The 127,103-nt window shown below is 43.2% G+C and overlaps 3 protein-coding genes across 3 annotated transcripts; 2 read left to right on the top strand and 1 right to left on the bottom strand.

Moving 5' to 3' along the window:
• The first annotated feature begins 14,930 nt into the window (after positions 1-14,930).
• On the top strand, positions 14,931-19,895 carry LOC140123021 (olfactory receptor 2A7-like). The gene is made up of 6 exons (XM_072144272.1): positions 14,931-14,990; positions 15,347-15,428; positions 18,132-18,232; positions 18,640-19,264; positions 19,319-19,557; positions 19,839-19,895. Exons 1-6 carry the CDS (start codon positions 14,931-14,933, stop codon positions 19,893-19,895), a joined length of 1,164 nt encoding a protein of 387 aa, XP_072000373.1.
• A 19,094-nt stretch (positions 19,896-38,989) lies between these two features.
• LOC140123020 (olfactory receptor 5V1-like) lies at positions 38,990-39,928 on the top strand. Its single transcript, XM_072144270.1, has one exon. It carries the CDS (start codon positions 38,990-38,992, stop codon positions 39,926-39,928), a length of 939 nt encoding a protein of 312 aa, XP_072000371.1.
• A 4,671-nt stretch (positions 39,929-44,599) lies between these two features.
• LOC140123019 (olfactory receptor 2A7-like) lies at positions 44,600-115,371 on the bottom strand. The gene is made up of 6 exons (XM_072144269.1): positions 115,279-115,371; positions 114,365-114,389; positions 104,657-104,869; positions 104,524-104,526; positions 79,082-79,884; positions 44,600-44,710 (listed from the first exon to the last, which is right to left on the bottom strand). Exons 1-6 carry the CDS (start codon positions 115,369-115,371, stop codon positions 44,600-44,602), a joined length of 1,248 nt encoding a protein of 415 aa, XP_072000370.1.
• Between the last annotated feature and the right edge of the window lie 11,732 nt (positions 115,372-127,103).

The following is a 127,103-nucleotide window of genomic DNA, read 5'->3' as shown; positions in this document are numbered from 1 at the left end:
GAGATGTGTTTCTTAGTGGGGTGGGGTGGGTAGGGGCAGTGATTGGAGTAAACAGAAAGAGGAGATGGAGACAGATGAGTAATTGTTACACAGTAGTTGAGCACAAGTCGTAGATTATAGGTTTATATCCTTATTTTTTTTTTTAAGAAATTTTATCAGTTTTTAGAAATCTACAAAGACAAACAGGAAAAAAATGTGGCAAGTATTAGATAATCACATTCCAAGAATTAAGGAATTTGAGTTTTTGGTTATGGCAATGACTTTGCGTGATCTTTGACCTGATCCTGAGCATTATCCAGATTTTAGTCTTTGTCTAGGTCTAGTTCAGGATTGGTGATGCCTGCGTCATGGGTTGCATCTACTCTTGTCTGCCTTGTTTTTGGCTGCATCTAATCTCCTTATTGGGTCATTTCTAGTCCTGTAGAGCACTTCCCATGAATGTTAACAAAAAGAAAGCTGACAGGTCTTTATAATCAGTAATAACAAATTCATGCTTCAATTACTGGAATTAAACAATTCCATATAAAAGTAGAATGTGTCACACAGAAAATACATAGGAAAAAGGGGACATGATGTATTATCAATGTATATACATCTTCATCAGTAACCCTCCATCCTGCATGTAAAACCCACAGAAGAATAGTTATATATTCCACCAACTACCGGCCTGCATTACACAATATAGTCTTGGGCTTAGTCTGCTAGGTTTGGGTTGCATCTATTGCTGGCATGTCTTGCTCTGTGCGTAGTCCTGATCTTAGGTTGCATCTGGTCTTGTCATGTCTTACCCTGTGTCTAGTCCTAATTGTCGTTTGCAACTAGTCTTGTCATGAATTACCCTGTGTCCAGTCCTAATCTTGGGTTGCATCTAGTCTTGTCATGTCTTACCCTGTGTCCAGTCCTAATCTTGGTTTGCATCTAGTCTTGTCATGTCTTACCCTGTGTCCAGTTCTAATCTTGGGTTGCATCTAATCTAATATTGTCATGTCTTGCTCTGTGCCTAGTCCTAATCTTGGGTTGCATCTGGTTTTGTCATGTCTTACCCTGTGTCCAGTCCTAATCTTGGGTTGCATCTAGTCTTGTCATGTCTTACCCTGTGTCCAGTCCTAATCTTGGGTTGCATCTGGTTTTGTCATGTCTTGCCCTGTGTCCAGTCCTAATCTTGGGTTGCATCTAGTTTTGTCATGTCTTATCCTGTGTCCAGTCCTAATCTTGGGTTGCATCTGGTTTTATCATGTCTTACCCTATGTCCAGTCCTAATCTTGGGTTGCATCTGGTTTTGTCATGTCTTGCCCTGTGTCCAGTCCTAATCTTGGGTTGCATCTAGTTTTGTCATGTCTTATCCTGTGTCCAGTCCTAATCTTGGGTTGCATCTGGTTTTATCATGTCTTACCCTATGTCCAGTCCTAATCTTGGGTTGCATCTGGTTTTGTCATGTCTTACCCTGTGTCCAGTCCTAATCTTGGGTTGCATCTAGTTTTGTCATGTCTTACCCTGTGTCCAGTCCTAATCTTGGTTTGCATCTGGTTTTGTCATGTCTTACCCTGTGTCCAGTCCTAATCTTGGGTTGCATCTGGTTTTATCATGTCTTGCCCTGTGTCCAGTCCTAATCTTGGGTTGCATCTGGTTGTGTCATGTCTTAACCTGTGTCCAGTCCTAATCTTGGGTTGCATCTAGTTTTGTCATGTCTTACCCTGTGTCCAGTCCTAATCTTGGGTTGCATCTAGTTTTGTCATGTCTTACCCTGTGTCCAGTCCTAATCTTGGTTTGCATCTGGTTTTGTCATGTCTTACCCTGTGTCTAGTCCTAATCTTGGGTTGCATCTGGTTTTATCATGTCTTGCCCTGTGTCCAGTCCTAATCTTGGGTTGCATCTAATCTTGTCATGTCTTACCCTGTGTCCAGTCCTAATCTTGGGTTGCATCTAATCTTGTCATGTCTTACCCTGTGTCCAGTCCTAATCTTGGGTTGCATCTAGTCTTGTCATGTCTTACCCTCTGTCCAGTCCTAATCTTGGGTTGCATCTAGTCTTGTCATGTCTTACCCTGTGTCCAGTCCTAATCTTGGGTTGCATCTAATCTTGTCATGTCTTACCCTGTGTCTAGTCCTAATCTTAGAATAGAATAGAATAGAATAGAATAGAATGCTTTATTGTCCCCATAGGGGAAATTGACCTTGTCACAACGACAACAACAACACCTCCATTCATGATCACAGTTATACATATACACACAAGTAAAATACCACATACATATATACAAGTAGATAATAAAAGTTTTAAAAAACAGTAAAAAAGTAAAAAAAAAAGGAAAGCACCATGGTTACGGATATTAATTACTTGCCCATGTTAACTAATGCAATTGCCCTAGGTATAAAAGAGTTTTTAAAACGATTCGTTCTACATTTAATATGTAGAAACCGTTCACTAAATGTGCTACGTTGACCCATCAGTGTGTTATGTAATGGGTTTTTCTCATTACATACAATGGACTTAAATTTGGAGAGCATACGTGCACACACAATTGACTGCCAATCCTCTGTCTTAGTGCCAACAATTGAGTTCACCTTCCTAACCAATTTCTCAAATTTATTTAAGTCAGTCGTGCGGGCATTATTTCCCCAACATACCACCGCATAGAATAAGACACTTCCAATTACAGACTGGTAAAAGGACAACAACATCCTACGGTCCACATCAAAAGACCTAAGCGATCTTAAAAAGTACAGTCTCCCAGACGCCTTTTTATACAATTTCTCTGAATTAATATGCCACAATAACTTATCATCCAGATAGACGCCCAAATACCTATAGTTGGTGACGCGTTCTACTGCGACACCCCTAATATTTGTAGGCTCACCATCAGTATCACGTTCTTTTCGGAAACTGATTACCATTTCCTTGGTCTTAGATAGATTCAATTCCAAGCCATTTGTTTCGCACCACTCCGAAAACAAGTCAATGGTTGACCAGTATTCAGACAAATCTCCCTCTTTTATGCACCCTATTATCGCAGTGTCATCCGAATACTTCTGCAAAAAACACTGACTTCTATTTTTTTGAAAGTCTGCAGTGTAGATGGTAAATAAAAACGGGGCAAGAACAGTCCCCTGTGGGGCTCCAATGTTACTCACATCCACATCCGACACCGTGTTTCCAATTTTCACCTTCTGCGGTCTAAATGTCAGATAATTAAAGATCCACTGAATTAGGCCAGAACCAACCCCCATTTTACCCAATTTCTGACATAGATGTTTCGGGATAATCCTATTAAAAGCACTCCCAAAGTCGAAGAACATTATCCTGATCTCAGACCCCGGCTCGTCCAGATGCATGTATAACCTGTGGAGCAGATAAAGAATCGCATCCTCCACACCCAGACGCGGTTGGTATGCGAATTGTAAAGGGTCAAGATACGGTTCAACTACTTCAGCAAGATGTCTCAAACGTTCAAACACCTTCATAATTATTGGTGTTAACGCTATCGGGCGGTAGTCATTTGGTTCTCTTGGAGCCCTGACCTTTTGTACCGGGATAATACACGACGTCTTCCATAACGTAGGAACCACAGCAGCTGAAATACTACGATTAAACAGTTCACAGAAAACAGGGCCAAGTTCCCCAGAGCACCTTTGAAGGATCTTCGCGCTTACACAGTCCGGACCTGACGACTTTCTAACCTTTGGTTTATTTAGTTCACGTATTACATCCTCTTCCAAAATTGAGAAACCAACATCTTTATTGGCCCTACTTCCCAAAATAACATCCTCCTCGTCAGTGTCCCCATCACAATCGGTACATGGGGTCCCTTCCCCTGTACTAAACGGATTAAAAAAGGAGTTCAAGGCATTCGCATTATCTCTGTCCACTGAAAAAACACCCATTTTTTAATCTTGGGTTGCATCTGGTTTTGTCATGTCTTGCCCTGTGTCCAGTCCTAATCTTGGGTTGCATCTAGTCTTGTCATGTCTCACCCTGTGTCCAGTCCTAATCTTGGGTTGCATCTGGTTTTGTCATGTCTTGCCCTGTGTCCAGTCCTAATCTTGGGTTGCATCTGGTTTGGTCATGTCTTGCCCTCTGTCCAGTCCTAATCTTGGGTTGCATCCAGTCTTGTCATGTCTTGAGATATGACGTGTCCTGGTCTTTGGCTGTTTATTTAATTTGCTTGTTCATCCCTGTTAGATACTTGTCACCTCTGTCCCTGCTCTTACCAGTTACAGTTCTTTCTGTGGCTCACTATCAGCAAGTTTCTTTCCTTGAAGGGGTTCTCTCGAGGTGGAAAAACATGGCTGCTTTCTTCCAAAAACAGCCCCACATCTGTCCATGGTGTGTGCAGGAATTGCAGCTCAGCTATATAGAAATGAATGGAGCTTAGTTGCAATACCCCACACTAGCCATGGTCAGGAGGGGCGCTGTGTTTGGAAGAAAGCAGCCATGTTTTAAACCTCTGGAGAACCCCTTTAAAGGCTATGTACATCTTTGGGTTGTAAGTAGCCTGTACATTGTTATCATTGTTGTCATCATTATTGCTATTACTAGTTTAGGGAATAAAATATTTCTCTTAATGAGTTTAATTGAATATTTGCTCGGTAGATCCTTCTTTCTGATAATCCCGGCCTCCCTTCTTGTGCTGAAAAGGAACATGCAAAGGCATTTCTATAAAGGATCAATGCTCAACTCTCAGGTGTCCTGGTGACATGATGTGGTATGAAGGAAGGAACAGACACCCAGCTGCGGAGTAGACAGTTTCAGAGTCTTTGCTTCTCATTAGTGCAGTGCAGACATCGGGTTTGGTTAGTGTAAGGGGATATGTAAGTGTCTGTACTTACTGCTTAAGCTGAGGGTGCAGAACCTCCATGGAGTCTGTACGAGGCAGCGGGTGCTGCAGGCGTCACATCTTTATCTGTTGTTTCCTGAGATACATTTATACATTACGTGTTATGGAGGCCTCAGGCCCCGGAGGTCTCGCTTACCATTACCAGGGACATTATAGTCATTCCTCCTCCCAGATGACTTATCCCACAGCAGAATAATCATATCCCAATAATAACTACGACCCTGCGGGACGGAGCAGCTGATGATGTTATCTGCACAAAACCAAAGAAAAAAGTTCTAAAATATGTATCTAAAATGATCTTATATATAAAGTAGATGTATATAATATAGATGTATATAGATAGAGTTGTAGTTCTGCTTTACATGACGTGACTTCACTTATTTAGTTAACACTCATAAGGGGCTGTATTAGGGAACACTACAGAGATAAATTTTTCAAAAATGCAATTCAATTTGAATTAAATTGTTATGAATCCCACCAAAAAAGCACTAGGAGAGAGAGTGCATGAATAACCATCACTGTACATTGCTGTAACATGCACTTCCTAGTCCTTTCTGGCAATAAAATAGTCACAAGGCTGCCAGTAGCCAATAGTCACACTGTCCCCAGTAGCCAATAGTCAAGCAACCCATGATAGCCAATAGTCACAGAGCCCCAGTAGCCAATATTCTTCCAGCCCCCAATAGCCAATGGTCATGTAGCTCCAACAACCAATAGTCACAAAGCCCCCAATAGCTAATAATCATTCAGCCTCTGTAGCCAATAGTCACATAACCCTCAGTTGTTAATAGTCGCATATCCCCCTGTAGCCAATAATCATGGGGCACCATGGAGTAGGCAATACCCATAAAGGCCTCAGAAACTAATAGTCATGCAGTTGCCATAGTCAATAAGCATAAAATTCCAGTAGCCAATAGTCAGACAGCCTCCAGTAACCAATAGTCAAACAGACCCTAGTTACCAATAGTCATGCAATCCCCAGGAACCAATAGTCACAAAGCCCCCAGTAGCAATAACCACTGAGCCCCTAGGAACTTATAGTCATGAAGTCCCCAGTAGCCTATGGTCTTTCAGTCCCCTGTTGGTAAAAGTCACAGAGCCACCAATGGTCACAGAGCTCCCAGTATTGACGACATTTTAGCTTTTTTTGAGGAAGAGTAAAGAAAACAAATTTGTACTATATATATATTAATTCAGAGAAACAATAAGCAAATCTATAAAATATTTAGGCCGATTACATAAGTGTCCTGGAGAAACCTCTGATCTAAATGAATATTGGGGGCATTCATCATTGTCTTTTTTGTCTATGTTTGGAATTGTTTTGTTGCAGTTGTGTTCTGCAACTTTCCATTGCGCCCAAATGAACATAGGACATTGGGAAGTCACTTTAAAGTCACTTTTAAATTCATTATTTGCTTAGACTGGTTTTCACAAAATTAAATTGAATTCATGATTTGCATTTTGCTGCAAATTTTCGTTTAGGCGCACGTTTTGGCTCAAAATGACTCCAGTTACCTCCCTGGTATAGACATAGGACAATAACCACTACCAAAGTTATTAAGACATCAAGAGAAACCAAAAAACAACTAAATACAACAACATACAGAAACTCATGTGATGAATTCATATAAAACGAAAAAGGAATTTAACATAGAAAACCAAGTCAAGGGCACATTGTAATGATACGTTCCCCCCCACTGTGCTTATAAAATACTGGAGGGAGTTGGTCTTGGTAGAGATTAGCGAGGACATTGGGTGACTGATGTGTAAATCCATGTAATATATGGCGTTTTGAACCCGTTTTTGGGCCGTTTTTAAGCAGCCCGTTAAAAAACGCATCAGTTTTTTTACCCGTTTTAATTAAGATAGTTGGTAAATCCGTTCAAAAACGTATGCTTTTTAAAAAAATGCATGCGTTTTTTAATGCACTGCTTAACAACGGCCCAAAAACAGGTTTAAAACGGCACGTGTGCCGCTGGCCTCAGTCTACAACATCATTTCCATTGACATTTGAAAAAAGCAGCCAAGAATCTCTGGATATCACACCAGCTTGGCTCAGGAAAAGGTTTTTGGCCCCCACCTGTCATTAAATTATCTATGCTGCTGCTTCTGCCAGGCAACTAAAGGCTGCCCTGGCTCTCTTCTAATTTACATTGAGGACAGTGAGCAGGTCACCCCGGATAAGTGAGGTTGTCAAGCGACATAAGTGAGGATCACATGTAGGAGCCAGGGCAAGTCCCATTAACCCCTTAGCACTCTGCGCCATAGCTGTACTGCGCTGAGTCCCGGGAATAGCGCTCAGCACAGTACAGCTACTGCACAGAGACGATGCCGGTTCAGTGCTGCACAGCAGCCGAACCGGCATCATTAGCCGCGGGATTTCAACGGTAATCTACCTCTGACATCCCTGGCTAACACTCCGCAGCCATTTAACCCGTTAAGTGTCGCGGTCAACGCGACCGCGGCATTTAACATGCCTTCCGGAGGTCATTACCCCACGATCGGTCCCCCCGCGCCGTTTTTGGGGGGGGGGGCGATTGCTGCTATGGCACCTGGTCAAATGTAAAAAAAAATGTTTTACAATAAAAAATAACTTTATAAATCACTAAAAATGCTCATAAGCCCCAAAACATATAAAGAGACATATAACGCTCAAAAAAGTCTAAATCATAACACAAACCCCACATATATAGTATCACCGCGTCTGTAACAATCCATAGAATAAAACTAAATTACTATTGAACCCATATGATGAACGCCATAAAAAAAAAACGTTAAAAACCTGCCAAAAATTATGATTTTTACCTATTATATCCCACTAAAAAAGCAATAAAAAGTGATCAACAAAACATATGTACTCCAGAATGATACTATTGCAAAGAACAACATGTCCCACAAAAAACAAGCCATCAACCAGCTCTGTAGCCAAAAAAGTAACAATGTTCTGCCACTTGGAAGACGGCGATGCAAAAATGATATATTTTTCCCCACATTAGGGTTTTATTTGGCAAATTTAGTAAAACATAAGAAAATATATTCATGTCTGGTATCCCCGTAATCGTATCAACCCATAGAATAAACATAACAGGATTATTAGGATATACGGGGAACACGGAAAAAAAAAAAAAGGTTAAAAATCCAGTACAGAATTGATGCTTTTCTACTCATGACCTCAAAAAAAGTTCCTAAATTTTCAACAATAGGTGATACCAACCCCAAAATGGTAACAATGGAAAAAGCATCTCATCCCGCAAAAAAGTGCCATCACATGGCCCAAATAACGGAAAAGCGAAAATTTTATAGCCTTCAAAAGGGGGCAACCAGAAAACTAAAATCCTGGCAGCTGCAGGGTGCTCCTTCACTTTTGCGCCTCGCTGTGCCCCCATAACACAAGTAATGTCCACATGTGAGGGGTCTCTGCACTCAGGAGAAATTGTAGAACAAATTTTATGGTGGGATTTCTCTTTTTATCTTTTGGAAATGTGTAAATTTTAGGGCTAAATGAACGTATAACCGACAAAATTTGACCGTTCTAAATTTCACCGCCATTTTGATTAATTACTATGAAGATCTCAAGGGGTTAACAATCTTTGTAAATACTGTTTCTGATAGTTTGAGGGGTGCAGATTTGAAAGTGGGTAGATTATATAGCGGGGGTTTGATGCTAAATATGTAAAATTTAATTTCAAACAGTATTTATCCCCAAAATAGTCAATTCTGAAAATACGGAAAATCGCTATTCGATTTGTAAGCCGCCTGACGTCAAAATAAATTATCCAAACATTTCAAAAATTATGAAAATGTAAAGTAGACAAATGGGAAATGTTATTTGGCAAATTATTTAGGTGGTAAATCGACCTGAAAACACTGTGATTTTGAATTTCGAAAATGGCAAATTTTTCTAGAAACTCATCTTTTTTTTCTTTTTTTGGAAATAAACGCAAAACTTATCGGCCAAAATTTACCACTAAAATGAAGCACAACATGTGGGGAAAAAACAATCTCAGAATCACTTTGATAAGTAACAAAGTTCAAAAGTTATAACCATATAAAGAGACGCAGGTCAGAATAAAAAAAATGGGACTGAGCCTTAAGCTACAAAATGGCTGCGTCCTTAAGGGGTTAAACATATTTAATAAAAATAATGGAACTAATTTAACTGTCCTCGAAATTCTGCTTGTGCATAAAACCAAATAAAATAATAGTGTAACATCTGTGCCAAAACATCCCTCTATACGCAGTTGGCAGAATAAGTGGCATTAATTTGTGTGTGAACTGGGGCTTGGATTAATTAAGCCACACCCTGCTCCTTGCATTTCAGGCCCGGCCAAGCAAGGGTTACTCGCCTGATGGAAAGTTTTCACAGTGTCCTGCTGGAGGCGTCCAGGAACTGCCTAATATACCAGCCTACTCCCATCATACCTTGCTGGTTATTCAGTCTGATTTCTGTATCTTGTGCTCTTGCTATTTTGTTTGTTATTCTGTGTTTTGACTTCTGCTTTCCTACCAGCCATCTTGTTTTTGACCCGGTTCGTTCTACTCTGCTTGTCTGTCTGTACATGTTGTTTGTCCCTCAGTGTTGTGTCTCTGACTTGTGTTAGATTTCTGTGCACCCATGTGAACACTGGTCTATCTCCATTTTCCTGATACTTGTCCGCTCCACCATCCAGCAGCTGCCAGACCAAGTAAGTCTTCCTGTCATCTTGTAGGGTCACTGAAGGACTGCAGTTAGGTTCCTGATAGCAGGTTCGCCCTTGTCAGGGCGGTTTATCTGCTGTAGGCAGGGCCAAAGCAGCAGGGATGTCGCAGAGGTAGTTTGCCACCACTCAACAACTGCTATGCATGGCGCCAGCAGTCCTTGAAAGAGGCCATTACAAAGAGATAACTCTATGCGTCCAGCCATCCTGAGGTGCAGAAGCTGACCGTGCTCCTGTCCAAGTTGTTGGTACTGCAGTCTCCCTCTTTCCTAGTTGTGGACTGTGCACCCTTCAGAGAACTGGTTGTTTGTGCTGAACCGAGGTGGAGAGTTACAAGCTGCAATTTTTTTCCCAAAAAGGTGCCAGCCTTTTTTCCAGCTGCCGAGAGCGAGGAACAACTGGCATACTATAGAGAAATACTGAAAAGACAGTTGTCCGCTGCCTTTGTGCGCCATTGTCCATCCTCTGTCAGGTCTGATGGAGGTATTTCTGGCAGTGTTCGCTCACCTACTACTGCCACGGCTGCTGTGGGGAGGTGGTGGGGGGTAGGAGCAGCAGCAGTTCCATCAGCAGCAGCTTAAGTCTGGAGTCCTTAATGAACAACTTCTTTCACCCACCTATTAAAGAGGGTAGCTGCCACCAGCACCAGCAACACATGGAGCAGTCCCTGCACCAGCAGGTGGTGGCCTACTTGGACAGCACTTTACCACCCCAGGTAGAGGGTCCCCTGGACTACTGGGCAGCCAAACTTGATGCGTGGTTGCGACTTGCAGTGGAGAGCCTGTCCTGCCCTGCCAGTAGTGTGGCATCAGAATGGGTGTTCAGTGAGGCAGGGGCCATTGTTACCCCAAGGAGAACCCACTTGTCCACCCGTAATGTAGAGAGACTGACCTTTGTCAAGATGAATCAGGCTTGGATCAGCCAGGATTTCAACTCACCAATGCCTTATGCATCAGACTAGATTAGCCATGATGCCTCCCCCAAATGAGTCTGAATCCTAACTACCTGCCTCAGCCACTATTCTGATGCTGCCACACGTCTGATGCCACACATCTGCTGCGCGTTGCTCCATCTGCCTCCTACCATCTTTACCAGGGACTGGAATTGTCCGCCACAAACACAATCTGTCATTGTGCCACTCTGTGGCTTTCTATGATAATGCCATCTATGACCTCCTGCTGCTGTCCCCGACACCTCCACGCTCTGTCATTGTGCCACTCTGTGGCCTACCATGTTTCCGCCGCCTACATAATTTGTCATTGTGCCATTCTGCAGCCTACTCATGCAGCTATTAACTAACCGCTGTCTCCCTGGAACACTCTGTGATTTCCATAATGCTGTTTTCACCCTCCACCACTCTATGACGTTGCCACTATGTTTGGTTTTCCCCTTCATTTCATCTATCAGAAGGATGAAAAGCCTCAGGATTGATAGCGAAAAGCAGAAGTGGATACAGAACACACAGTGCATGCAAATATCCCATTTACTGGTCATCTCTGTTTTGGATCCACTCCTGTTTGTTTTTGGCTTTAGCAATACTGATGATGGATTATTGACCGATTGAAAGCAATGGATGAAATGAAGAGCAAAATGATCAGTGACGTCAATGCAGAATTACTGCCGACATCCTCTGCACTCTTTTGGGGGGTTTCTACATGTATCCATGTCTAACAGAACAGGTTCTGTCGTCATCTATGGAATCATCTGATGTCAGTGTAAAAAGAGTGCACTCTTTGATGTTATAGTGGGATCTTGGCCCTCAGCTCGGTCCTTTCGAGCTGGCACAGACGTTACCTTGTCAGGCTGCATTCCCGCTTCGCTTATTTGGGGAAGTTGGCCTATGTAAGTGCACATGGAAGTGAAGAGTGAAGCGATTCTAAGAGCGGCGGCTGTCATGTGCGTGTCATACTAAAACACAGCATTGTTTGAAGACCAAACCACGCTCCCTATGCATATTTAAGCATGGCACAACATTCTACAACACCCTACAGGCTCTCTGCAGCCAGGAAATCTAGTCGGACCAAATTTCAACAAATTCGCCCAATTCTAGTGAACACCATAAAACACCCAAAGGTACAACTTTTGTTCCTCTAGACACACAACAAACATTATAAAAAGCAATCAAAATGCAATAAAAAGTTTAAACCCTCCTGCAAAAAAGTAAGCCGTAGGTAGTTAGGACACATAGAAGATGCCGCAATGCAAAAAACAAGTCATTTTTTCACCAAATGAGCTTTTTTCTAAAAAACATTTAACACATAAAAATCTACAAAAATAGGGTCTCACTGTAATCATATAGACCCTAGAATGAAGCTAACATGCTGCTCAGAAGAAATTATTTTAGACAGCAATTCATTTTTATTGGGGTTTTGAAAGTCCTATTTATTAAAGTGAATCCACCATGAAAATCCTTCATGATAAACCAGGGACACTTATAGATCCAGTAGCTGAATTACCCACAACTGTAGGGGGTATATTTCATTCAGCCATGACCTGCAGAAATGTGTCCCATCCACAAGGTATTTTGTTTTTGAGCAAACTGACCTTGAGTGGTATTGTGTATCAGGTCTACCTTGTTAGAGCCCGGGACCACATTACCCTTGTAAATAAATTCTCCTTTATCATTCCACGTTGTAATGTTGCTGTTTTGGATCAGCCTGTTTAGCGAAAGGTCGGCATTTTTCTTAAAACGTGGATTGACGGTCCCGAGTTGAGGCGTTTTAGGGCGCAATAAGACTCACCTCCCCTCTCGGTAGGGTCTCATAGGGAACTCTGCACTCTGCACCCACATGAGTGCTTCATTCCTGCCTCCTGTGATGTAAGGTTACTGCCTGGCATGTCTCTTACCGATCTCATCCTCGCCTACGAGCAAGGCCAACATTGAGGACAGCAACATACTCCACAATTGGAGAATACGGTCCCCAAGGCTTTTTATCTTTATCCAAAAGAGGTCGTCCTGGCTCGATCCCTCAGTGAAAATAGCGGGGTCGGCTTACAACGTCCCACTTTGACTCCAGAGTAAAAACATGACCCATGATATACCCCCAGAATATAAGCTTAGGGCTTCATGCTGTGGCTACTCAGTTAAATGTCTTGGTCATGTTAGCTGCCAAAATGTAAAAATGATATAGTAGACATAAAACGTAGCAGGGGAAGACATTGGGGCACATTAACTTACCCGGTCCCTACGCGGTCCTTGATCCGGAGTGTCAGATGAGAATGCACCTCTGCCACGATTCACTAAGGTTGTGCGCCCGATATCCTGCATGTGCCGCTACCCCGCTCAGGTCCCTGGAGTTCACCTTCCTCTTCCTGGTGCATGTAAGTGCATTGTCCGTGTATAATGTGCTGTGCGGGGAGTCACTAAGATCCCGCGCCCGATATCCTGCATGTGTCGCTTCCCCACTCAGGTCCCCGGAGTTCACCTTCTTCTTCCTGGTGCATGTAAGTGCATTGTCCGTGTATAATGCACTGTGCCTGGAGTCACTAAGATCCTGCGCCCAATATCCTGCATGTGTCACTTCCCCACTCAGGTCCCTGGAGTTCACCTTCTTCTTCCTGGTGCATGTAAGTGCATTGTCCGTGTATAATGCGCTGTACGGGGAGTCACTAAGATCCTGCGTCCGATATCCTGCATGTGTCGCTTCCCCGCTCAGGTTCCTGGAGTTCACCTTCTTCTTCCTGGTGCATGTAAGTGCATTGTCCGTGTATAATGCGCTGTGCGGGGAGTCACTAAGATCCTGCGTCCGATATCCTGCATGTGTCGCTTCCCCGCTCAGGTCCCCGGAGTTCACCTTCTTCTTCCTGATGCATGTAAGTGCATTGTCCGTGTATAATGTGCTGTGCGGGGATTCACTAAGATCCTGCACCCGATATCCTGCATGTGTCGTTTCCCCGCTCAGGTCCCTGGAGTTCACCTTCCTCTTCCTGGTGCATGTAAGTGCATTGTCCGTGAATAATGCGCTGTGCGGGGAGTCACTAAGATCGTGCACCCGATATCCTGCATGTGTCGCTTCCCCGCTCAGGTCCCTGGAGTTCACCTTCTTCTTCCTGGTGTATGTAAGTGCATTGTCCGTGTATAATGCGCTGTGCGGGGAGTCACTAAGATCCTGCGCCCGATATCCTGCATGTGTCGCTTCCCTGCTCAGGTCCCCGGAGTTCACCTTCTTCTTCCTGGTGCATGTAAGTGCATTGTCCATGTATAATGCACTGTACGGGGAGTCACTAAGATCCTGCGTCCGATATCCTGCATGTGTCACTTCCCCGCTCAGGTCCCCGGAGTTCACCTTCTTCCTCCTGGTTCATGTAAGTGCATTGGATGTGACACAATTTTGAAGTGAAATGCCGCGGTTTGTATGAAGCCTCCCCCCCCCCCCCCCCCCCCCGATTTGTGTCGCATGAAAACCGGTGTGATTGCAGCAAAATCCGATGGCGTGCGCCAAAAACCCCTTCTAAATCTCTATCCCGGTCGGCCGATCCCTGAAAAGTCGGATTTACTTCTTGTAAATCAGCCAGGTGCCCAGAGCCGTGTAATGCCCGATGTACAAAACGAGTCAGAAATACAGAACTATTCACTATCTAGTGGCCAGCACTGAGGACTGAAGCTAAGCTCCTACTGATGTGAGATTATCAAAATCTTAGAAATGGAAAATATTATTAAAGTTGAATTAGTCCCGGAGAATAATGACCAAGAGCAGAACCAGCGAAAGTAAATTATTAACCCAAAACCAACTTTTTCTGAGACACTTGGCAAGAGCCATTCCAACCTGAGATTCCTAAGTATTATCATATGTAATAGAGGCCGAGACGAGACAAACACGGGATATTGTTATTATCATTATTATTATTATTTCATATTCTTGTCCCTTTGTGATGTTTTTATAATTTATTCCAGGGGGTTCATTTCCTACATTCTGATTATTTGCTCTTCTATAAATATTCACAGACTTGTCCTGAGGATGAGATGACTCCGCAATGACAGAGAAGCAAGAAGAGACTGCAGAAGAGACTGGTGGAGCAAGAAGAGACTGCAGAAGAGACTGGAGGAGAGAGAAGAGACTGGAGGAGCGAGAAGAGACTGGAGGAGCAAGAAGAGACTAGAGATTAAAGAAGAGACTACAGAAGAAAGAGACTGTATCTGACAGAATAGACTACAGATAAAAGAAGAGACTGTAGACTAAGGAAAGGAATGTGTCTTAAAGGAGAGACTGCAGGAGAAAGAGGGGACTGTGTAGGGACTACGCCCAAAGGAAAAGATAAGAGACAAAAGAAGAGGCTGTAGAAGACAGAACAGACTACAGAGAGAAGAGACTGTAGAACAAAGCAGGCAGTAACGTAGTTGTGGGGTTGTTGAGCTGAACCTGCACCCAAACTACAAATGAAACCTAGAGTCAGGTCCAATGGACCGGAACCTGCAAGCTTTGGTCCACACCTGTGACAGCAGGTCTGCAGTGTATCCGGTACCAGAACTCGTGCGTTTAATGTAATGACCTGATATTTATTTATCTGATCCAAACTATTTCCGGCCTCTATAACTATTTCTATTTCTCTTTTTGGAGGGGTTGAGATGCGGCCTCTTTATAAACATCCAATGTGATAGAATTTTGTTTCTTTTTGTTGGAGGAAGGTGAAAAATTCCATGTATTCTCCATGTTGTGCAAACATTACACGTCCATAATAATATTATAACCTAATAACTACTATCCAATCACAGTCCTGGTCTTTATACTGCGCCTCGTTTCCATCATTTGTTTCATTATTCCTGTCATGCTCTTCTCCTTTGGATGAATGTGGTTGTATTGGGTCTATATCTCAGGAGTTATTACTCTATAACAATGTGAATATAACGCTGCGCACCCTTGGAAAACGGTACTGGAGGCCAATCAGTGGTGAGAAAGGTAAGTGGTGGCTCAACCTCTAACATAACCCAATGTACCAGGCAGAAGCCCCCGCAGCCACGTACATAGAGACTATAACTAAAGCCTCTTATACAGAGACTATAACTATATACACTTATACAGAGACTATAACTATATACACTTATACAGAGACTATAACTATAGACACTTATATAGAGACTATAACTATATACACTTATACAGAGACTATAACTATATACACTTATACAGAGACTATAACTATATACACTTATACAGAGACTATAACTATATACACTTATACAGAGACTATAACTATATACACTTATATAGAGACTATAACTATATACACTTATACAGAGACTATAACTATATACACTTATACAGAGACTATAACTATATACACTTATATAGAGACTATAACTAAAGCCACTTATATAGAGAAACTATAACTATAGACACTTATACAGAGACTATAACTAAAGCCTCTTCTATAGAGACTATGAATAAAAAATTGTAATAGTTTGGGTGATTGTAAAACAAAATTATATCCTGGAAGAAGCTAAAAAATGGGAGCATAAAAGGCAGCGTTATAATAATAATAATAATAATAGCGATATTAAAAATAGATTAAGCAATGTTAGGAATACATTTACACAATGAATTGTCCATCAAAGAATAAATGATATTAAAAATGTGTAAAACATGGTGTATATATATATATATTTATAGTATAGTAGTAAAACATCCAGTGATATTATTACTAGAACATCAGGCGGTATATACAGGACACAATGAGTAGTGATATATACATATCAGGATGATACATAAATTCATATATAAATACTTGTCTTATCTTATGAAACTGACCGTCTAGAAGACGAGAGGAAGACACTTACAGACGTGTCAAAAGTTGAAATAATCAAATAGAGAAGATTTGCAATAATTGAGCGTTTCTGACGCTCTCATGTTTTGGGAAGTAAGTGAAAGGATGATCTGACCTGTCCATCCAACAAAGTGCCGAAGCGGTTACAATTAGAGATGAGCGAGCACTAAAATGCTCAGGTGCTCGTTATTCGAGACAAACTTTTCCCGATGCTCGAGTGCTCGTCTCGAATAATGAGCCCCATTGAAGTCAATGGGAGACTCGAGCATTTTTCAAAGGGACCAAGGCTCTGCAATAAAATGTATTATTTTATTGAAAAAGAATGTCATTTAAATGAAGAACACAGTGAAGAACACATTGCAGATGTTCAGCACATCTGCTAACTTGTTGGAAGATACGCGCGGAACGTGTTCGTCAAAATAGTATGTGAAGAACACTATATATGTGTGAAGAACACATTGCAGATGTTTCCATATGTGTTCTTCACATACTATTTTGACGAACACGTTCCGCTCATATCTTCCGACAAGTAAGCAGATGTGCCGAACATCTGCAATGTATTCTTCACTGTGTTTTTCACTTAAATGATCCTGTGTTCACTGTTTTTATTCTATTCTTCACTGTTCTTCACTGTGTTTTTTTAATTAAATGCTCAGTCTCGAGCAGGGGAAATACTCGTCCGAGCAACGAGCCGTTTCGAGTACCTTAATACTCGAACGAACATCAAGTTCGGATGAGTATACTCGCTCATCTCTAGTTAGAATCGTTCCACTATGACCTGATACTTCTGGGTCTCGAAGATGCTAAAAGACAAGGCACCCTATTTCATATGGGTGACTGAAGAGGGGGATGAGACTCATGTAGCGTTGTGTATCGTCCTACTGGCAGCAGAGCGGTAAGTGCTTGGAACGGACAGTGTGCGAGTTTATATACCGTAGTATAAGACTTGGCTGCCCGGTGGGTCTGTGCCGGGTAATGTTTAATGTGCACGTGTAGTTATCTAATAGTGCGTTACCTTAGTGAAAGTTTCACTGGATCATAGAGTGATGGGGGGGGGGGGTCAATTTAATATACGAAACTGTGTAGTGTTATCCATTAAAGTGCAATACACTGGACCTGATGAAGGGAATAATCCATCTACCGAAATGCATTGTCAAAAGGTTTCATGTATTGCATGTTACGTTACGACTGCGCGTTACATTATTACTGTACGACAGAAGTCTTAAGAGGGCAGTATTGTTAGTGTGTTATAAATTGTTTCTATTGGGGTCATTTATCTTAACTCTCTTTGTTTTTGCCTGTTGTTTTCCCATCTATTTCTTTGGTAATTTATCAATTTCACTTTTTTCTTGATTTAAATAGGTTTCTTTTAGATCTGTTTTTGAGACATTAGTTACAAATGTCACAAAAATGTCTCACAAGTGTCTCAAGTCACTTCTTTCCATTTTCTAAGTTTTACTTAAGTATGGTTTCGTCTGGAGTTTTTTGCGACCAAAAAAGTTGCACATGTTAGACAATTTGAAATGATAAATCTTTAGTTGGAACATTTAGCACATCTGGAATAGAAGATAAATGTGTCTTACTAACAAAAAGACAAATGTCCGGCAGACATATCAAAATGTCCCCAAAAAGGCGCAAAAATTCCAATGTGTCAAAAAAACTCTCAAAAAAGAAAGAAAAAACAGGAAGAAAAATAATAATAAATGGCCCCCTATGACTTGTATTGTTTTACACATGGGGAGGGGTTTGTTGTAGTTTTTGTTTTGTTCCAAAAGCTTAAAGGGAACCTGTCAGCAAAAATTGACCTAATAAACCGCTACCAGTATGTTGTCGAGCAGATTATCGCTTTCTAGATTCATGTTTCCTGGCCCAGTGTTGTGACATCATCGAGAAAATAAAGATTGAAGTTAGAAGTGAATTATTGGATAAAGTCACAAAGGTGAAAAGTCACTGAAGTCACCTCAGAACACCCCCTCTGCTGTGATTGACATAATTTGTTAGACTTTAGGAATGTTCTTCCTTGACTAGGGCTTGTCACTTACAACAAAGGGGATATTCTAGGGCAGGGAGAGCCTGACTTCCGTGTGAAGTCCCCACCTTTGTGACTCAATTGAACCAGTTTGCATCTCACTTCAAAGTAGATTTTCTGGGTGATGCTACCACGCTAGGCCAAGAAACATGATGGGAACCCATTTGACGATATACTGGTAGGGGTTTCTAAGGTTAACTTTGGACAACAGGTTGACTTGTCGCCAATATGTCTGGATATGAAAAGACAACACTTTCTGAATAGAAAAGTTAGAATCTTTTTACGTCGCTGAACACTGATCCTAATCCTCTCCCCAGGTCCTTAAATCTAAAAATGTGTTCTGTGACATGGATGAAGGAAACCAAAGCACCGTCGTCCTGACAGAATTCGTCCTGACCGGATTCTCTAAAAGTTTACAGACAAGGATAATGTTATTCATCCTGTTTCTACTCTTTTATATCTTGGCGATTTTTGGGAACTCTTTACTGATCTTCACTGTCGTCGTTAGTCCTCGGATCCACACGCCGATGTATTACTTTCTGGGTCATTTATCCTTCATAGATTTGTGCTACTCTTCAAATTCTCTCCCAAAAATGCTACATGATGTGTTTTCTGAAAAAAGAAGAATTTCAGTCATCGGCTGCTTGACCCAAATGAACATTGGTCTGTTTCTAGGAGGGATTGAGTGTATGTTACTGGCGGTGATGGCCTATGACCGGTACATCGCCATATGCTTCCCCTTACGTTACACCGTCATCATGAGCTGGAGGTTGTGTCATTGTGTCACCTTCATTATGTGGGTGGTAAGTTTCATCCTCACAACTGTTCCTAATATGGCCCGACCTCTTGTCTTCTGCAATGAGAACCGGATAAACCATTTTGCCTGTGAGATTCTAGTACTTGTGGCGTTGGCCTGCGGGGACCTCTCCTTCTATAAGATTGGTATAGTTGTTATCAGTTTTTTCACTCTCTTATCCCCGTTTGCTTTTATTGTAGTTTCTTATATTTGTATCATTGTCTCAATATTAAGTATCCGCTCAAGAGATGGGAAATCTAAGGCCTTCTCCACCTGCGCCTCCCACCTCATTGTGGTGCTGATGGTTTATGGGACAAGCATAACCATGTACATGGGAAATACAAAAGGATTTTCTTCTAACCTCAAATATATTTCTCTTATTTATGGTGTTGTGACGCCTGTGCTGAATCCTATGATATATAGCTTGAGGAACAGCGAGGTGAAACAGGCATTTCGGAAAATTTTTACTAATAATATTATTTTACTTTGAAGGAGGAAACACTGTGAATTCATGTTGTTCAGAACACATCTCAGTCTAGGTGCTGCTATGTGGACACCCCGGTGAGACAGTATTCTGCTTTTAGGTGAGAGTGGCTCCAGAAGATTTCATTGTAACATACATCAAGTTTCTACACTGGAGCCCACGACGCTTTATGGCACTTTATTAGAAATCCATTTCATCTTCATACACATAAAAACACATGCTTTTGTCTTCTGTAGCTGCTCAAGTCATCTTTAGCTGCTGGTGTCTTCCATAGCTTCAAGTGTCTCCTGTAGCTGCTGGTGTCTTCTGTAGCTGCTAGTGTCTTCTGTAGCTGCTGGTGTCTTCTGTAGCTACTGGTGTCTTCTGTAGCTACTAGTGCCTTCTGTAGCAGCTGGTGTCTTCTGTAGCTACTGGTGTCTTCTGTAGCTACTCGTGTCTTCTGTAGCTGCTAGTGCCTTCTGTAGCAGCTAGTGTCTTCTGTAGCTTCTGGTATCTTCTGTAGCTACTGGTGTCTTCTGTAGCTACTGGTGTCTTCTGTAGCTACTGGTGTCTTCTGTAGCTGCTGGTGTCTTCTGTAGCTGCTGGTGTCTTCTGTAGCTGCTGGTGTCTTCTTAAGCTGCTGGTGTCTTCTTAAGCTGCTGGTGTCTTCTGTAGCTACTGGTGTCTTCTGTAGCTACTGGTGTCTTCTGTAGCTCCTCGTGTCTTCTGTAGCTGCTGGTGTCTTCTGTAGCTGCTGGTGTCTTCTGTAGCTGCTCGTGTCTTCTGTAGCTACTCATGTCTTCTGTAGCAGCTTGTGTCTTCTGTGGTTGCTCGTGTCTTCTGTAGCTGCTCGTGTCTTCTTAAGCTGCTGGTGTCTTCTGTAGCTGCTGGTGTCTTCTGTAGCTGCTGGGGTCTTCTGTAGCTACTGGTGTCTTCTGCAGCTACTGGTGTCTTCTGTAGCTGCTGGTGTCTTCTGTAGCTTCTGGTATCTTCTGTAGCTGCTGGTGTCTTCTGTAGCTGCTGGTGTCTTCTGTAGCTTCTGGTGTCTTCTGTAGCTGCTGGTGTTTTCTGTAGCTACTGGTGTCTTCTGTAGCTTCTGGTGTCTTCTGTAGCTGCTGGTGTCTTTTCTAGCTTCTGGTGTCTTCTTAAGCTGCCGGTGTCTTCTTAAGCTGATGGTGTCTTCTTAAGCTGCTGGTGTCTTCTGTAGCTGCTGGTGTCTTCTGTAGCTGCTGGTGTCGTCTGTAGCTTCAGTTTTTTTTCACTACAAACCTAATGTGCACTGTGCTAGCTGCACACAAATAGCTGATCATGCATGAAGTGTAGACAATGGACAATGAACTTTAATACTCTGAGTCATTAGGCAGTGAGTGGCGCCAGCAGTACACAATCTCCATAATGAGTTGTGTATCTCCCTGCCTGTCAATGAGATGTCAGGAGCCGGGAAGCAGAACAGGATTTACTGTTTGTGCCAGACCTATACACTGGGACTATATGACTCGATGACTTGTCTGTGCTGGCAAAGTGCCAGGTACTTCGTTAAATTTTATTTTCTGATGGCCTGATTAAAAAAAAGTTATTAGAATATTAGTTTTGGCATAAGTTTGAATATCAATAAATATCACAAGAAAAAACAAATCTTGTAAGATCAGCTCACCACCTCTGCTCAAACAGTCCACATAAATTCGACCCTGGACACTCCAGCGCGGAAAACCTCGGCCACAGGTGCACGCGAAGGTGATGTAGAAGAAAACTGATTGCAGCTGGACATCAGGAGTCGGTTAGTAGATAAAAGTTATAAATTTTATTTATATTCCATTAAAACGACAGTCTTGTACAGCACACAGCATATGGAAGAAGAAAATAGCAACAAAGCTTACGCGTTTCAGTAATATACCTTATTCATAGCTTCTGCAAACCTTGCTGCAGCATTGCTATTTCACCCCGCCCCTTCAATCCCATGAGTAACTGGGCAGATTGAACTCTTTCTGTATTTAAAAAACACATGAAACCCAAGAAAGGTCATAATTAAAAATTAAAAATACGTATAAAATACATATAATATATACAACAATACATGTATCAACAGCAAAAAACTATTATTATTTTTAGATTTTAACAGAAATGAATTAAATCCTGTTTTTAATGAAAAAATCCCAAAAGTTTTGCGGTTCAGAAGAATCCGTCTAAGGTCTCCACCTCTCTTAGGTTTTTTACTTTTTCAATACCTCTACACTAGAGATGAGCGAGTATAGTCATCCGAGCTTGATGCTCGTTCGAGTATTATCGTACTCGAAACGGCTCGTTGCTCGGACGAGTATCTCGCCTGCTCGAGATCGAGCATTTACTTAAGGAAACGCAGTGAAGAACAGTGAAGAATACAGATGTTTGAAGATTTTTTCACTGAAAGAACACATTGAAAGAACACTGAAGAACACATTGCAGATGTTTGCAGATGTTTTCACTGAAAGAACACATTGAAAGAACAGTTCTTTCAATGTGTTCTTTCAGTGAAAAGTGCTCGAGTCTCCCATTGACTTCAATGGGGCTCGTTATTCGATACGCGCACTCGAGCATCGGGAAAAGTTCATCTCGAGTAACGAGCAATCGAGCATTTTAGTGCTCGCTCATCTCTACTCTACACCTTAAAACGCTACAGTCCTTTGCATGGCAATCTCTAACATGCCTTCATACCGCGGAGATGTTAACCGCATTGTCTGCATTGACATCAGAAAGATGTCTGCGGATCAGTGTTTTTAAACTGTTTGTCGTGCATCTGATGTAGTCTGAACAGCAAGAAGGACCTTGTATCTGACAGACCACAAAGGATGTGTTGCCATTTACGAACTGCTCTATCTCATGCTGGACATTATTCAGGTAAGAAGAAAAATATTTACTTGGAGCTGCGCATGTGCAGCACTTACAGCCACCGGCTCGGCATTTAAAGAAGCCTTTTGTACTAAGCCAAGTGGTCTTATTTAGATTAGACTGATATAGGCTAGGTGACAGCAGATTGCTAAGGGTGGGAGCTTTCTTAGCTACACATTTAATGTTATTATGGATTATCTCAGATAGTACGGGGTCTGTATGAAATATTGGTAGATTTTTATAAATAATCCTTTCAATTTCTTTGTATTGGGCACTGTGTGACGTAGAAAAAACTATAGGTTGTTTTTTATGTCCCATTTTTTTCTTCTTTTTGGATGTATCCAACAAATTGGAGCGAGGGATATTCTGAACGATATGGGAAGACCTATTTAACATCCACTTTGGATACTTTCTATCTTTCAATTTGTCACAGACTTTTTTTCTCTTCTTCTCCATACACAGCAAGAGTAGAGCAAATTCTTTTAGTGCGGATTAACTCTCCTGTCGGAATGTTTTTTATGACATGATTGGGATGACAGGAACTGGCCAAAAGAATGGTGTTAGAGGCTGAGGGTTTTTAACGTAAGGGGATATTTGTACAGTAGTAGTAGTGCCTGTTAAATTTATATCCAGGAAATTAATAGTTTTGTCTTGTATGTTATATGTGAATTTTAAATTCATGGTGTTGGAATTCAAATATTTAACAAAATTTTTGCATCCCAAACAGTCCCCTCCCATATCAGGAGCTGGTCGTCAATATAACGACCATACCACTTAATATGGGAGAGAAAAGGATTGGATTCAGTAAAGAGATAAAGCTCCTCCCATCTCGCCATATACAAATTTGCTAACGATGGGAAGCCTCTGCCCCCCATTGAAGCCCCGCATTTCTGCAGAAATTAATTATCATCAAAGCAAAGACAAAATAATTCACAGATTCCATTATGAACTCTTTAACTGCAGATGAATACATACTGTACTTCTCCAACCAATAGAACAAACATTGTAAAGCAATATCATGATCCAATGACGGATACAATCCCACAACATCACAGGAAAACCACATAAAATTTTGTTTCCATTTTTTACCATCAAGAAGAGAAATAGTGTGTTTTGTGTCCTTTAAAAAGCCAGGAATAACTGGTACTAAAGGTTGGAGATGATGGTAAACCCATTCCCCCAATCTTTCACTCAAAGACCCGATACCCGCCACAATAGGACGGAGAGGGGGAGGAAATACCTCCTTATGTATCTTGGGTAATGAGTGAAAGATTGGGATGACAGGGAATTTGACAAACAAGTAGTCTGCTATTTTTTGAGATATGGCTCCCATTTAGAGATGAGCGAGCACTAAAATGCTCGGGTGCTCGTTACTCGAGCCGAACGTTTTCCGATGCTGGAGTGCTCGTTTTGAGTAACGAACCCCATTGAAATCAATGGGAGACTCGAGCATTTTTCAGCACAATGTGTTCTTCAGTGCAGAACACATTGCAGATGTTTAACACGATGTTTAACAAGATGTTCTTCACTGAAGAACACATTGCAGATGTTGCCAAGCATCGGCTAAACATCTGCAATGTGTTCTTCAGTGAAGAACATCTTGTTAAACATCGTGTTAAACATCAGCGATTTGTTCTGATTCCCTTTTTTTCCCTTTTTTTTACATTTTTTAAATGCTCGATCTCAAACAGGCAAGATACTCGTCCGAGCAACGAGCCATTTCGAGTGCGCTAATACTCGAGCGAGCATCAAGCTCAGACGAGTATACTTGCTCATCTCTACTCCCATTAGCAAACCTTCATCTAGCAATGTTTTCAATAATACCTGAAATTCTACAGTGGGGTTAGAATGCAATTTTTGATATGTGTTTATATCATTCAGCATTTCTAGGTTTAATTTTCTATACAATCCAGCATTAAGAAGAACAATCCACCACCTTTGTCCGCAGAGCGGACTAAAAGATCTGAGTTCATTTTAATTTCTTTGATGGCTTTGCGTTCTTGATTTGAAATGTTGCTATCCCATCTATGTGTATTTTCCTTTAACTTTATCAAGTCACGCTCAATTTGGTCTTGGAAAATATCCATAGTTGTCGAGCGTGAATTGATAGGATAAAACATGTAGTATCCCAGTGTCTTCGGATTGCAACTGTCGTAATATACTCGAGTATAAGCCTAGTTTTTCAGCACAAAAAATGTGCTGAAAACCCAAACTCGGATTGTACTCGAGTAAAAAATATATAGGTTTTACCAGGTTTCTGTGGTAAATTAGGGGCCTTGGCCTTATACTTGGGTCGGCTTATAGTCAAGTATATACGGTAGATAGGTCATAAGAATAGAAGGTGAGGCAGCACTCCAATATAGTCAAGGTGTTTTTTATTCACCCAATGTGCTTGAAAATACCTCCATTGATGAGCTGAAACGTCGCACCTGGCACATTGGGTGAATAAAAAACACCTTGACTATATTGGAGTACTGCCTCACCTTCTATTCTTATGGAGTATCTGTGTTAAACCCTTGAGCCGGGATTACGGAGGCTTGCACCCGCATTGGAATTCATTCCATCCACAGTGCTGCTCCACTCAACAACTTTCCTTATTACGGTAGATAGGTGATATTGATCTTCAAAAGTGTTCATGTCTTTACTTAGACTCAATGCAGAAATTATATTAGTGTCTGAAGAATAAAACCCATCGTTGTCTGTAGAGTTAGAAAAATGTTTTCGTAAGGTTATAATTCTCATAAATTTATTTACATCGAGTATAGTAAGGAAAATATTAAAGTTATTATCATATATACTCGAGTATAAGCCTAGTTTTTCAGCACAAAAAAATATGTGCTGAAACCTCAAACTCGGCTTATACTCGAGTAAAAAAAATATAGGTTTTACCAGGTTTTTGTGGTAAAATTAGGGGCCTCGGCTTATACTTGGGTCGGCTTATACTCGAGTATATACGGTAGTTTGCAAAAAACCCAAGCCTCTGGACAAGAGAGAGCTCTGCTGAGGACTTATGATATAGCTCGATAAGTTGTAAATGGGGTCATGTTTCACTTCTGATTCCCGAGAATGTAGTTTTTGGAAGCTGGATCGATGCTTCCTGCCTCCCCTTCTAGGTTTTTTTGTTTTTCTACTTTTCTTTTGTTTTTTCTCAGATTCAGATTGGGGTCCACGTGAGGTGGCAAATGAAGAAACAGAGAAATCAGACACATCGTCCGACGTCGTAGCAATAGAGATCTCAGTATCAGTAAAGCTTACTCAACTATCATTTCTCGATTTTCTCTGAATATTTTTGTTTTTAAGAATAGATCTTGTTTGCTTGTAAGCTCTATTGTAATTATTTCGTTTACGGACATATATCTGGTTTGTAGCATAGTCTTGAGCATCTAGTTGAAATTTGCTCTGTTTAGTTTTCCGTATGCCACCCCGGGATTTTGACGCACGTGATCCGATTTTGGCGCATCGGCGCTGGCTTGCACGCCACAGAAATCGTGTCACAAGACAGGCACTTACAAGCACCGGGATGAAGCAGGTGAACTCCTGCGGACCTCGGTGCAGAAGAGACAGATGCAGGAACTCGGGCGCACGACCTTAGTGAATCGCGGCAGACCTGAATCCACGTTGGACAGCGCACCACGGGATCGCGACAGGACCGGGTAAGTAAATCTGCCCCATTGTGTCACTGTACCCTGCTGTAAGGGCACAGGGGGGCACTTGGAAGGGAAAGAGTGTTCTTTGCGAAAAAGTTCTCATGTGTCAGGATGCATTTAGATGGCCCTAGTGGCACCAAAACAGAGGAGAGCCCCAACAAGAGACAGCATTTTGGAAAGTACACCCCCTTGGAGAGTTTAGCAAGGTGTAATATGTATTATTAAGTGGTGTAGTGTAATACAACTGGTGAAATTAGCATTTTGGACATACAGGTGGTTTCCAAATATGATGCGCAATGGAGCCCAAGATGGAAATTGCAATTATTTCTGGAAAGTTCGGTGCCCGTTATGTGACGCCCATTATGTGACGCCCTGTATGTGGTGCCTGTTATGTGACGCCCTGTATGTGACACCTGTTATGTAATGCCCTGTATTTGGTGCCCATTATGTGATGCCCAGTTTGTGCCACTGTGAAATGTCAGCTCTCTGATTAGGAAGCCATGTTTCCTGACGTGAGAAAGACCCAAAATGTGCTTCTAATCGCTAGCCTGAAAATACACCAGGGTCCGGAATTCCAGGAAGAACTTGGAGAATTACAAAGGATCTGCTAACAAATCCAGAGGATTGAAGGAGAAATAGAAAACCTTAAAGAGTAACTGTAAAGTTTTTTTCACAAATCAATAGCTCTTGGGAAGTAAAACAACTTTGCCTATTATCTTTATTACCTATATTCAGTAGTTTCTTTGCTATCCCCCTCACATTACCTCATTGCTGTAATGGCTGCCTCCTCTGCATGTGCTGATAAGCCTTATGAATCCATGTTGTTTACACTAAGTTTCGGTCAGTTTCCTGGGAGGAGGGGAGGAGCTGCTGCCTCCTGCTCACTGGGGAAAAGGTCATGTTTCAGTCAATTTAGCAGATCTGAAACAGGGTAGAATAGTGAATGCAGCAGAGCTGGATGTGTATGCAGATGTCTCCTGCACAGAATAGGGAGGTACAAGATTTCCATGTTCCATATCAGTCCCTCTATCCCAGTCTGTGATTCTACAGAAGTTTCTCTGTCTGTCTCTGCTCTTCTCACTGCTCCCTTCCTCCACCTTGTCATTGGCAGTATGAGCTCTGTCCAGATAAGCAATTAACCCTTAGTGGTCACACAGCAAATGCTATAGACTGCATGTAACTGGGATACTAATGATTTCTACCACTTATTACATGTCCCCTGCTACTCCATGTGATGGAAGCTGCCAGGCTGTCACCATATGCATCCTGTATGTACTGTACATGTCCCCTGCTCCTCCACGAGATGGAAGCTGCCAGGCTGTCACCATATACATCCTGTATGTGCACTGTGCAGTGTTCAGTCGATTTACTTGTGGGAAACTAAATGGATTTAATGCTAAATTACTTTAAAAGAGAACACAAGGCATCATGGGATCTGTGGGCAAGCTAATTGTACTCAGCTTGAGGGCATAGACTGATAGCTATTAGTCTCCGCCCACTTCACCACTGGTGAGAAAGATTTTTGTCAAACACTTTCAGAACAGAAAATGACAGAACTTTGGAAAGAAAAAGGAAGAGCAGCACAAAGTAGTTATCGTTCTGTTTGTTTTCAAAGGGGGAATAACATATAATAAATTGGTAAAATAAATACAGCTTTATAGTTGCTCTTTAAATATAAAACCAACAACTATCCCTAGTTTGCAAACTACATCCCTCAATGAAGTAATCAAGGGCTATAGCGATCAATTTGACCTAATAGTTGTTAAAATAATTCCCTTTACCGAAATGAATTCACAAAAAAGGTTGGACGTAAATTGTGTAAATTGTGAATGTGATGCGTATAAGGAGGTGGAATATACCAGCGAGCCAAGTAAAATGTTATGAATCTGGAGTGTATGGTATATCCTGAAGCATCTTACCTCTACGGGTGAGGGTGCTGGAGTCCTTCATCTTGTCCTTGTACTTGATGAGCATCATGTTCTGATGTCCCCCCTGGCTACCTGGGAGGTTTTTGCGTACAGTGCCGCACACTACAGAACCTCTGGAACTGAGGTAGTGGAACGCTGGGATAAAGGGTAAATACAGGTGGTAACTAGAGATGAGCGAACATACTCGTCCGAGCTTGATGCTCGTTCGAGCATTAGCGTACTCGAAACTGCTCGTTGCTCGGACGAATACTTCGCCCGCTCGAGAAAATGGCAGCTCCCGCCGTTTTGCTTTTTGGCGGCCAGAAACAGAGCCAATCACAAGCCAGGAGACTCTGCACTCCACCCAGCATGACGTGGTACCCTTACACGTCGATAGCAGTGGTTGGCTGGCCAGATCAGGTGACCCTGGAATAGACTAGCCCCTGCCTGCGCTGCTCGGATCATTCTCTGTCTGGATGCCGCTAGGGAGAGAGCTGCTGCTGGTCAGGGAAAGCGTTAGGGTGTTCTATTACAATAGTGTTAGGCAGGAGTGATTCTACAAGAACCCAACAGCCCTTCTTAGGGCTACAATAACGTTATACTTTTTTTTTTTTGTTTGCTTGTGGCTGGGCTTGCTGGCACTAGTAGTGCAGCTAGTACCATATTGTGAGGAATTAGCAGGGGGACTTGCTACCGTTGTGTTTAGCTCTTAGTGACACACATATCCACCTCAAACACCAAAGTGGGAAAATTTATTAGGGGTTTGATTTCAATTAGGCACAGTCTGCCATTTCCTTTTTATTTTACGTTTATTTTTTCATAACTCAGCGTCATCTCATCTGGCATAGTAGTGTGCTTTCATACTTGGCTAGAAAATAGCCAAAGGAGAAGACAAACGGCTTACTTACGCCTACAGTAGCGTTATATATATTTGATTTCTGGTTGATCTGCTGGTGGCTGTCCTTGCTGCAGTGCATCTACTAGCAAATTGTGAGAAATTTGTAGTGAGAGTTGCGACCGCTGTGTTTTGCGCTTAGTGACGCACATATCCATCGCAAAGACCGAAGTGGGAAAATTTATTAGGGGTTGGATTTCAATTAGGCACAGTCTGCCATTTCCTTTTTTATTTTACGTTTATTTTTTAAATAACTCAGCGTCATCTCATCTGGCATAGCAGTGTGCTTTCATACTTGGCTAGAAAATAGCCATAGCAATAGGATAGCATCGTTTGGTTTTAAAAACTAAAAAACACAAAAAAAAACAAAAAACACAAAAAAAAGTTAAAAAAAAAGTTATAACTTTCATTTTCAAAATGTTTAACCCGAGGGCTAGGGGTAGAGGACGTGGGCGGGGACGTGGGCGTCCAACTACTGCAGGGGTCAGAGGCCGTGGTCCTGGGCGGGGTGAGACACCACCTGCTTATGAGGGAGCAGGGGAACGCCGCAGAGCTACACTCCCTAGGTTCATGTCTGAAGTTACTGGGACTCGTGGTAGAGCACTGTTGAGGCCAGAACAGTGCGAACAGGTGATGTCGTGGATTGCCGACAATGCTTCGAGCAATTTGTCCACCAGTCAGTCTTCCACGCAGTCCACCCATGTCACCGAAATCGGCACTCCTCCAGCTCCTGCACCTCAGCCTCCTCCCCCCCAGTCTGCCCCCTCCCAGGAAAATTTGGCATTTGAACCGGCATACTCTGAGGAACTGTTTTCTGGACCCTTCCCACATTCACAAACCACTTGTCCGGTTGCTGCTGAGCAATTTTCCGATGCCCAGGTTTTCCACCAGTCGCAGTCTGTGGGTGATGATGACCTTCTTGACGTAGTGGAAGAAGTGTGTAAAGAGGTGTCCGACGATGAGGAGACACGGTTGTCAGACAGTGGGGAAGTTGTTGTCAGGGCAGGAAGTCCGAGGGGGGAGCAGACTGAGGGATCGGAGGATGATGAGGTGACAGACCCAAGCTGGGTTGATAGGCCGGGTGAACACAGTGCTTCTGAGACGGAGGAGAGTCCTCGACCAGAACAGGTTGGAAGAGGCAGTGGTGGGGCCAGACGGAGAGGCAGGGCCAGACCTGGTGCATCAGCGCCAAATGTGTCAACTAGTGAAGCTCCCGTGGCAAGGGCTCCTGCGGCGAGGGCTAGATTTTCAGAAATCTGGAGGTTCTTTAAGGAAACACCGGATGACCGACGGACTGTGGTGTGCAACATTTGCCAAACCAGGATCAGCAGGGGTTCCACCACTAATAGCTTAACTACCACCAGTATGCGCAGGCATATGAATGCTAAACACCCCACTCAGTGGCAACAAGCGCGTTCACCTCCGGCCGTGCACACCACTGCTCCTTCCCCTGTGTCAGCTGATAGTCAGCCCCCTGCCCAGGACCCTGCCACAAAAGCCCCATCGTCGCCTCCACGATCCTCCACAGCATCCACCAGCGTTCAGCTCTCCATACCCCAGACGCTGGAGCGGAAACGCAAATATAGTGCAACCCACCCGCACGCCCAAGCCCTTAATGTGCACATCTCCAGATTGCTAAGCCTGGAGATGCTGCCCTATAGGCTAGTAGAGACCGAGGCCTTTCGCAGCCTCATGGCGGCTGCCGCCCCTCGGTATTCGGTCCCCAGCCGCCACTACTTTTCCCGATGTGCCGTCCCAGCCCTGCACCAGCACGTGTCAGACAACATAATCCGTGCCCTGACCAACGCCGTTTCTGACAAGGTCCACCTGACCACGGACACGTGGACGAGTGCTGCCGGGCAGGGCCACTATATATCGCTGACGGCACATTGGGTTAACTTGGTGGAGGCTGGGACCGAGTCTGACCCTGCGGCTGGTCATATACTGCCGACGCCGAGGATTGCAGGGCCTACCTTGGTCCAGGTGTTTCAGGCCTACTATGCCTCCTCCTCCTCCCACCCCTCCTCCACCTCCTCCTCCGAACGACCATCCGTGGGCATGGCGCCATCAGTCGGTAGCTCTAGGCACAGCAGCAGTGCCGTTGCTAAGCGACAGCAGGCGGTGCTCAAACTGCTGAGCCTAGGCGATAAAAGGCACACCGCCCAAGAACTATTACAGGGCATCACGGCGCAGACTGATCTGTGGCTGGCACCGCTGAACCTGAAGCCAGGCATGGTTGTGTGTGACAACGGCCGTAACCTGGTGGCGGCTCTGCAACTCGGCAGACTGACACATGTGCCATGCCTGGCCCATGTGTTAAATCTGATAGTTCAGCGTTTCCTCAAGACATACCCCAATCTGTCTGATTTGCTCACGAAGGTGCGCCGCATCTGTGCGCATTTCAGGAAGTCCAGGGCAGCGCAGCGCTGCCTCCAACTGCCCGCTCACCGACTGTTGTGCGACGTGCCCACGAGGTGGAATTCAACACTGACCATGTTATCCAGAGTTTACCAGCAGCGCCGAGCGATTGTAGCCTGCCAGATGTCAACTTCCACCAGAACTGGTAGTCAGGTCAGTCAGCTTCCTCAAGCTGCAGTCAGGAGTGGACGCTACAATGAGGAGTGGACGTGGATGTCTGATATCTGTCAGGTGCTGAGTAACTTTGAGGAGTCAACACAGATGGTCAGTGGCGATGCCGCCATCATCAGCCTCACCATCCCGCTGCTTGGCCTGTTGAAAAACTCTCTGATCAGCATGAAGTCGGAAGCTTTGCGCTCGTCACAAGAGACGGGGGAAGAAGATTCCCTTGTTGATAGCCAAAGCACCCTTAGGTCTGTTTCTCAGCGCATATTGGAGGAGGTGGAGGTGGAGGAAGATGAGGAGGAAGAGGAGGAGAATGTTGGCGAGACACAAGAGGGGACCATTGTTGAGTCCTTCACTGTTCAGCGTGTATGGGCAGAAGAAGAGGAGTTGAAGGAGTTAGAGGAGGAGGAAATGGACAGTCAGGCCAGTGAGGGGAGTGAATTCTTACGCGTTGGTACTCTGGCGCATATAGCAGATTTCATGCTAGGCTGCCTATCCCGTGACCCTCGCGTTCAAAGAATTTATTCCAGCACCGATTACTGGGTGTTCACTCTCCTGGACCCACGGTACAAGCAAAATCTTTCCACTCTCATCCCTGGAGAGGAAAGGAGTGTGAGAATGCATGAATACCAGCAGGCCCTGGTGCACAAGCTGAAACAGTATTTCCCTTCTGACAGCGCTAGCGGCAGAGTGCGTAGTTCTGCGGGACAAGTAGCAAGGGAGTGTAGGCGAGCAGGCAGCTTGTCCAGCACTGGCAAGGGTAGGCTTTACAAGGCTTTTGCCAGCTTTATGTCACCCCAGCAAGACACTGTCACCTGTCCCCAGTCTCGGCACAGTAGGGCTGATCTTTACAGAAAGATGGTGAGGGAGTACGTAGCTGACCATACCATCGTCCTAAATGATCACACAGCTCCCTACAACTACTGGGTTTCAAAGCTGGACATGTGGCACGAACTGGCGCTGTACGCCTTGGAGGTTCTTGCCTGCCCTGCCGCTAGCGTCTTGTCCGAGCGGGTTTTCAGTGCAGCTGGTGGCATCATCACCGATAAGCGTACACGCCTGTCGACTGACAGCGCTGACAGGCTGACGCTTATTAAGATGAATAAAGCTTGGATTTCTCCTAATTTCCAATCTCCACCAGGTGAAGGAAGCTCAACCTGAATAATTTATCCACTCCTTCTCCTCCTCATTTTCCTCCTTCTCCTCCTCTTTGTACAGTAAAGCAGAGGAAACTGGCTATTTTTTGACAGGGCCCACTGGCTCTAGCTATAGTACTTTATGCATTTAATTTTTCTGGAGGGCCACCGACCCGGTCCTCTGTTTTAAACAATTTTTGGGAGTGCCACATACAGGCACTTAATCTATTCAATTTTTCTGGAGGGCCACCTACCTGCTCCTCTGGTTTGAAAACTTTTTTGGACTGCCACATACAGGCACTCAATCTATTTCATTTTTCTGGAGGGCCACCTACCTGCTCCTCTGGTTTGAAAACTTTTTTGGACTGCCACATACAGGCACTCAATCTATTTCATTTTTCTGGAGGGCCACCTACCTGCTCCTCTGGTTTGAAAAGTTTTTTGGACTGCCACATACAGGCACTCAATCTATTCAATTTTTCTGGAGGGCCACCTACCTGCTCCTCTGGTTTGAAAACTTTTTTGGACTGCCACATACAGGCACTCAATCTATTCCATTTTTCTGGAGGCCCACCTACCTGCTCCTCTGGTTTGAAAACTTTTTTGGGCTGCCACATACAAGCACTCAATCTATTCCATTTTTCTGGAGGGCCACCTACCTGCTCCTCTGGTTTGAAAACTTTTTTGGACTGCCACATACAGGCACTATCCAAATTAAATTGTCTCCATAGCAGCCTCCACACGTTGTCTCCATTGCTACCTCCAAAAGTCGTCCATATAGCTGCCTCCATACATCGTCCCTTTATCAAACGAGGTGTGTCAGGCAGAAATTTTGGTTGTTTTCATGGATTCCACATCAAAGTTGTTAACTTTGTCGCCACCCAGCTGTGTTATCCACAAAATATACTGGCAAACTTTTATCATTTACCAATATTATTTCAGCGCTTCTTGCGCATCTGTTTCCATTCCCCTCACCCGCCATATCCTAAACTAAGATATCCTAAAATAAGAACGCTATTACACTTGATCTTATACAAAAGGTTCTTAGAAGTGCTGTTTGGGGAGTAGCCTAGAGACAGGGGCTTGGATTGGCGAAAGCTCGCCTCGCAGCGGAGCGCCAGCTCCATGCCAAGATCCAACTAACATAGTTTTAACTGCAGCACCTTTAATCTACTACTAGTTCACTGCCTCCATACATGGTCCCCTTATCAAACGAGCTGTGTCAGGCAGAATTTTGGGTTGTTTTCATGGCTTCCATGTTAACTTTGTCGCCACCCTGCTGTGTAATCCACAAAATATACTGGCAAACTTTTATCATTTACCAATATTATTTCAGCGCTTCTTGCGCATCTGTTTCCATTCCCCTCACCCGCCATATCCTAAACTTATAAGAACGCTATTACACTTGATCTTATACAAAAGGTTCTTAGAAGTGCTGTTTGGGGAGTAGCCTAGAGACAGGGGCTTGGATTGGCGAAAGCTCGCCTGGCAGCGGAGCGCCAGCTCCATCCCAAGATCCAACTAACATAGTTTTAACTGCAGCACCTTTAATCTACTACTAGTTCACTGCCTCCATACATGGTCCCCTTATCAAACGAGCTGTGTCAGGCAGAATTTTGGGTTGTTTTCATGGCTTCCACATCAAACTTGTTAACTTTGTCGCCACCCTGCTGTGTAATCCACAAAATATACTGGCAAACTTTTATCATTTACCCATATTATTTGAGCGCTTCTTGCTCACCTCCTTTGGTTCCTCTCTGCCAACCATTGGTTTGAAGCCTGAGTCCATTTAGGGTATGTTGCCAAGACACTCTCTAGCCTGCCGCTGCTGCCGCTGCCTCTGCATGCCGTCCCCTATAGTGTCAGGGTCAATTATTGGATGTTTTAGATGCTATCTAGCTTCATTCTGTCACTCTGTCATGGCCATGCTGTTGCCCATAATTTTGGCATAATGGTGCGATTAAGCAGCCTCAGAGGCATCCATGCATGCTGCCCCTGCTGTTTCCTGTCCATTTCCGTGGTGTTTCCATCCTTTTCTGAGGTTCCCAGGTGATTGGCCAAGCTTCCCTGTGCAGATCCTTGGTCCCCTTGAAAAATGCTCGAGTCTCCCATTGACTTCAATGGGGCTCGTTATTCGAGACGAGCACTCGAGCATCGGGAAAAGTTTGTCTCGAATAACGAGTACCCAAGCATTTTAGTGCTCGCTCATCTCTAATCCTAAACCAACAATCTCTGAGACACTTGGTAAGAGTCATTCTAACCTGAGATTCCTAAGTATTATCATATGTAATAGACGCTGAGACGAGACAAACACGGGATATTGTTATTATCATCGTTATTATTATTTCATATTCTTGTCCCTTTGAGATATTTTTATAATTTATTCCAGGGGGTTCGATTCCTACATTTAGATTATTTGCTCTTCTATAAATATTCACAGACTTGTCCTGAGGATGAGATGACTCCGCAATGACAGAGAAGCAAGAAGAGACTGCAGAAGAGACTGGAGGAGCAAGAAGAGACTGCAGAAGAGACTGGAGGAGCAAGAAGAGACTGCAGAAGCAAGAAGAGACTACAGAAGCAAGAAGAGACTACAGAAGCAAGAAGAGACTGTGTCTGACGGAATAGACTACAGGTAAAAGAAGAGACTATAGACTAAGGAAAGGAATGTGTCTGAAAGGAGAGACTGCAGAAGCGAGAGGAGACTGTGTAGGGACTACGTCCAAAGGAAGAGATAAGAGGCAAAAGAAGAGACTGCAGCACAAAGCAGACATTGACGTAGTTGTGGGGTTGTTGAGCTGAACCTGCACCGGAACTACAAATGAAACTTAGAGTCAGGTCCGATGGACCAGAACCTGCATAGTTGGGTACACACTATCATAAATCCTTGACTTACCTGCCGTTACATGAAGAACCTCAGATAATGAATGATGAAAGTTCCTGTGACTGTGACAGCAGGTCTGCAGCGCGTATCCGGTACCAGAAATCGTGCGTATAATGTAATGTGATGACAATGACCTGATATTTATTTATCTGATCCAAACTATTTCCGGCCTCTATAACTATTTCTATTTCTCTTTTTGGAGGGGTTGAGTTGCGGCCTCTTTTTAAACAGTTATGGGATCCAATGGGATTCAATTTTATTCCTTTTTTACATAATAATATTATAACCTATTAACTACTTTGCTATCACAGCCCTGGACTTTATACTGTGCCTCGTTTCCTTCATTATTTCATTATTCCTGTCATTTTCTTCTTCTGTGAATGACTGTGGATGTACAGGGTCTAAATCTCAGGGGTTCTGTCCTCTCCTGTTATCATTATTACTGTATAACAATGTGAATATAAAGCTGCGCACCCTTGGAAAACGGTACTGGAGGCCAATCAGTTGTGAGAAAGGTAAGTGGTGGCTCAACCTATAACACTACATTGTACCAGCTGCACAACCTGATGTACAAGGCAGCAGCCCCCGTAGCCACTTATATATAGAGACTATATCTAGACACTTATATGGGAACAATAACTATAGACACTTATATAGAAACTATAACTTTAGACACTTGCACTCACCGTCCACTTTATAGGTACACCATGCTAGTAACGGGTTGGACCCCTTTTGCCTTCAGAACTGCCTCAATTCTTCGTGGCATAGATACAACAAGGTGCTGGAAGCTCCTCAGAGATTTTGCTCCATATTGACATGATGGCATCACACAGTTGCCGCAGATTTGTCGGCTGCACATCCATGATGCGAATCTCCCGTTCCACCACATCCCAAAGATGCTCTATTGGATTGAGATCTGGTGACTGTGGAGGCCATTTGTGTCCAGTGACCTCATTGTCATGTTCAAGAAACCAGTCTGAGATGATTCCAGCTTTATGACCTGGCGCATTATCCTGCTGAAAGTAGCCATCAGATGTTACAGGGTACATTGTGCTCATAAAGGGATGGACATGGTCAGCAACAATACTCAGGTAGGCTGTGGCGTTGTACCAAGGGGCCCAAAGAGTGCCAAGAAAATATTCCCTACCCCATGACACCACCAACAACAGCCTGAACCGTTGATACAAGGCAGGATGGATCAATGCTTTCATTTTGTTGACGCCAAATTCTGACCCTACCATCCGAATGTCGCAGCAGAAATCGCGACTCATCAGACCAGGCAACATTTTTCCAATCTTCTACTGTCCAATTTCGATGAGCTTGTGCAAATTGTAGCCTCAGTTTCCTGTTCTTAGCTGAAAGGAGTGGCACCCGGTGTGGTCTTCTGCTGCTGTAGCCCATCTGCCTCAAAGTTCGACGTACTGTGCGTTCAGAGACGCTCTTCTGCCTACCTTGGTTGTAACGGGTGGCGATTTGAGTCACTGTTGCCTTTCTATCAGCTTGAACCAGTCTGCCCATTCTCCTCTGACCTCTGGCATCAACAAGGCATTTCCGCCCACAGAACTGCCGCTCACTGGATGTTTTTTCTTTTTCGGACCATTCTCTGTAAACCCTAGAGATGGTTGTGCGTGAAAATCCCAGTAGATCAGCAGTTTCTGAAATACTCAGACCAGCCCTTCTGGCACCAACAACCATGCCACGTTCAAAGGCCACAAATCACCTTTCTTCCCCATACTGATGCTCGGTGTGAACTGCAGGAGATTGTCTTGACCATGTCTACATGCCTAAATGCACTGAGTTGCCGCTATGTGATTGGCTCATTAGAAATTAAGTGTTAACGAGCAGTTGGACAGGTGTACCTAATAAAGTGGCCGGTGAGTGTATATAGGAACTATAACTATAGACACTTATATAAAGAGAATATAACTATAGACACCAATATAGAAACTATAACTATAGAAACTTATATAGAGACTATAACTATAGACACTTATATAGAAACTATAACTATAGACACTTATATATGAACTATAACTATAGAAACTTATATATAGGCACTATAACTATAGACACTTATATATAGAAACTGCAACTAAAGACACTTATATAGAAACTATACCTATAGACACTTATATATGAACTATAACTATAGACACTTATATAGGAACTATAACTATAGACACTTATATATGAACTATAACTATAGACACTTATATAGGAACTATAGGGTTATCAGGTAAAGAATAAGTCATAACGTCACAGGGATATTACAAAGTGTTATTCAAGCGTAATAAATAAATATTTTTTTGACAACACTTTTCGGGGAAGTATTTTCACTTTCATCAGGTCCAGTGTATTGCACTATAATGGTTAAGAAACAAGATAATATGTATAAAAACCGGAAATAGTGATTTTAAAACAAAATTATATTCAGGAAAAAGCTAAAAAATGGGAGCATAAAAGGCAGCGGTATAATAATAATAATAATAGCGATAAAATGATAAATGATATTAAAAATGGGTAAAACATGGGATATTTATATATAGTATAACATCCAGTGATATTATTACTAGAACATCAGGAGGTATATACAGGCCACAATGAGTAGTGATATATACATATCAGGTGATACATAAAATCTGATATAAATACATATATTATGAAACTGACCGTTTAGAAGACCAAAGTCAAAAAGTTTCATACGAGGGGAAATAATCAAATAGAGAAGATTTGCAATCACTGAGCGTTTCTGACGCTCTCATGTTTTGGGAAGTAAGTGAAAGGATGATCTGTCCATCCAACAAAGTGCCGGAGCGGTTAGAATCGTTCCGCTACGACCCTGATACTCCTGGGTCTTGAAGATGCTAAAAGATCGAGGTGCCATATTTCATATGGGTGACTGAAGGGGAGGTGAGACTCACATAGCGTTGTGTATCGCCCTACTGGCAGCAGCGCGACAAGCGTTTGGAACGGGTGGTGAGCGGGTTTAAATACCCGTAGTATAAGACTTGGCTGCCCGGTGGGTCTGTGCCGGATAATGTTGAATGTGCACGTGTAGTTATCTAATAGGGCGTTAGCTTAGTCAAAGTTTCACTGGATCATAGAGTGTGAAGTGAGAGCAGGGCCGGCGCCAGCGCTGAGCATAACTGGGCAAGTGCCGGGGCCCAGAGCTGCTGGGGCGATGTGAGGGGTCCATACATAAAATATTCTTGACGAAGCTGTTTGGTATGATGAACTAGGCAATATTTTAGGGAACAGGAGACTGTTTTAGTTTCTGAATTTTTAATGCCGCGACGTGAGTTCACTGCAAAGGGGCAACTGAGGCTCTGTCACCCAGAGGCCTACTGAAACCTGAAGCCGATCCTGAGTGAGAGGCATCTCCTTGGTTGGTCAATACAATATACAGAACTTTGCTAATAGGTGACGGTATCGCTGAACACGCATCCTAATCCTCTCCCCAGGTCCTTAAATCTAAAAATGTATTCTGTGACATGGATGAAGGAAACCAAACCACCGTCCTGACAGAATTCGTCCTGACCGGATTCTCTCAAAGTTTACAGACAAGGATAATGTTATTCATCCTGTTTCTACTCTTTTATATCTTTGCGATTTTTGGGAACTTTTTACTGATCTTCACTGTCATTGTCAGTCCTCAGATCCACACGCCGATGTATTACTTTCTGGGTCATTTATCCTTCATAGATTTGTGCTACTCTTCAAATTCTCTCCCAAAAATGCTACATGATGTGTTTTCTGACAAAAGAAGAATTTCAGTCATCGGCTGCTTGACCCAAATGAACGTTGGTGTGTTTCTAGGAGGAACTGAGTGCATCTTACTGGCGGTGATGGCCTATGACCGGTACATCGCCATATGCTTCCCCTTACGTTACACCGTCATCATGAGCTGGAGGTTGTGTCATTGTGTCACCGTCATTATGTGGGTGGGAAGTTTCATCCTCTCCACAGTCCCTAATTTGTCCAGACCTCTTGTCTTCTGCAAGAAAAATCGGATAAACCATTTTGCTTGTGAGATTCTAGTACTTGTGGCGTTGGCCTGCGGGGACCTCTCCTTCTATAAGATTGCTATAGTTGTCATCAGTTTTTTTACTATCTTATTACCATTTGCTTTTATTGTAGGTTCTTATATTTGTATCATTGTCTCAATATTAAGTATCCGCTCAAGAGGTGGGAAATCTAAGGCCTTCTCCACCTGCGCCTCCCACCTCATGGTGGTGCTGATGTTTTATGGGACAAGCATAACCATGTACATGGGAAATACAAAAGGATTTTCTTCTAACCTTAAATATATTTCTCTTATTTATGGTGTTGTGACGCCTGTGCTGAATCCTATGATATATAGCTTGAGGAACAGCGAGGTGAAACAGTCATTTCGGAAAATTTTTACCAAGAATTTTATTTATGATTATTAATATTATTTTACTTTGTCAATTCATGTTGTTCAGAACCCATCTCAGTCTAGGTGCTGCTATGTGGACTCCCCGGTGATACAGTATTCTGGTTTTAGGTGAGAGTGGCTCCAGAAGATTTCATCGTAACATACATCAAGTTTCTACACTGGAGCCCATGACGCTTTATGGCACTTTATTAGAAATCCATTTCATCTTCATACACATAAAAGCACATGCATGAGCCATGAGGAAAACAGAAAGGCAAAAGCAAGACAGACATCCTCTTTTATTAAAATATGTATGAATGACCATTTTACCAAAATATTATACTTGTTCCAAACCATACCTCTTTCCCTACCCAAAACATTCTTTAATAAATTATCGTCCCTAATGAACCATTTCATATGGGCCACATCCTCTCCCAGAATTTCTAAAAACACATTGACACGTAGGAAAACACAAGGAGGCCTAGGTCTCCCGGACTTCGAGGGCTAATTTTCCACCACAGACCAAAGCCGTGGGTAAAATTAGAAGAACAACTTTCTCCACTACCTCTGACAGGCCTTCCTTGGTCCCCAAACTCAACGTATCCACCATACCGCCTAAACACCTTCCCACTTATAACAGCACAAACTCTAAAACAATAATCAAACCTCATGATACAACAAAATTATTTGAGAACAATGGCCCACTTGCACCGATATCGAACAACCCAGACGTTTCCACCCAGAAACAACACTGATTTCCTTTAAACTCTCAGAGAACCTTAAAAACTCCTAATATTTAGTTCCATGACGGACACATCCTCAATAATGACACTGGAGTCACCAAATAAAACTAGCTTCTGCACCCAAAAAACCGAATGGGAATATAGACAAGTGTCAAATTTTTTGCATAAACATAAAAACAAACTAAATTTACACAGAAATTGAAATTTACACAGTAGAATTATGTCTGTTCCCAACACCAATCCCTCAAACAATCTCCACGATTTATAACCTTCTACTAGATAAATGGGCCGGCCTTCCCCTACAATTCAAAAAAGCATGGAAAGAAGACCTAAATAAGAATTTTAAAAAAGAAGAATGGTGCAAATCTTTCAAACAAACACACAAAACATCTACATCGGTTAAAGCACAAGAAACAAATTACAAAATCTTGTCAAGGTGGTATTGGGTGCCAGCAAAACTCAATCAAATATCCCCCACATGCCCTAACGAGTGCTGGAGATGTAGAGGAGCAGAGGACACGATGAAACACATCTGGTGGGAATGTCCTGTAATACAACCTTTCTGGAAAAACGTGTGTAAAATGACTACGGAACTAACAGGGTACAATGTCGTGAATGATCCGTCTATTTTACTACTTTCCATGTACACTGGACATATGGGAAACCATGTCCAAATTCTAACAAACTTCATGCTGACAGCGGCACGCACGGTGATCCCCAGATTATGGAAGACCACCAGAGCCCCGTCTGCCACTGACTGGTTCAAGGAAATCCTCCACCTACAAAAAATGGAAGACCTGACAACAGAAAACAAAAAAAAACACACAATAATTACCTAAAGACATGGGCACCATGGATATCCTTTAAAGATTCTCTTCTACCTACCTCAACACAGCAGAATAAATCCTTAAGCAGAATCCTCATTTTTGTACCACATTAGGTTGAACAAAAAGCTTGACCAGAAACCCTCCCCCCTCCATGCCTACATTCCATCTTCTCTATTCTCTCCTCCTCTCCATTCTCCTCATCTATAATACTGCTATTTCCACCTAACATTGATTATGAAAGTTCACAAAGTTATGACTTAGGCAAATTGTGATCAAGATATTGTAAATTACAATGAATAATAAACCGTTAACCAATTTGTCAAATGTTAAATGATTTAAATCTCTCAATAAAGAAAGATTGACAAATAAAAATATGTATGCATGAAGTCCTCAGGGGTATTTTTACACCCTAGAAAATTGGTAAAATGTACAATGAGGAACTGTTTGAGAGTAATTGAGAAGCATAAAGGCATAACAGAGGACGGGCCATATGTAACCTTCAAAACAGAACAAGTCTACAGGAGAAAACCAAGTCTTCTTCAAAACTTAAAGCAGATGGTGGCTTCTGCAGCTACTTGTGTCTTCTGTAGCCACTGGTGTCTTCTGTAGCTGCTGGTGTCTTCTGTAGCTGCTTGTGTCTTGTGTAGCTACTGGTGTCTCCTGTAGCTGCTCGTGTCTTCTGTAGCTACTGGTGTCTTCTGTAGCTGCTCATGTCTTCTGTAGCTGCTGGTGTCTCTGTAGCTACTGGTGTATTCTGTAGCTGCTTGTGTCTTCTGTAGCTGCTGGTGTCTTCTGTAGCTACTGGTGTATTCTGTAGCTGCTTGTGTCTTCTGTAGCTGCTGGTGTCTTCTGTAGCTGCTCATGTCTTCTGTAGTTGCTCGTGTCTTCTGTAGCTACTGGTGTCTTCTGTAGCTGCTCGTGTCTTCTGTAGCTACTGGTGTCTTCTGTAGCTGCTCGTGTCTTCTGTAGCTACTGGTGTCTTCTGTAGCTGCTCGTGTCGTCTGTAGCTACTGGTGTCTTCTGTAGCTGCTCATGTCTTCTGTAGCTGCTCGTGTCTTCTGTAGCTGCTGGTGTCTTCTGTAGCTGCTTGTGTCTTCTGTAGCTACTGGTGTCTACTGTAGCTACTGGTGTCTTTTGTAGCTGCTGGTGTCTACTGTAGCTACTGGTGTCTTTTGTAGCTGCTCGTGTCTTCTGTAGCTGCTTGTGTCTTCTGTAGCTACTGGTGTCTTCTGTAGCTGCTTGTGTCTTGTGTAGCTACTGGTGTCTCCTGTAGCTGCTCGTGTCTTCTGTAGCTGCTCGTGTCTTTTGTAGCTACTGGTGTCTCCTGTAGCTGCTCTTGTCTTCTGTAGCTGCTCATGTCTTCTGTAGCTGCTGGTGTCTTCTGTAGCTGCTGGTGTCTTCTGTAGCTGCTTGTGTCTTCTGTAGCTGCTCATGTCTTCTGTAGCTGCTCGTGTCTTCTGTAGCTCCTGGTGTCTTCTGTAGCTGCTCATGTCTTCTGTAGCTGCTGGTGTCTTCTGTAGCTGCTGGTGTCTTCTGTAGCTGCTCATGTCTTCTGTAGTTGCTCGTGTCGTCTGTAGCTACTGGTGTCTTCTGTAGCTGCTCATGTCTTCTGTAGCTGCTCGTGTCTTCTGTAGCTGCTGGTGTCTTCTGTAGCTGCTCATGTCTTCTGTAGTTGCTCGTGTTGTCTGTAGCTACTGGTGTCTTCTGTAGCTGCTCATGTCTTCTGTAGCTGCTCGTGTCTTCTGTAGCTACTGGTGTATTCTGTAGCTGCTTGTGTCTTCTGTAGCTACTGGTGTCTTCTGTAGCTGCTCGTGTCTTCTGTAGCTATTGGTGTCTTCTGTAGCTACTCGTGTCTTCTGTAGCTACTGGTGTCTTTTGTAGCTGCTCGTGTCTTCTGTAGCTACTGGTGTCTTCTGTAGCTGCTCGTGTCTTCTGTAGCTGCTGGTGTCTTCTGTAGCTGCTCGTGTCTTCTGTAGCTGCTCGTGTCTTCTGTAGCTACTGGTGTCTTCTGTAGCTGCTCGTGTCTTCTGTAGCTGCTGGTGTCTTTTGTAGCTACTGGTGTCTCCTGTAGCTGCTCGTGTCTTCTGTAGCTGCTCGTGTCTTTTGTAGCTACTGGTGTCTCCTGTAGCTGCTCTTGTCTTCTGTAGCTGCTCATGTCTTCTGTAGCTGCTGGTGTCTTCTGTAGCTGCTGGTGTCTTCTGTAGCTGCTTGTGTCTTCTGTAGCTGCTCATGTCTTCTGTAGCTGCTCGTGTCTTCTGTAGCTCCTGGTGTCTTCTGTAGCTGCTCATGTCTTCTGTAGTTGCTCGTGACTTCTGTAGCTGCTGGTGTCTTCTGTAGCTGCTCATGTCTTCTGTAGTTGCTCGTGTCGTCTGTAGCTACTGGTGTCTTCTGTAGCTGCTCATGTCTTCTGTAGCTGCTCGTGTCTTCTGTAGCTGCTGGTGTCTTCTGTAGCTGCTCATGTCTTCTGTAGTTGCTCGTGTTGTCTGTAGCTACTGGTGTCTTCTGTAGCTGCTCATGTCTTCTGTAGCTGCTCGTGTCTTCTGTAGCTACTGGTGTATTCTGTAGCTGCTTGTGTCTTCTGTAGCTACTGGTGTCTTCTGTAGCTGCTCGTGTCTTCTGTAGCTATTGGTGTCTTCTGTAGCTACTCGTGTCTTCTGTAGCTACTGGTGTCTTTTGTAGCTGCTCGTGTCTTCTGTAGCTACTGGTGTCTTCTGTAGCTGCTCGTGTCTTCTGTAGCTGCTGGTGTCTTCTGTAGCTGCTGGTGTCTTCTGTAGCTGCTCGTGTCTTCTGTAGCTACTGGTGTCTTCTGTAGCTGCTCGTGTCTTCTGTAGCTGCTCGTGTCTTCTGTAGCTACTGGTGTCTTCTGTAGCTGCTCGTGTCTTCTGTAGCTGCTCGTGTCTTCTGTAGCTACTGGTGTCTTCTGTAGCTGCTCGTGTCTTCTGTAGCTGCTTGTGTCTTCTGTAGCTGCTTGTGTCTTCTGTAGCTGCTGGTGTATTCTGTTGTTGCTCGTGTCTTCTGTAGCTACTCGTGTCTTCTGTAGTTGCTCGTGTCTTTTGTAGCTGCTCGTGTCTTCTGTAGTTGCTCGTGTCTTCTGTAGTTGCTCGTGTCTTCTGTAGTTGCTCGTGTCTTCTGTAGCTACTCGTGTCTTCTGTAGTTGCTCGTGTCTTCTGTAGTTGCTCGTGTCTTCTGTAGTTGCTCGTGTCTTCTGTAGTTGCTTGTGTCTTCTGTTAGAAGACTTTTTGAGGCCTACATGAGAGTAAAACCCCACACATGAATTTTAGAAATTGCACCCCCCACAATATTCAAAACAACCTTCAGGAAGATTGTTAACCCTTTGAGCATTTCATGAGGGTGAAAAATAAATGGAAGCGAAATTATGGAAATGTAATTTTATCTTACAATATATTCATTCGTTTCTTAATTCCCCAAGGGGTGGGCATTCACAAATTGGTCATTCTTGATCGCAGTGTGAAGGCTTGAAGCCAATAATCAGACTGATTACTTATAAAAACCAAATGAAGTATATAAAACACAAAAAACACACAAAAACACAGCGTCCATAACAATCTGTACTATAAATATAAAACACTCGGTCAATGACGTAAAAAACGTAAAAAACCCGTAAAAAATAAAAACACTAAAAACTTCCCGTAATATACCATTTTTAATCAAATACCCTAAAAAAAAGTTCTGAAAAGTGATCAAAAAAAGTAATGTGCCCTTATATGATACGACTGAAAAGAACAACTTTTTTCACAAAATATAAGCCCTCAACTAGACCTGTCTACAGAAAAATCCAAAAGTTATGCCCCTAAAAAGTTGTTGAAAATGAAAACAATGCGATTTTCTCTAATATTGGTTTTGCTCATTAAAATTGAACAAAGATAAGAAAAACAATATAAATGTGGAATTATCGTAATCGTAGTGACCAGAGAATAAAGATAAAATGTTATTTTTAAAAAAAGATCGGAAAAAAAAAATGGATAATTTTGTTTGTATCCCCCTTGAAATAGTTAATAAAATCTCATGAATAAATTATAGACCCTCCCAAATTAATTATCTATACATTGTATCTCACCTCAAAAATAATAAGCCTCATATGGTCACATTTCCAAAGAAATTAAAATGTTATAGCCTGTACATTGTGACAATACAAATCTGCTGTGAATGGCGCAGCTTTCATTCTATGTCCGGCCGTGCGCCCCTACAGCAGGTTACCACCACATATGGGGTGTCGATACACTTGGGAAAAACTGGGCAGAGCATTTCATCATTTTTGTCATTATAAAAGTGTCATTTTTGACCTAAATGAATGTATTTTCCAAAAAAAAGTCAAAAGTTTCTAAATCATACTTCCATTTTGTTTTAACCTATGTGAAAAACTTTAAGGGTTAATAGACTTAATAGAATTTGTTTTACATACAAGGAGGGGTATAGTTTATGTAGTGGGGTAATTTATGGGGTTTTATTATTAATTAGATTTTTTAAAGTCACTTGGAAGCTGAGTTGTCCCTCAAAATGTGAGTTTTGGCGATTTTCATGAAAATTTGAAAAATTGCACCTAAAGTTCTGCATCTCATCCTAGAAAAAGGAGAGGATGGATAAAATATCATTCTAACAGAGAGCAGACATTCCAGACATGTAAATTATCCAGCTTTTGGGGTAGTTTTACTTCCTGTCTAGAAAGCAGAACATTTCAAACTTTGAAAATGAAAATTTTTTACGAAATTTTGCCAAATTTTCATTTTTTTTTCCAGAATCAAACGCAAAACTTATCACTTAAATTTTACCATTATCATGAAGTACAATGTGTCACGAGAAAACAATCTCAAAATCACTGCGATATATTAAAGCGTTCCGAAGTTATAACCATTTATCGGTACACAAGGCAGATTCGAAAAATTGAGTCTGATCATTGAGATGAAAACAAGCGTCGGTGAGAAGGGGTTAAGGATCGTATCTCTTTATAACACGTGCCAATATTTGGTACCGTATATACTCGAGTATAAGACGACCCGAGTATAAGCCGAGGCCCCTAATTTTACCACAAAAAACTGTGAAAACCGATTGACTCGAGTATAAGCCGAGGGTGGGAAATGCATTGGTCACAGCCTATCCAGTATGTAGACAGCCAGCCCCTGCCCCAGTGTATATAGCTTGCCAGCCCCTGCCCCAATGTATATAGCCTGCCAGACCCTGCCCCAGTGTATATAGCCTGCCAGACCCTGCCCCAGTGTATATAGCCTGCCAGACCCTGCCCCAGTGTATATAGCCTGCCAGCCCCTGCCCCAGTGTATATAGCCTGCCAGACCCTGCCCCAGTGTACATAGCCTGCCAGACCCTGCCCCAGTGTATATAGCCTGCCAGCCCCTGCCCCAGTGTATATAGCCTTCCAGACCCTGCCCCAGTGTATATAGCCTGCCAGCCCCTGACCCAGTGTTTATAGCCTGCCAGCCCCTGCCCCAGTGTATATAGCCCCCCCTTCCCCGTTGTGCAGCACAACAATACCGGATGGATCGCACAGAAGATCTACGGGTGCCGCCAGAAAGGCGAGGTTTGATTTATTTTTTTGACTCGAGTATAAGCCAAGTTTGGGTTTTTCAGCACATTTTTTGTGCTGAAAAACTAGGCTTATACTCGAGTATATAAGGTAAGTATCTTTCTAATGGCTTTATTCCCTTTATCATATGTAGTCAGGAAGTTTAACTCATATTTTGGGATTATTGTAGAGATCTTTTTTCTCCCAATTTTATTTTTATCACTTACGGCTGTATCCTTTCTATACTTTTTAGATAAGCATTTTTTTGGTGAACATTTATTATTCAATGCTATCGGTATATAGACGATCTGTTCCTGATAGTGAACAGTAACAAACGAGAAATGGAACAATTTATAGAATGGCTAAACAATAATAGTTGGGGTATAACCTTTAAAGCAGAAATAAGTGAATTCCAAATAATCTTTTTAGATGTACTGATCTCTCACGATACAAAACAAAATATTATAACAAAAAATCTTTTAAAAAAAAAAAAGTAGGCAGCAACGGATACCTGAATTATAATAGTGCTCACTACCAAAAATGGCTGGACGATATACCAAGAATTAGACGGAATTGCAGTGAAGATTCAGATTATGAAATACAGTCAGTCCCTGGGTTACATACAAGATAGGTTCTGTAGGTTTGTTCTTAAGTTGAATTTGTATGTAAGTCGGAACTGTATATTTTATCATTGTAACCCCCAGTTAAATTTTTTTTTGGTCTCTGTGACAATTGGATTTTAAAAATGTTGGATTGTCATAAGAACCAGGAGTAACAATAAATCTTCATTACAGACTGATAACTGTTACAGCTGATTATTGTAGCCTAAGGCTAAAGTACAGGAAATTACCAATATCCCGAGGTCCGATTGTAACTAGGGGTCGTATGTAAGTCAGGTGTTCTTAAGTAGGGGACCGCCTGTACAATCAAAAGTTATTGTAAAAAAAATCCACTGAGAAAAGATTCCCACAAGAACCAGTAAAAAAATGCTTAGCTAAGAAATTACACCAATGAAACAAATAAGCAACAGAAAAAAATTAGAAAATGCAGGAACATTCAAATGCAATCGAAAAAATTGCCTACGCTGCAAACTAATAGATGATAACAAAACAGATTAATTTATATCAAATATTACAACGGAAACATACAAACACAAACAAAGAACTCCCGGAACTTCATCCTTTGTAATTTACACGGTTACCTGTCGCTGTGGTCTGCAGAACGATACAGTCACCAGAATGCGTTTTATTGGCCGTAGATTTAGAACAATGAATGTTTTTTTTTTACTACGAAGCCTCAATAGACACTTAACAATGAAACACAATAAAGCTTCAATAGAGCAAATTCCCGAGAAAACACATAATAATAACAACATTTTAAACAAAAGAGAATCATTCTGGATTTACCGATTAAGAAGTTTATATCCACACAGTTTAAATGGAGTAATAGAGTCTACGTAATAGTTTACAATTTTTATTTTATCTTTACTCATTTATATATATGTGCACTTTAATTATCACAACAATCATCGGTTCATAATATATTAAGGCAATAACACATAGAAACTCTGAAGGGAACCGTTTTATCACATTTATACTTATAAGAAACTAAAATGTCCAACTTTTGTAAAAAAAATAATACATTAAAAAGTGGGCGTGTAATATTATTAGGCCCCTTTACCTTCCCTCCAGAAGGTCAATGCAGATCTCTGAATAATCCTAAGGCCCCTCCCACACTTGCGTTGCAGATCACGTCAGAGTTTGATCAGGGAGCGATCAGGGTTTGGTCAGTGAAAAACGCACATTTTTCATCAGAGTACAATCAGTTTTCAGTCAGAGTTTGTTCAGTGTCTCAGTTTTTCACGCGTGTTTTCAATGCAATTTCAATGCGTTTTTGGGCTCAGGACTGAGCTCTATCTTTTCTATGGAAATTGATGCATGAAAAACGCATTGCCCTTGCAAGTGTCTCAGAGTGCGATGAGTTTTTGATGCATCTCCATAGACTTGTATGGTGCGTTTTTCACGCGCGTGACTTGCAAAAGTAGAGTATGCCGAGATTTTCAAGTGTGGAAGGGGCCTAAATGACAGATGATGAGAAATATAATCCACCAGTCTCCGTATAATCCCCCCGCTCTGTGATATCTCAGGTTCTGCATCATAAAGGAACACACTGGGCAGGTCTGTAATTCTGTTGTGGAGAAGTTTAAAGCCTGCGAGCCGCATGCAAGTGTCATATTGTACTGGAAGGAGGATCAGCTACAACGTATCAATGTAAAGGTCCGAATAATATTACAAGCCCACTTTTCAGCAAAAATTTTAAATATCCAATAAATTTCGTTCCACTTTACAATTGTGTCCCACTTGTTGTTGATTCTTCATCAAAAAATTACAATTTTATATCTTTATGTTTGAATCCTGAAATGTGGCAAATGTGGAAAAGTTCATGGGGGCCGAATACTTTCACAAGGCGCTGTAAATATGTATAAATATATATACACTATGTTGTTTATTAAATTAGAGTATATAAAAAAAACTTCTTCTCCCTGCAGTTATGGCTTCTTCTTCTCGACGCTGCTCTGTGATGTCACAGTTTGTGCATGGGCAGAGCGCATAGACGTGCCTCTGCCCACACTAGCAGAAAGCTGAGGGGAGAAGGGGAAGACAAATAAAACACAGAGTTTATTATTTTTAAGTGAGCTCTTACAGATACTGGACATTTTATGAATGAGAGGAGGCTGCTGGACATGTTGTTAGTGATGGGAGGTTGCTGCTTGACATTTTATTAATGAGGGGAGGCTGCTGGACATGTTGTTAGTGATGGGAGGCTGCTACTAGACATTTTATAAATGAGGGGAAGTTGCTGGACATTTTATTAATGAGGGGAGGCTGCTGGACATTTTATTAAATTGTAGCAGCTGCATTTCCCACCTTAGGCTTCTACTTTCCCACTTTTATTGTGGTAAAATTAGGGGCGTCAGCTTATACTTGAGTATCCACACTAAATTTATTTTTACATTTCAAAAGAGAATTGCTTTGTAACAAAGTGGAAATTTGGAACTCAAGCGTTGAAGATTTCCGATTTTGAGAAATTAACTTTAAAATTAGATTCGTTTTTTTGAATTCTGTAAACAGTTGGGCAATTTTAGGGCGAGATTATGACAGGTTGTCTTTGCCTTGTCTGCCTTGAACAAAGCCTGTTTGCCCCTTGTCTATAATGGCAGGCAATCTGAGATTAAGACAAGGGGCCATAACCTTCGCCCACCACTTTAGATCGTCATTCAAAAGACAAATTGGTCTATGTCTACCACATTACTCGGGTTCTTTCCTCTGGGAGAGGTTCCCCTTTGAGCATGGAATTACAGAGTGCAGTGAAATGTGGGAGCAGTGTGGGTTTACCGTATATACTCGAGTATAAGCCGAGTTTTTTAGCACATAAAATGTGCTGAAAAACTCAAACTCGGCTTATACTAGAGTCAAAAAATAAATAACTCAAAACTCACCTTTCCGGTCTTCTGCGCGATCCTCCCGGCAGCGGCAGCAGCTCCGTGCGACGTCACATGGTATTGTGTGTGCTGGCAGCCGGCACACAATTTTGATGTCAGCGGTTGTCAGAGCTTGATGTCTGGTGACGTCAGACCTGTGCGCCGCACGGAGCTGCTGCCACTGCTGCTTCCGGGCGGATCGCACAGAAGATGTTTTAATTTAATTATTTTTTTAATCAACTAACAGTACCAAGGGCAACGGGGGAGCCCCTGCCCGACGAGATGGACGGGGGAGCCCCTGCCCGGTGAGAGGGACGGGGGAGCCGCTGCCGGCGAGATGGACGGGGGAGCCGCTGCCCGGCGAGACGGATGGGGGAGCCGCTATCTACTGGGGCAGGGGGCTGGCAGGCTGTCTACTGGGGCAGGGGGCTGGCAGGCTGTCTACTGGGGCAAAGGGCTGGCAGGCTGTCTACTGGGGAGGCTGTGACCAATCCATTTTCCACCCTTGGCTTATACTCGAGTCAATAGGTTTTCCCATTTTTTTGTGGTAAAATTAGGGGCCTCGGCTTATACTCGGGTCGGCTTATACTCGAGTGTATACAGTAAATGTCTTACGGTAAAGTCATCCAGTCCAATTCCACACCAAAAATTGTTATATTACATGGCCTTACAAAACGGATCAATTGATGGCATCTAGAAATGTGTTCAATTCAGATGTCCATTTGACTGAAGGGAGACTGGGGGCGTTAGGGTCTGGGAGGTTGGATTGTTTATGACAAAAATCTCAACATGGCAGCAATTTTCTTAGTTTTGATAAGTTCCACCTTGTTACTTTGTATATCAGAGCTGATGTATGTCTTTGCTTTCTGCTTGTGTTAGAGCAGGCAGGATTTTATTGCCCCTGTCACCGAAAGCATATTGCTTGAAGCTAAGAGATTGAAAAGTTTTAGCCGTCTGGACATCCAGGAGTTCTTATGTATTACTACAAATGGTAATGATCTACCTCAGTGACTCCTCCTTTGCTATCTTTTCTGTGGGAAGTTTCTAAGGCTGAAATGCAGGTAAAAGGTCTATCCAACTGTGCCCCACGGGTACATGTCGTGTGTGTACCTGATGAGATAGGTTCATCAGGACCGGTTTGGTGAGACAGCCCTTGAAATACGATTACAAGTGCTCATGTATTCTTACTGCATAAGTGGGGGTCAGCGACAAAAGTCTCATGGGGGTCATTTATCATTTTTGGTGTGTCAAATGACAAACCATATTAATGAACGGATTTAGAAATTGGTACACTATGTCTGTCTTATAATGCACCAAAAAAGTGTTGGGAAACAAGAATGCAAAAGAAGTATCAGGCTTCGAGCTCCAGATTCGAAAGCGGCACCACAAGTTCTTGCCCAAAAATAGAATAAGTCGAGAGTGTCGTAAAACACCAATATTGTGGGTCCAGCATTTCATAAATTAAAGGAAACCTACCATTTGATTTGATGCATTATGAAGCAAACATACCTTGAGACTACTGTAGCTACACTGATGCAGGATCATATCTTGGTTAATACCTGAGCTGAGGGGTTTTGCTGATAAAAAAGACATACCATTATGATAATGTAGCTCTGTCCCTTCTGTGGCTCCTCCAGCGCTTGCTTCCATGAGTTTTTCTCTGCAGGAGAAGATAATGCAATCACTCTTCTCCCTGCCAGACAGATTAATCAATTGCTGCACCATGCCCCAGCTGCTGTGTATGAGTGATCCAGCTCAGGTTGATTAGTCATGCTTGACTAACCTCCAACTGTAATTACAAGCTCAGTGTTGATCGAGGCAACCTGCCATGTGTGGTAGGCTGCCCAGCCAGGGGGAGAACAGCCATTGAGCCTGAGCCTGTACTCCTCCATAAGATGACGGTCACCGACTTCGGAAGAGTCTGAAGCCTCATCAGGGTTAAGGATAATTGAGGCAGGTGAGGAAACTTGCTGTGGAGGAGAAGAAGGAGGAGGCAAATGCACAGGTGTTGGGGCTGTATGGCTGTGCAGAACAGCCATGACCACATGGTGTCTGGCCTGCAGCGAAGCACATGGCACATGTGCTACTGGAGTGGGCGGGGGGGGGGGGTGTAGGGCTGTTTCTAACCTAGCCCCATTCTCTGGCTGGCTCCTAGGGGGGTGAGGGGAACCTTTATCTAGTGGACGAGTTCTTTCTGGGTCGTTTCTCACATGGAGGAGGGAAGGATGGCTGAGAGGTGGCAGGGCACAAGGGCCTGGATGACCTGGCAGCGCTGGCAGAAGAAGAAACAACTCTTGCTCGCCGACATGTAGGTTCCCCATTCATGATGGGTGCAGATCTAACTGCTGCCTGACCATGGCGAATGAGGGCACAGGTGACTGGGTAGCCAGGCTGAGATGCTCCGGAGCAACTGCCTGTCATGCCAGCTGTGGTGCTAGGGAAGAAGGAGTAGGTGGAGCAAAGGATTCCGGCAGCTGAGCACGCAACCAGACCTGGCTGTGCTCAGCAGCAGTAGCCCACATCATCTCTTGAATGATTGACATGTCTCCTCTTCCTCTGCAGTCATCTGCTGATCCCTGAAGCCACAAAGAGGGGGGTGAGGAGTGCCACAACTTAATAGCCCTGTGAAGTGTAGAGATACCTCCCGTGAGTATGTGGGAGGTCTAAAGTACCGCCCCCTACCCTACTTGAGTCCCTTGCTTTCCTTATCTGGAAAGTGCAAAGCTACTAAACAATACACTGATAGTCATTTATTAGACCAATTTGTAATGACAGGTTCCTTTTAAGCTCTCAACAAAATTGTTACAGTTTTAGGGGTAGAACTCTTTTATGGTTCAGTTTATAGTGTATTGGCAAACTTAAGGCCTTTGGCATGTATACATGTCATCTCTTTCCCAGTAGTCACACAATAAACAAGACATGGGCTCCATTGTAATGTTGGAGGCTTCTCCACTGTGATGTTCCATTACAGTCTCTGTGGCCCAAGGTAGCCTTGGTCCACCATCCAGATTTGAGCTACACCATTGTAGTCATCCAACGTCTTCTTGACCTAGTATGGGCAACCACCTTGCCCAGTCTGATAAGTCTATGACAATAGATGTGTGTTATATTGGGTTAATAATTTCCTGAAGGCTTCTTTCACTTCATTATTCCTCAGGCTATAGATCAAAGGATTAAGCACAGGTGTAAAAACCATATAATTTAGAGATATATATTTCAGATAAGCTGAAAAACTTGCCTGTCCCATGTAAGTGATCAACCCTGTCCCAAAGAACATAAATACCACAATAAGGTGCGAGGCGCAGGTGGAGAAGGCTTTGTATCTACCATGAGAAGAATTTATCTTCAATATAGAAAGAATAATACAAAAATAAGATCCGAGGATAAAAATTGGAGAAGAGAATAAAGTAAAAAATCCAACAACAACAATAGATATTTTATAAAAGGAGATATCACCACATGCGAGCTCCATCATGGCCAACACCTCGCAATAAAAGTGATCCAGGCGGTTCTCTCGGCAGAAGACAAAAGGTTTTATTAAAGTGGGAGCTGAAGAAAAGAGAAAACTTCCTCCCCACATGAAGACAGTGATGTATCTACACACCCTCCAGCTCATAATGACGGTGTAATACAAGGGGAAGCATATGGCGATGTACCGGTCATAGGCCATCACCGCCAGCAAAAGACACTCAATCCCTCCAAGAACCAGGACAGTGTTCATCTGTATGAGGCAGTAAACTACTGATATTCTCCGCTCCTGGGATAATACAGTGATGAGAAGTTGGGGTACAGTGCTGGAGGACACACACAGATCTACAAAAGACAAATTACAGAGAAAATAATACATGGGAGTGTGTAACTTAGAGACGAAGATGATGGTGTAGATCAGAAAACCATTTTCTAAAACGGTCAACACATAAATGACATAAAACAGAAAAAATAAAAATGCACGAATCAGCACATTTTGGGAAAATCCAATCAGGATAAATTCGTTAATGAAGGTTTGATTTTCAAATTCCATTTTGTAATCTTAACTTTGATTGGCAGATCAGATCATTGAGGTCTCACTCCCACTAACGGTCATCGGTCACTTGTGCCGAAACTCACTCATGATGGTAACTCCCTTCCTGACGCTCAGATGTCTGTTTTGGAATATCGTAAAGGTAAAGAGCATTGAATTTAATAAAAACAGTAACATTTTGGTTTTACAATGATTAAAAAATACAAAAACAGCCATAAACCATCCCCTGATGCCGTTAAAGGGTCTTCAAATGACTGTAGATTTCTGGTACCTGTAAGGAGCTGCACCTATGATATTTAGGAATCCCATTGCTTCCACCTTATCTGCCGACTTGGCCTCTGTGAAGGGTGTCATGACCACTGATCCATTGCTCTCCCTCACTTTGATAGGATGTTGGTAGCCTAAGACCTTTAAGGAGTTTTGGTTCCTTGTTGCTACAATTAATTAAATTGCTCTTATTGGAAATCATAGATTGTGCAACTTAATTCCAGATTTATTAAAGGGAACCTGTCAGCAGGGACCTCGTTGTCACTATAGACAGGCTACAGGACCCATCACACCTGTAGTGCACATCTGCCTTTAATTAATAAATGATAGCAACAAGGAACCAAAACTACTTAAAGGTCTTAAACTACCAACATAATAACTGCCGGCCTGCACATAGACCAAAGATAGATCAACAACGTGTGATACAATATAGTAAGCAGTATGGCAAGACACAAACTGTACCGGGTCATGTCCTGCCAAGGAGAACACGTCTGTACAGGACATGGGGAATCATAGGTCCGTCCATTTTTTAAAATGCTCACTTTTATCACCTCTCTCTCTATTTCTTTGAAATCTAAAAAAACTTATTCATATTGTAAAATGTAAAAAAAAAAATATTTAGAACTTAAGTGGAAGAAAAAGCAAGAACTTAAATCCTAACACCATCTGTAAATACTTTTAAATCCAGAATCCAGAAGATCAAAGCTATAAACTTGTCATTGTAAACACTAAAAAAAAATGAGGAGATTGGGGCACATTTACTTACCCGGTCCCTGGCGCCTTCCCCAATCCAGACTGTCCGATGAGGATGAACTCTGCCGCGATTAATGAAGATCGTGCACCTGATATTCTGCATGTGCCTCTTCCCCGGAGTTCACCTTCTGCCTCCCGGTGTAGGTAAGTGCTTGGCTTGCGACACAATTTTTAAGTTAAATCCCGCGGTTTGTCCGATGGCCGCCTGACTTTTGTTGCATGAAAACCGGCGCAGTTGCTCCAAAATCCGATCGCATGCGCCAAAAAACCCTTTTAAATCCCTGTCCCAGCGGCGCAAAACAGAAAATCGTCGGGATGTCTGACAAAAGTGCGGTAGTAAATAAGCCCCTTTGTGTCTCCATCAATCACTTCTCAGCAGCATCTTGTAGGCAACACCTTAACACCCACATATAAGAAAAATATCTCTAAATGTCTTTCCCACAGAAGAAAAGTATAAATAGCAATAATGAAAGAAAACGGGTAAACTCAGATGTGTTATACATAAACATTTATTCCAAACAATTACAATTTATCATTGTAGACAATGGGGGTCATTTATTTATTTATTTTTCTTCCTGCTTGAGACATATTTTGGCTAATTGCAATATTTGCGCCTTTTTGGGGACATTTTGAAATGCCCCCAAGACATTTGGTTTGTGTTAGTAAGACGCATTTAAATTCTATTCCACATGAGCTAAATATCCCTAAAACTCCAAAGGAAACCTTACATAAAAAAACCTTGAAAATGGAAAGAAGTGATGAAAGAAATGAGACATTTGTGCAACATTTTTGCAACATTTGTAAAAAATGTCTCAAATGAGATCTGAAAAAAACAAACATTCAACACAGGGAAAATGTGAGATTGATAAATTGCCAAAGTAGCAGATGGAGAAAAGACAAGAACAGAGATAAGATAATGACCCCCAATGCGTATAGATAATACTGACATCACAGGCTTAGTGTGCGGCGTCTTCCTTCCTTGGGTCATTACATCTGCCACTTATAAATGATTTTTCTCGGAGAGCCCCCCCTCCACCTCCTCCACCAGGGATTCGTTGGCGCTGCCGTTATTATTTTTAATCATTTTTTCTATTGTTACACGTGAATTATTTCCCACATGAAATGCGATGAAAGCCCTAAATTCTTTTCAATATCGTAACAAATTGGTAAAACTCTCAAACAACAAAACTATCAAATTTTTTTTTGCACATTTCTCTGCAGTCAAAATAAGAAATTGTTTTGAAAGCAATCAGACATCTTAACCCCTTCAGGGCTTATTTTCTCCTTTAGGACGTGGCCCCGTTTTTCAGATCTGCCCGGTGTCACTATAAGTGGTTATTAGAGATGAGCGAGCATACTCGTCCGAGCTTGATACTTGTTGGAGCATTAGCATACTCGCATCTGCTCGTTGCTCAGACAAATATTTCGCCAGCTCGAGAAAATGGCATCTCCCGCCGTTGTGATTTTTGGCGGCCAGAAACAGAGCCAATCACAAGCCAGGAGACTCTGCACTCCACCCAGCATGACGTGGTACCCTTACACGTCGACAGCAGTGGTTGGCTGGCCAGATCAGGTGACCCTGGAATAGACTAGCCCAGTGATGGCGAACCTTTTATAGACTGAGTGCCCAAATAAAAACCAAAACCTTATTTATCGCAAAGTGCCAATATGGAAATGAAAGCAGTAAACTTATTGCTCCCTTCTCTGTCATAGCTTTCAATTATATCCGTATTCTGAGAACACCAATACAGTAGAAAGATGGAAGACAAATTCAGGTTCCCCTGAACAGGAAAAATTGTCAGGTCTTGAGCCGGAGCTACAATGACAATGCAGATCTGCCCACACCATCCACCTCTTCCCGTAGTCTAAGGCAGTGCTGTTGCTTTAAAGGGGTTGACTTGACTGATTTTTTTCCAAAAACAATGCCACAACTGACCATGGTTTGTATCGATATTGGGACTCAGCTCCATTCATCTCCATCCAGCAGAGTTGCAATACCGACAAACCATGGTCAGGTGTGGCGCTGTCCTTCCAACCCCCTTAAGATAGCCAAGGACTTGCCAGGCTCAGTGCTGTCTGGGAATCCATGAAGATACCTTGCATCCTTTTTAGTGATGGCCTGGGTGCCCACAGAGAGGGCTCTGAGTGCCACATCAGGCACCCGTGCCATAGGTTCGCCACCACTGGACTAGCCCCTGCCCGCGGTGCTCGGATCATTCTGTGTCTGGATGCCGTTAGGGAGAGAGCTGCTGCTGCTGCATGGATAGCGTTAGGGTGTTATATTAGCTTAGGGTTAGGCAGGAGTGATTCTACAAGAACCCAACAGCCATTGTTAGGGCTACAATAGTGTTATTTTTTTTTTTATTTGCTTGTTGCTTGCTGGCACTAGTAGTGCAGCTAGTACCATATTGTGAGTAATTTGCAGGGAGACTTATATTTAGCTCTTAGTGACACACATATCCATTTCAAACAACTAAGTGGGACAATTTATTGGGGGTTTTATTGAATTCGGCACAGTCTGCCGATTTTTCTTTTTTTTCAAAAGTGAAAGTCACAGCACAAAATCCTTTTGTGTGTTGTCAGTGGTGCAAATGCAATTTCATCTAGCTTAGTTTACCTGCTACTGTTTATCAAGTTAGTCTCCAGAAATATGAATCCACATTCTCTCTGCCGGTGAAGCGTAGTGTACATCACCTGTGGCATAATCTAATACGGTTTTTTGTTCACATTAGTCCCGGGACATTCAGCAATCCGGATTTCAGTTTGCTTTCTGATTTCCTCTGCGCGTTTCAATCATAAAGAAATAAAAACGAAAACAAAAAGAAAGCTATAAAAACGAAAAAAAAATAATTTAATTTTCTCTTTTCATTTTTTTTTGGGGGTGGGAATTCTCCGTTATAGCAACCAAATTTTGTCTACTGTAGTTGAATGGTTGTGCCTGCTACTGTTTAGCAAGCTAGTCTCCAGAAATCCCAATCCCCACTCTCTCTGCCGGTGAAGCATACTGTACGTCACGTGTGGTGTAAACAAATACGATCTTTTGTTCACATCAATACCGGGACATTTAAAAAAAAAATTGTCTGTGTTGGTTAGAAACTAGCCATAGCAATCATCTTCATAGGTTGCTGTCTGATTTCTTCTGCAAGTTTTGTTCTTCTATAAATCCAAAAAAAACAAATGTAAAAAAAATGACCAAAAAAATTTTACAGTTTATATTTCTCTTTTGTCTATAAAATAGACTTTTATTTGAAAAATGTTGAACCCGAGGGCTATGGGTAGAGAACGTGGGTGTGGCCATCCAATTACTGCAGGGGTCAGAGGCCGTGGTCCTGGGCGGGGTGAGACACTACCTGCTGATGAGGGAGCAGGGGAACGCCGCAGAACTACACTCCCTAGCTTCATGTCTCAACTTACTGGGACTCGTGGTAGAGCACTGTTGAGGCCACAACAGTGCAAACAGGTGATGTTGTGGATTGTGGACAATGCTTATAGCCATTTGTCCACCAGTCAGTCTTCCACGCAGTCTACCATGTTACCCAAGTGAGCACTCCTCCAGCTCCTCCACCTCAACCTCCTTCCCCCAGTCTGCCCCCTCCCAGGAAAATTTGGATTTTGATACGGCATAATCTGAGGAACTGTTTTCTGGACCCTTCCCAGTGTCACAAACCACTTGTCCGGTTGCTGCTGAGCTCTATCCCGATGCCCAAGTTTTCCAATGGTTGCAATCTGTGGGTGATGATGACATTGTTGACGTAGTGGAAGAAGTGTGTAAAGAGGTGTTGGACGATGAGGAGACACGGTTGTCAGACAGTGGTGAAGTTTTTGTCTGGGTTGGAAGTCCGAGGGAGCAGCAGACTGAGGGATCGGAGGATGATGAGGTGACAGACTAAGGCTGGGTTGATAGGCCGGGTGAACACAGTGCTTCTGAGATGGAGGCGAGTCCTATACCAGAACAGGTTGGAAGAGGCAGTGGTGGGGCCAGACGGAGAGGCAGGGCCAGAGCTGGTGCATCAGCGCCAAATGTCTCACTTAGTGGCGTGGCGAGGGCTAGATGTTCTCAAGTCTTGAGGTTCTTTAAAGAAACAGCGGATGACCGATGGACTGTGGTGTGCAACCTGTACCACACCAGGATCAGCAGGGGTTCCACCACTACTAGCTTAACCACCACTAGTATGCTCAGGCATTTGAGTGCTAAACACCCATCTCAATGGAACCAAGGCAGTTCACCTCCAGCCGAGCCCACCACTGCTCCTTCCCCTGTGTCATTTGCTGCCTCTGCTAGTCAGCCCCCTGCCCAGGACCCCGGCACAAACAACTCCTGCTTGAAAACCACACCTTCGCCTCCACGATCCTCCACAGCGTCCACCAATGTCTCCATGCGCAGCATTCAGCTGTTTATACCCTAGACGCTGGAGCGCAAGAGGAAATACAGTTCCACCCACACGCCCAAGCCCTCAATGTCCACATCTCCAAATTACTGAGCCTGGAGATGCTGACCTATAGGCTGGTAGAGAACGAGGCCTTTCGCAACCTCCTGGCGGCGGCCACCCCTCGGTATTCGGTTCCCAGCCACCACTACTTTTTCCAATGTACCGTCCCAGCCCTCCACCAGCACGTGTCAGACAACATCATCCGTGCCCTGACCAACGCCATTTCTAAAAAGGTCCACTTAACCATGGACACGTGGACAAGCGTTGCTGGACAGGGCCACTATATATCGCTGACAGCACATTGGTTTAACTTGGTGGAGACTGGGACCGAGTTTAACCCTGTGAACACTCATATACTGCCGACACCGAGGATTGCAAAACCTACCTCGGTCACGGTCTCATAGGCCTACAATGCCTCCTCCTTCTCCCACCCCTCCTCCACCTCCTCCTCCGAATTACCATCCGTGGGCATGGCGCTATCAGTCGGTAGCTCTAGGCGCAGCAGGCGGTGCTCAAACTGCTGAGCCTAGGCGATAAAAGGCACACTGCCCAAGAGCTATTACAGGGCATCACGGCACAGACCGATCTGTGGCTGGCACCGCTGAACCTGAAGCCAGGCATGGTTGTGTGTGACAATGGCTGTAACCTGGTGGCGGCTCTGCAACTCGGCAGACTGACACATGTGCCATGCCTGGCCCATGTGTAAATCTCATAGTTTAGCGGTTCCTTTGTGCATTTCAGAAAGTCGACCACAGATGCTGCTACTCTCAGGGCAGCGCAGCGCTGCCTCCAACTGACCGCTCACTGACTGTTGTACGACGTACCCACGAGATGGAATTCCACATTAACCATGTTATCCAGAGTTTACCAGCAGCGCAGAGCGATTGTAGACTGCCAGATGTCAGCTTCCACCAGAACTGCTAGTCAGGTCAGTCAGCTTCCTCAAGTCTACAATGAGGAGTGGACGTGGATGTCTGATATCTGTCAGGTGCTGAGTAACTTTGAGGTGTCCACACAGATGGTCAGTGGTGATGCCGCCATCATCAGCCTCACCATCCAGCTGCTTGGCCTGTTGAAAAACTCTCTGCTCAGCATGAAGTCGGAAGCTTTGCGCTCGTCACAAGAGACGGGGGAAGAAGATTCCCTTGTTGATAGCAAGAGCACCCTCCGGTCTGTTTCTCAGCAAGTATCGGAGGAGGTGGAGGAGGATGAGGAGGAAGAGGAGGAGATTGTTGGTGAGACAGAAGAGGGGACTATTGCTCAGTCCTTATTAACTGTGCAGCGTGAATGGGAAGAAGAATAGGAGTTGGAGGCGGAAATTGAGAGTCCGACCAGTGAGGGGAGTGAATTCTTGAGCGTTGGGACTCTGGTGCATATGGCAGATTTCATGCTAGGCTGCCTATCCCGTGACTCTCGCGTTCAAAATATTTTTTTCAGCACCGATTACTGGGTATTCAGTCTCCTGGACCCACGGTACAAGCAAAATCTTTCCACTCTCATCCCTGGAGAGGAAAGGAGTGTGAGAATGCATGAATACCAGCAGGCCCTGGTGCACAAGCTGAAACAGTATTTCCCATGTCACCGCTAGCGGCAGAGGGCGTACTTCTGCGGGACAGGTAGCGAGGGAGAGTAGGCGAGCAGGCAGCTTTACAAGGCCTTTGCCAGTTTTATGTCACCCCAGCAAGACACTGTCACCTGTCCCCAGTCTCGGCAGAGTAGGGCTGATCTTTAAAGAAAGATGGTGAGGGAGTACGTAGCTGACCATACCATCGTCCTAAATGATCACACAGCTCCCTACAACTACTGGGTTTCAAAGCTGGACATGCTGGCCCCAACTGGCGCTCTACACCTTGGAGGTTCTTGCCTGCCCTACCGCTAGCATGTTTTCAGAGCGGGTTTTCAGTGCAACTGGTGGCATCATCACCGTACGCCTGTCGAATGACAGCGCTGACAGGCTGACGCTTATCAAGATGAATCAAGCCTGGATTTCTCATGATTTACATTCTCCACCAGGTGAAAGCAGCTCAACCTGAATAATTCTCATGTATGCACTCCTCCCTATTCTCCTCCTTCTCCTCCTCTTTGTACACTAAAGCAGAGGAAACTGGCTAACCAGGGCCAACTGGCTCTGTCTATAGTACTCTATGTATTTAATTTTTCTGGAAGGCCAACTACCTGGTCCTCTGTTTTAAAAATTTTTTGGGAGTGCCACATACAGGTACTCTATCTATTAAATTTTTCTGGAGGGCCACCTACCCGGTCCTCTGTTTTAAAATTTTTTTGGGAGTGCCACATACTCTATGTATTAAATTTTTCTGGAGGGCTACCTACCCGGTCCTCTGTTTTAAAACAAATTTGGGAGTGCCACATACAGGTACTCTATCTATTTAATTTTCCTGGAAAGCCACTTACCCGGTCCTCTGTTTTAAAAATTTTTGGGAGTTCCAAATACAGGTACTCTATCTACTTAATTTTTCTGGAGGGCCACCTTCCCGGTCCTCTGTTTTAAAAAATGTTTGGGAGTGCCACATGCAGGTACTCTATGTATTTAATTTTTCTGGAGGGCCACCTACCCGGTCCTCTGTTTTAAAAATTTTTTGGGAGTGCCACATGCAGGTACTCTATGTATTTAATTTTTCTGGAGGGCCACCTACCCGGTCCTCTGTTTTAAAAAAATTTTGGGAGTCCCACATACAGGTACTCTATTTAAATTTTCTGGAGGGGCACCTACCCGGTCCTCTGTTTTAAAAATTTTTCGGGAGTGCCACATACAGGTACTCTATGTATTAAATTTTTCTGGAGGGCCACCTACCCGGTTTCCTGTTTTAAAAATTTTTTGGGAGTGCTACATACAGCTACACTATCTACTTAATTTTTTTGGAGGGCCACCTACCCGGTCCTCTGTTTTAAAAATTTTTGGGAGTGCCACATACAGGTACTCTATCTATTTAATATTTCTGGAGGGCCACCTACCCGGTCTTCTGTTTTAAAACATTTTGGGAGTGCCACATACAGGTACTCTATCTACTTAATTTTTCTGGAGGGCCACCTACCCGGTCCTCTGTTTAAAAAATGTTTTGGGAGTGCCACATACAGGTACTCTATGTATTTAATTTTTCTGGAAGGCCACCTACCCGGTCCTCTGTTTTAAAAAAAATTTGGTAGTGCTTCATACAGGTACTCTATGTATTTAATTTTTCTGGAGGGCCACCGACCCTGTCTTCTGTTTTAAAAAAATTTTGGGAGTGCTAAATATAGGTACTCTATCTATTTAATTTTTCTGGAGGGCCACCTACCCGTTCCTCTGTGTTAAAAAATTTTTGGGAGTGCCACATGCAGGTACTCTATGTATTTAATTTTTCTGGAGGGCCACCTACCCGGTCCTCAGTATCACAAATTTTTTGGGAGTGCCACATACAGGTACTCTATATATTTAATTTTTCTGGAGGGCAACCTTGGTGGTCCTCTGTTTTAAAAAAAATTTGGGAGTGCCACATACAGGTACTCTATCTACTTGATTTTTCTGGAGGGCCACCTACCCGGTCTTCTGTTTTAAAACATTTTTGGGAGTTCCACATACAGGTACTCTATCTATTTAATTTTTCTGGAGGGCCAACTACCCGGTTCTCTGTTTTAAAACATTTTTGGGAGTGCCACATACAGGTACTCTATCTACTTAATTTTTCAGGAGGGCCACCTACCCTGTCCTCTGTTTTAAAAAAAATTTGGGAGTGCCACATGCAGGTACTCTATCTATTTAAATTTTCTGGAGGGCCACCTACCCTGTCCTCTGTTTTAAAAATTTTTTGGGAGTGCCACATACAGGTACTCTATGTATTAAATTTTTTTTTTTGGAGGGCCACCTACCCGGTTTCCTGTTTTAAAAAATTTTTGGGAGTGCTACATACAGCTACACTATCTACTTAATTTTTCTGGAGGGCCACCTACCCAGTCCTCTGTTTTAAAAATTTTTGGGAGTGCCACATACAGGTACTCTATCTATTTAATTTTTCTGGAGGGCCACCTACCCGGTCTTCTGTTTTAAAACATTTTGGGAGTGCCACATACAGGTAATCTATCTACTTAATTTTTCTGGAGGGCCACCTACCCGGTCCTCTGTTTTAAAAAATTTTTGGGAGTGCCACATACAGGTACTCTATGTATTTAATTTTTCTGGAGGGCCACCTACCCGGTCTTCTGTTTTAAAAAATTTTTGGGAGTTCTACATATAGGTACTCTATTTAATTTTTCTGGAGGGCTACCTACCCGGTTCTCTGTTTTAAACATTTTTTGGGAGTGCCACATACAGGTACTCTATCTACTTGATTTTTCTGGAGGGCCACCTACCCGGTCTTCTGTTTTAAAACATTTTTGGGAGTGCCACATACAGGTACTCTATCTATTTAATTTTTCTGGAGGGCCAACTACCCGGTTCTCTGTTTTAAAACATTTTTGGGAGTGCCACATACAGGTACTCTATCTACTGTCTTTATAGCAGCCTCCAGAAGCCGGCTCCATAGCAGCCTCTGCACCCCGTCTCCATAGCTGCCTCCACATGCTTTCTCCATAGCTGCCACCACACATTGTCTCCATAGCAGCCTCCAAATGTCGTCTCCATAGCTGCCTCCAAAAGTCGTCTCCATAGCTGCCTCCACATGTCCTCCCCTTAGCAAACGAGCTGTGTCAGGCTCATTTTTCGAGTTTTTCTCCAGATACGTTATAGAACTTGGTCACTATGTCGCCGCCATGCTGACTTATCGACTAAATATACCGACAACCTTTTGTTCACAAAGGAAATAATTTGAGTGCTTCTTGCTCACCTCCTTTGGTTCCTCTCTGTCACCATAACCAGGCCAAATACTGATACGTACAGTGCTACACGTTATCTTCTCCAAAAGGAGTCCATTTGGGGTATGTCGCCATGCCACTCTCTAGCCTGACGCTGCTGCCGCTGCCTCCGCATGCCATCCCCTATAGTGTCAGGGTCAATTATTGGGTGTTTTAGATGCTATCTCGCTTCACTCGCATAATGTTGCAATTAGGCAGCCTCAGAGGCATCCATGCATGCTGCCCCTGCGATTTCCTGTCCTGGAAACCATTTTATGAGGTTTCCAGGTTTTTGGCCAAGCTTTCCTGTGCAGAGCCTTGGTCCCCTTGAAAAATGCTTGAGTCTCCCATTGACTTGCTCGAGTCTCCCATAGGGTTCGTTAATCGAAACGAGAAACTCCAGCATTTGGAAAAGTTCAACTCGAATAACGAGCACTTAAGCATTTTAGTGCTCGCTCATCTCTATAGAAGACATCCAAAGTCATCCAAAGTCTGGATGTAGTCATCCAAAGTCTTCTTGCCCTAGTATGTGCAACCACCTTGCCCAGTCTGATAAATCTATGACAATAGATGTGTGTTATATTGGGTTAATAATTTCCTGAAGGCTTCTTTCACTTCATTATTCCTCAGGCTATAGATCAAAGGATTAAGTAGCGGTGTAAAAACCATATAATTTAGAGATATATATTTCAGATAAGCTGAAAAACTTGCCTGTCCCATGTACATGGTCAGACTTGTCCCAAAGAACATAAATACCACAATGAGGTGGGAGGCGCAGGTGGAGAAGGCTTTGTATCTACCATGAGAAGAATTTATCTTCAATATAGAAAGAATAATACAAAAATAAGATCCTAGGATAAAAATCGGAGAAGAGAATAAAGTAAAAAATCCAACAACAACAATAGTTATTTTATAAAAGGAGATATCACCACATGCGAGCTCCATCATGGCCAACACCTCGCAATAAAAGTGATCCAGGCGGTTCTCTCGACAGAAGACAAAAGGTTTTATTAAAGTGGGAGCTGAAGAAAAGAGAAAACTTCCTTCCCACATGAAGACAGTGATGTATCTACACACCCTCCAGCTCATAATGACGGTGTAATACAAGGGGAAGCATATGGCGATGTACCGGTCATAGGCCATCACCGCCAGCAGTAGACACTCAATCCCTCCAAGAATCAGGGCTGTGTTCATCTGTATGAGGCAGTAAACTACTGATATTCTCCGCTCCTGGGATAATACAGTGATGAGAAGTTGGGGTACAGTGCTGGAGGACACACACAAGTCCAGAAAAGACAAATTACAGAGAAAATAATACATGGGAGTGTGTAACTTAGAGACGAAGATGATGGTGTAGATCAGAAAACCATTTTCTAAAACGGTCAACACATAAATGACATAAAACAGAAAAAATAAAAATGAACGAATCAGGTCATTTTGCGAAAATCCAATCAGGATAAATTCGTTAATGAATGTTTGATTTTCAAATTCCATATTGTAATCTTGACCTTGATTTACAGCTCAGATCAGTGAGGTCTCACTCACACTAACGGTCATTGGTCTCTTGTGCTGAAACTCACTCATGATGGTAACTCCCTTCCTGAAGCTCAGATGTCTGTTTTGGAATATCGTAAAGGTAAAGAGCATTGAATTTAATAAAAACAGTAACATTTTGGTTTTACCATGATGAAAAAATACAAAAACAGCCATAAACCATCCCCTGATGCCGTTAAAGGATCTTCAAATGACTGTAGATTTCTGATACCTGTAAGGAGCTGCACCTATGATATTTAGGAATCCCATTGCTTCCACCTTATCTGCTGACATGGTCTCTGTGAAGGCAGGTCACTATAGACAGGTTAGATGAGCCCATCACACCTGAAGTGCACATCTGCCTTTTTGCTTTATCTAAATATTTGCATTACAATATAATTGTGTTTTATAACTTACCTTGCACCCTGACCGAATCCTCTGTGTAGTCCCTGGGGTTGGGCATTGGTTTGGATGCATTTAAAAAAACAACATGTGATATGTCTGTGCTGCAGACGCCTCAGCTCCTTTGTGCTCCTGTACATCTCCTCCCTCCCCCACTGATGTCAGCTCACCAGGCTGTGAGCTCTATGAAGGAGCAGGAGGGAGGAGCTGTACAGGAGCACAAAGGTGGGGGCTGAGAGCCGAGCAGTGAGCAGCACAGACAAGTCATGTGTTGTTTTTTAAAAAATGCATCCAAACCAAAGCCCAACCCCTGGGACTACACACAGGATTCTGTCAGGGTGTAAGATACGTTATAACATACAATTATATTGTAATGCAAATGTTCAGAGAAAGCAGAAAGGCAGATGTGCACTACAGGTGTGATGGGCTTCTGTAACCTGTCTTTAGTCAAAATGAGGTCCCTGGTGACAGGTTCCCTTTAATAAATCTGGAATAAATTACACAATCTATGATTTCCAATAAGAGCAATTTAACAAATAATAGCAACAAGGCACCAAAACTCCTTAAAGGTCTTAAGCTACCAACACTAACTGCAGGCATAGACACTGATAGATCATCAACTTGTGATACAATATAGTAAGCAGTATCGCAAGACACACACTGTACCGGGTCATGTCCTGCCAAGGAGAACACGTCTGTACAGGACATGGGGAATTTTAGTCCATTTTTGAAAATGTGAATTTGTATTTGCTCACTCTTATCACCTCTCTCTCTATTTCTATGAAAACTAATAAAAAATATTCATATGGTAAAATGTAAAAAAAATATTAAGTACTTAAGTGGAAAAAAAGGAAAGAACTTAAATCCTAAAAACATCTGTAAATACTTTTGAATCCAGAATCCAGAAGATCAAAGCTATAAACTTGTCATTGTAAACACTAAAAAAAAATGAGGAGATTGGGGCACATTTACTTACCCGGTCCCTGGCGCCTTCCCCAATCCGGACTGTCCGATGAGGATGAACTCTGCCGCGATTAATAAAGATTGTGCACCTGATATTCTGCATGTGCCTCTTCCCCGGAGTTCACCTTCTTCCTCTCGGTGTAGGTAAGTGCTTGGCTTGCGACACAATTTAACACAAGTTAAATCCCGCGGTTTGTCCGATGGCCGCCCCCTGACTTTTGTTGCATGAAAACCGGCGCAGTTGCTACAAAATCCGATCGCATGCGCCAAAAAACCCTTTTAAATCCCTGTCCCAGCGGCGCAAAACAGAAAATCGTCGGGATGTCCGACAAAAGTGCGGTAGTAAATAAGCCCTATTGTGTCTCCATCAATCACTTCTCAGCAGCATCTTGTAGGCAACACCTTAACACCCACATATAAGAAAAATATCTCTAAATGTCTTTCCCACAGAAGAAAAGTATAAATAGCAATAATGAAAGAAAACGGGTAAACTCAGATGTGTTATACATAAACATTTATTCCAAACAATTACAATTTATCATTGTAGACAATGGGGGTCATTTATTTATTTTTCTTCCTGCTTTTTCTGTCTTTCTTGAGAAATTTTTTGGCAAATTGCAATATTTGCGCCTTTTTGGGGACATTTTGAAATGCCCCCAAGACATTTGGTTTTTGTTAGTAAGACGCATTTATCTTCTATTCCACATGTGCTAAATGTCCCTAAAACTCCAAATGAAACCTTACTTAAGAAAAACGTAGAAAACGGAAAGAAGTGATATGAGACATTTGTGCAACATTTTTGAGACATTTGTAAAAAATGTCTAAAAATGGGAACTGAAAAGAAATATTCAACACAAGGAAAATGTGAGATTGATAAATTACCAAAGTAGCAGATGGAGAAAAGACAAGAACAGAGATAAGATAATGACCCCCAATGCGTATAAATAATACTGACATCACAGGCTTAGTGTGCTGCGTCTTCCTTCCTTGGGTCATTACATCTGCCACTTATAAATGTTTTTTCTCGGAGAGCCCCCCCTCCACCTCCTCCACCAGGAATTCGTTTGCTCTGCCGTTATTATTTTTAATTATTTTTTCTATTGTTAAACGTGAATTATTTCCCACATGAAATGCGATGAAACTCCTGAATTCTTTTCAATATCGTAACAAATTGGTAAAACTTTTTAATCAAACAAAACAATCAAATTTTTTTTTCACATTACTCTGCAGTTTTTTTTTTGAGGCAAAAATTAGAAATTGTTTTGAAAGGAATCAGACATCTTAACCCCTTCAGGGCTTATTTTGGCCTTTAGGAAGCGGCCCCATTTTTCAGATCTGCCCCCTGTCACTATAAGTGGTTATAGCTCTGTAACACTATAAGATATTTAGGGGAGTTTGAGATTGTTTTCTCATGACATGTTGTACTTAAAATTAGTTTAAAAATTTGGATGATATCTTGAGTTGGACATATCTGGAGGACAACCATACTTTTTTACCAGGAGGAGCTTGACGTCTCTTATTAGCCTGGGTTTTGGTATGGTCTGTAGCTCTAAGAAGAGACTGGCAGGTCTGGTCCCAAATACATTTGAGGTCCTACACCAGATCCTCTACCGCACGGACATGAGAGGGAGTAGACAGCAGAAGAGGAGGGCGAGGAATACGTCCATAGACCACAAAGAACGGAGCCGCGCCAGTAGACCCCGAGTCCATGGAATTGTAGAACTCAGCCCAGGGTAGTAGGTCAGCCCTGTCGTCCTGATGGGCTGAAACGAAGTGGCGGGGGTAGCAGCCCAAAGTCTGGTTCATCCTTTCTAGTTGACCATTAGACTGAGGGTGGTAGGCAGAAGAAAAGTCAAGGTTGACCTGCAGTTGGTTACACCAGAATTTTGACACAAACTGTACTCCTCGATCGGACACGATGTGTAGCGGAAGACCTTGCAGCCAGAAGATATGTTTGAAGAATAGACTGGCAAGACAGAAGACCTGGAAAGGGAACAAAATGGGACATCTTCAAAAACCGGTCTGTCACCACTTAGATGAAAGTACTGCCCGAGGAGACAGGCAGATCGGTGACAAAATCCATTGCCACGTGGGACCACGGGCAACTGGGTATCGGCAACTGCAGTAACATTCTAGCCGATTTGAGACGAGAGGCTTTGTTGTGGGCACAGGAGGGGCATGATCCCACAAACTCCCGAACATCTTTGACCAGATCTGGCCACCAGTAGTAGTGGGAGATGAGGGCCATGGTGCGTTGCACCCCAGGGTGCCAAGGCACACGAGAAGAATGTCCCCAAGACAAAATCAGGTCTAACATATGTCTTGCCGGGAGGTAGCTGCCGTCGGAGCTGCAACAACAAGCTGGTCTGGAGAAATTATGTGCCGAGGAGCTGGTTCTCCAACCATATCAGAAGCACAGGACAGGGGATCAGCCTTGATATTCTTGTCAGCCGGATGAAAATAGATAAGCAGGTCGAAACGGAAAAAGAACAAGGACCACTGGGCTTGCCTGGGATTCAGGCGCTGGGCTGTCTGGAGGTATAGCAAGTTCTTGTGGTCAGTGTACACACTCATGGGATAAGGAGCACCCTCCAGAACATATCACCATTCTTCCAGAGCGAGTTTGATGGCCAACAGCTCTCTGTCTCCAATCGAATTATTTCTTTCAGCTGGGGAAAAGGTCTTGGAAAAGAAGCCGCATGTGGAAGTTCGGGCCCTTGGGCCCTCTCTGGGTGAGCACTGCTCCAGCTCCTACAGAGGATGCATCCACCTCAAGATGAAAAGTTTTGTTAGTATCAGGCCTAGAGAGTACTGGAGCCGAGGCAAAAGCAGACTTCAATTGGAAAAAGCCTCTTCAGCTGTAGGAGACCAGGAACGTGAGTGCCAAGATGGGAGACACCACAGCAGAGAAATCGGAAATAAACTGTCGATAATGATTCGCAAACCTCAGGAACCTCTGTCTGGCTCGGAGGCCTTCTGGGCATGGCCACTGAAGAACTGCAGACAGTTTTGCGGGATCCATTTGGAGGCCTCTGTCGGAAATTATATAACCGAGGAATGGAAGGCTGTGCTGGTGAAACTGGCATTTCTCCAGTTTGGCGTAGAGATGATTGGCACAAAGTCGACCAAAAACTTGACGTACGTGTGTCTGGTGGGATTCAAGGTCTGGAGAGTATACCAAGATGTCATCCAGGTAGACCACGACACACGTATAGATAAAGTCCCGGCAAATGTTGTTAACAAATTCCTGAAAGACAGCAGGGTTATTACACAGTCCAAAGGGCATTACGAAACATTCAAAATGCCCGTTATGGGTATTAAACGCCATCTTCCACTCCAGACCTTTACAGATCTGGTTGAGATTGTAAGCACCCCAAAGATACAGCTTGGAGAACACCCTGGAACAACATAGGCAATTAAAGAGTTCCATGATCAATGGCAGGGGGGTAGCGGTTTTTAACCATTGTTCTTGTTCAGCCCTGGTGACAAAGAAGAAACCTGCGCCCGGCTGAGAGGAGCACTTGCGTATGAAACCCCTCTGCAGGTTCTCCTTGATGTATTCAGACATGGCAGCCATCTCAGGGACAGAAAGCGGATAGACCCGACCTCTGGGAAGAGTGGCACCAGGAAGGAGATCCACTGGGCAATCATAGGAACGATGAGGTGGCAAAGTCTCTGCTTGTTTCTTAAAACAAACATCTGCAAAGTCCCGGTAACTAGCTGGCAGACCCTCCAGAGAGTTGGAAGACACAGGAGAGGTCAGGAGCATAAATGGTGCTACCATACATCAGGATTGGCATTCAGGGCTCCTATGCAGATCTCACCAGTCCTCCAATTGAGATCCGGAGCATGGAGTTGAAGCCAAGGAAGACCCAGAAGAAGAGGTGATGTGGAGTGAGGCAGGACATAGAAGGATAGTCTCTCCTTGTGCAGCACACCGACCTGCAAGAACAGAGGCTTGGTGCAGTACTGGACTGGGTCAGAGAGGATTTGGCCACTGACTGAGGAGATGACCAATGGCTTCTCAAGACGAACCACTGGGATGTGATGCCAGGAGACCAAAGCGGCATCCACCAAGTTCTCTGTGGTACCGGATTCCAAGAATGCAGAGACCTGGATCTGGGTGCTGGTGCCAGGTGTGGAGAAGCTTTGCTTACACCTAGGGATGCTTCTCCCAAGAACCCTAGGCCAGGACGTCCTTAACATGAGAGGAGAGTCAGCTACGGACAGGGCTGCGCCGTCTTAGGAGAGTTCCCTGGCCAGGGTCCGGAACTGAACTGCATATTCTCCCGCAGACGAGTTGTCTTGGTGCAGGTTCAACAAAGCAGTCTCGGCAGAAGAGGCCCGTGCAGGTTCTTCAAATACAGCCCGGACCTCCACCAGAAAAGCTGTGAGAGTAGCCATGACTGGGTCGCCTCTGTCCCAAAGAGGGGTAGCCCAGGCCAGGGCTTTCCCGGACAGGAGACTGACGAAGAATGCCACCTTGGATCGCTCTGAGACAAATTGTAAAGGTATGAGTTCAATTTGCAGGGAGCACTGGGTTATAAAGCCCCTGCACTGTTTAGGATCTCTGTCATACTTGCCGGGCATAGACAGCCATAGTCTGGGTTCAGCAGCAGGAACACAGACCGGGGTGGCATGAGCCGGAAGCAGATTCAGGAACCTGTTGCTGTTGCTGGGCAGCTAGCAGCTGTTGCAGCATGGTGGTGACTTGATCCAGCTGTTCGCGTTGAGCAGCAATCTCTTGGGATTGCTGGACCTCTATGGCGGCAAAGTTGGGTCGAGTGTGAAGCGGAACCTCGGCGGTATCCATGGCTGGATCTTACTCAGGATTCGGGATGTGTGGATCCACTGGACCACCACTTGCTGTGGCAGGGTACCACCACAGGTGGTCGCAGCTGAGGTTGAAGTACCTTAAAGGAAGACAGTCTCGTGGTCAGGTCCTTGCAGAAGGTCAGGGCAGGCGGCAGAGAGGCAGGGTCATGTCCAATCCGGGGTCAGCAACGGGAGGTCCAGGCAGATGGGAATGGGAGAAGAGGAACATAGGCACATGGGACACAGGAACACAGCAGCACGGAGGAACACTGGTAACACAGCAACACGGAGGAATACTGGTAACACGGCAACACAGAGGAACACTGGTAGCATGCCGACACGGGACTCAGGAGCAGGAACACACAGGAATGCAGGAATACACAGGAACGCAGGAATACACAGGAACGCAGGAATAATCGATAGGAAGCTTTCTATAATGCTGTGAGGCACAAAGATCCGGCAAGGGTCACAGGAAGGGGCAGGAACTTATGCCAGAGGCCACTGCTGGAGCTAGGGGAGGTAAGTTGTGCCGGGGGCACACGCAGGGACACGGTTGCGCCCGCGATCTGAGACAGGGAACGCAGGAGCACCCGTGACAAATGTTATTTTTCTTTTTACCTATTTTACTTTTTACAAACTTGAACCAGCAATGCTCTGATGTTCTGATCGCTGGTTCAAGTCCAATACACTGCTGTACAATACTAATTCATTGTAGAGCAGTATTAACTATCTGGCGGTGCTCACACATGGTCAGACAGTTTGCAGTCAAACCCAGGAGGGCTCTGATTGCCAGGACCAACGGGCAGCCCCGGGCACTTGGCAGACCTCGGATTGCCCAGAAGAGGATCAGATCCCCCGGTAAGCAGTACTGGGGATCCGATCCTTAGGAGGAAGACCCTTACACACTGTGGTCAGAGCCGGAGCCGTGATAGTGTGTGATGTAATATACAGCTGACTCCTGCTGCTTCAGGTATCTTTCCATACTATTAGGTCCAATTGTGCATAAGGGTTATACAAGGTTTTCTTCCTTTCTTTCTTCCTTCCTGATCCGGTCCTGGCTGCTAAATCCGCATAAAAAAATGGAGATAAAAACTCCTGGAATGGTTTGGCCCTCCTTGTATAATACCTCCAAGATCTAGGACCAAGAGTGAGGAGATACCCCAGGCAAATCACAGCCCTGGCTGCTCATGAGTGAGGCCTCTTCTTCTCCATGTGCCCTGGCATCTGTTACCTGACACCAGGAGTGCCCCAAGGGAATCCTTCATCATTGGCCCTGATGACATTAAAAATACTTTAAAAACAATTAAAAACACAGATCTGGGTTACAAAGACCCAATTTGTATAGACAGGCAAAAGGTCAATACATAGAAGTGTGACATAAATAAATACATGATTGTGGCAAAACATACACTCACCGGCCACTTTATTAGGTATACCATGCTAGTAACGGGTTGGACCCCCTTTTGCCTTCAGAACTGCCTCAATTCTTCGTGTCATAGATTCAACAAGGTGCTGGAAGCTCCTCAGAGATTTTGGTCCATATTGACATGATGGCATCACACAGTTGCCGCAGATTTGTCGGCTGCACATCCATGATGCGAATCTCCCGTTCCACCACATCCCAAAGATGCTCTATTGGATTGAGATCTGGTGACTGTGGAGGCCATTTGTGTCCAGTGACCTCATTGTCATGTTCAAGAAACCAGTCTGAGATGATTCCAGCTTTATGACATGGCGCATTATCCTGCTGAAAGTAGCCATCAGATGTTACAGGGTACATTGTGCTCATAAAGGGATGGACATGGTCAGCAACAATACTGGGGATTTGAGTCACTGTTGCCTTTCTATCAGCTCGAACCAGTCTGCCCATTCTCCTCTGACCTCTGGCATCAACAAGGCATTTCCTCCCACAGAACTGCCGCTCACTGGATGTTTTTTCTTTTTCGGACCATTCTCTGTAAACCCTAGAGATGGTTGTGCGTGAAAATCCCAGTAGATCCGCAGTTTCTGAAATACTCAGACCAGCCCTTCAGGCACCAACAACCATGCCACGTTCAAAGGCCTCAAATCACCTTTCTTCCCCATACTGATGCTCGGTTTGAACTGCAGGAGATTGCCTTGACCATGTCTACATGCCTAAATGCACTGAGTTGCCGCCATGTGATTGGCTGATTAGAAATTAAGTGTTAACGAGCAGTTGGACAGGTGTACCTAATAAAGTGGCCGGTGAGTGTACATGTTAGATATTAAAAATAGTAAGTGTATAAATGACAGTGTTATTTTGTATGGACCCAAAATATCGGTTGTAGACCGACTGGGTAAGTTGCCACAGAAAGACATATATAGTGACTGATACATGAAGGGGTATTACCAGAAGCCGTCCGACAAAAGAATAAGAGCCCCTAGGTCTATGTTCCCACACCAGTGCCGCCACATGTATATAAGGTACGCTCACTATCTATGCAGATACTCCTGATGAAGCCTACGTGTTAGGCGATATGTGTTGGGCTCTTATTCTTTTGTCGAACGGCTTCTGGTAATGCCCCTTTATGTATCAGTCACTATATGGGGGTCATTTACTAAGGGCCCGATTCGCGTTTTCCCGACGTGTTACCCGAATATTTCCGATTTGCGCCGATTTTTCCTGTATTGCCCCGGGATTTTGCCACACGCGACCGGATTTTGGCGCATCGGCGCCGGCATGCACGCAATGGAAATCGGGGGGCGTGGCCAAATGAAAACCCGACGGATTCGGAAAAACTGCCGCATTTAAAAAAAAAATGTGTCGCGAAAATTGCACTTACCTTGACCTAGTATAGGCTGGTGAATTTCAGGGCATTCCAGCGGATCTCGGCGGACTTCAGCGCAGCAGCGACATCTGGTGGACAGCGGAGGAACTGCCTTAGTGAATCCCGACCGGACCTGAATCCACCGCAGAGAACGCGCCGCTGGATGTAAATCTGCCCCTATATGTCTTTCTATGTCAACTTACCTAGTCGGTCTACAACCGATTTTTTTGGGTCTAACTGTCATTTATGCACTTACATTTTGTAATTCTACATTGCATGCACTTATATTTTGCCACAATCGTGTATTTATTTATGTCACACTACTATGCATTGACCTTTTGCTTGTCTATACAAATTGGGTCTTTGTAACCCAGATCTGTGTTTTTAATTGTTTTTAATGCATTTTTTGCTCAGTAAAATATTCATTTATTTCTTATACACATCATCTTTTTTCTTATAAATGTATATTCATATTTGATGCAGTTTTTTTCTTTGATATCACCCCTTGACTATAGCATATTTATTAATCGGGCCTATCTTGTTTTTCATTTTCACTTGCCCGTACCCGCGCCATAAGCTCCATAAGTTACAGCAGTAGAAAATCTTGTCAACCTCGTTTTGGTTGAAGCCATGTTTGAAGGTATTAAAAAGCAAAGTCTTCAACATCAGTTTTAAAATCCCCCCACAGGCGTTCTGGTGCCTGTATCTACAAAGAGGCTCCAGAATTAAACATCTCCAGTTTATTGCCTAGTTGCTGCCGGTCAAATACGCGGAATTTATCATAGACTGGTGCTCGTGTGCCGGCATATGATAAGGGCCATGCCCTCCTGTCCCGGTGGATACATTGAGGGACTTAGACCACTTGATGTATCCATCAGGCAGCCGCACCACCAGGAAGTACTACCCCAGCTACGACCTGACATAGTTTTGTGTAAAAACCTGTAAAGAAATGTTTGCAGGCTTTTAAAAACTATACAGGCATGGGACAGGAAAGCCCCGTGCCCCTCCTCTCCTCTGGTGCCCGCGCCTCTCAAAGCCCCCTCTACGCCCACATTGTCTGGAGGTGGCATAGTCACAAACTTATTACAATTTTTTTGCAGTGGGCAAAGAAATGTGATCATTTCATTGCTTCTAAGCCAGAAAATGAGGCTACAGGTAGGTGATAGGACAGGGGACGGGTGGGCAGAAGAAGTCAGAGCCGAGCATGCCTCTGACTTAAACAAAAAGAAGCACGGCACCAAGGGACAGCGGCACAGGACACCAGTAGCCCAGGTAATTAAGTACATGTTTTTTGGTTTTTTTCACAATCACCTAGGCCACCTCTATATTGGAAGCTTGTTACCCCTTTAGGTGTTTCACAGGGGTTAAACAAAATGGAGGTGCAAATTAGAAATTTTTATTATTTTTGGAAAATGCATTGATCTACTCCCAAAAATACACATTCACAATTTATTAAATAGCAAATTTTGCTGCCCAATTTGTCCTGAGTGTATTTATACCCCATATGTGGTAAGAAAGTGGCGCAGGGCACACGGCAGGGCACTGAAGGGAAGCAGTACCATCCAATGCAGATTTGCATTGTCACATTGTACAGTCTATACCATTTTTATTTTCTGTTAATGTGGACATATGAGGGCTTATTTTTATGTGGGATGAGCTGCACTTTCCAGAAAATTAATTTTGGGGCATCTGTAGCTTAGAATTTAGCTCGATTCACCATACTATGAAAACAATAAATCAACTTTGTTCTACAGGTCAATATGATTACAGTGATGCCTCACTTACATTTTTGTTGTTGTTTTGCCTTATTTGGCAAAAAAAACAAATTTCACTAAAATCGTATGTGTTTTTCCATTACAATTTTATTTTTTGAGCTGGTTGGAGCTTATTTTTTGCAAGAAGAGTTGTTATTTTCACTGGTACCATATTGGAGTCCACAACTCTTTTTGATCACTTTTTAAACATTTTATAATTTTTTTTTTAGATTTTTAAGTGGAGTTTTTATAAAAAAAAATAATGTCTCTATTTTTGCACACAATTGGACTTGAACATTCAATTGTCTGATCCATAGTTCAAGCTAATGCGCTGTAATACCGATGTCCTGCAGTGTACTATAACCGTCAGCCCATGGTCAGGCACGAGCTTACAGTTCCAGCAGATCTAACAGACATTGACCTCCGACCGCTGTGGGGAGCTTCATCCTTCTTTGGACCCTACGGCTGCCATAGAAATGATCAGATCACCCAGACGGGAAGGCCGTTCAGTGTGAGAGGAGCCAAAAGTCTCTACCCAATGCAGTCATGCTTGGTGTCTAAGGGGTTAATACCCGTGATCAGAGTGATCTCTGACTCCGAATATCATAGTAGAGCGTCAGGTGTAATATTTAGCTGAAACGCAGTGTGTGCGGCACCAGGTCCATTTGTGAGCCAGTGTTGTGGAAATAATAGTACTGAGGTTTGTGGGAAGTCCGTTCCCCAGCGGGACAGCGTCAAACAATTTATCAATTTTATTAATAATTTATTTGAGAGAGTAACTTCAAGTGTGAGGTAATTATGTAAAAAATTGCTTTGAAATTCTTTAAAACTATTTCTGCATAAAATTGCATTTGTATTCAGCCCCTTTGTCAATCCCTTGTAAGACCACCAGAGAATGGTTTTCTATATGTTTGCTTTGTTCCCTACTTTGTTAGATATTTGCTAACTTCAAACAGGACCTATGGCTTGCTTTCTGTAATGGCTTCTTCTTGTCGCTCTTCCAAAGATTTGGACACATGCTTTAGACACATTGGGGCACATTTACTTACCCGGTCCAGTCGCGTTGTCCGACGCTGATTCGGGTCTGCCGGGATTCACTAAGGTCGTGCGACCGATATCCAGCAGGTGTTGCTGCTGCGCCGAGGTCCACCGGAGTTCACCTTCTTCGTCCCGATGCATGTAAGTGCTGATCTTGCCCTAACTCCGCAGTTTTTCCGAATCCGTCGGGTTGTCCGACGGACAAGCACCCCCCAATTCTGTTGCGTGAAAGCCGATGCCGATGCGCCACAATCCGATCGCATGCGCCAAAATCCTGGGGCAATTCGGCACAAATTGGAAATATTCGGTATACCCGACGAAAGTGCGACGTTCAGACACTTAGTAAATGAGCCCCATTCTCTAACCTGAGCTCTTGATGGAGCCTGGACCTCTTGGCTGCTTCTTATTAGTGATTCTCCTTGTCTCCTGACAGTTTAGGTGAATTGTCATGTCTTGGTAGGTTAGATTGTGCCAATCTGTTGATCAATCAATGCTCAGTGTTCAGAGTTTAGGCTAGTTTTGTAAAGCTTAACACAACTGGTGTGTTTCTTTAAAGGAACATGTCATCAGGATCACATATTTTCATCTTATGACCCTTAGACTTTTTCATCCTATTTTCCAATCTTTTTTATAGTCAACAACAATGGTTTCATGCACTTATAAAAATTCATAAAAGTATAACGAACAACAAATGGCATTGAGTCCCGGGAGCGTTAAAGTCAATCATCATCATTATCTTCTCTCTGCTCTGCTAGCTCTTTCTGCCTCCTCCCTCCCTCCTGTAGATGTGAGCTGACAGAGATTTGCTTGGAGAACAGGTGGTCGGCCAACCACTGCATGAGGGAGGGGGAGTTAAAGTTAAAGAATTAAAGTTTTCTAACAAACCTCAGAGACTTTAAAAGAAAAGCTTCAGCAATGAAGGAAACAATTAGGACACAGTTGTGATCTACGTACTAACAATATGGCTCCTGGATTTTATGAGACATTGATTGTTGGATGTCTTACTGTGTAATTTGTTAGTATTTTCCTGAAGGCTTCTTTTACTTCATTATTCCTCAGGCTATAGATCAAAGGATTTAACGCAGGTGTAAACACCATATAATTCAGAGATATATATTTCAAATAAGCTGAAAAACTTGCCTGTCCCATGTACATGGTCAGACTTGTCCCAAAGAACATGAATACCACAATGAGGTGGGAGGCGCAGGTGGAGAAGGCTTTGTATCTACCGTGAGATGAATGAATTTTTAATATTGAAGAAATAATACAAATATAAGAGCCAATGATGAAAATGGGAGGAGTCAGTAATGTAAATAGGCCTACGACAACAATAGTTATTTTATAAAAGGAAATGTCACCACAAGCGAGCTCCACGATGGCCAAAACCTCGCAAAAAAAGTGATCCAGACGATTCTCTTGACAAAACTCAAAAGGTTTTATTAAAGTGGGTCCAACTGAGAACAAGAGACTGGCTGACCACATGATGACCGTGCTGTATCTACACACCCTCCAGCTCATAATGACAGTGTAATACAGTGGGAAGCATATGGCGATGTACCGGTCATAGGCCATCACCGCCAACAATAGACACTCAATCCCTCCGAGAACTAGGACGATGTTCATCTGGGACAGACAGTCAACGACTGATATTCTCCTCTCCTCGGATAAAACATCGATCAGTAATTTTGGAACAGTGCTGGATGAAAAGCAAAAATCCAGAAAAGACAAATTACAGAGAAAATAATACATGGGAGTGTGTAACTTAGAGCTGACAATGATGGTGAAGATTAGAAAAACATTTTCTAAAACTGTCAATATATAAATAGAAAAGAACAGTAAAAAGATGAAAATACAAATCGGAAAATTTTGAGAAAATCCAACCAGAATAAATTCTTTGATAAGAGTCTGGTTTTCTAATTCCATATCATTATATGATAAATGTTCCTGCAATAGATCAAATGCCTATAAGTAGAATATGTGTAGAATATTGCCGAATCCCAAATGATCCCAATGCACTGCAGACATTTGTTTGGTGACATGAGAGAAATGCCAGAAAAAAACTGTTGATGACCCAATAAAATTAGACAAATTCTTCTAGAATCTCAGAGACAAAGGGCTCGATCAACAGTGATGCAACAGAAATAGTAAAGTTTTATATATTTATTCTAGATTCGTCAAAGTTGTCAGGCACAACAATATAGTTAAAACTTAATTGGTTTTGAGTAGTGAAGAGCAGGTTCTTGTTTACCGGGTTCGGCCGAACTTTTAATAAAAGTTTGGTTTGGGTAACTAAATCGAACCCAGGGGTCTGTTTACTCCAACCATAAAGTCCAATTCTACAGTATTGTATATGGTGAATTGTCTACTGATCTGTAACGGTGTGCCACCAACACACTGTTGCAGATCTTTTAGAATGACAGGCCAGGAGTCTAGTACAGGGGCATCAGGGGATGACGATCCATTGGAAAATGGTAGCACACATGCGGCTCTGGCATTGAAATGCCACTGGTGACTCTGCCAGCGGTGTTTAAAGGGTTAATACCTGTGATTGGTGTCTGCAATCCTTAACATAAGGTGAAAGCTGGTTAATGGTCTCCTTTGCGACTCATCAAACAAGTTTTTTTGGCTGAGCCCATATGCCAAGCGTGAACACTGAGCCCTAATGCCAAACTCGAAGATTGCGCTCAACGCTAGTTTTCAAGCAGAACTTATATTTTTTTTCATTTGCTCTCTTTTTGCTTTACCATTGCTTAAAGGGACTCTATCAGCATATCTTATACCTTTAAACTCCTAGAACCATCAGGTAGGGTGTGAAATATTTTAGCAGGGCCTCTGTTATATGAATACTTAACCCTTTACCTTTAAAATCAAATAACCCAGTAAGTCATCTATTAATGACCGGAGAATAGTCAATTATTTCCCTTATTCACTTTCAATCAGTTTGGTTCTATAGTAGCTGTGAGCTACAGAACCGGAGATGTTGGCTGTTATGCCGGAACTAGTTCATTATCTGCAGCTCGTGTACAGATGTACTAAGGTGAGGGTCTTTATCCTAGTGGAGAGTAGAACCAGGTCTCTGCTGCACCAGATTAATCCCTGTGTCTGATACTGGATGACTAATCTGGCCCAACATTGGACTGTTAAATTCTAGTTTGCACCTCCTATTAGTTGCTCTAGTTTGATGATCCACAGTATGGAATCTTATTGAATCACCAATATTCAATCAACACAACTGATCCCACCATAAATTTCCCATTACGCTGGAAGCCAAAAGAGGATCTTATAAAATAACAGAGACCCAAATCAACCGATAAACCAGCGTCATGTTTCAGAGTATCGAAAACCTAAATTATTTCCATAATATAAGACGACTTATAGATGTGTCCACCCTTAATGGATCTCAGATTTGGTTATAGGCTCAAGTATCTAATGACACCAGTTATATAAAAGTTGCATTCACCTACATATTGCCCGGATGGCAGAACATTGACACATACAGAATACCCCTATATTATTATATAAACAGTGTTATCATATAAACCTGATATAAGACCCCGTATCTGGCCAAGAAGAGAGCAATCAGAGGAGACATCTGCCCCGGGAATACTTGGTTGTATCAGTAGAAAATTCAATGGGGCTCATTTACTTACCTGGTCCTGTCGCAATCCTGCGGCGCGTTGTCCGACGTGGATTCGGGTTTTACTAAGGTCATGCGCCCGATATCCAGTAGGTGTAGCTCCTACCTCAAGGTCCGCCGGAGTTCACCTGCTTCTTCTCGGTGCATGTGAGTGCTTGATCTTGCGACACATTTAGTTTTTTAAATTCTGCGTTTTTTCTGAATCCGTCTGATTGGCCAAAGGCCACGCCCCTAATTTCTGTCACGTGAAAACCGGCGCCAAAATCCGATCACGTGCGCTAAAATCCTGACGGAATTCTGCGCAAAACGGAAAAATTCGAAAGAGCGGCCGCAGAGCCCTTAGTAAATGAACCCCAATATGTTAATATGTTTGCTGATATCACCTTCAAACATGTAGGCAGAGAAAAAACTAATAAGTTCATATGTGAGGGCTTGGAAAAAAAATAATTAGAACTTAAATTTAATCAAAGAGCTCATTTCCAAAACCATCTGTACAAAAATTGAAAATAGGGGGACAGAAAACTTACGATAAAAAGATTTTCAAGGCTTTTCACTAGATCAAAAATAAAACCTAAACTAAGGAACGTAAAAAAGTTGAATCTTCAATCGGCAAATATCAGCCGGGTCGTGCAGGCAAAACCTACAGGCTGATGAAGAAAGATAAAGTCGGTCACATTTTCGTTATTTTACAGAAAAGAGGAAAAAAGTCAATTATTTAGCTAAAATGTTGAACTACAATGAAACGTCAGAACATGTTACACGTGAATGTATTAATATAGATCCATATAGTGAAATGAAAGACACAGACATTTCAGGTTCTGTGTTTGGCTTCTTCTTTCCTCGGCCCATGACGCTTCCCTCTTATACATGATTCCCGCACCCCAGAGAGCAGAGCTGCCGTTATTATTTTTAATGAATTTATTTTTGCAATTGTTAGACATTAATTATTTTCCGATTGTGAATTATGAAAATCCAATTTCTTTACCTCAATTTATTTGAATAATATTCTAACACGTGTACATAAAACTAAGTAAATCAGAACATAGTGAAAAACTGTAATAACGAAAGTCATCAAAAGAGAGGAACAAGATCTAGGACAGGTCCTGTGTGAAGGAAAAGGCGGAGCTTGTTATCTACTCAATCTATCTGTTCACCCCCAAATATCCTGAGCTCTTCCCCTTGGGGGTATATGACCACCATTCGTGAAAAATGTCTTCAAGTGATAGACCTCCTGTATAACAATTTTTGGGATATTCTGGTGACTAACAATGCCTGCTGATAAAGGATTACAAGTAGAGATGAGCGAACATACTCGTCCGATCTTGATGCTCGTTCGAGCATTAGCGTACTCGAAACTGCTCGTTGCTCGGACGAGTATTTCGCCAGCTCGAGAAAATGGCATCTCCCGCCGTTTTGCTTTTTGGCGGCCAGAAACAGAGCCAATCATAAGCCAGAAGACTCTGCACTCCACCCAGCATGACGTGGTACCCTTACACGTCGATAGCAGTGGTTGGCTGGCCAGATCAGGTGACCCTGGAATAGACTAGCCCCTGCCCGCGCTGCTCGCATCATTCTCTGTCTGGATGCCGCTAGGGAGAGAGCTGCTGCTGGTCAGGGAAAGCGTTAGGGTGTTATATTAGAGTAGTGTTAGGCAGGAGTGATTCTACAAGTACCCAACATTCCTTCTTAGGGCTACAATAGCGTTATATTTTCCTTTTTTTTGTTTGCTTGTGGCTGGGCTTGCTGCCATTAGTAGTGCAGCTAGTACCATATTGTGAGGAATTTGCTGGGAGACTTGCGACCGTTGTGTTTAGCTCTTAGTGACACACATATCCACCTCAAACACTCAAAAAAACTCATAGTCATCTGACACAGCACAAAATCCTGTTGTGTGCTGTCAGTGTAGGTTAGAAACTAGCCATAGCAATAGGATAGCATCGTTTTGTTTAAAAAAACCCCACAAAAAACACAAAAAAATTATTTTTAAGTTTAAACTTTAATTTTGAAAATGTTTAACCCGAGGGCTAGGGGTAGAGGACGAGGGCATGGACGTGGGCGTCCAACTACTGCAGGGGTCAGAGGCCGTGGTCCTGGGCGGGGTGAGACACCACCTGCTGATGAGGGAGCAGGGGAACGCTGCAGAGCTACACTCCCTAGGTTTATCATGTCTCAAGTTACTGGGACTCGTGATAGAGCACTGTTGAGGCCAGAACAGTGCGAAGAGGTGATGTCGTGGATTGCGGACAAAGCTCCTAGCCATTTGTCCCCCAGTCAGTCTTCCACGCAGTCCACCCATGTCACTGAAATCAGCACTCCTCCAGCTCCTCCAACTCAGCCTCCTTCCCCCCAGTCTGCCCCCTCCCAGCAAAATTTGGCATTTGAACCGGCATACTCCGAGGAACTGTTTTCTGGACCCTTCCCACAGTCACAAACCACTTGTCCGGTTGCTGCTGAGCAATTTTCCGATGCCCAGGTTTTTCACCGGTCGCAGTCTGTGGGTGATGATGACATTATTGACGTAGTGGAAGAAGTGTGTAAAGAGGTGTCGGACGATGAGGAGACATGGTTGTCAGACAGTGGTGAAGTTGTTGTCAGGGCAGGAAGTCCGAGGGGGGAGCAGACTGAGGGATCGGAGGATGATGAGTTGACAGACCCAAGCTGGGTTGATAGGCCGGGTGAACACAGTGCTTCTGAGACGGAGGCGAGTCCTATAGCAGAACAGGTTGTAAGAGGCAGTGGTGGGGCCAGACGGAGAGGCAGGGCCAGAGCTGGTGCATCAGAGCCAAATGTTGCCCGCAGTCAAGCTCCCGTGGCGAGGGCTAGATTTTCAGAAGTCTGGAGGTTCTTTAAAGAAACACCGGATGACAGACGGACTGTGGTGTGCAACCTTTGCCAAACCAGGATCAGCAGGGGTTCCACCACTACTAGCTTAACTACCACCAGTATGCGCAGGCATATGAATGCTAAACACCCCACTCAATGGCACCAAGCCCGTTCACCTCCGGCTTGGCACACCACTGCTCCTTCCCCTGTGTCATCTGCTAGTCAGCCCCCTGCCCAGGACCATGCCCTAAACACCTCCCGTGCGAAAACCCCATCTTCGCCTCCACAATCCTCCACAGCATCCACCAGCGTTCAGCTCTCCATACCCCAGACGCTGGAGCGCAAAAGGAAGTATAGCGCAACCCACCCACACACCCAAGCCCGCAACGTCCACATCTGCAAGTTGCTTCGCCAGGAGATGCTGCCCTATAGGCTGGTAGAGACCGAGGCCTTTCGAAACCTCATGGCAGCGGCCGCCCCTCGGTATTCGGTCCCCAGCCGCCACTACTTTTCCCGATGTGCCGTCCCAGCCCTGCACAAGCACGTGTCAGAGAACATCATCCATGCCCTGACCAACGCCGTTTCTGACAAGGTCCACCTGACCACGGACACGTGGACGAGTGCTGCCGGGCAGGGCCACTATATATCGCTGACGGCACATTGGGTTAACTTGGTGGAGGCTGGGACCGAGTCTGACCCTGGGGCAGGTCATATACTGCCGATGCCGAAGATTGCGGGGCCTACCTCGGTCCAGGTCTCAAAGGCCTACTATGCCTCCTCCTCCTCCCACCCCTCCTCCACCTCCTCCTCCGAATTACCATCCGTGGGCATGGCGCCATCAGTCGGTAGCTCTAGGCACAGCAGCAGTGCCGTCGCTATGCGACAGCAGGCGGTGCTCAAACTGCTGAGCCTAGGCGATAAAAGGCACACCGCCCAAGAGCTATTACAGGGCATCATGGCGCAGACTGATCTGTGGCTGGCACCTTTGAACCTGAAGCCAGGCATGGTTGTGTGTGACACCGGCTGTAACCTGGTGGCGGCTCTGCAACTCGGCAGACTGACACATGGGCCATGCCTGGCCCATGTGTTAAATCTGATAGTTCAGCGTTTCCTCAAGACATACCCCAATCTGTCTGATTTGCTCACGAAGGTGCGCCGCATCTGTGTGCATTTCAGGAAGTCCAGCACAGATGCTGCCACTCTCAGGGCAGCGCAGCGCCGCCTCCAACTGCCCACTCACCGACTGTTGTGCGACGTGCCCACGAGGGGGTATTCAACATTAACCATGTTATCCAGAGTTTACCTGCAGCGCAGAGCGATTGTAGACTGCTAGATGTCAACTTCCACCAGAACTGGTAGTCAGGTCAGTCAGCTTCCTCAAGTCTACAATGAGGAGTGGACGTGGATGTCTGATATCTGTCAAGTGCTGAGTAACTTTGAGGAGTCAACACAGATGGTCAGTGGCAATGCCGCCATCATCAGCCTCACCATCCCGCTGCTTGGTCTGTTGAAAAACTCTCTGGTCAGCATGAAGTCGGAAGCTTTGCGCTCGTCACAAGAGACGGGGGAAGAAGATTCCCTTGTTGATAGCCAAAGCACCTTCAGGTCTGTTTCTCAGCGCATATCGGAGGAGGTGGAGGAGGATGAGCAGGAAGAGGAGGAGAATGTTGGCGAGACAGAAGAGGGGACCATTGTTCAGTCCTTCACTGTTCAGCGTGTATGGGCAGAAGAAGAGGAGTTGGAGGAGTTGGAGGAGGAGGAAATGGAGAGTCAGGCCAGTGAGGGGAGTGAATTCTTGCGTGTTGGGACTCTGGCACATATGGCAGATTTCATGCTAGGCTGCCTATCCCGTGACCCTCGCGTTCAAAGAATTTATTCCAGCACCGATTACTCAGTATTCACTCTCCTGGACCCACGGTACAAGCAAAATCTTTCCACTCTCATCCCTGGAGAGGAAAGGAGTGTGAGAATGCATGAATACCAGCAGGCCCTGGTGCACAAGCTGAAACAGTATTTCCCTTCTGACAGCGCTAGCGGCAGAGTGCGTACTTCTGCGGGACAAGTAGCGAGGGAGAGTAGGCGAGCAGGCAGCTTGTCCAGCACTGGCAGGGGTACGCTTTACAAGGCCTTTGCCAGCTTTATGTCACCCCAGCAAGACACAGTCACCTGTCCCCAGTCTCGGCAGAGTAGGGCTGATCTTTACAGAAAGATGGTGAGGGAGTACGTAGCTGACCATACCATCGTCCTAAATGATCACACAGCTCCCTACAACTACTGGGTTTCAAAGCTGGACATGTGGCACGAACTGGCGCTTTATGCCTTGGAGGTTCTTGCCTGCCCTGCCGCTAGCGTGTTGTCCGAGCGGGTTTTCAGTGCAGCTGGTGGCATGCATCATCACCGATAAGCGTACACGCCTGTCGACTGACAGCGCTGACAGGCTGACGCTTATCAAGATGAATAAAGCCTGGATTTCTCAGGATTTTCATTCTCCACCAGGTGAAAGAAGCTCAACCTGAATAATGTATGCACTCCTCCTCCTCATTGTCCTCCTTCTCCTCCTCTTTGTACACTAAAGCAGAGTAAACTGGCTATTTTTTGCCAGGGCCAACTGGCTCTAGCTATAGCACTCTATGTATTTAATTTTTCTGGAGGGCCACCTACCCGGTCCTCTGTTTTAAGCAATTTTTGGGAGTGCCACATACAGGCACTCAATCTATTTAATTTTTCTGGAGGACCACCTTACTGCTCCTCTGGTTTGAAAACTTTTTTGGACTGCCGCATACAGGCACTCAATTTATTTAATTTTTCTGGAGGACCACCTTACTGCTCCTCTGGTTTGAAAACTTTTTTGGACTGCCACATACAGGCACTATCCAAATTAAATTGTCTCCATAGCAGCCTCCACATGTCGTCTTTTTAGCTGGCTCCACACGTTGTCTCCATTGCTACCTTCACACGTCATCGCCATAGCTGCCTCCAAAAGTCGTCCATATAGCTGCCTCCATATATGGTCTCCTTATCAAACGAACTGTGTCAGGCAGAATTTTGGGTTGTTTTCATGGCTTCCACATCAAACTTGTTAACTTTGTCGCCACCCTGCTGTGTAATCCACAAAATATACTGGCAAACTTTTATCATTTACCGATATTATTTCAGCGCTTCTTTCGCATCTGTTTACATTCCCCTCACCCGCCATAACCCAAACTTATAAGAACGCTACTACACTTGATCTTATACAAAAGGTTCTTAGAAGTGCTGTTTGGGGAGTAGCCTAGAGACAGGGGCTTGGATTGGCGAAAGCTCGCCTGGCAGCGGAGCGCCAGCTCCATCCCAAGATCCAATTAACATAGTTTGAACTGCAGCACCTTTAATCTACTACTAGTTCACTGCCTCCATACATGGTCCCCTTATCAAACGAGCTGTGTCAGGCAGAATTTTGGGTTGTTTTCATGGTTTCCACATCAAACTTGTTAACTTTGTCGCCACCCTGCTGTGTAATCCACAAAATATACTGGCAAACTTTTATCATTTACCAATATTATTTCAGCGCTTCTTGCACATCTGTTTACATTCCCCTCACCCGCCATATCCCAAACTTATAAGAACGCTACTACACTTGATCTTATACAAAAGGTTCTTAGAAGTGCTGTTTGGGTAGTAGCCTAGAGACAGGGGCTTGGATTGGCCAAAGCTCGCCTGGCAGCGGAGCGCCAGCTCCATCCCAAGATCCAACTAACATAGTTTTAACTGCAGCACCTTTAATCTACTACTAGTTCACTGCCTCCATACATGGTCCCCTTATCAAACGAGCTGTGTCAGGCAGAATTTTCAGGTGTTTCACCAGATACATAGTGGAACTCGGCCCATCTGTCACCATGCTGGAGACCTGAAGTTTCAATCATAGAAGCAATATGGATGCCCCAGTAGTCACTCTTAATCATGGAAGTCGTCTCCATGGCTGCCTCCCCATGTCGTCCCTTTATCAAACGAGCTGTGTCAGGCTCATTTTTCGGATGTTTCACCAGATACGTTATGGAACTTGGTCACTATGTCGCCACCATGCTGTGTTATCGACTAAATATACCGTCAACCTTTTGTTCACATAGGAAATCATTTCAGTGCTTCTTGCTCACCTCCTTTGGTCAAACCTGAGTCCATTTAGGGTATGTCGCCATGACACTCTCTAGCCTGCCGCTGCTGCCGCTGCCTCTGCATGCCGTCCCCTATAGTGTCAGGGTCAATTATTGCATGTTTTAGATGCTATCTAGCCTCATTCTGACACTTTGTCATGGCCATGCTGTTGCCCATAATTTTGGCATAATGGTGCGATTAAGCAGCCTCAGAGGCATCCATGCATGCTGCCCCTGCTGTTTCCTGTCCATTTCCGTGGTGTTTCCATCCTTTTCTGAGGTTCCCAGGTGTTTGGCCAAGCTTCCCTGTGCAGACCCTTGGTCCCCTTGAAAAATGCTCGAGTCTCCCATTGACTTCAATTGGGCTCGTTATTCGAGACGAGCACTCGAGCATCAGGAAAAGTTTGTCTCGAATAACGAGTACCCGAGCATTTTAGTGCTCGCTCATCTCTAATTACAAGTCCTCCCCATGTCACCTAAATTTAGCTGCCAGTGGGGCTCTGTACCTTCATTGCAGTTGTTTTTCTAATATGCAAATTAGCTTTTCTGACTCATGTCTCCTGGCAGTGACTCTTCTCTCTCTTAGTCTGGCAGTGAGCCACGCCCCATTAATCTTACTGACAGCTCTGTGTCTCTTCAAATCCCTGCTCTGCCTCCTTGAAATTAGGGACTGTCTGCTAATATTCAACTACATACATATAAAGCTCTATATACAGATGGGAAACATTGTCAATTTCATTCATGTCATGTGACCAGAGTGACATTATCACAGGTCCTTTAGCCTTCTAACACTAGCAAACTGTACACCATGTATGTGATCACATGATATCACAGCAGCCTCCATGGAGGATTAGGAGGAGTAGAAGTCCATGGAGGCTGCTGTGCCTTCATGTGGTCAGATACATGCATGAGGCTAAAAGACCTGAGATGATGTCAACCTATGACCAGTAAGGAGGCATAAGGAGGAGTAGATGTGAGGGTCCGGCCAAGCAGGACACCCCCCCCCCCCCCCTCTGATGTAGGACCTGTCACTGTATATGTGCAAATGCAGTGCACATAATGACAGGTTCCCTGTAAAGGCCAAGGACTGATTCCAATTGCTGGAAACATTGCCTAGAAATAGTTGGTTTCTCCTGCAGCCGAAGCCTCTCAGTGGCAGAAATATTGGGGCACATTTACTAAGGGTCAGCGGACCGCGGTTCGGTTGGGTTTCCCAAATATTTCCTTTTGCGCCGAATTGCCCCAGGTTTTTGCCACACGTGATCGGATTGTGGCGCATTGGCGCCGGCTTGCATGCGACACAAATCGGGGGGACGGGCCATCAGACAACCCGACGGATTTGGACAAACCGCGGAATTTAAAAACAAAATTGTGTCGCAAGCCCAAGCACTTACATGCACCGGGAAGAAGACGGTGAACTCCAGCGGACCTCAGCGGGGAAGTGACACATGCAGGAAATTGGATGCACAATCTTAGTGAATCGCGGCAGACCCAAATCCTCATCGTACAATGCACAGCGGGGATCGCGACGTGAGTAAATATTTCCAATTATCTTTATTTGTCCGTATTTTGAAAAAGTACCCGAAACGCATTCATTTTTTATTCATATTTTTACCATTTACTTATTGATCGCTTTTAATGATTGTACATTTGTTTTTTAAAAATTAAAATTGGTTTCCTAGATACAACTTTTTGTTTCTCTGGATTGTCTTCTTAGCGCCCCATACATGCTCATAGATTTTTCCCCATTACTTTACTATGTACCGCCATCCTCTGTTGATGACCGGTTTATCTTGAGCCTTGGGAGATGCTTCTTGTACATCCTAGGAACTAGTGTCATTATATTGGATCTGAGAACTTGAACATTGGAGCAGATCCCAGATTGGACCCCAGGTTGGGCTGTGTATGCATTTGCTTCAAGAAAGAACAAGGTGAGCACATTTTATGTGACACATAATTGGGTAGTCTAATAGTCCAGGGTAACGCATTCCAGAGAATCTGAGCAGCTCAGGAGAAATCTGGAAGATATGAATGGGAGGTTTGAATTAAAGAAAATAATAATCTCATTGAGATTATATTGAGACTGAAATGAGGGAGGGGAAGTTCGTAGGTGCAGTGCTGCGCAGAGCTTTGTGGATGAGAGGGATTACTCAAAATTGCACCGACAGGGAGACTGACAATCATTGCTTTGACTGGCACAGAATGGAGGCATCTCTGTAGTATCTGGATTGATAGACAAGTTTATCTGTAGAATTAGGAATAGATTATTAATAGCATTAATATCTCCAACACATCAACCAAGGGCAGAGACCTTGCTCGGTTTCTGATGCCAGTATCTTGGGTACATTAAAGGGGTATTCCTCCCACGAAGACAAGATTCTTAAATATACTCAGGATAACAAAAAAATACATTTTCTAATTCAACAGTTCACTGTTATTAACAAGAATACAGCATCTCACAGACATAAGTCCAACCGGTCTCTATCAGTCCTGGTGTACACAATTTCAGTTGCCTCTGGACACGCCCTGTAACTTGTGACTTAAGGGTCAGCAAACATCTTGCCTGATGCTGTAGAGCTGATTACGGAGAGCCGAAATGAGCATCGGGGAAGGAGTCATCCTTGACACTGGAGCCATTACAGTAACAATTAATGTGTAAGATCCTTTTTTCACTTTAAGGTGGGAAATGCTTCTTCAAAACCATATGATGTATAAAGATACAATCTTTTATATACACACAGTATAGCCTGGCAGCCCCATTGAAGCATTACATCATTCCCTTCTCCACTTATGGTTTATGTATCTCCAAGTGTTATCCGGGTATGACCATTCAGTCTGTGTACCATCACTTGTAAATTGCTCTCCTTGATCTCCTTTTAAAAAATCATATATTTACCATTATTCATCATTATGTGTTTTGTAAACAATAAATATTTGTTATTTCATTTTTAATATTCGTTTGTAGTCTGGCTCTCTCTTCTTATTTTGACCCTCCCTGATGGAACTATCTGCTCAGGGGTCAACAACAAAGATTTTTCTCAAAATATATAGATGTTCAACTACATCTACAGACGGGTGTTGACCATGGAGGCCATTTTAAATCCAACTTTATTTTTTCCAATGAGAAGAGGGTAGAGATGGGCAAATCGATTCTAACAAAGTGGAATTTGTTTAGAATTTCAGGAAAACTTCAGTTCTGCACAAATTACAGTTTACCGTAATGGTAAGGCCCGATTCACGTTTTCCCGACATGTTACCCGAATATTTCCGATTTGCGCCGATTTTCCCTGAATTGCCCCGGGATTTTGGTGCACGCGATCGGATTGTGGCGCATCGGCGCTTCCATGCATGCGACGGAAATCGGGGGAGCGGCCGAACGAAAACCTGCCGCATTTAAAAAAAATAATTGGTCGCACGCGCCATACTTACATGCACCAGGAAGAGATCAGTGAACTCCAACGCAACTCGGCGGACCTTGGCGCAGCAGCGACACCTGGTGGACATCGGGCGCAGGACCTTCATGAATTGCCGAAAGACCCGAACGCTCGTCGGAGAAGCCGCCGCTGGAACGCGAATGGACCGGGAAAGTAAATGTGCCCCAATGTGTTACATGGGGCAGGGAACTCTGGGAAGGAGAAAGGAACACCCCCGATCACATGTGCAGACATGTAAGCCAATCAGCGACCGTCTTATGTGATGTCACAGCCCTATAAGAACAGACAGCCCTTTGCAATCCTGTCATTTCACACTGCATGTGCTGTCTGTAGCGTCCAGCTGCTTGTACTCAAAGTTCAGGGTGTCCACTTTGCGGGATCAGTATACCCCAAATTTCAATTCTTTTTTGTTGCTAAAGTTGATATCAAGAAATCTGACAAAAAAATCACTCCAGAAACTATGTTGATTTGGCACAAAGTCCAGGTTGTCAGTTTTTGGGGTTCTGCATTCGCCAAATTTCAATTCTTTTTTGTTGCTAAAGTAGATATCAAGAAATCTGTGTCTGGATTCTAACTACCTGCCTCAGCCACTATTCTGATGCTGCCACCCGCCTGATGCCACACATCTGCTGCTAGTTGCTCCCTCTGCCTCCCACCATCTTTACCAGGGACTGGAATTGACACTCACCTCCACACCTCCATGGCGTACCATGTTGTGGCCACCACCAGAAATTGTCATTGTGCAACTCTCTGACCTCCTGCTGTTGCTGCTACCTCCAAACTCTGTCATTGTTTCAGTCTGTGGCCTACCAAGTTGCTGCCACCAGCATTTGTCATTGTGCCACTCTCTGACCTCATGTTGCCGCTGCCACCTCCATGCTCTGTCATTGTGCCACTCTGTGACCTACCATGATGCTGCCACCTCCATAATTTGTCATTGTGCCGCTCTGCACCCTACTCATGCTGCTTCCAACTGACCGCTGTCTCCCTGGAACACCCTGTGATTTCAATAATGCTGTTTTAACCCTCCACTGCTCTATTGTGTTGCCACTATGTTTGGTTTTCCCCTTCATTTCATCCATCAGAAGGAATGAAAAGCCTCAGAATTGATAGCCAAAAGCAAAAGTGGATACAGAACACACAGGACATGCAAGTATTCCCTTTACTGGTCATCTCTGTTTTGCATCAACTCCTGTTTGTTTTTGGCTTTAGCAATACTGATGATGGATTATTGACCTACTGAAATCGGACACTGACGGATGAAAAGAAAGGCAAAATGATCAGTGACGTCAGTGACTGTAGCATTATGCAGAGCTTTGTGGATGATGGTGATTATTTTAAATTTTATGTATAAGGTGACAGGTAAAAGTGCAGTGACTGGCACAGACTGGAAGCATCCATGTAGCTTTTGGTCTAAAAGACGAGACTGGCTGCTGCATTAAGAATAGAATAAGAGTAGAGATGAGCAAGCACTAAAATGCTCGGGTGCTCGTTATTCGAGACAAACTTTTCCCGATGCTCGAGTGCTCGTCTTGAATAACGAGCCCCATTGAAGTCAATGGGAGACTCAAGCATTTTTCAAAGGGACCATGGTTAGGGAATAAAATGTGTTATTTAATTGAAAAAGAATGTCTTCTGATAAGTTATCAGATGTATGCAAACATCTGCAATCTATTCTTCACTGTTTCGACCGTATATTATCTCCCGACAAGTTAGCAGATGTGAAGAACAGTGAAGAATAGAATAAAAACAGTGAACACAGGATCATTTAAGTGAAAAACGCAGTGAAAAACACAGTGAAGAATAGATTGCAGATGTTCGGCACATCTGCTTACTTGTCGGGAGATACGCTGTCCCGGGATCCGTTCCTCTTCTTCCACTGAAGTCTCCCCGATCTCTCTCCCTTCCCGATGTCTCTCTGTCCTTCCCGATGTCTCTGTGCCGCTGTCCCAATGTCTCCGTGCCTGCAGCTGCCCCGCTGTCTCCGTGCCTGCCGCTGCCCCAGTGTCTCCGTGCCTGCCGCTGCCCCGGTGTCTCCGTGCCTGCCGCTGCCCCGGTGTCTCCGTGCCTGCCGCTGCCCACGATGTCTCCGTGCCTGCTGCTGCCCACGATGTCTCCGTGCCTGCCGCTGCCCCGCTGTCTCCTTGCCTGCCGCTGTCCCGCTGTCTCCGTGCCTGCCGCTGCCCCGCTGTCTCCGTGCCTGCCGCTGCCCCGCTGTCTCCGTGCCTGCCGCTGCCCCGGTGTCTCCGTGCCTGCCGCTGCCCCGCTGTCTCCGTGCCTGCCGCTGCCCCAATGTCTCCGTGCCTGCCGCTGCCTGTGCTGCTCCCCGGTGTCTCTGTGCTGCTCCCTGGTGTCTCTGTCCTGCTCACCGTGTTCTTCAATGTGTTCTTCACATACTATTTTGTTCGCACCTTTCCGCCGTATCTTCCGACAAGTAAGCAGATGTGCCGAACATCTGTAATCTATTCTTCACTGTGTTTTTCACTGTGTTTTTCACTTAAATGATCCTGTGTTCACTGTTTTTATTCTATTCTTCATTGTTCTTCACTGTGTTTTTTTAATTAAATGCTCGATCTCGAGCAGGGGAAATACTCGTCCGAGCAACGAGCCGTTTCGAGTACCTTAATACTCGAACGAGCATCAAGCTCGGACGAGTATACTCGCTCATCTCTAAATAAGAGACATTGCCGTGTAATATATATCTTTAATGTCTGAATGTCTAATATCCATAATGTCTGATCTATCCAAAAAACAAATGGTTATCACACACCATGAATGACATTGCGGAAAATACGTCCACATGGCCGAATTGACACCTTTTGCCATTTGGCCTGCTGAAAACACTGTGAAATCGTTCTTCCAGCTATTGGGCCAGAGTGGTGCCCCAAGAATGTGTTTATCCTCATCTTGAACAAACGAACAAAGTGAAAAACCTTTTGCTTCATCTAGAAGGAAGACATCTTCTCATTACATGGGGGAGATTATTAGCCTTCAGGTTGTTATATTATAATTAGTGTTAGAACAAATACCTGTCGCTAATTACTCTTTGGGGATTTATAGGTTAATCCAGGTAAAATGATTTAGTGTATAAAAGACTCTTCCAGATTAATACTGTAAGAAAGAAGAAACAGAACATAAAGTGCACAAGGATTATGTTTATTATTCTTTGGAAATTCCATTGCGTTTTTTGATTTAATTCGCATCTTTCTTGGTAATCTCCTCCTCCTTTATATTCAGCCTCATCTCTGCATCCACATAACAGTGACAGGTGAATTACACCAAACTAACAGAATCTAAGACATCCTTCTACACTTATGAGGATGAGTTCCCACTTTCAGTTTTTCAGATGCAGTTTTTGCAGGCAAAAGGAGATGTTTATAATAATAGGTAAGAACATCTCATCGAGAGCCGGGATTCCTGCTCTTCGTCTCTACTCTTGGTTTGGACATCAAAAACTGCATCTGAAAATGTGAACGAGTGAAAACATCCTTACGCCCCATGAACATGAATATAGTGGGGACTGATATATTGGTACCCATTGACGCCCATGGTGCCCGGTCAAGGTGCGGTAAGACAACATGTGCATGCCCGTACACGGAGAAATATTAGACATGTCCTATATTTCGCCAGGTTACGGCACCAACTCTGTGCTGCTCTATGGAGAGGGAAGGGGTAAGATGCTGTCACTCCTCTTCTCTCCTGTATGCTCACCTCGGCTAAGATCCAGAAGAGCGTACATTCCTCTGCATGACGCCTGCATCTGTTTTTGCGTCTTACTTTCCTTTTTTATCTTCACCACTTCAGCTTTCAAAAATTCTATTCTATTCTCCTGGCTGCTGGACACATCTGTGAAGATCCCATCTGTTCAGCTTTCGGTGGTCATATATAGCAGATAGCTATGGGCCTACAGAATTGGCTCCTTATATGACCATATACACACTAAGCTTCTCATACAAGTCACATCTATTGCAAACTAAAGGAACTGCCATAGGGAAACCCCACAGCTCAATGTTTTTTCATCAAAGAAAAAAACTTTGAGCCAATACTATCTTAAAAATTTACTTTACTAAACAGGGTCAATGTATTCTTTTTATTGATACTAATCAAGTATTTTTTTAAAAAGAATAAATGTATATCTCTACTTTTAATACATAATTACATTTAAGATAACATATATCTATATTTGCATCTCTGTTTATTACAAAACATCTTGTGACACTGGTCCTGATGGACCCGACGTGGAGGCTTTGTGCCACAATGGTAACAAGTAATTGGACTTGGCCAAAGTCTTTAAATAATCAAAGAATTCTATTTACTAAAATATACTACAGTTCAATAAAATTTTTTAAATCTTTTCCTATGAAATATGTTTTTTTACACCTCAGAAAGTCCAAATATCTCTGAACACCGTCTCTTCCATGTATACGGCTGTTAGACCACGACCAAAGTGTTTGATATCTGTACAGTATTAAGATTGTCCAAAATTGTAAATGTTCATGTAAATCTCCAAATGTTTCCACCAGTTATATTGATTCCAATGCCAGTGTTTTTTTTATTTTTATCCTTTTCAGTCTTGAACCATTACAGTTATTTTCTTTTGGAGGTAATTTTTTTCTTTACTTTATCATTTCTAAGCACAAGCTCTTTCTACAGTACGTGTGAGACGATAAGGTGGGTCATTTCTGTTCCATCGTTGTACCAAATATTTGTCCTGTGTTGACTAAAAGTGTTAAATTTCAAAGTTTAAAATTCTCTATTATTTTCTTAATCCACACACAGTGGTTCCATTTGGAAAAATTGCATAGATTTTAGAATTTGATCTATCAATCATTAATATTGCCATTGTTTTGTTTTTTTTCGTTGGGGAGTTGGGTTCTTTATTTTAACTAGAAGCAATGGAATAAATTTCTCCAAACATTTCTGAATTAAACGCTTCTTCTCCCATTTCAGTGACAATGATATGAGCCCATATCACTGTGTGCGAACCTTCAGTATGGAACTTGGAAATCAGACGATGATCACAGAATTTATCCTGATTGGTTTTTCCCAGAATTTGCCGATTTGTATTTTCCTTTTTATTTTGTTCTCTCTTATTTATATTTTGACCATTTTAGGTAACGGGTTCCTTGTCTGCACCGTCATCGTCAGTCCTCAGTTACACACTCCTATGTACTATTTCCTCTGTAATTTGTCTTTTATCGATCTATGTTACTCATCATGCAATGTTCCAAAATTACTTATAGATGTTTTATCAAAGAAAAGGAGAATTTCTGTGACCATGTGTATCACACAGATGAATATCAGCCTCATTCTGGGAGGGATTGAGTGTATGTTACTGGCGGTGATGGCCTATGACCGGTACATCGCCATATGCTCCCCCCTACATTACACCGTCATTATGAGTTGGAGGGTGTGTAGATACATCACCGTCTCTATGTGGGTGGGAAGTATTGTTTTCACATCATTTCCCACCATCTCCCAGCCTCTTGTATTCTGTGCAGAAAATAAGCTCAATCATTTTTTTTGTGAGATGTTAGTGCTCCTGGAGGTGGCGTGTGGTGACCTCTCCTTCTATAAACTGAGTATAGTTTTCGTAGGATTTTTCACATTGGTGTCACCCCCTGTGTTTATAATTGGATCTTATATTTCTATAATTATTTCTATGCTAAAAGTCCATTTTTCACAGAGTAGAGCTAAAGCCTTCTCCACCTGCGCCTCCCACCTCACTGTGGTGTTTCTGTTTTTTGGGACCGGTATGATCATGTACATGGGACAGACCAAAAGTTTCTCACCTTATCAAAAATATATTGCACTCGTTTATATAGTTGTTACACCCATGTTAAACCCTTTCATCTACAGTCTGAGGAACAACGATGTGAAAGAAGCCTTCAGGAAAAACGTAGCCAGATGTCCAGTACTGCAGCTTTAACATTTCTCTTCATGTTCCACTTTTTGAATAAAAATCCAATTTTAACTCATATGTTAATGAGGCATTTGCTGCACCAAGGACCTGTCCTCAGCCCTCAAGCACTGAACATTTGTGTTTAGGCCACAGCCCTACCTGATCGATCAGCAGGAGAAATTCTCTTGTGAGAAGCATCGGGTGACATTAGAAAAAGAGGGAAATGAATGAACGAGGAAATGCACGACCTTGGTGAACCAGTTGTGTCATTAGAATACAGATTACATAGAAAATGACTTGTAAATGGTATAATGGACAAAAATAATGAAGGTATTTTGTAAATCAAGCATTTCTCTACAACTTGCAAGTGGTGTATTAAAACACATTATGGAGGTGGAAGATTTCATTCTAGTAGTAAATATGGCCAAAATTTTTTAATTCAACTGCCCCACGAGTATTGAAGAGACTGATATGTTCTGGTGGTTGTAGGACTTCATTTACTTGATTCATTGAGCTTCTCTCCATGGGATTGCACTGGATTGTGGTTATACTTCCATTGTGTTATTTCTGTCTCTGACCAGATCATGTTCCTCGAGTTCTTGGTGTTTTATTTTGCGATTTTCTAAGAGTGTAGTTTCAGATTTGTGGCTGAGTTGCATCACTGTGAAGAGCTTGATGGTTGGACAGACTAGAAGCATCCCTGTAGTGTCTGCATTGATAGACAAGTCTGGCTGCGGCATTAAGAATAGATTAACAATAGCATTAAAAGTCTAACACATCAACGAAGACCGGGGACCCTGTCCGGTGCTCTAAAGCCAGTATCTTGAGTACTTTAAGTAATCCTTCTTCTGAGTAACTTCTGAGTACTCCTTCTTCTGTAGTACCAGGATCTGGCTGAAGCATTTGATTTTAGTTATTTCAAGACACATTTTCACATTCACAACAAATCAGACACATCTCTCGCGCTAGTGACCGGTCTATGGGCAGGTCATGATTTTGATGCCTGAGCTCCCAATTTCCGGTGCAATGTCCACACATCAAAGAAAGTAATGTTTTCTCCTCCTCTGGCCACTTCACAGAGGAACTAGCTCAGATTTATCTCCAAGATACAAGCCAATCACATAGAGAATACTAAAACTTCCCCTACAAGGAACAAGTTGAGGTTCAGCAAGTATGGCTAACCCTGAAACTGAGAGTTTGGTGCAATACCAATAACACCTGATCGTTACCGACACTGATCACTGTTATTATTCTTTAAATGCCTTTGGCAAAGTCGCTGGTGGCATTTGTATTGTTTGACCACCTTGACATCATCAGGTGAGTGATGATAATAGGGAAAATTCTGTCCGGCACACACCGCCAGCACTGGAATGCCACCAGTGTGCAGTGACATTTCAAGGGCTACGTCCTGCGATCGTTGCCTTAACGCCAAACCTAACTAGTGACTATCATGTATTTACTTTGTTTCAATTATGATTTATACATTGATCGTGTGAGTATGTATGATTGGAATATACATGTCTCATATATTTGCAAAAAAAAATCTGCATCAACCTGTGCAAGTCAGAGGCAAGGTAGGCCTAAACATTGTTATTGAGACTGGTGGACTGGGCTTACCGATCTTCCTGATTTCCAGAATTTGGGACATTTAAAGATTACTCTATCATGTTGAGGAGTCTGAATTGTAGCTGTATGTTAGAGAGCCTCCATATTGGACACGCTGTGACAAGGTTGGTAAGTAGTTTTCCCTGGTAGTAAGATAATTTGAGGCATCACAGCCCTTTTCTAGAAGCTATTCTGTAATTATCAGTCTTGTTCATTTCTACATTATCCCTTTCAGTGCTAAAGCAAGCAAATTTACAGCTTGACATCTTAGCCAGCTTTCCCAAGGAGACAGTTCTTGCCGTCTTAGGGTCCCCCTCAGACGATTGTGTGTGGCTGCTGGTTTCAATGTCTAGAGGTGGTAGATAAGTGCTGCCTGGGCTGGAATCCATTCTGAAAGATGTATGGGGATGGCAAAAGGAGGCCATGTATCCACCATGACATGTACAGTACTTCAGAGGGACAGTAGCAGAGAACAGCTGATATAACCTGCCACATAGGAGTAAAGGGCAGGGTTGGATTTTGTGGAGAAGTAATGTTGGCTAAGATTCTTCCAGCAGGATTCAGTGTAAGCCATAAGCTTTCTATAGAGATGAAAATCTACTAAATTATATAGTAGAACAATAGAAACCACTGCCCAGATAGGTAGCTCTTGTCCTTGACTCCAAATGTCCCTTACTAATCATCCTTCCTTGTACCTAGGTCACCTGATTGTTCTCCGTATTTCTGTCCCTGATCCCTAGCGCTGCTGAAGTGCAATTTGCCAAAGGATAAGTCATGGCTGAAGAAATTGCTCAGATCAGGTCTAATCAGTGCAAAAGCTGCAGAGAGAAATGACGATTGCTGCTGATATTCTAGACTAAACCTTGGTATAGTGCACACTAGTTGCCTAATAGAGGCTGCGCTATATAGTTGGGTCACTTCTATAATTGGGAAATAAAAGGATGAGGAAATATTGTTATCATGTCTTTGCAAAATAATGAATATGCTTGGAACTTTTTGAGAAAACCACATAGAAAAGATTGACAGCTGATCCTACATTGATGTTTGGGGCTTTATTACTTTTCTTACTTAGGAGGAATGTAGAAATTGGAGTTGAATTCCTCTCTTTGAATCTTTTTCCTAGGCATCCTATGAAGACCAGCTAGTTTGTTTTGTTTGTTTTAATCAAAGGTCCACACTTGGATTAGATGTTATGTCCCCTTCTAGATGGAATCCCTTTTCTCCTCAAAGACACCAAAGAAGTGTGTTTGCAGGATGGATTTTATTGCCCTCTCCAGATGTGGAGATCCTTTAAAAGGAAGACTTTGGAGTGGACAAGTAAAAATCCTGATCTTAATCCTATTGAGAGGCCATAGAATGGCCTTTAAGAAAGTGGTTCATGAACGGAAACACTACAATGTTGGTGAATTGCAACAATTTCGCTAAGACGAGTGGTCAAAATTCCTCCTGAGCAATTGGAAAAGACTCTACGGCAGTTATCACAAACACTTGATTTATCAACAGCCCGAAAGATTAACAGAGCGGTGCTTCCAAACTCAGTCGGAGATCAAACATCAGATAGAAAAACTTTATTGAAGTATACACATAGCGACACGTTTCAGCTCTGGACCGGAGCTTTCATCAGGCATAACATAGTTAAGCAGATGACAATATTATATGAGCCGAGTCACCAGAAGCCCAGGAGAGGGTCAAGGGATCACATGAGCTAAGGGGGTCAACAGTCGGTTAAAAATGTATGTGAAAATATTTTAATATTTTTAAAAATGCACCCAATACACTAATCACAAAAAAGTACATAGTCATGTCAGATACCAAACATTTACATGTCAACACAGTTAAAAAACAGTACCAGTTTCGACAGCTTATAAGAACCAGTAAGATCATACTTATCAATTTGTTGGTTCAGACTAGATTGAATAGCGAGTATGGGATCCAGTGTGCGATCACCGGGGTACGGATCACCTTAAGAGTCATACTAGGGGGTTTAGCAAAATCTTATTCAGGACCAGCACGGATGATTCAGCTGTGGTGAGCCCAGTACAGCCGCAGTGAACACAGTACACAGACTCTCCTCCGAAAAGAAAGAAGCATAAATATTCCTGGTAAGGGGAAAAGAAGGAGCCACTATATTGACTATCACCTCATTGAGTCCGTTCGGACTTAAAGTATTTAATTTATAAATCCAATAGGATTCTCTGCGATTGAGCCTTTTGAAGCGATCAGGTATTTTTTCATTTACTTCAGTTCTATTGGCGTTACTCTCCATGTTCTAAAAAAATATGTTTAGAGAGGCTTTGTTTTAGGATGCCAATTTTTGTTTTGTGACGGTGCCCATTCATCCTCATTCTTAGGCTACATTCACACGACAGTGTGCCAGCCATACCGTAGCACAGCGGGCACACGTCGGTGCCCGGAGAGAGGAGGAGGGGATAAGCGCCGCTTATCCCCGCCCCTCTCCATAGCGATATATGGCGCACAGTGCTGTGCGCCCATTGCCATCTATGGGGGACATATATATACGGCATATATCTGTTGCCCGCATATACATCCCCCATACGGCCATGTGAATGTATTGTGGGACCCACATATTGTCGGCCACACAAACAGTAAACTAAGTAAATTACAAAATTAGAAGAGCAGGAAAGACTATTTTTAATCTTAAAAACTTCACCAGTACTATTTGATGAAAAGGTGTTTTCTCCATTATTAATAGAATCCCAACATTACACAACATTGTTTGTGTCTACATTTTTTTAACCCCTGGCATATTTTTATTTTTAGCTTATACTTTTTTCAATCTAAGCCTACTGGGCGCCATCATATTCTTGATAGTTGTGGCTTTCCTAAAGGTAATAGGTAAATCACGATGGACAGGGTCTTTCTTAAGTAAACTCTGATGTTTTGTCTGAGTAGCTCTGATTTGCATTTCCCTGTCATGAGTGGTAATGATATTTAAAGAGCGTTTAAGCAAAAGGGATTTTTTGGGGGCTTATTTGTCGTATTTAGGCAATCAATTTGTGTTTTGCTGGCTTATTTTATATACGTATGCTTGTTATCAGTTTTCCAGGATATTTTTTATCCTGAAACCTTTTTTTTTTTAATCAATGATTGTCTTTTGTAATCCTCATGATTTGTACAATTCTTCCTAATGTGATGAAATTGGCTGAAGGGTACGTTCTTCAGCCACTTCGGATAATGTGCACTCAAGATCCAGAAAGATTGTTTTGTCCTTATGAAGATTCATTCCAAACTATAATCCCCAGTCATTGGTGTTAAGCATTTCACCAAAGGTTTCAGCCTCGTGTGTGCTACTACGCCAAATAAAATACAAAGCGTTTGTGTAACACCTAAAATATACAATATTCTTATACTTAATAGCTTGAATTATAGATATACCGGGACTCGAACCACCCCATAAATATGTTGGCCTAGCTTGGGGCGGCTCCAGTCCCCATGGCCGTTCCGCAAACTTGATGATAGATCTTGGAACTCAAGAACATTATGCTTCAGTACAAATTCCAAACCTCTGTATAAAAACTCAATTTGTAGCCCAGGTAAACTAGTATGTTCTGAAAGAAACCAGCTCATGGATTGCAAACCTGGAATGTGTGAATAGAGAGATGAGATATCTAAAGTGAGAAATAGATAGCTCTCCTCCCATGCAAAGTCTTCTAGATCAACAATCAGGCCACTAGAATCGCTAAGGTATGATGGTAGTTGAGTGACTAAAGGCTGTAAGAAAAGGTCTGTATAATGGGATAGGTTTAATGTAAGTGACCCTATCACCGCCCCTCCCCCTTAATCGTCTGACCGCATGTTTATCTCCATATTGGAGCTAAGATTTTTGAGAGCACATAATTCACTTTTAGTTAGGTTGTTACGAGGTCCCAGATAGGATTTAATTTTTTCAAAATCACTGGCGACTAAGTAAAAAAATGCAACAATATCATGTCCTCTCTGTGATACTGGGTTGAACATTGATTTTCTATTTACATTTTGATGTAAGAAGGGGTCAGTCTCAGGGTTGACCTCATGTAGTATCTTTTGAATTTTTTTGTGGTGAAAGTACCTCTGTTGGGTTAGTTTTTTTTAATAAATGCATTTAAACCAATGAATAATTGGAAATCTTCAGTGGTTTTGTCAGGACAGAAATTTAGACCCCTAGATAATTTTGACATCTCATCAGAGGGTAAGATAATGCGTAGACAGATAAAAAAATTTTTGACTGTATCACTTACATTTCGGCTTTCTCAAGTATTGATGGGTTCTTCATTGAGTTTGGGAATACCATAATGTTTCTGAATTCCTTGTTCTCTTGCCTGGTTCCTCTATTTTTACCTCCTCTACATCCTCTATATCTCTATTTATTTTTGTTAGTTTGGGACTATCTTGTGGGATGAAATAATTCAGGATCTAAGGTACTTTCTTTATGGGTATCATTACTCATGGGGGTGGGAGTAAGGCAAATGCAGGAGTCCAGGGGAGGTTGAAGTCGAGTGCTCAGCTGAGTGGGACCCAACTCTAAAAAAGTTGGCGATGTGATATCAGAAATAGAGGGTAATTCTTTAATTTGTATAGTAACTCTATGATCAACATCTGTGTATTGAGAGAGCCCATTTTCATGAGTAGTTAACCAGGAGAGGTTGTTATGCAAAGTAGAATCCAAAATATCATTGTGGGGGGTTGTAGCTGTGGTGGTGCCATGGAGTCATTATTATGAGACTGAGGGACTGTTTTGATTTTATGACCAGGATCAATGCGCTTGTTTACCTCATGTGTAGGGATGACCTCATGTGTAGGGATGACATATGTCCTGAGTTGTGACACATGGGCTTTTATGTTGGAATTATGAAAAGTCCTCCCTCCTTCTTGTCCTGTCTAAAATTTTCCCTGCAGATAACAATTCCTCCTATTACTTTCTAAATAGAAAAAAGAAAAGCATAAGACTTAAAAATGAAAAACATGAAAAAAAATGACCTTTTAAAACTATGAAATTGTTCCTTTAGCTATTGGGCCACAGTGATACCTCAGGGAGGTCCCTATTCTCACCTTTCCCAAATTCCGGCTCTGATTCTGACCTTCTTGGTGGATCCAAACATCTCTCTGGACCAGGACCATCCACCCCCTTCCCTAAAGCTATGACCTCTGTATAACATAGCAAATCCATTTCTCTGATCTCTGGTCTTTGTTGGAATGTTTGGAAGAACATCAGATGACCCCAAAAAGCCTCCATAGAACAAAGTGTAAAACCTTTTGCTTCATCTAGAAGGAAGACATTTTCTCATTACATGGGGGAGATTATTAGCCTTCAGGTTGTTATTTTATGATTAGTGTAAGAACAAACAACTAACGTTAATTACTCTTTGGGGATTTATAGGTTAATCCAGGTAAAATGATTTAGTGTATAAAAGACTCTTCAAGATTAAGACTGTAAGAAAGAAGAAACAGAACATAAAGTGCACAAGGATTAAGTATGTTAGTTTTTAGAAATTCCATTGGACTTTTTTGATTTAATTCTCATCCTTCATGGTAATCTCCTCCTCCTTTATATTCAGCCTCATCTCTGCATCAACATAACAGTCACATGTGACCAAACTAACCGTATACACACTAAGCTTCTCATACAAGTCATATCTCTTATGAAGGAACTGTCAAGGTAAAACCCCACAGGTCAATATCTCGTAACTTTGGTTAAAGGTTTTTTTTATTATCTTAACAATTTACTTTACAAAATAGGATAAATCTGGTATTTTTATTAACACTAAAATTAGGCTGATCTAATATCAGGTTTGGCAGAGAGACACTCTACGGAATCAACATTAAGGGGGATATTAATCAGGGTTTCCGCGACAGGACACTAAAATAATTGTAAGTACTGTACTAGTTTATTGCAATTATTTTTCCCTTTCCCACACTTCCATGCCAGGGTGAAGGGGTCGCGGCTGGCCGGGGAGTGGCCCATCAGGGGGCTTTCCTGTTCCTGAACCGGTGCACTCACAATGTGAGAAGTCGTTGGGTGCAATTTTCTCTATGGCAGGTAGGACCTAGTGTAGAAAAAGTGCTCTGCTCAGAAACCTGCCGGATATTTCAAGACTCAAACGTATGATAAATACCCCCCTGCAGGTATGTCCCATCATAACTGATACATGTTTTTTCTGTATCCTATCAATAGTAATCAATTATCTATAAAAATAAAATTTGACATCTCTGTTGTTGACACATCATTACATTCACAATTATATATATTTGCATCTTTGTTTATTATATAACATCTTATAACACTGGTCCTGATGGACCCGATGGGGAAGCTTTGTCCCACAATGGTAACAAGTAATCGGACCTGACCAAAGTCTTAAAATAAGCAATGAATTCTATTTACTAAATTACAGTGTAATAATATTAATTTAATAAATCTTATTATAAATCACATTTTTTTAAATCTTTTTCTATGAAATATGTTTTTTTTACACCACTGAAAGTCCAAACATCTCTGAACACAACCGTCTCTTCCATGTTTATTGAGAACCCAAAACTTTACATTTTCTAACTTTTAAATCTCAAAATGTTTTAACCAGTCAAATTGATTTCAATTCCAATCTTTTTTTTTAACCTTTTCAGTCTATTTAGATTACGGTTATTTTTCTCAGAGGAAGCATATATATATAATCTTTTCAAAAGAACTGAAGTAGATTTTGGTTGTTACATATTATTGTGAAAATTCAATGTTTAAAATTCTCAATTATTTTTTATATTAAGTCACACACATTGGTTCCATTTGAAAACATACAATAGATAATAAAATTTGATCCATCAATCATTATTATTACCATTGGATTTATTTTATATTCTGGGAAAGGGGTTGGAGGATTTTTATTTATTTTAGAAACAATTAACAACGTGTCTCAAACATTTCTGAATTAAACGCTTCTTCTCCCATTTCAGTGACAATGATATGAGCCCAAATCACTGTGTGTGGACCTCTGGTATGGAACTTGGAAATCAGACAATGATCACAGAATTTATCCTGATTGGTTTTTCCCAGAATTTGCAGATTTGTTTTTTCCTTTTTATTTTGTTCTCTCTTGTTTATATTTTGACCATTTTAGGTAACGGGTTCCTTGTCTGCATCGTCATCGTCAGTCCTCAGTTACACACTCCTATGTACTATTTCCTCTGTAATTTGTCTTTTCTCGATCTATGTTTCTCATCTTGCACTGTCCCGAAATTACTTATAGATGTTTTATCAAAGAAAAGGAGAATTTCTGTGACCATGTGTATCACACAGATGAACATCAGCCTCATTCTGGGAGGGATTGAGTGTATCTTGTTGGCGGTGATGGCCTATGACCGGTACATCGCCATATGCTCCCCCCTACGTTACACCATCATTATGAGTTGGAGGGTGTGTAGATACATCACCGTCTCTATGTGGGTGGGAAGTATTGTTTTCACGTCATTTCCCACCATCTTCCAGCCTCTTGTATTCTGTGCAGAAAATAAGCTCAATCATTTTTTTAGTGAGGTTTTGCTGCTGCTGGAGGTGGCGTGTGGTGACCTCTCCTTCTATAAACTAAGTATAGTTTTCGTAGGATTTTTCACATTGTTGTCACCCCCTGTGTTTATAACTGGATCTTATATTTGTATCATTATTTCTATGCTAAAAGTCAGTTTTTCACAGAGTAGAGCTAAAGCCTTCTCCACCTGCGCCTCCCACCTCACTGTGGTGTTTCTGTTTTTTGGCACCAGTATGATCATGTACATGGGACAGACCAAAAGTTTCTCGTCTTATCAAAAATATATTGCACTTGTTTATGCAGTTGTTACACCCATGTTAAACCCTTTCATCTACAGTCTGAGAAACAATGATGTGAAAGAAGCCTTCAGGAAAAACTTAGCCAGATCCGTACTGCAGCTTTAACATTTCTCTTCATATTCCACTTTTTGAATAAAAATCCAAATTTAAAGGAAACCTACCATTTAGAATGGCAGGGGTAAGCTGTAAGTACCGAGCACCAGCTCAGGGTGAGCTGTTCTGGTCTAGAGTTTAAAAAGTGTTAAAACCGCGATACTGCGGTTTATAACACTAGCAAAAGTAAGTACCGGCACCAGCTCACCCTGAGCTGGTGCTCGGTACTTACAGCTTACCCCTGCCATTCTAAATGGTAGGTTTCCTTTAACCCATATACTAAAGAGGCATTTACTGCACCAAGGACCTGTACTCAGCCCCCGAGCACTGAACATTCGTGTTTAGGCCACAGCCCTACCTGAGCGATCAGCATGCGAGGCATCGGGTGACATTAGAAAAAGAGGGAAATGAATGAACGAGGAAATGCACGACCTTGGTGAACCAATTGTGTCATTAGAATACAGATTACATAGAAAATGACTTGTAAATGGTATAATGGACAAAAATAATGAAGGTATATTGTAAATCAAGCATTTCTCTACAACTTGCAAGTGGTGTATTACAACACATTATGGAAGTGGAAGATTTCATTCTAGCAGTAAATGTGGCCAATTTTTTTTTATTTCAACTGCCCCATGAGTATTGAAGAGACTGAGATGTTCTGGTGGTTGTAGGACTTCTTTTGCTTGATTCATTGAGCTTCTCTCCATACGATTGCACTGGATTGTGGTTGTACTTCCATTGTGTTATTTCTGTCTCTGAGCAGATCATGTTCATTCGGGTTCTTGGTGTTCTATGTTGTATTTTCTAAGTGTGTGGTTTCTGTTGCTGAGACTGGCATCAGAGAGAAAAGGTAGGTAGGTACAGCACTATTTAGAGCTTTACGGATAAAGGGGACAGACTAGAAGCATCCCTGTAGTGTCCCGATTGATAGACAAGTCTGGCTGCGGCATTAAGAATAGATTATCAATAGCTCTAAAAGTCTAACACATCAACGAAGACCGGGGACCCTGTCCGGTGCTCTGAAGCCAGTATCTTGAATACTTTAAGTAATCCTTCTTCTGAGTAACTTCTGAGTACTCCTTCTTCTGTGGTTCCAGGATCTGGCTGAAGCATCTGTTCTTAGTTATTTGACACATTTTCACATTTTCACATTTGCAACAAATCCAGACACATCTCTCGCTCTAGTGACCGGTCTATGGGTCATGATTATGCAGGTCATGATTATGATGCCTGAGCTCCCAATTTCCTATGAAATATCCACACGACAAAGATAGTAATGTTTTCTCCTCCCCTGGGTACTTCACAGAGGAACTACCTCAGATTTTTGTACAAGTCAATCACATAGAGAAGAAAAGATCTCCCCCCACCTTAACATGTGTACATACAATGAACAAGTTGAGGTTCAGAAAGTTTGGCCAAACCTGAAACTGAGAATTTGGTGCAATACCAATAACACCTGATCGTTGCTGGCACTGATCACTGTTATTATCCTTTAAATGCCTTTGGCAAAGTCGCTGATGGCATTTGTATTGTTTGATCACCTTGACATCATCAGGGGAGTGATGATAATAGGAAAAATTCTGTCCGGCACACACCGCCAGCACTGGAATGCCACCAATGTGCAGTGTGATTTCATGTGCAGTTGCCTTAACGCCAAATCTAACTAGGGACTATCATGTTTTTATTTTGTTTCAATTATGATTTATACATTGACCATGTGCGTATGTATGATTGGAATATACTATATATTGGCACAAAAAAGTCAAAGGTAAGGTAGGCCTAAACATTGTTATTGAGACTGTTGGACTGAGCTTACTGACCTTCCTGATTTCCAGAATTTGGGACATTTAAAGACTACTGTATCATGTTGAGGAGGCTGAGGCTGCTACTGTTGCACCTTGTAGCTGTATGTTAGAGAGCCTGCCTATTGGACACACTGTGACAAGGTTGGTAAATAGTTTTCCCTGGTAGTAAGTAAATTTGAGGCATCACAGCCCTTTTCTAGAAGCTATTCTGTAATTATCAGTCTTGTTCATTTCTACATTATCCCTTTCAGTGCTAAAGCAAGCAAATTTACAGCTTGACATCTTAGCCAGCTTTCCCAAGGAGACAGTTCTTGCCGTCTTAGGGTCCCCCTCAGACGATTGTGTGCTGCTGCTGGTTTCAATGTCAAGAGGAGATGGATACATGCTGCCTGGGCTGGAATCCACGCTGAAAGATGTATGGGGATGGCAAAAGGAGGCCATGTATCCACCATGACATGTACAGTACTTCAGAGGGACAGTAGCAGAGAACAGCTGATATAACCTGCCACATAGGAGTAAAGGGAAGGGTTGGCTTTTGTGGAGAAGTAATGTTGGCTAAGATTCTTCCAGCAGGATTCAGTGTAAGCCATAAACTATCTATAGAGAAGAAAATCTACTAAATTATGAAACTGCTCAACCAGTCTCAGCCTGTAAACTCTCTTCCTGTTCATTCATTTCAAAATTGATGCCTAATGTTTGTGACAGTGAGGAAGGATCAGAGCTTGAAAAGTGCAATGAGCTGATGTGGATGTTTTAGACTTAGTACTGCCCCTGGATGTGGACTGGCTGTGGCAAGGGAGGCAGTGAGAAGGAGCCAACTCTTCTTGTGGTCGCTGGTGACCATCTTGGTCTGATCAATTTCAGTCATTTTTATCACATAATCATCACCTGACATCTCCTCCCCCCAGACTATTATCAGACTGTGATAGGCTACTTGGTCCATCTCCAGATTCCCTACTCTGACTGTGCAACAATCACCTCCCCATCCTGACTACTAATATCACAAGCACCAGCACAACTCTACACGCCATCTCTCGACTCCGATTCCCCCTGAAGCATCATTGATAGGCAATACATACTTGCTGCTGTCTAAAAAGTCAACAGGGAATACATGACCATTGTCACTGCTGCTGGACACTTATTTTTGTAGGACAATGTCTGGGTCTTGTCTTGAAGTGCACCAGAAATTATATGAATAAAACTGGCAGCATCTACACAATAAACCTTTGGGTCTGTAAATGGCAAAATTTCCACCTGTTTTACTAGTACTGATAAAATAGCACTAGAAATGTACATGATATCAGCAAACGCCATATAATACTACCTGAAGTGTTGCCGCACCAACACAATAAAGTGTATATTGGCCTGTAATTGGCAACAATTCTCTCCTTCCTTCCACCGATAACAGAACACCAGCAATGTGAATGGTGCACGGGTTATCGGTGGGGTCATTAGATACTAATAACTGGCCACTCAACCAACACGTTAAACTTCAAGTGCTTTTTGGCCTCTTAATAGCAGCACTTGCCTCTTTTTCTCTTGCCTGCCCCCCACTGGTGAGTAATAGAACAATAGAAACTACTGCCCAGATAGGTAGCTCTTGTCCTTGATTCCAACTGTCCCTTATTAATCATCACCTGATTGTTCTCCGTATCTCTGTCCCTGATCCCTAGCACTGCTGAAGTGAAATTTGTCAAGGGATAAGTCATGGCTCAAGAAATTGCTAATCAGTCTAACAAGAAATTGCTAATCAGTCTAATCATTGCAAAAGCTGCAGAAAGAATGAAAATTGCTGCTGATATTCTAGACTAAACCTTGGTATAGTGCACACTAGTTGCCTAATAGAGGCTGCGCTATATAGTTGGGCCGCTTCTATAATTGGGAAATAAAAGGATGAGGAAATATTGTTATCATGTCTTTGCAATATTATGAATCTGCTAGGAAACTTTTTGAGAAAACTACATAGAAAAGATTGACAGCTGATCCTACATTGATGTTTGGGGCTTGATTTCAATTCTTAGGAGGAAAGTAGAAATTGGAGTTGAATTCCTCTCTTTGAATCTTTTTCCTAGGCATCCTATGAAGACCAGCTAGTTTGTTTTAATCAAAGGTCCATACTTGGATTAGTTATGTCCCCTTCTAGATAGAATCCCTTTTCTCCTCAAAGAGACCAAAGAAGTGTGTTTGCAGGATGGATTCCATTGCCCTCTCCAGATGTGGAGATCCTTTAAAAGGAAGACTTTGGAGTGGACTAGTAAAAATCCTGTTCTTAATCCTATTGAGAGGCCATAGAATGACCTTGAAGAAAGTGGTTCATGAATGGAAACTCTACTATGTGGGTGAATTACAACAATTCTTCTAAGACGAGTGGTCAAAATTACTCCAGAGCGATGGAAAAGACTCTATGGCTGTTATCACAAACACTTGATTTATCAACAGCCCGAAAGATGAACGGAGCGGCACTTCCAAACTCACTCGGAGATCCAACATCAGATAGAAATGCTTTATTGCAGTATACAAATAGCGACGCGTTTCAGCTCCAGACCAGAGCTTTCATCAGTTGTCAGTCAAGCAGATGACAATATTATATAAGCCGAGTCACCAGAAACCCTGGAGTACATGAAGGGATCGTATGGGCTAACGGGGGTCAGAGTTCAAAAGTGTTCTGTTCCACTAGACGGATCGCAACTTTAAAAATGTTAAAACAATCCAATAATGACAATTTGTTTGTGCAGACTAGGGAGTTTAGCAAAATCTTATTCAGGACCAGCTGTGGTGAGCCCAGTACAGCTGCAGTGAACACAGTACAAAGACTCTCTTCCGAAAAGAAAGAAGAATAAATAATCCTGGTAAGGGCAAAACAGTGGGCCACTACGGGCGATCCCCAATCCGGACAGTCCGAGGAAGATGAAGTCCAGCACGATTCATGTAGCTTGTGTGCCTGAGTTCCTGCATCCGTCGCTTCACCTTCTTCCTCCCTGTACTTGTAACTGCGTGTCTTGCGACACAATGTGAAATGTTAAATCCTGTGCGTAGTCTGGGGTGGAACAAAAAGGAAATCATCGCCGAATTGGGGGAGGCCAGCGAGAAACGTTTGTTACAGAGTCGCTAGATGTCTCTAGTCAGTGCCATTGGGTCCAACAGGGCTGAGGAGGGAGGGGGGTGAGGGTCATTCTAGAGAAGGGAGTTAGGGTGCGCCGGAGCAAGCCATAGCTTCTCCACCTCCATCCATTTAGAATATGCCGATAACGTGGACCACGTCGGGATCCTGCGGAGGTGGGTAGCCCAATAGTAATAGATAAGATTGGGATGGGCGAGACCTCCGTTGGCTTTAGGAGCTAAAAGGATACTTTTAGCAATTCGGTTTTTTTTATTAGCCCAAATAAACTTCAAGATAGAGGTCTGCAGGGAGCAAAGGTCTTTGAGCGAGACAGGAACAGGGAGAGTCTCGAAAAGATAAAGTAGTTTAGGTAAGATGGTCATTTTAAAGGCCGAAATATGACCAAGTAATGAGAGAGGGAGTGTGGACCATTTGGAGAGCAGTGAGCGTATATTCGCATATAGGGGGGGAAAGTTATATCGATACAGGGACGTATATGTAGAGGATCGCTGAGCTCCCAGATACCCAATGGACTCCGTACACCACTTATAGGGGTAGTTGGTTTTATATAGGGCAATTTGTTCCGATGGGAATTGTATAGGGAGGGCTTCCGTCTTAGCATTATTTACCTTATAACCAGAGAGATGACCAAAATCTGTAAGGGGTTCTATACTTAGCACAAAAAGGAGAGGGGATAGCGGACATCCCTGTCTGGTTCCATTCAGCAGAGGAAATGGGGCTGAAGAGGCATGGGGGAGTCTCACTGTAGCTGAGGGGGTATGATAAAGACCTCGGATCGCTGCCAGGAAGGGTCCCCACAGCCCAAACTGCTCCAAAGTAGCGAATATAAAAGGCCACCCTAGGCGATCAAAGGCCTTTTCTGCATCGAGGCTTAAAAGCAGGAGGGAGTCACCCAGCCTATCTGCTGCATCAATCAAGTCAATGACCCTTCAGGTATTATCCCCCCCTGCCTGCATGGAGTGAAACCCACCTGGTCTTTATAAACCAGGGATGAAAGCCAATAATTAAGCTGGGTCGCCAGGACTTTGGCAAAAAGTTTGAGATCAGAATTTAGCAAGGCTATTGGCCTGGGACAGGGGCTTTCTTAAGTAAACTCCAATGTTTTGACTGAGTACCTCTGATTTGCATTCCCTCTGTCATAAGTGTAAATGAAATTTAAAGAGCGTTAAGCAAAAGGGATTTTTGGGGGGCTTATTTGTTGACTTTAGGCAATCATTTTGTGTTTTACTGGTTTATTTTATATATGTATGCTTGTTTTATCAGTTTTCCAGGATATTTTTTTATCCTGAAATCTTTTTTTTTTAAAAATCAATGATTGTCTTTTGTAATCGTCATGATTTGTATAATTCTTCCTAATGCAATGAAATTAGCTGAAGGGCCATGTGCACTTCAATTTTAAAAAAACTATTCAAAATAACTATTACTATCAACCGTCTTAAAATGTGTGACAGTAGAAATTTTGTTTCTAACCTGTGTTAATTCAAGATCCAGAAAGATTGTTTTGTCCTTATGAAGATTCGCTATGAAGAATATGAAGAATCGCTAAGGTATGATGGTAGTCGAGTGACTAAAGGCTGTAAGAAAAGGTCTATATAATGGGATAGGTGGCATATAAGGGACCCTATCCCAGATATAATGGACGTCCTGGGGGATTTCTTTGGTCCTTGGGGACTTTCAGTAAGTGGACAAAAGTTTGTAAGGGTGGATTTGTTATTGGTAAAAAACTTTTTTCCCTTATTCATTGTGAAAGGATAAAATGGGATTTTTCTTTAAGGGTTTGTAGTAGTTTAAAACTCCTAGAATATTAAATGCCTCTGCTATATAATCTGTTCTATTTTGGATCACCACCCCTCCCCCTTTATCGGCTGACCGAATGTTTATCTCCATATTGGAACTAAGATTTTTGAGAGCACGTAATTCACCTTCAGTTAGGTTGTTACGAGGCCCCTGAAAGGATTAAATATTTTTAAAATCACTGGCGACTAAGTTAAAAAAATGCAACAATATCATGTCCTCTCTGTGATACTGGGTTGAACATTGATTTTTTATTTACATTTTGATGTAAGAAGGGGTCAGTCTCAGGGCTGACCTCATGTAGTATCTTTTGTGGTGAAAGTACCTCTGTCGGGTTAGTTTTTTTTAAATAAATGCATTTGAATCAATGAATAATTGGAAATCTTCAGTGGTTTTGTCAGGACAGAAATTTAGACCCCTAGATAATTCTGACCTCTCATCAGGGGGTAAGATAATGTGTAGACAGATAAACATTTTTTGACTGTATCACTTACATTTCGGCTTTCTCAAGTATTGATGGGTTCTTCATGGGGGTTTGGAAATACCGTAATGTTCCTGACCTCCTTGTTTTCTTGCCTGGTTCCTCTATTTTTACCTCCTCTACATCCTCTATATCTCTATTTCTTTTTGTTAGTTGGGGACTATATAGTGGGATGAAATAATTCAGGATCCAAGGTACTTTCTTTATGGGTATCATTACTCATGGGGGTGGGAGTAAGGCAAATGCAGGAGTCCAGGGGAGGTTGAAGTCGAGTGCTCAGCTGAGTGGGACCCAACTCTAAAAAAGTTGGCGATGTGATATCGGAAATAGAGGGTAATTCCTTAATTTGTATAGTAACTCTATGATCAACATCTGTGTATCTTGATCTTAGAGATACTACTCATTTACATGAGTAGTTAACCAGGAAAGGTTATTATGCAAAGTAGAATCCAAAATATCATTGTGGGGGGTTGTAGCTGTGGTGGGGACCTGTTTCGAATCATTATTATGAGACTGAGGGACTGTTTTGATTTTATGACCAGGATTAATGCGCTTGTTTACCTCATGTGTAGGGATGACCTCATGTGTAGGGATGACCTCATGTGTAGGGATGACCTCATGTGTAGGGATGACATATGTCCTGAGTTGTGACATAGAGGCTTTTTTGTTGGAATTATGAAAAGTCCTCCCTCCTTCTTGTCCTGTCTAAAAATTGCCCTGCAGATAACAATTCCTCCTATTACTTTCTAAATAAAAAAAAGAAAAGCATAAGACTTAAAAATGAAAAACATGAAAAAAATGACCTTTTAGGGGGGGGGCGTGTCCAACCGCCATGCCGAGCAGACGCGTGTGAGTGAGCTCCGCTCCGGGCCGAACAAGAAGGGGTACTTACCGCTCACTGCATGGGGAAATCCGGCACCAGAAGAAGCTCCAAGAGAGTCCAGGATCGCCCCAACGAAGGAACGCCGATCTACAATTTCTTCCGGCCGCTTCAGGATCGCTCCCCGTCCTCCGGGAGTCTCTCGCGCCAGATCGCAGCACGCGGTCGGAGGCGCGCCGGCAGCAGGACGCGCACTGCAACGGACTCCTCTCCACCTGAGCCCTGTGTGAGAAGAGGCAGAGAGAACCAGCCAAAGGGTGAGTCCCGAACCCCCGGCTCGCCCCTGGGTAAAGAAAATACCCCGACCACCCCACTAGCCACACAGAAACCGGGGCAGGAACCCTCCACCACCAGAAGAGGGCAACGCAAAAACAAAAACCCCCCCAGCATAAATAATACTCCGACTGAGAGGAGTCAAAACGAAATGGCTCCTCCACAGAAACAACAGGAGCGAGGCAGCAACATTAAAAAAGATATGAGCTCCAAATCTGGGGCAAACAACAGCCCTCCATCCAAGCGCACGCTGTTTGGGTCTCCAGAGCCTATGCACCCTGAGGGCTCTGATAAGCAACCACTGCCCCACACCGTTGCAAGAGAAAACAAAGGCGCTAGCCCACAGAGCGTTCCATGCGCCTCTCAAAAAGTACAGGGTCCTTCTACCTCGCATAACTTACACCCTAACAACCTCTCAAATTTACCTCCACCAGAAGAAGCAGCTTTAGCTTTAAGAGATCACCCTGAACTCCAAGCTCTCCTGGCGTTACTACCATCTAAAAAGGACATGGAAAGTATGGCAACTGAGTTAAAAGGTGCATGGAGACAGGATTTACAAAAAGTACAAACTGATATCTCTATTCTTCAAGACAGAGTTGAAGAACTAGAAACCTTCAAATCTGAAGTCTCATCAACATTACTAAATTTACAAGTTACAGCCAACTCACAAGAGAGCCAACAGCGCCACCTAGCGGCCCAAATAGATGATTTAGAAAACAGGAACAGAAGAAATAACATAAGAATCAGAGGTCTCCCAGAAGCAACGCATGCTCCAGATATAATACCTACCCTTACAGGAATATTCAATACTCTACTGGAACGCCCAATTGATACTACCATAGAAATTGACAGGGCTCACAGAGCACTGAGAGCAAAAAGCACAGACCCGACGAAACCACGTGACATAATATGCCGGATTCATCATTACAATCTTAAGGAGCAAATAATGTCCAAAGCACGCATTAAAGGAGAAATCGACTTTGATGGAGCCAGAATCTCACTATTTCCAGACCTTTCAAGAAGAACATTAAGACAAAGAGCAATATTACGACCGCTCCTTTCAATACTGCAAAGCAGAAACATCATCTATAGATGGGGATTCCCCTTCGCCCTACATGTGAAAAGTGGTAATAAGCAAATGACACTAACTCACCCAGAAGAGCTAACAACGTTCTTAGAGGAACTCAACCTCCCCCCAATCACACTGCCTGACTGGGACGATCCTTTCCATGATCAAGGTCCGAGACAAGCAACTAGAACAACCTCCTGGAATGAAAATCCCAACTCCAGGATCAACACACCCCGACCGCAAAGACAAAGAACACTGAGGAGACAGTCCCATGATGAAAGATCACAAGAACCCTGAGACCTTCTTCTACTTTGTACAAGAAACACGATGCTCTCAGGTCATGGTTTCTTATTTCTTACTCTTCTCTTCTCTTCTTTAATTACCTTAATCACCACCGTTAAAAATGTATGCAAATATTACATATTAATAATTTGATTAAAACTGTTTTGCTGCATAGATGCTTAGGGTGACTTGGCAGTATCACACACGCAACATTCCACAGAATCCAGAACTTCCAACTCTGGACAGATCCACAAAACACAAACAGGATCTGCCAGGTCGCCATGAGCAAGAACTGTTCTAAAACTCTACCCAGACAATTGGACAGTCTCAAGACAAAAGGTTAAGTTAACTGTTAATGTCAAAAATGTATGCAAGATTTGTATATCAGCAGGTTGTCTAAAAGAATTAAGCTACACAACTGCCCTGGGCGGCCTCGCAGTATCCCACACAGAGCACCCTACAGAACTCAGGCCTCATGGCCATAGATTCAGATACAAAATATAACCAGGATCTGCCAGGTCGTCACGGGAAAGAATTGCTCTAAAACCTTACCCAGACAGCTGGATAATCTCAAGACAAAAGGTTATGTTACCTGTTAATGTTAAAATGTATGCAAGAACTGTATATTAATAGATTGCACAGAAGAATTAAACTACACAACTGCCTAGGGCGACCTCGCAGTATCCCACACAGAACACCCCACAGAATTCAGGCCTATGGCCATAGACTCAGTTACCAAATATAAACAGGATCTGCCAGATCGTCATGAGCAAGAACTGTTCCAAAACCTTACCCAGACATTTGGACAGTCTCAAGACAAAAAGTTATGTTAACTGTTAATGTTAAAAATGTATACAAGATCTATATACCAGCAGATTGTGCAAAAGAATTAAGCTACACAACTGCCCTGGGCGACCTCGCAGTACCCCACATAGAGCAACCCACAGAATTCAGGCCTCTGGGCCATAGACCCAGTTACAAAATAAAAACAGGATCTGCTAGGCCGCCATGGTTTTAAGCACTCCCCCTGCACCTGAACTAGTCATATAAACATACTAAAACATTACCCCACAACACAAACAACATAAGTCATCTATCACACACAGGCCCAAACGGACTTTCCATCTCCGTACACACAGAAACACAGTAGAAAGTTAAAATAGACTAACTATTACCATACTCAAAACTCAACACCCCCAATAGGACGTACCGTAATAAGATATTACGGTATCATACCTGCTTAAGTGCACAAACATACAGATACAGCCCGGTTTTACTGTTGACAACAGACCGGTACCCTAAAACTTTTACCCCCACCTACCCTTCCTCCGATCCTAGACACAACACCAAATCTTTCTATAGTCAAACTTAGCATAATAAATAGACAAGTTCAACAATGTCTTCCACGTTAAAAATAGCAACCCTAAACGCTAAAGGTCTTAACCAGCCAGAAAAAAGGTCTCAAATCCTTTATTCAATGCACAGACAAAAAGTGCACATCCTGTGCATTCAAGAAACACATTTTAAAACAAACCATGTCCCAAACTTCAAAAATAGGTATTTTCCAACAGCCCTCCACTGCACAAATCCTGAAGGAAAATCAAAAGGGGTTTCGATCTTTATCCACAAAAATATCCATAGTAAAATAATTGAGACTAAAAGGGATGACAAAGCAAGATACATGTTCTTAAAATTCGAAGTGCAGGGCTCCCTATTCACACTGGCAAACATATATTCCCCAAACTCCGACCAAGCAAACTTCCTAACCAATGTATTAGACGACCTATGTGCGTTCGCGAGGGGCTCCCTAATCCTGACAGGAGATTTTAACACAGCAATCAATCCAATTATTGATACCTCCACCGGGAAATCCGCTATCTCCTATAATAAACTAAACAAAATAAGAAAAGAGTTGCAAAAAATGCAACTATGCGATATATGGAGAATACTAAACCCAGATACCAAAGACTACACTTTCTTTTCAAACCCACATAACTCTTACAGTAGATTGGACTACATTTTCATACACCACAACTTATTATCCATAACTCAAACCTCCAAAATAGGATCAATCTATCTCTCAGACCATGCACCAGTTTTTTGCTCCCTCAGCTTACCACAACAAAAACGATCTTCATACAACTGGAGACTAAATGAAAGTCTTCTAAAAAACCCTGACTGCCTCGCTGAACTCAAACAAGAGGTAGACAAATTCAATAAAGATCACAAACAGGATAAATCCTCGCCCACGATCCACTGGGAGACATTGAAAGGATCCCTTAGAGGAATCTTGATCAAACACGGATCACGCATAAAAAGAAAAGCAGAACTCAAATTACAGACATTATTAAACAAACTCCAATCCCTCGAAAATAAACACAAGCAGTCTCAACTACTATCTACCCAAAGGGAACTCACATTAATTAGGCACGAAATTAGCACAATTCTAGAAACCAAACAAAAAAGAATTCAACAGATCTGCTCAAAGACATGTTATCTCTGGAGCAATAAACCAGGTAAATTCCTAGCAAGAGCCCTCCGGGACAAAAAAGCTGCCTCTTATATCTCCGCCATAAAAACGAAAGCAGGAAACACAGTCCATAAATCTGAAGAGATAGCTTGTTCTTTCGTGGAATATTATAAAAACCTCTATAATTTACCAAATCCCGCAACAACATTCACACCTCCGTCAATTCCTAAAACTCTGACACAATACATAAAAGATACACCCCTACCTACCATAACCAAAGCAATCGAGGAACAATTAGAAGCCCCTTTCACCATAGAGGAACTAAACCTAGTCATAAAATCCCTTCCGAACGGTAAGAGCCCGGGACCAGATGGATACACTGCAATATTTTATAAAACACTATTGGAAGAACTCACTCCACCTTTACTCAAAACATTTAATTCAGTATCAGACTCAACCCAATTCCCACAAGCTTTCTTACATGCCCACATCACTGTAATCCCAAAAGAAGGAAAAGACCCGTTACTCTGTCAAAGCTACAGACCCATTTCATTAATAAACTCGGACGCCAAAATATTCGCCAAATTAATTGCAAAACGCCTCTCCCCACTAATGGAGTCTCTGATCCACCCAGATCAGGTGGGCTTTATCCCTAATAGGGAAGCTAGAGACAATACTCTGAAAACTTTTTCACTTATCCACCATGCTAACAAATCTGCTATGCCTTTTCTCACCCTCGCACTAGACGCTGAAAAGGCATTTGACCGGGTGGATTGGGGATTTCTCAGGGAGACGCTAAAACAAATAGGACTAGGACACAACATGATCAATAAAATTTCAGCGTTATACAATACCCCTAAAGCCCAAATCAAAATTAACGGCTCATACTCGGCCCCCTTCACAATAAATAACGGGACCAGACAGGGATGCCCCTTATCACCCCTACTCTACGCTCTTGTCATTGAACACCTCCTTATTGCAATAAGAAGTAACCCCGAAATAACAGGGATTAAAATAGGAAATACCTCATACGTTTGCTCAGCCTATGCAGACGATGTATTGATATACCTATCCAACCCAGAGAAAACACTACCAAAATTAATGGAGACACTTCAAACATTCGGGTTCTACAGCAACCACAAAATCAACTTATCCAAATGCACAGCAATGGGCATCAACTTGAGTGATCAGATTCTCAAAACACTCCAAAATAAGTTCCAATTCATCTGGAAAAAAGAATCCTTTACATATCTAGGGGTACAAATCACCGCAAACACTGAGACAATATTCCAACACAATTACAAAAACTTACTTGCAGCAACACAAGCAGACCTTACAAAATGGGGGAAAAAAAAAATCTCATGGCTAGGAAGAGTAAACTGTATCAAAATGTCATTACTACCAAAGATACTATATTTATTTCAAACGATTCCTCTCTCACTTCCAAAGACCTTTTTCAATAAACTAACCTCAGCAATAAACCACTTCATATGGTCTCCCTCCTCCACTAGAGTAGCCAAAAATGTTTTAATACGCAGGAAATCGCAGGGTGGCCTGGGACTACCAGACTTAAAAGGCTATTTCTACGCAGCGAACCTGGCGAGAATACTCGACTTACATCATCACAACTCAAAGCCTTGGATTCAATTGGAGGAACAAATATACCAATGGCCTCTGCAGGGCCTCCCATGGTCACCAAGTGCAATCTCACTTCCGCATCGTTTAAATGCTCTCCCATTCATAACAGCCCAAACTCTGAAAACACTGAATAAACCCCCGGACACATCAAAGCTCTTCGAAAGCAACGGCCCACTTACCCCTATAACAGATAACTTAGACTTTCCACCGGGAAACAACAAGGAGTTCCTTCTCCCCTTCAGAGAGGATAATAACCCCCTGAGATTCAAGAGCTTCCTAGACTCAACCTCACTTAAGACCATGGATGAACTTACCAAAAATACTCCAGGTAACCAAAAGACCCAATGGGATTATAGGCAGCTCTCCAATTTCTACCACAAATCCAAAATCAAACTAAACCTACATAGAAAACTAACACCATTCGAAGACCTATGTATCTCTCCAACTCCCATCACACACACAATTTCAAAAATATATAGTCTTATCCTAGACAAATGGGCGGACGAACCCCCCCACTTTATCAAAGCTTGGGAGGAAGAACTAGGCCAAAGCTTCACCTCGGTAAATTGGGACAAGGCCTTCTATCAGACGCATAAGATGTCGATTTCCACCAAGGCACAAGAAACAAATTATAAAATTATGTCAAGGTGGTACTGGGTCCCAACTAAACTAGCTAAAATCTACCCGACATGTTCAAACGAATGCTGGAGATGCAGAGGAGCTCCAGGAACAATGCTACACATTTGGTGGGAATGTCCTATAATCCAACCCTTTTGGGAATCGATCTGCAAAATAACCTCTGACCTGACAGGACACATCACACCCAATGACCCATCCAGACTACTGCTCTCCTTATCCAACTTGTCAGGAAAGGACAACAAATATACATTAACGAACTTTCTCTTAATAGCTGCACGTACTCTGATACCCAGACTTTGGAAAACAAACAGAAGACCGACCATCACTGACTGGTTTAAGGAGATATTATATCTTCAGAAAATGGAAGAGCTCAGAATAGAAAACAAAGAAACCCAAGACAAATACTCAAATATCTGGTCCCCATGGATTACATTCATGAGTTCCCCAAGATACCTTACCATATCTGACTAATACAAAGTAATTAACCCACACACCGAAAAATAGACCTATGCAACAAATTAGAACACAAATCCCCCATCCCTCTCCCCCTCCTGCACATTCTCTCCTCTCCCCCATCCCATTCAGGTTTATCTTGCAAGATTGATAATTGTGTTGAATCTTAATTAGAGATGAGCGAACACTAAAATGCTCGGGTACTCGTTATTCGAGACGAACTTTTCCCGATGCTCGAGTGCTCGTCTCGAATAACGAACCCCATTGAAGTCAATGGGAGACTCGAGCATTTTTCAAGGGGACCAAGGCTCTGCACAGGGAAGCTTGGCCAAACACCTGGGAACCTCAGAAAAGGATGGAAACACCACGGAAATGGACAGGAAACAGCAGGGGCAGCATGCATGGATGCCTCTGAGGCTGCATAATCGCACCATTATGCCAAAATTATGGGCAACAGCATGGCCATGACAGAGTGACAGAATGAAGCTAGATAGCATCTAAAACATCCAATAATTGACCCTGACACTATAGGGGACGGCATGCAGAGGCAGCGGCAGCAGGCTAGAGAGTGTCATGGCGACATACCCTAAATGGACTCAGGCTTCAAACCAATGGGTGGCAGAGAGGAACCAAAGGAGGTGAGCAAGAAGCGCTCAAATAATATCGGTACATGATAAAAGTTTGCCAGTATATTTTGTGGATTACACAGCAGGGTGGCGACAAAGTTAACATGGAAGCCATGAAAACAACCCAAAATTCTGCCTGACACAGCTCGTTTGATAAGGGGACGATGTATGGAGGCAGTGAACTAGTAGTAGATTAAAGGTGCTGCAGTTAAAACTATGTTAGTTGGATCTTGGGATGGAGCTGGCGCTCCGCTGCCAGGCGAGCTTTCGCCAATCCAAGCCCCTGTCTCTAGGCTACTCCCCAAACAGCACTTCTAAGAACCTTTTGTATAAGATCAAGTGTAGTAGCGTTCTTATAAGTTTAGGATATGCCGGGTGAGGGGAATGTAAACAGATGCGCAAGAAGCGCTGAAATAATATCCCTAAATGGTAAAAGTTTGCAAGTATATTTTGGGGATTACACAGCAGGGTGGCGACAAAGTTAACAACTTTGATGTGGAATGCCCTGTAATAGCTCTTGGGCGGTGTGCCTTTTATCGCCTAGGCTCAGCAGTTTCAGCACCGCCTGCTGTCGCTTAGCGACGGCACTGCTGCTGTGCCTAGAGCTACCGACTGATGGCGCCATGCCCACGGATGGTAATTCGGAGGAGGAGGAGGTGGAGGAGGGGTGGGAGGAGGTATAGTAGGCCTTTGAGACCTGGACCGAGGTAGGCCCCGCAATTCTCTGCGTCGGCAGTATATGACCAGCCCCAGGGTCAGACTCGGTCCCAGCCTGCACCAAGTTAAGTGTAGTAGCGTTCTTATAAGTTTGGGATATGGCGGGTGAGGGGAATGTAAACAGATGCGCAAGAAGCGCATGATGCGCATGGAGCTGGCGTTCCGCTGCCAGGCGAGCTTTCGCCAATCCAAGCCCCTGTCTCTAGGCTACTCCCCAAACAGCACTTCTAAGAACCTTTTGTATAAGATCAAGTGTAGTAGCGTTCTTATAAGTTTAGGATATGCCGGGTGAGGGGAATGTAAACAGATGCGCAAGAAGCGCTGAAATAATATCCCTAAATGGTAAAAGTTTGCCAGTATATTTTGGGGATTACACAGCAGGGTGGCGACAAAGTTAACAACTTTGATGTGGAATCCATGAAAACAACCCAAATTTCTGCCTGACACACCTCGTTTGATAAAGGGACGATGTATGGAGGCAGCTATATGGACGACTTTTGGAGGTAGCAATGGAGACAACGTGTGGAGGCTGCTATGGAGACAATTTAATTTGGATAGTGCCTGTATGTGGCAGTCCCAAACATTTTTCAAACCAGAGGAGCAGGTAGGTGGCCCTCCAGTAAAATGGGATAGATTGAGTGCCTGTATGTGGCAGTCCCAAAAATGTTTCAAACCAGAGGAGCAGGTAGGTGGCCCTCCAGTAAAATGGAATAGATTGAGTGCCTGTATGTGGCAGTCCCAAAAATTGTTCAAACCAGAGGAGCAGGTAGGTGGCCCTGCAGTAAAATGGAATAGATTGAGTGCCTGTATGTGGCAGTCCCAAAAATTGTTCAAACCAGAGGAGCAGGTAGGTGGCCCTGCAGTAAAATGGAATAGATTGAGTGCCTGTATGTGGCAGTCCCAAAAATTGTTCAAACCAGAGGAGCAGGTAGGTGGCCCTGCAGTAAAATGGAATAGATTGAGTGCCTGTATGTGGCAGTCCCAAAAATGTTTCAAACCAGAGGAGCAGGTAGGTGGCCCTCCAGTAAAATGGAATAGATTGAGTGCCTGTATGTGGCAGTCCCAAAAATTGTTCAAACCAGAGGAGCAGGTAGGTGGCCCTGCAGTAAAATGGAATAGATTGAGTGCCTGTATGTGGCAGTCCCAAAAATGTTTCAAACCAGAGGAGCAGGTAGGTGGCCCTCCAGTAAAATGGAATAGATTGAGTGCCTGTATGTGGCAGTCCCAAAAATTGTTCAAACCAGAGGAGCAGGTAGGTGGCCCTGCAGTAAAATGGAATAGATTGAGTGCCTGTATGTGGCAGTCCCAAAAATTGTTCAAACCAGAGGAGCAGGTAGGTTGCCCTGCAGTAAAATGGAATAGATTGAGTGCCTGTATGTGGCAGTCCCAAAAATTGTTCAAACCAGAGGAGCAGGTAGGTGGCCCTGCAGTAAAATGGAATAGATTGAGTGCCTGTATGTGGCAGTCCCAAAAATTGTTCAAACCAGAGGAGCAGGTAGGTGGCCCTGCAGTAAAATGGAATAGATTGAGTGCCTGTATGTGGCAGTCCCAAAAATTGTTCAAACCAGAGGAGCAGGTAGGTGGCCCTGCAGTAAAATGGAATAGATTGAGTGCCTGTATGTGGCAGTCCCAAAAATGTTTCAAACCAGTGGAGCAGGTAGGTGGCCCTCCAGTAAAATGGAATAGATTGAGTGCCTGTATGTGGCAGTCCCAAAAATTGTTCAAACCAGAGGAGCAGGTAGGTGGCCCTGCAGTAAAATGGAATAGATTGAGTGCCTGTATGTGGCAGTCCCAAAAATGTTTCAAACCAGAGGAGCAGGTAGGTGGCCTTCCAGTAAAATGGAATAGATTGAGTGCCTGTATGTGGCAGTCCCAAAAATTGTTCAAACCAGAGGAGCAGGTAGGTGGCCCTGCAGTAAAATGGAATAGATTGAGTGCCTGTATGTGGCAGTCCCAAAAATTGTTCAAACCAGAGGAGCAGGTAGGTGGCCCTGCAGTAAAATGGAATAGATTGAGTGCCTGTATGTGGCAGTCCCAAAAATGTTTCAAACCAGAGGAGCAGGTAGGTGGCCCTCCAGTAAAATGGAATAGATTGAGTGCCTGTATGTGGCAGTCCCAAAAATTGTTCAAACCAGAGGAGCAGGTAGGTGGCCCTGCAGTAAAATGGAATAGATTGAGTGCCTGTATGTGGCAGTCCCAAAAATTTTTTAAAACAGAGGACCGGGTAGGTGGCCCTCCAGAAAAATGGAATAGATTGAGTGCCTGTATGTGGCACTCACAAAAATTGTTTCAAACAGAGGACCGGGTAGGTGGCCCTCCAGAAAAATTAAATGCATAAAGTACTATAGGTAGAGCCAGTGGGCCCTGTCAAAAAATAGCCAGTTTCCTCTGCTTTACTGTACAAAGAGCAGGAGAAGGAGGAAAATGAGGAGGAGGAGGAGGAGTGGATAAATTATTCAGGTTGAGCTTCCTTCACCTGCTGGAGATTGGAAATTAGGAGAAATCCAGCCTTTATTCATCTTGATAAGCGTCAGCCTGTCAGCGCTGTCAGTCGACAGGCGTGTACGCTTATCGGTGATGATGCCACCAGCTGCACTGAAAACCCGCTCGGACAAGACGCTAGCGGCAGGGCAGGCAAGAACCTCCAAGGCGTAGAGCGCCAGTTCGTGCCACATGTCCAGCTTTGAAACCCAGTAGTTGTAGGGAGCTGTGTGATCATTTAGGACGATGGTATGGTCAGCTACGTACTCCCTCACCATCTTTCTGTAAAGATCAGCCCTACTCTGCCGAGACTGGGGACAGGTGACAGTGTCTTGCTGGGGTGACATAAAGCTGGCAAAAGCCTTGTAAAGCGTACCCTTGCCAGTGCTGGACAAGCTGCCTGCTCGCCTACTCTCCCTCGCTACTTGTCCCGCAGAACTACGCACTCTGCCGCTAGCGCTGTCAGAAGGGAAATACTGTTTCAGCTTGTGCACCAGGGCCTGCTGGTATTCATGCATTCTCACACTCCTTTCCTCTCCAGGGATGAGAGTGGGAAGATTTTGCTTGTACCGTGGGTCCAGGAGAGTGAACACCCAGTAATCGGTGCTGGAATAAATTCTTTGAACGCGAGGGTCACGGGATAGGCAGCCTAGCATGAAATCTGCCATATGCGCCAGAGTACCAACGCGTAAGAATTCACTCCCCTCACTGGCCTGACTGTCCATTTCCTCCTCCTCCAACTCCTCCAACTCCTCTTCTTCTGCCCATACACGCTGAACAGTGAAGGACTCAACAATGGTCCCCTCTTGTGTCTCGCCAACATTCTCCTCCTCTTCCTCCTCATCCTCCTCCACCTCC

The sequence above is a fragment of the Engystomops pustulosus genome, chromosome 3, assembly GCF_040894005.1.
Source record: "Engystomops pustulosus chromosome 3, aEngPut4.maternal, whole genome shotgun sequence".
Classification (NCBI taxonomy): domain Eukaryota; kingdom Metazoa; phylum Chordata; class Amphibia; order Anura; family Leptodactylidae; genus Engystomops; species Engystomops pustulosus.
The sequence above is the reverse complement of the archived record's forward strand: the minus strand, read 5'-3'. Positions and strand labels throughout refer to the sequence as shown.

Excerpts from the sequence above, each read along its gene's own strand:
- LOC140123021 (XM_072144272.1), top strand. The coding sequence starts at position 14,931 with ATGGACCGGAACCTGCAAGCTTTGGTCCACACCTGTGACAGCAGGTCT. Across the intron at positions 18,233-18,639 it reads TATTGGATAAAGTCACAAAG|GTCCTTAAATCTAAAAATGT; the intron begins GTGAAAAGTCAC and ends TCCTCTCCCCAG. Across the intron at positions 19,558-19,838 it reads ATAGCTTGAGGAACAGCGAG|CTGCTCAAGTCATCTTTAGC; the intron begins GTGAAACAGGCA and ends TGTCTTCTGTAG.
- LOC140123020 (XM_072144270.1), top strand. The coding sequence starts at position 38,990 with ATGGATGAAGGAAACCAAACCACCGTCCTGACAGAATTCGTCCTGACC.
- LOC140123019 (XM_072144269.1), bottom strand. The coding sequence starts at position 115,371 with ATGTCACAACTCAGGACATATGTCATCCCTACACATGAGGTCATCCCT. Across the intron at positions 104,870-114,364 it reads TCGTAACAACCTAACTGAAG|ATGAAGCAAAAGGTTTTACA; the intron begins GTGAATTACGTG and ends TCTTCCTTCTAG. Across the intron at positions 44,711-79,081 it reads AAATACTAACAAATTACACA|GCCTCAAAAAGTCTTCTAAC; the intron begins GTAAGACATCCA and ends ACTCTCATGTAG.